The sequence below is a fragment of the Leptidea sinapis genome, chromosome 19 (genome assembly GCF_905404315.1).
Source record: "Leptidea sinapis chromosome 19, ilLepSina1.1, whole genome shotgun sequence".
Classification (NCBI taxonomy): domain Eukaryota; kingdom Metazoa; phylum Arthropoda; class Insecta; order Lepidoptera; family Pieridae; genus Leptidea; species Leptidea sinapis.
Genome location: NC_066283.1, coordinates 2124911 through 2269089, shown reverse-complemented (window position 1 = coordinate 2269089; position 144179 = coordinate 2124911). Strand labels below are relative to the sequence as shown.

Genomic DNA, 144179 nt, shown 5'->3' with positions numbered 1-144179 from the left:
TTCCGTGACCTACATAATTAATTGATTTTGATTTGATTTGATTACATAGCTTGATTGTATGTGGAAGAAAGTTCCATGAAAGCCCCACTGTGAAAAAAACCAACGCTTCTGTGATTCCTCTGGTGTTGCAAGAGAATGAGAGCGGCGATGATCACTTAACCGTGACCCGCTCGTTTGTAATCCGTTTCTATAAACAAATCTTATTACAAAATCTGTAACTATAGAACATCCATTTATTTAATTTCAATCATCAAGTATAATGCGAAAACTTTTATTCAGTATCGATCATTTAATGAAACTCAAACAAATCATTCATAACCATGTTATTCTGATACGATTTATCTAAGTATTAATCTTAACTTACATTTGAAGTAAGTTTATAAAACTATCATCGAACTGTACAAGCAGGTGACATATCGAGATATACTCGTAACCTAAACAAACAACTAACTTAAATTGAACTGAAACTTACCGCACACCTTCATCAGTCCACTACACTTGCGGTATGTGAAAACGTAATATTCGCAAGTTTGATCAAATATCTCATGTTATTCAATTTATGTAGGTAATACCTACCGGTGATGATGAACAAAATATTATTATATACTAGCTTTTACCCGCGAATTCGTGCGCGTGCATGTTACTTTGGGCAGTATTTTTAATTTTAAATATATTCACTTTGCATATAATACACAACAAACTGCTGTGGCTAATACATTTTTATAAGCTTCCATCTATAGAACTTTCATCCCCCTTTTTCGTCCCCAGGTCTAAATTTTAAAATTGCTAGAAAAATTTATATTTATTTAGCTCTTATCAAGTGCCTAAATACAGTAGAAGCATACTAAGAATACTGGCAGCATTATTGCTTTGGATAGCTGGGCTGATCCGTTGATTGAAACAGCTAGCAGCGCTTGGGTTTCCAGTAGTCCAGTCACTAGTTCCGCCTCAATAAGTATTTAGTATTATATTGTATTAAGCCTTTATACAGTGTCCGCGCCTGTGGGATCCACAGGCGAAGTGTTTCGACGCCAAACGGCATAAAAATGTAAGATTCACTGAGACGGAGATACCTGTGACGTTTGCTGTCATCGGCAGTCGAAGCAGCAGCCCCAGCACCAACTGACGTAACTTGGACATGAGAAGGAGCCAGAGTGGTGACGCAAGTCGCATTAAATAAATTATTGTTATAAACTGTTTCTCTACCCCAATGATGATATGTTTAATTAGAGGGATATTATTTGTTGAAATAAATAAAATATGTGTTAACAGAAATGGGTTAGTTTATCGAGGGGCGCAGCCTCTAACACGTACATATACAAATAATACATAAGCATGTTTTAACACACTTACATAAGAAAGTACTCAGTTGGTTAGAGCACCAGCACGGAACGCCGGAGGTCGTGGCTTTGAATCCCGCATCGTTCATAAAATTTTGTTTTTCAAATTTTATTTGTATATTTATCCTAGAAGTGAGGGTTATCACTAAAGCATAACATATTGTTTACACTTACATAAATTTTAATAATACATTGTATGCCTATAAGTCCTATTAAATATATCTATTAGATGTAAATAAGTGATACAAATAATAAAATTATTTAGGCCTAAGGCTGGTCTTATAAACAAATATAATAAAAAAAAGTTTTAGAAAAAATTACGACCACGGTAGATAATATTTGTATTAGATTATTAACCACCAATAAATTCTTACTTCTATTTTTGTAATTTCACACTTATCACATTATAATTATTTACATTGTATAGTTTCTACAATTAAGATTAAAATTACTTAATTTTTTCTTATTTAAAATGTTGAATGTACCAAATTAGAATTAGTATGTAAGTGCAAATCAATTGTTAATATTTAGTTGACTAAATGTTGGTACACCTAAAAAAATGTACATCGTATTAGGTAAGAATTTATTTTTGAGGCATATGCTTCTATAATTGTATGAAAATCGAGCATTTCGTGTATTACTAAGAGAGTAAGCCGTTAGAGATCACCCCCTCTATAACCACACAATGACTAAATAAAGTATAATAATAATAAGGTAATATTTATAAGAACATCTCTGATCTTGAAGAACCTTAACGACATCTTAAAGGATTAGATGTCCGGGATTACTGAGACTTACAACTATTAAATTGACATAAGCAAGGTCTGTAGATGAGGGATTTAATAATTACTTGCTTCCAGACATGAATTTGTTATTATAGCTCATATTTTAGAAATATTACAAATAATTTCAATTGCCTGGGAGTTTATGTGTAAAAGTTTACTATAACATAAATGATTTTCTTAATTATACCACAGGTTGGGATTGGAGCCACCACCGTCAGGTTATTTTAATTATAAATTTGATTGTATCGAAGTTTTATTAAAAAAAAAGAAGCTTGCTAGTTTCTTGCCATCGTTCTTCTTTTCGTAGTTGAGTAAGTGATTTCATATCCCATTTTGAATAAAAATATTAGGATTATAATAATAATTATAAAAATATTAACTATCATAATATGACTTAATATTTGATAACGCTATTTATATAAAAAATAATAAAATAAAACTTAAATAATCTAATAAAATTAATTAATTACAAATAGAAAATATCATTAAATCCCTATCGGCAGGTAAGGTGCCCATGAAGCTGGCAACGTTACCTCTTTGTATAGCCAAACTTATCCTTTGACAGAGGTACGTACCAGATCTTGGATCACCTGTTAGATCGGTTAGACGCCTGGATAACTCTTTTATGAGTTTTTGTGCCGATGAACCCCAAGGACCCATCGTCTCCACCCCAAAGGGAACAAATATGTATCCATCACCGAGTGATGCATATTTCCTCAGCTTTAGGTTTTCGGCAGTTTCCGCCGCTGCACCTCCCGCCCTAGATGAATGTTCAATATGAAAGGGGCTAGCGTGTCCATACAAGTCGCATCCCACACCAATGGCTTTCTTTACTATCATAAAGATAAAAACTTTCTTTACTAAATAATTAAAGCTGGTTAACTCACATATTATTAAGTCGGTGTATGTGCTGAGTAATTATTTAGTTAAAAAATATGTATCTATGTTCTAACATTATTCAATTAAAGTGTTACCAGTTTTCATAGCTATTAAAACATCCAATGGTAAAAGTAAGAGATAAGTTACACTTTATATGGTAAATATACGAGTAAATAGACTTTCCTCTGAAAGTCCATTCATATAACTACGTAGCCGAGCTGAGATACCGTATGTCGTTTATTTGTGATAGACGCGAGGCGGGTGGCGTGAGGACATAAAACCCGACGAACATCCTACTTGGTAGTAATTCTATTTGAACTTCAAATTTGCTGCAAATTTATTAAATTAAAGTCGATGTCAATGCTCCTGTGATCTCTCTGGTGTGTGGCACACCACCTGGCTTAAAGTATTGCCGTGCTCTATTTATGAATTTTGAATGAACTTTCAGTTATTACTACCCCAGAGGAGATAAGAGGAATAGAGGAAGACAGTTCATACGATGGGAGAATGATCTGAAACAAATAGAAGGACCACTATGGACTAGAATAACAAGAAACCGGAAAGAATGGAAGACCTTGGAGAAGGGCTTTGTCGAAGGACAAACAGGTTTAAAAGTTACTGCATATAGTTTATAATTAAGTTAATAATATACTTATGCAAGTTAAGTTTATTAATTAAAATGTATTATATTCTGTGTATTAGTTAATAAGTAAATATTATGTTTTGTTAACTGCAATAAAGGCATCATTATTATTATTATTTATGAACTCCTGTTTCTTCCGGCACTGGTTGACGATTTTCTGCGACAGACCTGAGTGCCAAGTGTGAGATTCTTAACCTATTCGATCACGTAAAAGTAAACTACGATTTGTAAGACATCGAAAGAGCGCCATCTAGTGAAAGTAGAGGAAAACATCATCTCCAACATATCATTGATATGCAGAAGAAACAGTATATGAGATAGCACACTGTGAAAGAACTGCGTCCGTAGAGGATATCGCCCCATAAAGTTTCAAATAAAAATATCTAATGTGTAGTAAATGTAGAAGGGGTTGGTAATTTAAACGCACTTGAAATTGAAATATCTGTATTTTACACTTTCCACTTTATAACTATTATATTTAATAATTATTATAAATTGGGCAGCGTTACCCCTTACAATTAACAATGTGTAATGTTCTCTCGAACTGAGCGCTCTGGCTTATATAGGGCACGACCGTTACAGTGATAATGCTACCGACTGTTAGTTGGCACTACTGTAGTGCCAACTAACTTACACGAATCAAATTAACCAAAGATCAATATGCTATTTTAGTTATTTCTAAAATTATAGTTATAATAATATAAAACAGTACTAACAAAGTAAGTCGTTAAATAAATGTTATAATTTATTGGGATGTCTAATCTAATCAGTCATATATCGTGAACTTAAAATGTCAAATAATGCCAAAAATGTCAAATTTATTATGACAGTTCATGACGTTGGTAGCGCTTGTACACACATCAAGCTGACATAAATTTGTTTTACTCTATAGACAGCTATATCATCAACAGACGAGTAAAACTGTGAAGAGGCAGGTACTTTGAGATAAGATACGCATGAATCGTTTCATCTCCGGAGGAAAAGATCTTCACAAAAGATAATTTTGACATTTCCATTTCGGTTAAATGTAGATCAAGTTTCCAATTACGTTTATTAGGGTTTTCTTTTAAAACGCGATCTCAGAAAGATAATGCAAAATATATAATGCAAACTATTTCTTAGTTTCTACAAGAATAATGTTGCAATTTATTTATCTCCAGTTGCAGAAAGCAACTTTAATGTTAATGTTTCATTATATCACGTGCTATATTCGACTGTAAATGAAAAAGAAAGTGAAGGTACTATATTTAATGAAATATTAAGTTTAAGGATGCTTTCTGCAACTAGCTAACCGCAAGTGCAACTCAGAATAATTTATAACATAATTTTAATCTTATAAACAACTCAAGTGAATATTTTCACAAAATTAACTATGATTATATATTAAAAATATCATGAAAACGAGGGCGAGAAGACTCAGTGACAATTATAGTCCAACAATTTCATGCGCGACCACCGGATAGCTGGTTGCGCTTCCGCGCAACGTCTCCACCACCGTCTGTCACCCCGCGCACGAAGTTCTCGGACTATAAAAATTTTCACAATAAACTATGATGTTCTATAAAAACAAACCCGAGATATGGAACATGCCACAAGTTGCACCATAATACGCTTCGACTGCAAAATTTATACATCGCCGCATATACTTCAGTTGTTTAAAATGTTCTTGGTCAATAAGCAGCAATGTAATTCAATGCAATGTAATTGTATTCATCCCTAGTATGTGGCTTAGGTTACGTATGTTGAATCTAGTACCGGATTTGGACAGTGACAGCTGTCACTCGACTAAGGAGAAAAGTGTGCTTACATTGTGTTTATGCACCGGCAAAACCGTTCCGCTTTCAGACTGCGAATGACATGTCCATAAAACGTCATTGACTATTATGCTTACTCCTTCGCATATGCACCCTTGAAGTTTTTGTAAACACAGTATTAAATCCAAACTCTTTGGTTATTTTAAATACAATAAATTGTACACTGACAGCTGTCTTAACTTTTGTTATCTCTATAACTTTTGCTCAATCCAAATAGTTTCTCTAATATATTCATATAACCCTTCTATGGAGGGTAGAGGCACAGTAGACATATGTACCAGTACGGAATATACCTACAAACGTTCGAAATGACACACTCACACAAACATCGACGAGGCCCCTAAGCGGTTTTCGCGGTCAAAATGAGTCGAGTGTCACGTTGTTATTTGTTTCCGCGATCTTTTTAAAAATGCCAGCGTATACAGTGCTATACAGTTTTTTGAACTCGGCTCCATCAAAACTCCAGTTCTCGTTTTTTAAACTATAAAGTAGCATAGTATATAAGAATGATTTATTGTTATGCTATTATTATAATTAGTAGGTATTCGAATTATAAGTCCGTGAGATCGATTATAATAAATTCGTGAATAATTCACAATTTACACTAAGATGTCGGCTGCAATATTTATTATCATTTTTTATGAGTGTGTTTTATTGGTTTTCTAGGATGTTTTTTTATGTTTATTAATTTTGGACAACAATACTTACCTACATGTAAGTATTGTCATGGTTTTCGTGAGTGTTGAAACCAATACCAGCTAGTGCTGTCAAAATGAAAATTCAAGTTGGCGGCTGCAAAACATTATCAAGTTTTTCGTCATGCGTGTCGTTTTCATGGTTTTGGAGGGTGCTGAAATAGAGAGTGGTGTCAGAATGTAAATCCAAGATGATGCCTGCATGAAATTGACAATTTTTACATCATGGGTGTCGTTTTCATGGTTATTGAGGGTGCTCAAACTAATAGTGCTGAAATAGAAAGTGCAGTCAAAATGTAAATCCAAGATGGTGGCCGCATGAAATTGACTATTTTTTCGTCATGGGTGTCGTTTTCATAGTTTTTGAGGATGTTGAAACTGAAAGTGCTGTCAAAGTAGCTACATGAAATTATCAACTCTTTTATCACGGGTGTTTAAAACACATATTTCAAAGTTTCCCGTCAATATTTAAAATAAAATATTTCAACAAAAATTACAAAAAAAATAAAAAATAAAATATTATCAAGAAAAACATTCAATAAAATTTTGTTTAAAATTACATAACAGTCATCACGTAGACTATAATATCCTTTCCGCATCGGCGCGCTCCGGATCTCGCTGTACACTGTAGATCGGCAAGCTTCCGGCATTTTCGCGGCATTTTCCCCGTGTGTATTATTTTACGTGTAGTTATAAAATGCTTATAACTAGGGTGATTTGAGTGACTGTCACTGAAAGCTATTGAAACAAGCTATAAGACCATGTATAAATTATTCATATTGTCTTTCTTTTTTATTTCACAAAGACTTTTCATTCGAAAAAAAGTGTAAAAATAGGTATATTTTAAAATAAATATTGTAATTATTGTTAATTACTTGTTTTATTTATTTCCTTTTATGTTTTTGTAATGAATAGTATATGTTAATTATAAAATTAAGCTTAAATCTCCACAAAGAACGATCTTCGTGTAAAGTCTTGATAACGACCGCTCGCTGCGCCGGCCGGGAACAAGTGGACACATAAGTGCTTTGTCCGTAAAGCTATGACGTCGAATATTGGTGGCCTTGAATCGTAACGGATCGAAATGTGTTTGGGAATTCACTCGTTCATAACTGCGTAGGCAAATAAACCATCTTGTACACCTAATAAGGGTGAAAACTGGATGAGGTAAAAGAGTGCCCCGCGGCACAGCCGCTCTCATTGTTTTTTGAATTACCAGTGCCCGCGGGCACGGCTGATGCGGAAAGGATATTGCATTATACACTATATAGATATCATACATACTCTAAGTACATAAAAATCTTACACTTTTTACTTTTTTACGCTGCGCAACGCCCCATAAGGAACTTCGTTCCAATACTCCTTTTTTAAAGTCGGTTAGAAAAATAACCTGACAACCCTATTGTTTCAATGGAGTGTACGCACATGTAGGTAAGTATTTTATCAACAAGGCTTAGTTTCCATACTGATACATATTATATCTTCTGTGGTAGAGGCGTCAAAATGCATTAAATTGGGGTGGCTACACAGTAGCATCAGGTTAAATCTTAAAAGAAGCGCCAAATATAAAATAATACTTATCACTTCAGCTACACACTACACACGTTTTCTCATAATAACTCTTGAAGGTTATATTAACTACATTATTTTGTACAAGGTAAGTTGTTGAACTTTTCACTATGCAACTACAGGGTGGACCAAAAGTCCGTTTACATTTGAATCGGTTGCCGCGTCTAGCAGCGGTGGCGGAGGGGGGTGGAAGGGTTACGCATTGCAAGAGCGGCCAATGGGAATTTAGTACCATGGCGTCGTTTAGCGGTAGTCAACGTGCATTTTGTGTACGAGAGTACTATCGAAACAACGATTCTGCGACCTTAGCTCAACGAAAGTTTTGCAATCATTACAAGATACGACACAAAAATCAAGCTCCATCAGGTGTGTTAATTAAAAAATGGGTGCTGAAGTTTGAGAAGACGGGTTCAACAATGGATTTACGTCGATCTGGCCGGCCTAGAACGTCGAGGGACCCCGAAAACGTGGAGCGAGTATAATCGTCTGTTCGTGACCAACCTGGACTATCAACTCGAAAGCGGTCTGCTGTCCTTAACGTGCCAAGATAATGATGTATTAAACCGCATTTTCAAGAAAGATTTAAGTCTACATTCCTATAAAATCCAAATGGTGCAGGAATTAAGGCCTCAGGACCATGCCACTAGGTTGCAGTTTGCGAACGAAATGCGATTCACCAGTTTTACAAACATTTTTTTCTCAACAAGGCACACTTCCACCTAAATGGGCATGTTAATAGACAAAATTAGTTATTGGAGTGACACTATGTCATGGTGACCAAAGACCCCTGCATTCCAGCCAACCAACCCAATAACTCTTGACGAATTAAAGGATCGTATTCGAACAGAAATCCAAAACATCTCAACAGAAACATGTAAAGCTGTCATCGAAAATTTCCGCTCTAGATTGCAGCAATGCCAGAATAATGAAGGATTGCATATGGATGATGTGATTTTTAAGAAATAATTCCCCTTTTGTTTACTATCGAAAACAATAAACAATTTTGATCTACTGTAATTAGTTTTTTTTTAATCATCATTCCAATTATAAACGGACTTTTGGTCCACCCTGTACTTTAGTCGACAATAATATTAAATTTTTAACTCCGTATACTTCAATTCGTTTACAAATGCTACATTTACTACACCTACACCAGCGCCATTGTGGCAGTTTTTGAAATGTTATTAACTACATAAGCTGGACACTTTTTCAACTTTTCTCCCTTAAGAGATGATACTCTTTCCCCATACCCTCCATAAACCCTTCACACGCCCAATAAATTCCGCCAACAACACCTTGGGATAGATGAGATGAATAATTAAGATCTCCTCTTTTTTTAAATTACCTTTTTGACAGTAATTATCATCCTAGCAGGATTTAAATGACCGGTGAGTTTACTGAAAGAAGAATTGAATCTTAACTGAAAAAATCTATGAATTTATTTAATTATCTATGACCGTAGTTTAAGTAATAATAATAATATTGACACACCTTTACACAAATTATTATCTTGCCCGAAATTAGGCATAGGTATAGCCTGTGTTATGGGCTGCAAGACAACGATATATTTAATAGAATATACTTACTTAAACATACATAAATACATATAAACATCCATGACTCTGAAACAAACATCATATAAATGCTTGAACCTTCCGGGATTTGAACCAGGGACCTCTAGCTTAGTAGGTAGGATCGCTAACCACTCGGCTATACAGGTCGTCAAAATTTCAAATTGTCTCTCAAATTAAAATAAAGTCTTCTTTCAGTCCAATGTTACATCTACAACATTTAAGGTACTTCCTCTCCATATCCTCATCCACGTGGCATAACCATGGGACTCTCTGTATATAAGATTCATCATTCTTTCTTCACACATTCAAATATTGCAAAAAACAAAGAACCAGCGATTTCTTTCTCAATATAGCTTCTTCAGTGAGTGGCAAAAACTAAACAGCTCGATAAATCAATATAAAACTTTCTTATTTTATTATCCCGGTCGAGGCTACGAGACGAGATACTTCAAACTTTACTTTGTCACAAACAACAATCCACTTACAACACATTATACTGATAAAGTTTATATTTACTTTATGAATAGAGTATTATAATTGGAAGTCCTATATATACGTACATCAAATTCCATATTTCTTAATACAATTTATATACATTCTTATATTAGGGAGGGCACAATAATAGTTTTGATAAGTATTGCCTTTCTGCCAGATCGCCTGTGCACGCAAAGGAGATTAGAGTAGAGGAGAGACCCCAAAAATGTATGGACCGCCGCCTAGAATTGCATAGTTCAAATTTCATTTAGATGATACGAAAATATCCACCGATTGCCTTCCAGTTATCATTTTTGAAATCGAAACCCGGGTTTTGATGTTATTTGATAAAATGTAACATAACCTCAAAATCAAAGCAATTCGTGTGACGTCCAGGTAATTAATTACCAGTTTGTGTACAATGATATGTTGACATAACTGAACCAATAAACTACGAAATGCTTTTTATTAAATTAATTTCATTACATTTCGAAAAGAATTTACTGAACTTACCAAATCAAAGTTTTAGACTTTATTTCCGTCACCCGCCGTCACAGGAAAATCTGTATAATGTTGTATTTTATTTTCAATTGAATCCCCTGTTTAAACCATTGAATCCGATGGCCAGATGATGACAATAATTAAGCAAATTATTACCATATTAATTTCATTTTGATGCAGGAGAAAACCTAGGCGGCAAATGAGAAAAATGGCAAAATTCTCCTTCGGAAACGGCAAAACCGCTTTGAATGTAGATTTTACCGTTTTAATATGGCATACTTTAACATAATAAGAATATTGTATTATTTATGTTACTTTCGTACTTTCATCTGGCTTGTACTAAATAATTTGCAGTAGTTTTTACAGTGAATTATAAATTAATTCAATAATGAAAGTATTACAAAAAAAAATTACATGATTATGTGTTTAACCTTTAACGCGCCATTTATTTTTAAATTGATAGAATACTCAAATTACGACGCTGCTTTTAATACCCTTAAGCAACTGCAACATTTTTCCAGATATCAGTCTTAATCTACATAATATGCGTTATTTTCCTTCGCAGAACGATTATTAAAATTCCCATATTGAGGGCATAATGTTATTGCATTACCAAGTTGAAAAGTTTTTAACCTTAACGCTTTGAGATAGAGATTAATATCCTAAGATGAACTAATAATAAATGAAATTTGAACCTAAAATGATATATGATATTAAAAGTATGTATGATACGAAGGCAAGTCAATTTCTCTTAGCATCACACTGCACTATCTGTCTACTGTAACCTACTCACTAAGTATTAAACGTACACACACACACACATTCACACACACACGCATACACACAGACAGACCCACAGGCACATTTTATTTCTATTTATTATTAATTATTTCATTGGTCATTGTCATTTGTCGAGGAATCACAGACCCCGAAGATACAGTTTTAACTAGTTTCGGGGTCAGAGGTCCACCCATTTTAATATCACTGCAAAACCGTTTTCCAATGTTATTATTATTACAATTATTACTATATCAAAGAGGATGTAAATACTACGTAAGAAGAGGCGTGACTGCCTAAGTAAAAATATAGTTTGGTATAAAATGTGCAGTCATTTGACATAAGTTTAAAATAGTTGGGTTATTGAAGAATCCTCAGTGGCACTGCATTGTAATAGGCAGGGCGTAACAATTACCATTTCCTGAACGTCCTGCTCGTCTCGTCCCTTATTTTAATAAAAATTAAAAAATAGTAATAATTACAGTATGGCGGTTGGCGACTAAGTATAATCCGGCTAAGTTTGGGAGTGAACAGTTTCTTAGGCCGGTTTCAGTGGTACACCGACCGTCGGTGCGTACGTTCCGTCCTGACGATACGTATTAACTGATCGTCAGTTTGTATCATTCAGTGCTCTACTGACCAAAAAACTGACCTGACTGGTACAGTCGTACACGAAATGGACGCAAATTTCGAATAGTTTAATTACTGTTTATTATCATCGTACACGTTTTAGGAACAAAAGACGTAGACATCATGTTCATCCAATCGTCGCTAAAAGAGCATAACAACAATTACATTTACTATTTTATATTCATAATTTCGGGAAGAAGAAGAAATTTTTTCAATTACTTCAGAATGTCGATCAAAAGTTTTGATGAATTATAGGCGAAATTACAAGGCAAATTAAAACATCAAAACTTATTTCGAGCTCCGTGAAGTCGAATTTCGGTGATTAAACAGTGTCGATATATTTGTTCATGTTCAGTAAGAAATCACTTTTAACGGCGATGATACAGACATCCGTACTGTCGGTCCATCATGAAATTCATATATTTCCTAACGCGTCGGTCGACTGACTGCACGCATGCGCACACGCTTGACCGACGGTCCTCGTACGCAGTGCGTAGCAATATACGCATGCGTACGGTCGGTCCAGCACTGTACGATTAATGAATTTTCATATAAATGACAAGCGTGACTGACGTACGCACAGACGGTCGGTGGAGCACTGAAACCGGCCTTAAAACGTAGTCGAACCTACGCCAGTCAGTTTCCATCCAAGCGTAATAACAATATAATATTTGTTTTCTAAATTGTTTAGATTTAAAAGAGCGAGATCTCGAGGCAATTTCTTAATACGAATTTACTTAATACAAATTATTGGGGATGAGCAGATTATCAACTGTAAAGTAGATTCTGTAGATGGAGCCACCCGAAAGTTGACCAATACATACCAAGATTTACGATCCATGCGTCACTGTAAGAAGTTGGCTCAGTTGGTAAGAGCGCTCGGACGAAACCTGAGAGGCGCGGGTTCGACTCCGGCATCGTTTAAATTTAAATTCTGGTTACAAATTTAATTAGTTTAATTACTCCCAGAAGTGAGGGATATTACTTTAAAATAACAAGTTGTTTAAAACTATGTATATTTTGAAACGACTTCAAAAAGGACACTTCAAAAAGACCGATTGCTTTGAGATTTATGATCCCATTAACGTAATTCTTCTTTACTTCGATGCAGAATAGATGCCATTTGGTCCCTAATTTTTTTTTAAATAAAAAAACTACGTTAAAAAAACCGACTTCAAAACCTGAAAAGTATCAAATAACTAAAAGTTTCATTTAATAGACCTCTTACGTAAACCTTTACCTTTAATATTAATAAAATATTATTATTTGTATGGGCTACATATTGATAGCTTTGAAGTCGGTGCCAAGCCAAATGTAATAGTAGGTACCTACAGTCGCCACGCGTGCCTTTGTTCTAGAATCTAGAACAAAACAACCCAAGCGGACAGACAGGCGTGGCCAGACAACCTTAGTAAGTAAGCTGTTTTCAAAATTTTTAGTTTTATTTTGTTTAGGGCTTGGCACCGACTTAAAACCTATCAATAGGTAGCACATATAAATAATAGTAATTTATTAATATTACAGGTAAAAGTTTGCATAAGAGGTGTATTAAATTAAATTTTTACTTATTTGATACTTTTCAGTTTTTGAAGTCGGTTTTTTTAAACGTAGTTATTTTATCAAGTAAAAAAATTAAATCGAAGTTCTAGAGAAAGAATCAAGATACGCAAAATTTTGGATATACATTATGATTAAAACTGTAAATAAGACTTACGACACAAAGCATTGGGGGGCGATCACACCTACAGATAGGAGAAAATCCTGTAACCTGTTAGTACCCAATTATTATGTCCGGTTACAGGCAAACTTAAGGTTCAATCTAAATCTTATATGTATTATTACGTGTCACGTTGTTTGTCCGTGATGGACTCCTAAACTAATGAACGGATTTTAATGGGGATTACTTCATGGGGTGCAGTTTAGTCCAACTTGAGAGATAGGATAGTTTTTATTTCGATTTGGAACCCATAATTATTTTTATTTTCAATATTTGTTTTGTATGGACATATTTTCTATGAGAGAGTTTAGTGCGGTTATACAGTTCCACTGTGAAATAATTCCATTATAACAACAGGAGCATTTTTTACGAAATAGGTAATTCTTGATGTTTTGAACTATTATTGGGAAATTCGTATAAAACAATATTTTTTTTATTATCTACAGAACAACGTCTGTCGGGTCAGGCAGTAAATTATATAAAATTACGGAATTAACATAGATTACTGCTACCCCTAATTCATGTTTCAAAATTACCTACTTTAGCGAAACCTAATTAAGGTATCTTTGTGAATCTAGAATTCGTTGGACCCAGGCGGGCTAATTAACTACTGAAAGATTTGTAATATCTCGTAGTTACCTCCGTCGGGTGTTGTGGACTCAATTATTTAGAACTTATAACATATTCCCAGTATTAAGGACCCTACACATTCACCTCATTTTTGGTGATGATAATTAATACGCCCTGCCCATTACAATGCAGCGGCGAAGCAAAGCAAGCCAGCAAATTACTGGGCAAATGAGATTTAACATCCTATGTCTCAAGGTGATGAGCAATTGTAGTGCCGCTCAGAATTTTTGGGTTTTTCAAGAATCCTGAACGGCACTTCATTGTAATGGGTAGGGCGTATCAATTACCACCAGCTACTCGTCTAGTCCCTTATTGTCATAAAGAAAATTGTAAAATAGGACGAAGAATAAAATAAAAAGTGTGTGCGTGTAATCTTTACGCGCGATTGAAGTAAAACTTAATAAAAATTAACTTTAGGGATAATAATTAACAGATATATAAATTATTAATTTATATATAGATACATTAATTAAAGCCGTATTACCAACCAAGAACTCATGTATTGCTGAAGAGCAAGATTTTTTTGCTATTTTTTTTTTCTCGGAATCGCTGACGATATAACCTTATCTTTTGAGCAAAGTTGGCATTTTCTCTACCCAAGATAAAAAAATATAATTATATTATTTTAACAAGTGAGATTTGATATATTTTACAAAGAATGATATAATGTTAAATTTATATTATTCATTAGAAAATAAGACAGTTTTTACAGGTCAGGTCATTATCAGGTTCTTGATTTTCTCTTTTAATCCTATTTATTGATAATTATTATTATCATTATATATTTTATTTATAATCATTCATACCACTTGAACATTATGAAATTTTCAATCATTAAATAAAATAATTGAAAATAAGAAATTGAAGGTTAGATTTAACGTATTGTAAAATTGTAACGTTTAAAAAATTGTTTCAACTGACTTTGACATTGATTGACAGAATATATTACTGAGTTACCTACAAGTCGCGCCTAAAGAAGTTTTACTTCAAAAAAAATTAAGAATTTTTATTTTATTTCAAAGATTACCAAAGATGAATAGCTTCTTGTGAGCGTATAGAAGTACACACACAGTTTTATAACAACCCATGTATATATTTCGTAACCGTATGGTTATTTTTAAACTCTTTTTGGGAATAATTCAGAGGACTTACGGCCGTTCCCAATATACTATCAACAGATAGAGATAAATTACTACCTTCTACTGTCAGTAATTAGCTGTCAATAATCTTAAGCTGTCCCAATATAACCGATAAGTCATTCTTATCGCCTTATATTGGGACGCGTGAATTGCAATTTCCATAAAAACTTCTAGCTCTGGTAAGCTAGACGTCGTCCCATTGACAGACAGCGTGTACGGATAAGGTGAGTTACCGTCGATAAGTTTATTGGGACAGAAAAGTCAACGAAGGTTACGATTTTTATCACAAGTAAGAGATAGACTAAATTTTGGGAGCGGCCGTTAGAGAGATATTATGATACATGATAGCATTCCAATATATCGGTTTCATGAACTCAAGCACAAATAATCGTCATATCTCAAATAACTTAATAACTTATCCGCTTTCCAATAAAATAGATAGTCAAACTTGGTTTTCAAGTTCTAAAGAGCTTGTAATCTTAATTGAGCTGTTAATCGTAACAATACAGTGACCGTATTGTTACGATTTGGTCAAATTATGTCAACAACATAAATTAGACCCTTTTAGGCCGATATTGTTTGCATGGAATCCTCCGCGTGAAGTTATAATAATCTAAGGAGTAGATTGGGACGTATTTAATTTAAACATTTAGTTATTATAACACGCTCTTATTCTTCTCTGCCTCTAAGTTTGTACTAAAAACTTTGTTTTAAAGGTTTATAATTTATTAGAATTTAAGGACAGGCGCTTACAACTTGATGTAATGATGCTTTATGATATTATATTTCATCACAAATACGATTGTAATGCACTTACAAAAAAAAGCGTGTGTCTTCTTATGTATGCACGCAAGAAGTTATATTTCATTGGCCTAACAAAGCAAAAATCCTTAAAATTATTTATTTCTCGTGCTATTCACGTACGTTTGTAGAAATAACAATATTGTAAAAATCTTTGTCAATTAATTATTAAATAACGAATACGGCTGTACGGGCTTGAACCCTTTGCCTATCCTAATAATGGACGAGGAAACCAAAAAAAAAATTACGAATGTCGCAAACGTCAGAAAATTTTAAGAATAACTTCACCCTGTTACTTTTGTGTTAAAGTGATGCGCGCGCATCTTAAAATTACACTCTCATAATTTTTTCATAACGCGCCTAAAGAACTTATATATTACTAGCTGACCCAGCAAACGTTGTATTGCCGATATTGAAATCGCGATACGTAAGTAACTGTTAATGTAATGTAAAGTAACAGTAGATGGGTGAAAATTTGAAGTTGTATGTATTGTTAATGCTGACTCATAATCAAACAAATTTAAAAAAAATGTCAAAAAAATTAAAAAAAAAATTCGTGTGGACCACCCTTAACATTTAGGGGGATGAAAAATAGATGTTGACCGATTCTCAGACCTACCCAATATGCACTCCAAATTTCATGAGAATCGATCAAGCCGTTCCGGAGGAGTTCGGTCCCGCACACCGTGACACGAGAATTTTATATATAAGTTTACTTCAAAATGAAAATAAGAAGATTATTGAACACATTTTTAATCATTAAATTGCAATTTTTCCGACTTAAGCGGCACTTAAAGGCCTTCTCGCTGTTCTTAAAATTGATCCTGCTTTTGTTCAAGCGATATATTTCAAAGTAATAAATTCTAAATACGGTGCGCCTTAAACAGCTGGTTTACAAGTAAAGTGTCGCTTAAAAGTTAAATTAAGTTTAAGCTTCAAACGAGAGATAAATAGCACTTTGTTGTACTTTATTATACATGTTAAAAGACAATTTTGGAATGTTTACACTTTATAACGTACTTTTTCTTGTATTTAAATTACTTTGTATAAGAATACTGCATTATAGTTATTGATGCAACTGTTGTGTAATAAGGGGTTCACCTTCGCACGACACGCCACAAATTAGGATATCATCCCCACCATCTGGATGTGTGGCGGTCCTCCACAGTGCAGTTTTCAAGGAGCTTTCTTCCACGAACTACAAAGCTGTGGAATGAGCTTCCTTGTGCGGTGTTTCCGGGACGAAACGACATGGGTACCTTCAAAAAAAGCGCGTTCACCTTCCTTAAAGGCCGGCAACGCTCTTGTGATTCCTCTGGTGTTGCGAGAGAATGTGGGCGGTGGTGATCACTTAACACCAGGTGACCCGTACGCTCGTTTGTCCTCCTATTACATAAAAAAAGGGGGTATTAAAACACGAATGCAGGTTTATTATGATTATGGGTGATAATAGTATCACACGAGTGTTTTAATACCTGATTATCAACAGACATGCATACAAGACTATATCTACACCCAGAATATGAATCCTCTATAAAAGATTCTCAAACAGTTAGCTTAATGCTACTCTTAAAAAAGCCAGTCCTAGTGACCAAAATATCGTCCAAAGGAGTGTTATTATGAAAACGGATGATATAATGTTGTACTGAATTTCATTACAACACTCGTTTGGATGATGTAATGGTTATTAGGACATTGGGTGTTTCAATCTTGGCAATAAGCTGTTATAGAATCTTTAAACAAGAATTTAAAGCTTAGGTTATTTTATAAAGCTGTACTGTATCTTGCGGTAAAGAAGATTCAGCTCAAATATGTTCACTGCCGAGTCGGATGTTGAGCAAACGGATTTTATCTCCGCACGCTATGTGCCTCGTGTTTATCACAGAAAAATGGCACAAAGTCCTTTGAAACGTTAAGTTACCTTGAATATTAATTTTTCTAGAACTTTACAGCATATTATGTTTTTTTTCTTAGCAAAACCGGAGTTTCCTAACCCTTGCTGATAATTCTTAGACTTTCGTTCAACTTTTTTACCCCTTTTAAGAATGGGAGCTCAAAATCCTTTATAACTCAATATAAAAAATACACAAATTATTTACCTGTATTCTTATAATTTTTTATTTAACAATCTTTAATTATAATCTTGAAGACTTTGAGCTTTTCAACTGTACAACAAATTTTTAATGCTCTCATAAAACGTTGTTTTTAACCTTTGCTTGATATGCAGTTGTAGCTCGGAATTGCATTAACTTGTATTTATATTATTCCTAGCTATTACCCGCGACTTCGACCGCGGTGAATAGTTACTTTGAGCATTTTTTTTATTTTTTAGTATACTTCTCAAATAATACATAAACACAGGGCATTTCCTTTGTCATTGTGGACATTCTCTTTAATATTCTTTCCCTCCAACCTTAATCTCCTATTTCATCCCCATGTAGTTCAAAGTTTCAAAAATTCTCGAACAAATGTTTATGTTATTTCTTATCAAATGCCTAAATACAATGTTTCATAGTTTTATCTTCAACCCTTCCATTTACTTGTTGCAATAAACGGTAACTTATGTCTTTTTTAAGCCCTGATCTATTTCTGTACTAAATTTTATCAAAATCAGTTCGGTTTAGGCGTGAAAGCATAACAAACAAACTTACATTCACATTTATAATATAAGTAGAGGTTATTAACGAAAGTCTGGATGTAAATAGTGTAATTTGTTATTATAAAGTTACATGAATGAATGACAGTAGGCTCTATTACTAAATTAAAAAATAAAAATTTTTCGCCTTCATACGTATTAGTTTTAGCACTGAGTAGGGATGTACACTTACGGTAATTGTAGTAAAAATGGATTATGAACGTAAAATGGATGTACGAATCGACGCTAGGGGTAAGTGTGATGAGAAATCCGCTATCATTAATATTATCTAAATAACATGATATGGCTTCCCCTTTTTCTCGGAAGCGGGCGTCTGACAACATTAAGATATTGTTATTATTATTATGTATCCCGACGTTACGTTTATTACAAGTGAAAATTATTGTGTAAATTATGTTAATAAAGTGTTTTTAAAATAAGGCATTTTGTATAGTAGCGTAATTATAGTAGTGTCTAGTGCTTACCAATTTTATGATGAAATTTTTGGGAATGGAGCGAATTTTATTCCTCTAAGGACAATAATATAATTATTTTAATGTTACCCCACTTTTATTACAATCTAGCCTTAACTTAGACTCATAAATAATTCTACTTAAAAAAAACTTAAATTGATTCAAAAAAAATGTGTAGAAGATACTAAGTAGTACCTTAATATGATTTAGGTATTATTCTGTAAGTTTTGTTATTAGTCCTATTAAAAACTTATAAACTACACTAAACTTTTAAACGCTTAAACTAAAATTAAAACTTAGTATAATGTAAATATAGTAGGAATCATTATGTGAGCTTAGTTTAATAAATCATTCAATTGTTTTCACATTGAAACGACATATTTATTTATTTATTTATTTATTATATACAGACACTTTATCACATAATATTACATTATATTTGGTCCCTACACTAGGCGTAGCCTGTCCTGTAGGCAACCAATTTACATCCTAAGGTTAACAATATGAACCGAAAGGTCAAAAAGTCCACTCTGTATATGTGTGTGTGTACACGTGTGTGTCTCTGGGTGTGTGTGTATGTGTGTGGTGTGTGTGAGGGTGGGTGTGAGTGAGTGTGAGTATCTGATAAATCATGTTACAAAGTATTAACATTATATGAATGCTAAGCTATCACTTTAAGAATAGCTTCCATGTCTGCATAAGTGAGTGTGTGTAACCATCTCTGTATTTTAAATTTGACCTGATGGACCGAGCAATTTTTAATAGAACATTTTAAATTTACCTTGTTGTATATATGTAATATGTATGTAAGAATGGGCTAAATCTACTTGCAAATGTTGTATTTATTATCGGTGTTGGAATCTTGTACGAACGGCTATCTAGTAGGTTTTTATAATTAGGCAAATTCAAGACATCCTTATACATGCTTGTATAAGCATAACACGCAAGATAAATATACCTCGGACAGAAAGAAGTTCTAAGTCTTTATATAGTTTATGTGTTGGGTATCTAATAGGTTTTTTAAAAATCACTTTAAGGACAGCTCTCTGTGCTCTTTCTAAGAGTATCATATGTGAAGTAGCCGCCCCTCCCCATACGGTGATACAATAAGATAATACAGATTGACCGATTGCAAAATAAATGATTTTTAGCAGATTTAAAGATGCCGAAGCGCGTAAGTTCTTAAAATTATAGATCAGCTTGCGGACTCTTTTCGCTGTTGTATTAAGATGTTGCTTAAAGTTTAAGTTTTCGTCCATGACGACTCCTAAGTATTTTATATGAGTAGTTCTACTTATACTATTGCAAGAGCAAGGGCCAGATAGAGCAACAGGACATGTGTGGACTTTAATATCAAAAATGTGGGAAGGGGATGAAATTTTCGTTTTATGGAAACAGATGTACTGTGTTTTAGTGAGATTTAAAGTGAGAAGATTATTTTGTAGCCAAGTTGCAATATTCCTCATTCCTTGTTCCGCTGTGTGTAGTGCAGTATCCCAGCTTTTCCCGTAAAATAAAAGAGCTGTATCATCGGCATAACAGATGACGTCAGAGCTGGATACTTTAGTTTTGATGTCATTTATATACAAAAGGAATAACGTGGGGCCTACTATACTTCCTTGGGGGACGCCAAAATCTATTGTACTTGGATTGCTTTTCTTATGATCCACTATAACACACTGAGTACGGTACATTAAATAGCTTTTGAACCAGTTCAGGCAATTACCTCGAATACCTAGGAGCTCAAGTTTTCGTAAAAGTATAGGAATACAGACTGTATCAAAAGCCTTTGCGAGGTCTAAAAATACACCGATACATGCTTGCTGCTTATCTAGTTTGGAAGAAATAATTTTTGTTACTAAGTCTACAGCGTTTTCCGTTGATTTTTTAGTGCGAAACCCGAATTGTCTGTCAGATATTATTTTATGTGCGTCAAGAAAACTTGTCAATCGCTTGTGTACTAGTTTTTCCAAAATTTTTGAGAATGATCCTAATAAAGAAATCGGTCTATAGTTCGTAGGATTCAATTTGTTACCCGACTTATGAATAGGAACATTTGCAGCCATTTTCCAGGCAGTAGGAAAAATGCCTTGAGATAAACTTAGATTACATATGCTCGTCAGGGGGGGAGTAATATATTTTTTGCTAATATTCAAAAGGCGGTTCGATATTCCATCCAGTCCAGGAGCACTGTCAAGATTAGAGTTACTTATCAAGGATTCAATTTCTCGTTCATCAGTGGGTCCTAAGAAAAATGATTGCGTTGGAGTATTTTCGAGTATTATCTTACTAGCGAGTGAAACTTCTGTTTCATTGCATGCTGTGAGTATCTTGTTTGCAAGAGTTTTACCTATGCCTGCAAAATATTCATTGGAATAATCCAGAGATTCCGTTACAGTATCTTTAATATTGGTGAGTTCTAGTGGTACTTGATTTATTTTCTTGGTGTGGGAAATTGTTCTTATACTCTTCCAGAGCTTTTTAGGGTCGTGTTTGTTTTTTCCCAATTCAAATGACTCATGTTTGTGTTTTAGTTTTCGCAAAAGATCATAGTAAAAATTTCGGTAACGTGTGTAAATGAGTTTGACCGTGTTATTGTTGGGATTCTTACGTAAGTGTAAATGTAAGCGATCTTTGTGCCTAGCACACCTAATTAGACCAGGCGTCATCCAAGGCTTGAAGGTAATTCTGGATCGACTTATTCGTTTCTCTTCCAAATGTTTGCTTATGATGTTTGTTAGAATAGTATCAAAAACAGATACTGCTTTGTTTATATCAATGCTATTATAGACTTCTGTCCAGTCAGCCTGTCTTAATTCTTCTACAATGCGCTCTAGATTATAATTCTTTGTGAGTCTGCAAGTTTTATGTTGTTTGGTATCTTTAGTTACTATTCCGGCAATTACAATATCATGATCTGTAATATCTGATTCGTAAATAACTGACTCCGAGTGGTACTTAGAAGTTACGTGAGTGTGATCTAGGCACGAATTAATTCGTGTAGGTTTATTTACGATAGGCTGAAGGTTTAGCTCTGCTAACAAACACAGATATTTCGCGCAAGTAGCCATTTGACTTTCATCATTAGAGCAAATATTAATATTAATATCCCCAGCAACAATTACACAACGAGCATCTTTAATATCTTGGATTACTGTAGCTAGAGAATCTAGAAAAGGCGATGTATTTATAAATGACGGCGATCGATATAGGGCTAGTACGACAAGATGATTTGTTATAGTAATTTTTAAGCAATTTGCATCTTCAAAAACGGGCTCATCAACTTGCGGTGACCAACGTTCATTTACATAAGCAACTACGCCTCCTGCTCTATTTATGTATTTATTAGTTCTAAAATAATTGTATCCCTCTATTTGGGGTATGGTAGAGTCCTCATGTATCCAGCATTCGGTCAATACTATAACGTCAAAGAGCATACTAAATCTAGATAGGGTCACCAAAAAGCTATCGAAATTACGTTGGATACTTCTGATATTAAAGGTCAGAATTTTAATATCAAATTTAGTGTTAACAAGAGTTCTACAACAGTCAGGACTTTGTGCAATATGGCAAAAGTCATCGGGCGTATCGAGTTCTCTAAGAATTTCCGAATTAGCCCAATGACAATTCATGGTTATCAATCATAAGATTTTGAAAAATATCCATACCGAACGTTTGCCAAGATAGTCCAGATGTAGTATAATATATAATATGTAATTTACTTAAATTTACTAGTTCGGTTAAGTATTTATGAGAGATATAACAGGTGAAGTGAATATTTAAATGTGATAAAACAGTTGGTGTTTGGAAGGTAGCGTGAGTGTTTTGTGTTGTGTTATATTTTGTGGGTGTGTTTCGTGTATAGTTTGTATTGAAAAAGTAATTAACAAAATAAAAAGCCAAAAATAAACTATGCAAATCAAAAGTACATAAAGAGATCACGAAGAACTTATTCAATGATGTCAGGGAAATACACTGCTTACTGTGTAGTTTGTTGCTGTTGGTCTGGAAGCAAATTCTGAGAACCGAGAACGCGATCAATATCTTCGAATTTTTTAATATTAATGACTTCGGAGCCTTTGCCATTACCTTCAATCTTCTTAACCAAAATAGAGCCTCCTTTTGTCCAACAATATTTAAATCCAGCATGCTTAAAGCGTTTTCTGCATTCACGAAATAAGATTCGGTTGGCTTTTGTCAATCGCTCATTCAGGTATCCCACAAATTTCTAGTTCGTTGCCATCATTGTTTGGTATAAGGAATTTATTTGCCCTTGGAGTACTTCATTTTGCATACACAAGTCCTCAACCTTAGTTGCTTTTTCTTCTGCTACCTTAAGACGTTTCTCTTTTTTAACAATAGTGCTAGCCAATTCTTCGACTTTATTTTCACAGCGTCTCAGTGCCAATATAGCCACATCAAACTCATTTTTCATTGCACCAATATCAGCCCTAAGCAGACGGATTTCATCTGTCAACATCGTTAAGGGTGACGGTGGTTCTTGCAATTGGTTCACTGAAGTGGGGTTAGTCACTTTAGGTTTCCTAATCGTAACGTTTTCATCTCTTTGAGCTGGTGTCGCACTATTATCTGCGCCCTTTTTATACACAGACGAGCAATCTGGGCATACCCAGGTATTTTTCAAATCGGTGTGTATACTTGTGATATTTACACAAGTAAGATGAAATCGTTTTACACATTTTGATTCAGAGCAACTTATGTATCTCTTATCACTAATAGTATTTGTACAAGCAGCACAACGAATATTTTGTTTCGAATTCATATTATAAAAGAACCTTTACCAATAGATCCGCTACAATTGCGACAGTCGCTATCGTTCGTAAATCACAGTTTCGTGGTACACAGGTCAGCGACAAGGCGACGGCGAGCTCGCGACGCGACGAATAAACTTGTAGGTATATAACAAATGTTTATAATGGTTTCGACACTTGGTTTTCAAATTATATTGATTATTGTTGCACTATTTGAACACTTTCTGTAATTCTGTTTATGCCACTGGTTTACTAACTTTCTTTAGATTAAGGTAATAAAAGTTTTTGACTAGAACGGTAACCCTTTACACTATTTATGAATTAAATAACTTGGAGTGAGCAAGTAATGGTGTGCACTTGTTGACGTTTCCGAATGATCATTATATATATATATATATATATATATATATCCACTAGGACCAACATAAATGAAGCCTTTTGTTGTTTAATTAAACGTCTACTCGTAAAATGATGGCTTATGGAAAGAATAACGAATTCTTGCGGTGTTCGAATATTGTAAAACTCAAGTCGAAAATTCTTGTGTAATGATAAATGTGTGGTGTTAGTGTGAGCTTTAAGCGGAATCGTATTAGCTGTACAAATTGCTACAACAAAATAAGCATAAATTTTTTATTCGCAACCATATATTTTTTATAATTTACATTACTATATTAAAATATAAATATTTAATGCCACTTCCCTTACTCATTTGTCCAGTGATTATTGGGGCTTGAAATTGACTGTATTGATTTTTCTAACCCCTTTTTTTAACCCCTTAAAAACAAGGCAAAGGAACTGTCTAATATTTATAATGTACCTTCCCATAAGTTAAATTCGGCTGAAAACTGATATTCCGGCTTGCGTAAGCCACGTCCTCTTTAAACACAATTAAAAATTATTTAAACACATACATAAACCCTACACATAAATGTTGGTAGGCTATCGTGTAAATAGACAATCTACCGCGGGGAACGTAACTCGAAAAAGAAAGCGGATAATTATGGCGACAACTAATGTAAGAACCAATCCACTAACCTGTATTGAATCTAGAGTTTCCTAAGGAGGAATACTCGCAGATCAGTCTTGATTCGTGGCTTGTCGTTGTCGCAGCAGAGCGGATAAAAACAGCAATCAGGAAGCATTCACGGTATATTCGGGAACTAGATTGATGTCACAAACAAGTCTTCAAAATATATGTAGCGGACACGTGGCACACAAGACACTTAAAAGGTTATAGAATCAATCACGGCAGGCAGACAACTCGAAGACAACTTTGATACTGTTTTATGGCGCGCGAGTCGATTATTCGCACGTATTCAGCGCGCATGCGAGACAACTAGCGCAATCTAGACCTTTCATGCGTAACTAAATACAATTTCAAGTTAGCAGAAGGCCCAATGCATCAGACGCCGCCATAATTTATCCACATAAATGAAGCATTAATATTTTAGTGCACTATGCAATGAGCTGCTTCACCATATTTACTTGTTTTGAAAGTATTCAGGCACTTACTGTATATGTGAATAAGCAATTATCTACTCACAAAAAAAATTTTCGTTAACAATTTACATAATATGTTTGCTGCTTGAACAATTGCAAGTGTGTTAATTGTTAAACTGTAAATATGAAATGTTTCCTTCCTTGGAGCTACCAAAGCCGTTGTATAAGTCCCCGCTGAAAAAAATTCAGTTTCCTATTAACAATTTACGTTATTGTTAGGCATTAGAACTTTAACATATTGTATGAAATTATTAATTTTGTTTAAATAAAAATATTGACGCTATCAGCTTATGACTTAGACTACCAGAAATATCTAAACCACAGTCTATTGTCCGAGTTACATTTTATAGGTATCGGGTGTTTGCTTTGTTCTGTAAAACAAAATGATGAAAGCTTCAGACATTTTTCAGAACTTTGTTTTTCTAATTATTATTCTCTTGACGTGGTTCATGGTTGAGAATTAGTTTGCAGTATCCATCTGATAAAGTTTTTACGTATTTTTGTGATATGACTTTATACAAAACCATTTAATTATTTGCATAAATTAATAATATAATTGCTTTATTTTTATTTTCTTTAAAACCCTTTAGTGAGAAAAGGAAGTAAGCAAGTATTAAATAAGAATTTAGAATACATATATTAAAGAAATTCCATAAAATTAAATAGGAAAATGTCAAACAATTTTGTTATTATATCATTTAAAAGATGGGCTGGGAGTTTCTTATCAGTTCTTCTCCCCATGCCCCTTTACGAACTGATGTAGCTTCATGCTGATTACCAAGTGTTATTGTAATATGTTATGTTATTGGGACTCCCCATGGTATATAAATATATTCTCTTAAATCTATTTCCATATATATTTTTTGGGTGTTAAAGTGTGCGGTAGGCATTGGTAGGAAAAAAAAGATATCCTTAGTACTTAATTTTTTAATCTAATCTATTCCAGTTTTATCTCTATCTGTATTTTTTATTAAATAAGTAATTTCTTTTTTATGGTTGCACCTCACACACAGAGTGCAGTACACAAGAAATTTACTTGGTGTGCAAAGAACAAATATGAGCAAAGGGTACATGTATTTTTAAATATATCCCTCTTTGAATATTTTTAATTCTTTCATTTTTATCTAACTCTAATACTTCTACCAGTAGTAGGTTCCCTTGTACTGGATGCTTGCTAGATCATGGGTACAACATTGGCACCTATTTCTGCCATGAAGTAGTCATGTGTAAATATTAATGTGTGTCGGTCTGAAGGGCGCCATATCTAGTGAAATTACTAGGCAAATGAGACTTAACATCTTATGTCTCAAGGTGACGAGCGCATTGTAGTGCCGCTCAGAATTTTAGAGGCTTTTAAGAGATCTTGAGCGGCACTGCATTGTAATGGGCAGCAATCAGCTGAACGTCCTGTTCATCTCGTCCCTTATTTTCATTAAAAAATACTTTTTTATCATAACACAATAACATAATATCGACCAATCAATGCGGCCAACAGATTCAATTCCAGGAAATCATTTTGTTTCATCTCAGATCGAGTTTCGCGGTATAATGAGTTCTCTGTGTTGGTTTTTATAATAGAAACTAAAGAAGATTGTGAGGTTTAATTATTTTCAACGTGGTCTTTGTGCATCTAATCTGTTTTTTTTCAGTGTTGCTTTGTTATACTCTTGTTTATAAGAACTCCATGCTAAAAGAATAGTAATGATTAAGACCTGTAATTTATCAAAATCTTAATCTTAATATATATAAATTACGTGACACGTTGTTTGTCCGCGTTGGATTCCCAAAATAATGAACGGATTTTAATGGGGATTACTTCATCGAGTGCAGTTTAGTCCAACTTGAGAGATAGGATAGTTTTCATTTCCATTTGGGACCCAAAATAATTTTTATTTTCAATATTTGTTTTGTATGGACATACTCGTATGGACATATATTTTCTGATGATGAGAGAATTTAGTGACGCACGGTTTGATAGTTCCGCTGTGAAACAATTTCATTATAACAACAGGGAGCATTTTTTACGAAATAATTCTTGATGTTTTGAAATATTATTGGCGATTTCCTATAAAACAGTATTTTTTTATTATCTACAGAACAACGTCTGTCGAGCCAGCTAGTATATTATATAAATTACGTGACACGTTGTTTGTCCGCGATAGACTAGAAAACTAATGAACCGATTTAAATGGGGATTACTTCATGGAGTGCAGGAGTGCAGTTTAGTCAAACTTGAGAGATAGGATAGTTTTTATTTCGATTTGTGACCCATCATTATTTTTATTTCCAATATTTGTTTTGTATGAACATATTTTCTATGAGAGAATTTATTGTCTCACGGTTGACAGTTCTGCTGTGAAAAAATTTCATTATAACAACAAGGAGCTTGTTACGAAATAATTCTTGATGTTATGAAAAATTATTGACAAATACCAATGACGTTCTATACATATGGACATATCATTGCAGTCTGACAGTGGAACGGCAAAAGTGTGCTTAAAGACAATGTAAGCACACTTTTCTCCTTAGTCGTTAGTCAACTGTGTGTCAAGCAATAAGCCTAAGTGTGCTATAAAAAGTGCTTAAATAATTCATTAACGACTAAAAAGATGGTGTGACTTATCATCGGTAATGTTATTTTATTTACATAAGATTGATATGCAAAAAGCGTATGTAATTTAATAAAATGAACATTTTTTCATTAAATATGGTACAATTATTGACAGTTCCCAGACAAGATCCGCTTGTCAGAATGGGACAGATGACATGACACAGTCAGAAATGAAAACAATAGAGTCGCTCTTTTTAACCGGTTATTGTTCGCATTCAATAGCATATAGCACCACCTGGGGAGCTGATGTACAATTCGAGTATTGGCATCACCCTGGTCTTCGCATGGTGCTGAACGACTCTCTGGCCGCTTACAACGCGACACTTGCCGATTGACCTTGTTCGAGTGGACACCGCTGACCACGCACGCGCCGCGTTACGCATTCGAGCATCATTGTCGCACGTGGTTTTTATACTACTTCTTTCGCATCATCGTAGTGCCAAGTGAACTGCTTGTCTGAGGAAAGGGCTGACCAGTATCAGGTGACTTCAGCCACTGGGCGTTTTATGTTTATTGATTGTGAACAGGCCAAACCAGATTACCCGCAACCTCACTTAACCTGGACATCTAGCATTACACCGCACCCCATTTTGACTCCCTCGCATCATCATTAAATTTGATCCATTCGACCCGGATAGAACCAGCAGCTAATGCTATTTTTTTTGCTTTTATTTTTGCTTACCTAACTTAGAATGGATTCGCAATTCATACCTATTATATCATATAAGTGTGACTTGATTAACCTCGACTGAACAGATCTTAATCGGAAAATAGGGACAGACTGACGAAAGTAAAAGTTATAGCAACCCGCTTTTTCGTCTGGGTGTTCAAAAAAATACCTAACTCCTACTCCACTGATGTCACTGTCCAAATCGGGTTCTTAATTCATATGCATATTCAATACGCAGCTGAAACTAAAATTGTGTTTACGTTGCTGCTTATTGACCAATAATATCTCAAAAAGTAAAATGAAGAAATATATAGACATAGCAGTCGAAGGTTAATACGGTGTCATTTGTGGCATGTGCCATATTTCGACTTTGATTTTGTATGAGGTGTATTGTCTATATGTATAGAACGTCATTGACAAATACATAAAAAACAGTATGTTATTTATTATGTACAGAACAACGTCTGTCTGTTCAGCTAGTTATAAATATGTAGACTTTTGAAATCGTCAAACACAGAATTATAAAAGTGTTTGTTACCATTCCCCTTTTCACATCAAAAAAGTGACTATGAAAAGTTAGCTTAAATTTTGATTTTAAGCGATCTAATTAACATTATGCAAATATTCAATACCTGCCCTGTAAAAAAGCAAGAAAAGAAAGATAAAGTAAAGAAAAGAAAAATACTGGGAGAGTTTCTTGCGCCGTTTCTTTACTCTGTGAGCTGCCTTTGTCTTCGGAACAATAGTAGTTCTAAGATACTCATTGACAACGAAAAGAATTGGAAAGGCAACAATTTTGAAAAGATTAGTGTATTTTATGACCTTTAATTAAAAAGACGATTTGTAATTAAAATGCTGACAGCAAACACAAAAGGATTAATTGAAATGATTTCCCGAAACTTGTCTTATTCTACATATACATTAGACTAATAAGAGACCTTTGAGCAATTGATTGAAATACGAGAGAGTGCTGTTTAATAAACATGTCGCGAAATGGTTCGTAAATTAGTCTATTCAGAGTACTTGTATATGGCTCACTTGACTCTCAATTTAAATAAGATACACATTGACTCAGCCGCTGTCAGCGAGTGTGGTCACTATAAGAGTAATCATAATCATCAGCCGGAAGACGTCCACTGCTGGACAATGGCCTTCCCAAAGACTTCCAGTTTCTGAAAGAGTAATATTAATTTTGAAATTTCTGCAACTGCTCTGTACTTCCCCGGGGTATAAAAAGAATAGGGAAATCCCAGTCCCAAGGGCGGCAAGAGACGACTAAGGACATTTGCCAGTGGGAGGCTCTTTTGAACAAGATGCCGGCTAGATTATGGGTACCACAGCTGTGGCTATTTCTGCAGTGCAGCAGTAATGTGTAAGCATTATTTTGATTCTGTCTGAAGGGCGCCGTAGCTAGTGAAATTACTGGGCAAAAACACACACATTACTATTTTGCGGCAGAAATAGGTGCCCCTGTGGTACCCATGATCTAGCCGACATCCTATGCAAAGGAGCCTCTCACTGGTAATTATGGAAATACTTCTAAACTTTTAAATATCGCAAGTAAGGTCAACTTAATAATAAACAAATAATTTAAACACAATTCCATATAGAATGAGTGAACTCCATAATTAATTTACACATAATTAGTGCACCACTCGTATGTAATGTAACGGAGAACCGTATCAGCGTTTGTTAAAATGTTCTCTCATATTCAGTATTCGAATTACTCTACGTAATGCAGTTTTTTTAATTATCATGATTCTAAGAATTACACTTGTTGGTGTATTGAAATAAATATAATTCATAGCTGGTAAACGTAAGCTTCTAGTTTTATAGGATTTTTTAATAAAATATTGCTTCTTCCAAAGAGCACAGAGATAAGATGGATACTTACGTATTAAAAAAGTATGTGTGTACTTATGTATGTACGCAAGAAGTTATACTTCTTTGGCGTAACAAAGCAAAAATCCTTAAAATTATTTATTGCTCCTGCTATTCTACGTTTGTAGAAAGAACAATATTGTAAAAATCTTGCGAATATGGCTTTGACAATTAATTATTAAATAACGAATACGGCTGTATGGGCTTGAACCATTTGCCTGTCCTAAAACCAAAAAAAAATAACGAATGTCGCAAACGTCAGAAAAATTTTGAAACCAACTTCACCCCATTACTTTAGTGTGCGCGCGTCCTAAAATTTCAGTGTCATAATTTTTTCATAACGCGCCTAAAGAAGTATAACTTCAACAAATATGAACTCTGTTAGTTATGATACATATATAGAGAAGTATAAGTTATATAATATAAGTTATAAAAAAATAGAAAAATGAGGATTAATAATATAATTTTAAAATTAAATTGTAATCATATAATATTAACATGTATATCAACTATATAATGCATAAGAAATTAAAAATATAATTTTATAGTATTGTCATCGATAAATATTAAGAGTTTATCTCTATAACTCTTGTATTGCTGTTTGTATCTGTCGTAACTCTTGATAGAGTGATTGTAGTCGCCCCGTAATCAGGGCGGTTTCAGACTAGCGTTTATACTACACGCTTTCACGAGCGGGACTTCTCGAACAGGTAGTCGTGAGGCAGTATCAACATGGATTCTGACGAATCAACATTTCTATTTGCTTTACTTATAGGCTGTTGACTGAGAAGACTAATACGAGTATGCTGGGTGACGCCAATATTAATCTTGGTTGCACTTTACTGAAAACCGGTCAGCTTACTACAGTTTATCATGTGCCATTTACCAAGTCATTCTTAAAGATTAAAAAAATAGTAATGTCTTTGAGCGTTTATTTGAATTGCGGCGCAATTGTACAAGTTGCGCGTACCATAAAAATCGCGTGTATATTCACGTATATGCTTTTTTTAAATATGCTTTTACGCGCGTATAAATCGCTGGTCGGTAACCACCCTAAATGTAGTTGTATTGCGTAGCTCGCCACACAATGACTCACCATCTCTCTCCGATTGTCGGGCATTCACGCCTGGAGTGTCCTACCAATACTATATTGAATGTGACCGCTATATTAATCGACTTCAAAGAAGGAGGAGGTTATCTATTTGTGTGTATTTTTGTAGTATTATTATGTACACTTGATAACAAATTATTTATTGTCGTATTAGGTAGTTTTAAAGTGTATTTAAAAAAATACCAATTTCAAACGGTCGTTTCATTTATTCTGGTTCTTCTTTGGGCACTTGGGCATTTGTCACAGCGCATTATAGGGGTTCGATCGCCGCTGAGTGTTCTAGTAATAGCATTTTTAGCCTTCTCCATAACAGAATGATTTTCTCAATTCAACTGTGTTTTTTTATTTTTCTTACATCTGTCCACTGCTATTTTGCTGATTTGAATTTTTTAAAGGGTTAAACCGGAATTGGTCTCGTTATAAGAAACAGAACGGATGTTGGAATCTAGGAGTAATTGAGGAAAGTCTTTAAAATTTTCTACACATACATAATATACATACTTACCTGTATTGTTTTTTCAAAAACAAACCTATTATTTATGCAACCTGCAAATTTGATGAAGTGGAACTTTTGATAAAGATCACAAATGGTCTCTGAAATTTCTTTTAGATAAATAATGCACGTGCGGACCTGATGAAACTGATCTGGTGATGAAGCCGGAAAGTGGGCATTGGAAATCTAAAAATATAACTCCTCCTGGTGTGTAAGTTTGCTTTGAGAAGATTTCTGTAACTATTAGCGTGAATATTTTAAATCTAAAGTCAGATTCAAATTCGCGGCGCAAAATCCATTAGACATCACGGCTTCACGTTCTCCTATTGGTAACCTTGCCAAATGAATATAACGGTATTAACACACATATAACTGATTTAACTCACACGTTAATCAACAGCTATAAACAAACGTGCCCTCTTACCTCGACAAAGCCCTGTCCAAGCAACAGATCAGCGCGGTGGGGTCCAGAGCTGGAAAAGCTACGATGCAAAGTAAGGAAGCTGTTCAACAGAGCCAAACCGAGCACCAGACGACTGGGACACATACAAACAAGCCCAGTACCGGTTCGAGAAGCGTATCCGCGAAAGGAAGAGGGAAAGCTGGAGACGTTTTTGCACCAAGATAGAATCCACAAACCAAGCGGCTAAAGCTAAAAACATACTAAGCGACCCAGAGCGAAATATAAGAATATATTGCCTGAAAAAATCCGAAGGCACATACACCAAACCTGACACCGAGACCTTAGAATTGCTTCCTGAAAACTCTCTTCCCTGGCTGCCGCATCACCAATAACCAAGACAAGTCGTAGACCAACACAAGACCCGACGAATTGGACTACAGCTCTGTTTACAGGGTGGTAGACACAGTCAAGGTAATGTGGGCAATTAATAGCATTCTTCCATTTAAAACAGGCGGCCTGGACGGAATTTTTCCGGAGTTGCTACAGTAGAATGGCACCGGGCTACTGGCCTTGTATCTCACTGCTATAGACAGGGCTTGTCTGCAATACCGATACGTGCCACTCCAATGGAGGGAGGTGAAAGTAGTATTTATTCCTAAGCCCGACAAAAGTGACTACACGAATCCCAAATAGGACATTGCACGCAAAATAGACTCAGCTGAGTGGTTTAATTGCGGAAACAGGAGCTGCTTTACCAATATCAATCCCCTATTGGTATATATATTCTGTCCCTCGACAAGTGTTGGTGCTTAGTTCTTGTCACGTGAACAAAAGCTTATCATATTTTTCATAGTTATGTTCGAAACACTGTGACGAGGAGATGCAAAATGAGCGTTACGTGAACTTACGCTCGCAAGTTAGGGCTGCGTTAATATTGCCAAGTAGAATCTATACTATGCTTGCTTGATTTTTATTTAAAAGCTACCTGGCCCTGCAAACGTTGTATTGCCAAATAAAGTAATTAAAAAAAAATCAATACTTAAAATTTGTGGGGTATAAAAAATAGATACCACCGATTCTCAGACCTACCAAATATATCGTACTACAATTGTTGTATTGAATAGCCATCTTGCAACCCTATAGCGGATTTGTGGATGGAACAGAAAAAAAAGAAAAAAAATTTTTGGGGTGGGTCACACTTATCATTTAGGGGTATGAAAAATAGATGTTGGCCGATTGTCAGACCTACCCGATGTGCACACAAAATTTCATACAAATCAGTTCAGCTGTTTCGGAGAAGTTTGTAAACACACACCGGGACACGAGAATTTTATATATCAGATATACATGTACTTATATACTAGCTAATAACCGTCGACAACGATCTATATGTTGCGCCCAGTGAAGAAGCTGGAGGTCCACTTACATAAGCTCTCGGGAAACCCAAATGATGGAATTTTTAAGAGGAGCGCCTTGTGCCATACACGATCAAAGGCCTTCGCTATATCCAGGCTAACTGCCAGGCCTTCCCCCTTGCTTTCGATAGTTGCCGCCCATCTTCATCAACTTCTATTTTCCTTAAGTAAATATATTTTTAATGTTGGTATAAAATGTTGTAGTTATTTCCATTACAGAGAAAGTTGTTTAGTTTCAAACATTAACAATATCTTTCGTATTAGCGTTTATTGTGTTAACTAGTGCAGACTATGTGTGTGTATTTCGTGTTACCTACGTTATATAGTCGACTTTACTGCTTTGAGCTTGTTCAAAGTTCGATCCAGCCTAAACTGGATCAAACTGATTTCAGCACAACATGTGTTTTTGTGACTTGTAATCGTTTCAGACCAGGTAATTTGAATGCACTCCTTTAACTACTGCGAATTGCTTTGAAATAGCGGCTAATAATAAGATTTAGTTAATCAGGTACTTAATAGACGTTTTAAAAATGAATTTCATTATAAAGAATCGAATAAACGTACAAATTAATTGGAAAACCGAAAGCACCAATGTGCGCTTATTTACGGATATGTGGCAGGTGAAGTACAAATCAGGGGCACCGTGATTAGAGTCAATGTATGTTGTTAGTATGTGTATGTTAGGAAATAACAATAAATCAAATCAAATCATCTGTTTTTTCACATAACATGGTATTCAAACTTATAGTTTGTATATTTAATAATATATTTGGATTTGCACAGTGATAGAAGTTCGAATACCCAGGATGCATAGTACGTCTGCGAAATCTGTAAATGAAAAGTACACTTATGTATTATGTGAGGGTAAGCACTTAGCCTCATGCGGATCCGTTGATAAGTGACAAAATTTTTTTTATTTGCAATATAAGATATATTTAATATAAACTCGAGGGTTTTCTCATTGTCGAGGCAAAGTTTAACTTGAAGTTTTCACAATGAATACGTGTATACGGTATAGATACACGTACGTAAATACGGGAGTGTATATCGTGTTTGTTGTAGGACACGGGAACGATAACGGGTCGGATGTTAGGGGATCACTTCCAACCTATCTGTTGCCCCGGATGTCATTCCCTAGCTTATCGTTCTCTGCCCTCGCGTTATGAAACTTATTGCACTCTAGTAAAGTATATATTTATATGAATATTTTTATGGATTCATTTTATTTAAATTTTAAATCATTTATGTTTATAATACCTCGCATTGGGATAAATTATTTAATAACTGAATATTTATTCCCAAGTTGCTATATTAGTGGGTTTATTCATAAATATCTATTAGGATGCTATATATAATAAGCTCTTACGCTGTTTCTTACAGCTATTAGGATGTTTAAATGTATTTATGTATGTTTATATGAATATATTTATTTGACGACCTGTATAGCTGAGTGGTTAGCGATCCTAACTACTAAGCTAGAGGTCCCGGGTTCGAATCCCGGTAGGTGCAAGCATTTATATGATGAATATGGATGTTTGTTTCCGAGTCATGGATGTTTAAATGTACTTATGTATGTTTATATGAATTTATTTATGTTTAAGTAAGTATATTGTATTAAATATATCGTTGTCTTGAAACCCATAACACGGCTATATATGCTTAACTTGGGGCAAGATAATTTGTGTAAAAGTGTGTCAATATTATTATTATTAGATACAAAATCTCATAAATATAGATTTTTACTTTTGAAAAGATAATTAAATTATTTATTTTTTGGATTATTGCGCTAGATACGTTGCATTTTAATAACAAAGCTGTGGAATGAGCTTCCTTGTGCGGTGTTTCCGGGACGATACGACATGGGTAACTACAAAAGAAGCGCGTACACCTTCCTTAAAGGCCGGCAACGCTCTTGTGATTCCTCTGGTGTTGCAAGAGAGTGTGGGCGGCGGTGATCACTTAACACCAGGTGACCCGTGCGCTCGTTTGTCCTCCTATTCCATAGAAAAAAAAAACAAAAAGTTAAAACAAAAACGCTAACGGCCGCTTTCAATGACCTATCTATCCTTACAATTAAATACTCGGTATTGAAATACTATTTCGTTAGTGCACGTAACGCATGGTGTGTGACTCAAGAACTCCCGCTATCTTCGTCTACAGTCTACACCATTCCCAAACAACAGGATACTTCCATGTTTCAGGTATTTTCTTATATGTATACAGGTTGTTAAAATATCCTATACGATATCTTGTGTATTGGTATCAAGTAGTGAGAAGAAATAAAAATAGATATTCAGGACATTTAAAAAAAATTACTAACGTAAAACTAATCATAAAAGTTTGGACATCTCTGCCTGCGGCTATTTTAATTTTTCCCCGCCCACACACCCATTTCATTCATGTACCCTGCGAAAGGCGCGCGGGCAGCGGGCGGGCGTGGGCAAAATCGAAAGTTTTGTATTAATAATAAACATTGTCCGCCTTATTCGTTTGAGTTCGATTGGACCAAGGCAAGAGGCGATGACCTTAGTTTACTGATAGAATAAATAAGTCAGGGGTTCTCAAGATTTTTAAAACAACTAAATATGAAATTATTTTTATTGTAGCGTTTAATCTAAGGGGTTTTGATGTTTTATTTTATTTTTAGTGGTGTCTCCGCATTCTTCTTCACATCCGTGTCAATTAAACGTACAGGGTTTTTTTTACATAGTGTATAAGTATGCTGAGTATGCTGAGATGATTTAGTCATGTCGAGAGAATGAATGAAGAACGATTGATGAAAAAGGTGTATAAGGCCGGTGTGAATGAAAGTTTTGGAAGGGGTAGACCTAGGCGAACGTTTCGAGACCAAATCAGGGACGTCTTGAAAAAAGGCCAGGTCAAGAGTACCCTAAACCGAAGAACATGTATGAAAGGAATAATGAAAGTGTTCGAAGCGAAACAAGTATGTAAAGATCGTACCAAGTGGAAAGAAGTGGTCTCTGCCTACCCCTACGGGAAAGAGACGTGATAATATGTATGTATGTATGTAGTGTATTAGTCTATATACTACAATACGAATACAAAAAAATAAATAAACACAGTTGTGTGACATTTCGGCAACCTTATAAATGTTAGTTATAAATTTATAGTACGATATATTATCATTATTATTAGAACATTTATTATGTTACTGTTTTACCAAGTGCTGGTACCCGGCAAACGTTGTTTTGCCATATTAATAAGTACTCCGCGCCCGCTCATTGTATGAACTGTCATTTTATGTAATGAAATGTATTATTTGTATTGCGAATATAAATGTTTTTCTAAGTCAAAAAATACGGGTTCCTGATAAGTAATCAGCATAAGTAATATATTGAAATTTTCTCAGAAACACGCTGCATTCTATGGTATAAGTATTATTTCGATTGGTTCAGTAGTTTTCGCAATATAACCGAAAAAACAGATCTCCCTTTATTAGTATAGATTTCCCCAGACTAAATTAGCATTGTGAATGCTAAGCAAGCTTTGTAAATCGCGTTTCAAGTCAACTTTTGACAGAACAAAGAAGCCGCAACTGCTTTAGACTAGTTTGAACTGGCGCGGTGGAAACTGGATTTAGTAGACGTTTGGTGTTGTGGTGTACAGAATTAGTTTAAAACTCACAATATGTTAGAAATGCTTCCACAGACAATAAATTTGATATTGGGTATTTTATAAATATGAAAAAAACATTTTAACGACCCACATAGCCGAATGATTAGTGAGGTCCCGGGTTCGAATCCCGGTAGATGCAATAATTTATATGATGAATATATGGATGTTTGTTTCCGAGTCATGTTTATGTGTATGTTTAAGTAAGTATATTGTATTAAATATATTGTTGTCTATGCCTAGTTTGGGGCAAGATAATTTGTGCAAAATTGTCTCAATATTATTGTTATTATTATTATTTTCAGAAACTACCTACAATTTAACCGACAATTGTTAGTAAAACCTTGCTACGGAAACTCTTGCCCTTGACAATATAACGGCAAAATATTTTAAAAGGTCGAATACCAATAGTTTTTTCACAATTATAATGTTAGGGTTACAGTCATAACTTTTTGTTATATTTTTTAAAACATTGTAGTTTTGAATATATCACTAGCAATGCATGTTTTCACGTGGAAGCCTGCGCTTTGCAGAATAATATTTTTCATTATTTATAACAATATAAATTCCTAAAAATATTGATTTTAGAATTTTAAAGAAAACCATCATTCTAATTTGGAATTTAAAATTAAAATAATGCAATTTATTGTCACAAATTATCTTCACAATATTTCAACCATTACACACAAAACCTAAAAATAATTTTATTTAACTATGCCATACTAATTGTACCACTAAGTCTTTTAGTAAAAACATCATTAAAAACAGTTGAATGTTTTATAATGGACACTTACCAGTTACCACCTGGTGAACGTTATGTTGCCTTGTCATCTCTTCTGATAAAAAAAGTGTGTGTGTACACGTGTATGCACGCCAGAAGTTATATTTCTTTGGCCTAACAAAGTAAAACTAATTATTAATTATTAATTATTCCTCGTGCTGTTCTACGTTTGTAGAAAGAACAATATTGTAAAAACATTGCAACGATGGCTTTGACAATGAGTTATTAAATATCGAATACGGTGTGTATATATATATATGTATGTATATATATATGTATGTATATGTACAAATTTATTTATTTATAATCGCTTAAAAAATGCTCACAGAATACTTTTATTTACTTATGGTGTATGTGGATGATGCAGCTACTGTACTCAATAACTTTTGTATTAATTTACATTTACTTTTTTGACTTACCTACTCGTGTAAGACATTGACTATTTGACGTTTGAGTGTGTGTGTTGCATCATTTTACATATTATATTGTAATTTGAAATGATTTGTAAATCGATGTACTTAAATGTAAATCTTGATATAAAAGAGTGGCAATGAGTTTCTTGCCACTTCTTCTCATTATCTCAACCCTTTACGAAGTAATAGTAAGATTTTTTTTACATTCATAAGTGTCATTTCCGTGACCTACGTGAATAGACTGATTTATTTTTTGATTTGATTTGATTTGATTACGGATGTACGGGCTTGAACCCTTTGCCTTTCCTAATAAAGGACAAAAAAACCCAAAAAAAAATAACGAATGTCGCAAACGTCAGAAAATTTTAGGAACCAACTTCACCCTTTTGTGTTACAGTGATAGGCGCGCATCTTAAAATTTCACTCAAATCATTTTTTCATAACGCGCCTAAAGAAGAATAACTTCAAAAAGATTGTAATGAATATTTCACAAAAAACTATAAACATTTACCAAAGGTTCATAATTGTCTGTGTAATTTGAATGTGCATTTCAGTGTGCTAAACAGTTTTTCACTTTGAGAGAGAATAAAACTATTATTCACGATCTGGCTACAACTCATATTGCACTCGGTTCAAAAGCCACTCAAAGCTTTTGCTCTGTTTGTAAAAGTTTTACCTTGTATTCATTAATAAGTTGAAATTGTTTTGATGTAAAAGTTTCAACGATGTTGTTTCCATAACATTTATCGTACCGTACCTTCAAAACTTTTAACGTTAGTAAACGTCCTGGAAAATACCATTATTTTGGTAAGAGTATTCTTTTTTTTATGAAAATAGGACGTTCAGCTGATGGTAATGGATACGCCATGCCCATTACGCCATGCAGTGCCGCTCAGGATTATTGAAAAACCCAATACTTCTGAGCGGCACTACAATTGCGCTCGTCACCTTGAGACATAAGATGTTAAGTTTAAATCTCATTTGCCAAGTAATTTCACTAGCTACGGCGCCCTTCAGACAGAAACACAGTAATGTTTACACATCACTGCTTCACGGCAGAAATAGTCGCATCCTGTGCAAAAGAGCCTACCACTGGTGATTCTTGATTGATTCTGCAACTGTTTTACTTCAAATCTTCTTCTACATTCTTGAGCCTTGGATCCCGATCCCGTCTGTCATCAGAGCTGGAATAGCTGGCATCATAGTAGCTAAACTATGGAGTTACAATTACGACATTGGATAATCGCACTGGCAGAGCTACATGACCTTAATCATTTGACAGATCTCTGTTCAATCATCATTTCAAAATAAAGATTTACAGTGGCTTTTTCGTTTTACAATTTTTTATAAAAGTATTTAAATGTACCTGAAACTGTGGCTAGGGAAAATTAAATAAATGAATATCACATTTAATACTTCCAAAAAATACAAAATATAATCATATGTTTTGCAATGGTAAAACAAAGTATTGCAGCTTTAAAACTGATCCATCGCCTAAAAGTTTCAATGAATTTGTCGATAAGAATAATTAACGGGCGCCTAATCGAATTATGGATGGATCATTGAGTTATAAAGTAAAAGACGTAGTGCGTTAAGGTCGTTTTAAAGTTTATAAGAAGAATTTAACGTTTTAAGCTATTGGTCTATATGAATTCAATCTTATTTCAGTGGGGTTTTTGATAATAGCATTGAACATCACTATACTTAAACATCTAAATCTGACGATGGGAGATACTACCGTTACTAGTTTGTTTATAAAAGAATTGACCATAAATAGGCGACAAATTTACTTTACTGAATAATGTGTAAAGGCTAACGTTTAATACAAGCCTTATTCAATCAAGAAGCTTTCTGTACCTGATTAGACGATACTGATGGACACATATGAAATTTATATTAGATCCTGGAAGATATAGGTCTTCTTCATAGAGAGTATATTCTTCATTTGAAAGAAAAACATTTAGTACCTAAACCAAAAAACACATAAAAATGCGAAGAGGTAATATTACTTTGTATGATATGGCTTTAAATTTTACTTGTGTGCCACAGAAGGTGAGGGGGTGCCAACTAACTCTCTACAAACAACTAAAGGACCTTGTCCTGTTGAGACCAGCAATAAGTTCGTTCCAAGCTGGAACACCTGCTCCACGCTGCAGTATCAGATTTTTACCAAATTTGGCTAGGCAGTGAGCAACACAAGCAGTGAATTGAAGTGCTGATAATCTTTTTAAGAGCTTCCCATAAACCAAGTCACATGCTTTTGACATTTTTCTTTGGAGAATTTTAGAAATAATAATTTTAACTTTCTTACATACCATAAGATGTTACTTTTTTCTTCAATATGTCAAAGTTTATTATTCCAATTTATTGGAATGTGGCTCTGATTAAATCACCTTGGAACAACACGTTATGTTCGGCTTAAGTTGTTTGAAAGCTACCTTTGTGATACAACACAATTTCTTCAAATAGGTATTGGCGTTCCTCAGGGAAGTTTTCTTGGCCCTACATTATTTTTAGCATATATAAACGACTTGTGTCAATTACAGCTTACAAATGCTAAAATAGTCACCTTGCTGATGATACAGCTCTACTATTTCGAGGAAATACTAGAGAAGAAGTATTTTTTGAGCAAAGAAGGGCCTTAATAAATTGTAAATGGCTAAAATTTATGATAATTTCACGACATTAAATATAGATAAAACCAGTAACATTACCTTTTCACTAAAGAATACAGAAACAACAACTAATTCTAATCAAATGTTCCACAGATGTGATAGTTCTGAAGACTTATATTGTCGATGTCCTCAACTACAGAACATATTACGAAACTAGGGGTGAGTTCCTGGTCATCAGTAAAACCGGGTCAACATAATTCAGGAGACACCAGCTCCTCACAAATAACCACCGTAAAACAATTTTATATCTACTGTATTAGAGAAAGTTATTTTGTGAGAAGAACAGATGTCATTTAGCGATCTATAAAATTATTAAAGCAAGAAAGTAAGTATTGCTCGTGAATGTCACGGCGTTAATTTCCCAGGAGATATACCGTTTGTCACTACGCGCAGAGCACAGCAAAGCTTTTGACACTGAAGTATATTATCAATTCTTATTGAGAAATTTTATATTGAATCTAAACTTAGTTTTACCATGAAAAGTAAGCCTCTCATTCCATTGGTCTTAAGTTTAAGACATGTTTTTAATTGGTTGGTGGTTATTTCTGCTGTTTATTTAAATTATTCATAGCACACAAATGACAGGCGAATATAATACTTAAGAATCTGAAGTGAGGTATCGAAGACGGATTTTATTTCGAAATACAAAAGTTATACGAATCTAATATTTTTTCATAATATTCCAACAAAAAAAAAAGTATGTATGCACGCTAGAAGTTATACTTCTTTGGACCAACGAAGCAAAAATCATTAAAACGATTTATTTCTCGTGCTATTCCACAAAACAATTTTGTAAAAATCTTGCAAAGATGGCTTTGACAGTTAATTATTAAATAATGAATACGGCTGTATGGGCTTGAACCCTTTGCCTGTCTTAATAATGGACGAAGAAACCAAAAAAATAATAACCAATGACGCAAACGTCAGAAAATTTTAGGAACCAACTTCAACCTGCTACATTTGTGTTACAGTGATGCGTGCGCATCTTATAATTTCACTCTGATATTTTTTTCATAACGCGCCTACAGAAGTATAACTTAAAAAACATTATTAGGGAGAATGTGTCATTATTAAAAACACAAATGATGTGAAAGAAGTATTTCAGTATAAGTAGCGGTTTGTGGAGCCGGCCCCCTAGATTCTTGTCGACCGCTATTTAAAAAATTGAAAATTCTATCGCTGCCATGCCTATACATTTATGAAATAAGCCTATTTGTTCAAAAACATATGTGTGATTTCTATACAAAAAAAAGCCAGAAGGTTTTAAATACAAGGTATCCAAATAAACTCATAATGCCCTTCTGTAGAACTGCATCTTTTAGTAGAAATTGTTTCAGCATGTCTGTGAAAATATATAATAAATTGCCCAATGAATTGAAAGATTTACCGTTCAAAGTTTTTAAAAGAAGACTGCATCAGTGGTTAACATATAAGTGCTTCTATAGTTTAAATGAATTTTTCAATACAAAATGAATTAGTCTATTTGATAATAATATATGTAAATTAATATACTTTTATGACATTGAATTTGTTAATATTATACATAGGTACTAAATGAATTATTTAGTTATTTACGTCTCATATTATAATATTAATAAGTATTAAAATTTCATTTTATAAATATTATTGATATCATTGTGAAATCCGACATGTTTCAATATAACAGTACGATTAGTGTTTAGACAATTTTGTAACATATTTTGCATGTCAATTGACGAAACATATTGGATTATCCATTATATTGTTAACACCTTAAGTACAATGTTTCCTGTAAATAAATTTCATTTCATTTCATTTCATTTCATTTCATTTCATTTCATTTCATTTCATTTCATTTCATTTCATTTCATTTCATTTCATTTCATTTCATTTCATTTCATTTCAAAGCCATATTGACGAGGCTGTAGCTAATATTCAAGTCACAGACACAACCCAGTTTCATAACAATAGAGTTAAGATTTCAGTCAATAATATCAAAAAATTACGTCATAAGACATCTCATAAAATCACAACATGCCACATGAGTCACAAGCGAACTCATGAGGTTAGTAGCTGTGTTAGCAAGAGAGCAATGGAAAAGAAAAAAAGACTAGCTTTCAGTCTGGAACATACCAGAATTATAAATTGATTAAAAGCACCGCGACTTTAGAGTTAGACGAAACTACAAATACACTTCATGATTTTATAATAAAATTAAACATACAATTTTTTATTTTATTTCTTTAACTTATATTCGAAGTATGAAATTGATATCTTATCGTAGAATTCCCTCACGTATCCCAATAAATTTTAGTACAATCATATTTAATACTAAGTATGATTAAAAGTTAGATTGTATGTATGTATATATGTAATTTATTTATTCATGAAAGTTACAATTTATTTTTTTCACCATGCCCCGCAAAACTGTTACATAAACATAGCTTATAAATTATTAAGTAAGTTATTGACACAATTAATTTACATAAATGGTTATAACGTATTTAACAAGTATTTTTTTAATAAACTTTTAAATTTAACAAGTGTAGGCTCACGTCTTATGTCCTCGGGTAAACTGTTGAGTAAGTATGGAACTCGTTTTTTTAATGTTCTATCTCCATAGTAATTTTGTACCATGGGTATTTCAAATTTACCTTTGGACAATGACCTTATGCCAGTCTTATGTTGCACCAAATTAGTGAAACGATCCTGTTTACTATAATTGTTTACAAGTAGAAGATATTTATGTTTCAGGCTAGCCGGTAAAATTTTACATATTTTATATAGTTTAGAGTAATCTCCTTTACATTAATTCTTTGTCTTTTTATTTACGAGTAGTTTTAAAAATCTTGTTTGCAATGATTCTATTTTATCTATATATTCTTCAAGGTCACAAGACCATTTAGCAAATTGGAGGTTAATAGATCAAGATTAAATATTATCTTCATTTTAGCTAAATTTATTTAACTTAAATCAATATTTTCTAAATCTGATTTAATTATACGTTGAATGTAACGCATAACTAGTACAATATAATTGAAAATTTTAATAAAACGAATTTGGAACATTCTAAGCCAAGATAAAACGCGATGCTATTTTCCCATGTTTCTTGTACAACGTAGCACTTCTTTAAAGTTTAGTCAGTCTGAATGGGCATTTCAAACACGAACTCTGGTCATTTGCTAAATCAAATTCGAATATTTCTATTCAAATTACGAATAGGATTTAAGGTCACTTATTGGACGTCAAAAAAATTATGATTATCACAGTATTGGCAGAGGTATTGTTTAGTATATTGAGCGGCAACAGTTAAATTTTTTTTTCTCTTAATGTTTCTCTTTTAATCGGTATAGCGAGTGGGCAACTGTTTAGTGAGTGTTTATGTCGATTGAACTAATGATCCATAGTTTTGACTCAAAAGTAAACAAACATGTAATCGCCATCAAGTAATCCATATTTCTATTTTTTTTTTTAGTTACTTGCGGCATCGAAGCTGTTGTCTTTGAAGTGTTTTTAAAATGAGAGATCACTAATATGTCTTCGCAATTTGCAGTAAACACCGGGGACCACACACGACTCCAGGGAATTAACGTAATAACCATACGTAATAACATAAAAACTCTATTTGATTGAAAAGAGTGGCCGTTGAGTTTCTTGTATGTTCTTTCACGTGCTCAACTTTTGACGAACATATGGGTATATTCAGTAATTTAAAAGAAATATTTATAGTGACAATTTAAAAAAGCTTAGTTTACGGCTAAATGAATAAAGTTGTTTGACTTTGACTTTGAAACCATCAGGCCTAACGGCTTCATTGCGTGAAATATACAATATACTAAATTCAAATATTTTCATTCAATAAAGAATGCGACATCACGTATTGAAAGTCAAAAACCAAAAAGAATGCCTCAGACCTGAGAAGAACGGGCGTAACAAACTCTGTTTATGTATATTCCTGGTGTTAACATTATGGTTATGACAGTTTCTAGCAAATTCACTTAGACTCTACTCTAGAGAATATCCAGTACATTAATGTTAGGAAAAGTCTGATTATATAATAACAGATTTCGTATAGTTCTCAAAGATGAGATTGTTATGAGAAAAAGATTTTATATCGAATGGAACAACAGCAAAAAATATAAAAGTATGCTAAAAGAAAAAATTTTTACTTCAACACCATAACTTCTAGGGACTAGTTGGCAAATTGCCAGCAGCCGCCTAGAACCTTCATAAGGAAAAAAGGAAAAGACGCCGCGTGTTCTTGACAGAAAATAAATGTGTCTATAACTTTTATAATTTTAATTATGTATAATATCTATTATGATACATTACAAAGTAGTAAAACGGGAAAATTTATGTCCATTTTGAATATGTTTCATAACGGAACGCTTTTTAATGCAAAATATGATCTTATTTTTTTTTATATTGACGTTCAACATCTCTGATCTGACTGAGAAATAAATTTGTGCAGTCACTGTCTTCACAAACCAAACCACCATATTAAGAAGTACCACCCAGTGAGAGGCTTCTCTGCACAGGATGCCAGCTAGATTATGGGTACCACAATGGCGCCTATTTCTGCCATGAACCAGTAATGTGTAAGCATTACTGTGTATCGGTCTGAAGGGCGCCGTAGCTAATGAAATTACTGGGCAAATGAGAGTTAACATCTTACGTCTCAAGGTGACAAGCTAGTTGTAGTGCCACTCAGAATGTTTGGGTCTTTCAAGAATCTTGATTTTTTACATCCGACACTGCATTTTAATCGGCAGGGCGTATCAATTACCATCGGCTGAACGTCTTGCTCGTCTCGAACCTTATTTAGATAAAAATAAATGAAAAAGTAACACTAAAAGCTTGGATATTAGATGGAATGAACATAAATTACTTTAACTTTCTAGTCTTGTCTCAAATTACTTAGCTTAGCGTTACCTAATTAGGGTGACTTTGTGAATCCAGAATTCGCTGAAGTCAGCTAGACTAATTAGTTAGTGCAAGATTTGTACTCCGTCGGGTGTCGTGGACAATTGTTTAGAATTTGTGCCATATTCGCAAGCATTAAATTAACATACGATCACAAAAATCGTCACCTTTTTGCTCTTAATAGTGATTTTCATTATTATTACACCAAAAATAAGGGATTGCTTGTAACTAATTCTACGAGTAGTAGCCTTCATAAGATACATAAAATCGTTAAGGGTAAATGTATACACTTTTATAATAATGTCCCAGCCACTATTCAGGCATTATCTATAAATAAAATTAAATGTTTTATAAAAAAAAATGGCTCTGTCGTAAATCCTATTACTCCACAGCTGAATATCTAAGTGATCGGACAGCCTGGGACTAGATTATGATTATTTTATAGCGACAGAAATGACTGTACAATATTGTATATTTTTATTGAAAAGAGCGCAAAAAAAGAAATCTGGGAGAGTTTCTTGCGCCGCTTCTTCTCTCTCAGAGCGCCATTTGTTTCCGAAGCGGTAGTAGTATCTAATGTATTAGAAATTACATGAAAAAGAATTCTAACGGAATCAATTTTGAGAAAATAAATGCCTTTTAATTAAAAAACTTATACATTGACCTGGTAGGTATTGTAAATGTTGTATAAGAAAATGGCTCTGTCGTAAATCCTATTACTCCACAGCTGAATATCTAAGTGATCGGACAGCCTGGGACTAGATTATGATTATTTTATAGCGACAGAAATGACTATACAATATTGTATATTTTTATTGAAAACTGCGCAAAAAAAGAATGCTGGGAGAGTTTCTTGCGCCGCTTCTTCTCTCTCATAGCGCCATTTGTTTCCGAAGCGGTAGTAGTATCTAGTGTATTAGAAATTACATGAAAAAGAATTCTAAAGGAATCAATTTTGAGAAAATAAATGCCTTTTAATGCCTTTTAATTAAAGAACTTATACATTCACCTGGTAAGAGTAAATCGCCTAATTTTAGTTATTTGGGTTAGTTTGGGAATTAACATACTTAAACTATAACATGCACACAACAACAATAGTTAGTTGCTACCAGATCCAATTAAAGTTTATTCCTGTTAACCGGAACTTATTCAAATCTACACTCACGTGGATATTTTTAGTGTAATTGGTAAGCGTCTAGGGGAATAAGAGTTGTTATAGTTAGTCATAATCGATTTTATCAAGAATACTAATTTTGATTTGACTTCTCAATCACTGGTTACGTGGTACCTACAATAACAGTAACACCTAAATAAATAAAGTAATTTTGATTTGATTTGATGTGCTAGTACATATTATGTCCATTACTTTAGGCAGGATTTTTTGTAAAGTGTAACATGTGATAAATTTGTAATTTTCTAGTGCAAAAATCTTACTGTATATTTACGATCTTTTTTTGGTAACTCATAACTTCTGTCTTAGGAATTATAGAAAATTAGATCATTTAAACGCCTAGATAGACTATGACAGCTGTGAAAACGTCAAAAAACATTGAGTTTAGAACTAACCTCTATTTTAAGCAATTCTCACACACTAACACAAACTGTCATACAAATCGCGAGTGTAAGACGTAGAACGTAGAACAATCCCGTATGTTTCTTATCATATCTCGTAATATTTCATATATTGCTATGTCACGTTAAATAAATAGACGAAAAGAAATTTCACTCATAGATATTATGGGACAGAAACATCCGTGGGCATCCTCAGGACGTTATCAAAGATTCATCACAATCTATCAATGGTTTTTGTACAGATCAATAAAAAAAGAAGATACATATCCCGTATGTTTCAAATATAGGAGGGAGTATGTACCAGTGGGAGGGTCCTTTCCACAGGAAGCTGGCTAGATTATGGACACCACAACGGCACGGACTTCTGCCGTGAAGCAGTAATGTGTAAACATTGCTGTGTTTCGGTCTGAAGGGCGCCGAATAATTGAAACTAAAATGCCAGGTAGCTAGTGAAATTACTGAGCAAATCAGACTTAACATTTATGTCTCAAGGTGACGAACGCAATTGTAGTGCCACTCAGATTTTTTGGGTTTATCAAGAATCCAGAGCGGCACTGCATTGTAATGGGCAGGGCGTATCAAATACCATCAACTGAACGACCTGCTCGTCTTGTCCCTTAATATCATAAAAATATATAAAATAAAGATATTAAAAAAATGATTGGAACAGAAATTCGTTGATTCTGTTTCAAGAAGTTTATTGAAAATCCTGAATCCTGAGCGGCACTGCATTGGGGTGTATCAATTACCATCAGTTGAACGTCCTGCTCGTCTCGTCCCATATTTTTATAAAAAAAAAATAGGGAGTGGTTTAATAAGTGCCAGTTACAGTATACGTAACGTAACCGAGAAAACTCAATTTCTAAACCTCTCTATCAAAATATTACAAATAGAAAATGTCGATCAACGCGGCAAACAGATTCAATTTCAGTAAACCATTTTGTTCCATCACAGATCGAGTTCTACGATGGCATCGGGCCTTTGTGTTGATTTTATATTAGAAAACTGTAGGAGATTGAGAAGTTGTTTACATTGTGGCCTTTATCGAACGAGTTGAAGAAGAGAAAGGGTTCATCAATTTTATGTTTGTTACCTCAGAACTAATTTCGATTTAAGATGATTACTTTTGTAATTGTAAATAAATTATTCGTGAATGTAATATTCACATTCTATATCTTTATTGCACTCATAGTATTGTAAATACAGCTGTTATTTTATAATTTAGATGAGCATATAACACAATATTACTTTTTAAATTATTATATTATTAAATTTACCAGTGGGTGGCTCCTTTGCACTGGATGCGGGCGAGATTATAGGTACCACAACGGCGGCTATTTCTGCCGTGAAGCAGTAATGTGAATGAAAATTAACATCTTATGTCTCAAGGTGACGAGCGCAATTGTCGTGCCACTCAGAATTTTTGGGATTTTGAAGAATCCTGAGCGGCACTACACTGTAATGGGCAAGGCGTATCAGTTACCATCAGCTGAACGTCTCGATCGTCAAATCAAATCAAATCAAAATCAGTTTATTCAAGTAGGTCTCAAAAAAACACTTATGAATGTCAATAAAATATTTTTCTTATTGAATCTACCGCTACTTCGTAAAGGGTTGAGCTAATGAGAAGAAGTAGCAAGAAACTCATTGCCACTCTTTTATATTAAGATTTACAGATCATTTCAATTACAATATAATATGTAAAATGTAAAATGATGCAACAAACACACTCAAACGTCAAATAGTCAATGTCTTACACGAGTAAGTCAAAAAAGTAAAAGTAAATTAATACAAAAGTTATTGAGTACAGTAGCTGCATCATCCACATACACCATAAATAAATAAAGGTAAGTATTCTGTGAGCATTTTATAAGCGATTATAAATAAATAAATATGTATGTATTCATACATATATATATACTAGATTATGGGTACCACAACGGCGGCTATTTCTGCCGTGAAGCAGTAATGTGTAAACATTACTGTGTTTTGGGCCTGAAGGGCACCATAGCTAGTGAAATTACTGGGCAAATGAGAATTAGCATCTTATGTCTCAAGGTGACGAGCGCAATTGTAGTGCCACTCAGAATTTTTGGGATTTTCAAAAATCCTGAGCGGCACTACACTGTAATGGGCAAGGCGTATCAGTTACCATCAGCGGAACGTCTCGATCGTCTCGCCTCTTAGTTTCATAAAGAAATTGCAATATATTATGTGGCATGTGTTTTACAAACGTTTTACTTAAATGTATAGAATGAATAACAAAATTAACTTGTTATTTAAAAAAAACTATGATTGCACCCTTTTTAACCCACTTCAAAATAGGAGGAGGATCTCAATACGTCAGTATTTTTTTGAAACGAAAACTTTTTTAGCGACGTTGAGCACCGTTCTTGTGATGGGTATAAAATGTTAAACTCGCGTCAGGACACGTGACCTGATCGAAAATTCATAGGACATTTTTTATTGTAAAATAATTGCAGTAGTCCCGAAGTGTTAATTATTGTAAATATTGTGTTAAATATTGTATTTAACCACATAAATTCTAGTACTTTTATTCGAATATATAAAGCAATTTGTGCGAAATTATTCCCTAACCCTTCCAAAATATTCAAAAACAAAACGTTAATTCAAGTTTTCACTTCTGCTGGCACTCCCGGGGTGCAACCCGTTATATTTTATGTTTGTTACCTTAGAACTTTTTTTTGTATAAAAGCTGGTACTTCCACACTCATAACAGACAAACGTAAGAAAGGACCAAGCACGGATGAGTAAAAAAATAAGGACTCCGTGTCACCTTACATAACAGTGAAGCACCAAAACTAGCCGGCAAACGAATAAATTCATACACTAATACAAGCCGATCGGTCGCCATTATGAGATTTGCCATCGTTTGACAGATCAGTTTGTGTCGCAATAAAATATTTTAAAAATTCCGTCGTGCGATTTGAAACGGTGTAAAAACGATACTATAAAAGTATTTGTGGCCATATATGATTATTTAAGGGAGAAAAAATTGTGTAAATGGTATCCCCCGTAACCGCACACACACTAGCATAAATGGTGCTTCACTTGCTAATATCACGGCGCGGGTTCCTTCTTTTTTACTCGTCTGTGGGAACAAGATGGAATTTTAACAGATATTATAAATAATGGATGGTACAGGAATTCGTTGATTCTGTTTCAGGATTTATTGAAATTTGAATTGAAGTAGAACATGATATGACAAATCTTAGGATACATATACGTAATTTATATATCTAAAGTATGTTAATTTTTCCAAACAAAATATAAATAGGTGAAACAAAGAACACTTCAAAATATTAATTTCTAACCATGTTAATATGAATAAAGTTTCTAATCCTAGTCAATATGAATAAAGTTCCAATAAAATACAACTTAAAGGGGACAATATAAAAAAATAGCTCAATCTGCACATCATCCTTAACATATTATGTAGTTTTAATATAAGTCCAAAAATATTTGTAGGTACGTATTAAGTTGCGAAGGAAGGTTCAAACAAATTAGACGAAACATGTGGTAAGGTAAAAGCTGTTTGATCCAGTTTCAACTAGTTCCCACAAGCTCGTAGCGATAACGTTAACTCAGTGTACAGAGTTACTGCGTTAAATGCAGGGTTCAACTTTGCTGTTCGAACACACGATCGATATATTCGCTGTAATTTCACAAATTTCATGCAAAAGAAGTATTTGTAGTATCAGTATAACATAGGGTATATAGTATGAGTTATCAGGTCTGAGGCAGTCTCTTTTGATGGTTTTTGACGTTCAATAAGTGATTTGGAATCCTATTATGAATAAAAATATTTGAATTTGAATAGGCTATATAAAAATTAATGACTCACGAAATGTCAAAGTAAAGCAAGGCATAAAAAACCGCACAGAATACCGACGTGAAGTAGCGGCCTAGTCCCGCTATGTTTCGCATAGGTTAGTGTCGAGGACCGGTGGCCATTCCCCCCCCCCCTTCCCCAACAAAGATTATGAAAGCGGTCCCTAAAGAGATAGTACCCCAGGAGAGTACCGGCTCTACCAGAGTCGGAGAATCCCTCACCGAGCACTCTAGCTCGGGCTGCCCTTCGTATTCTGGGGAGGGCACAGAACCGCGCATGACCAAACAAACGAGGCAGTAACACCACGGCACCCCGTTCCACACTCAACGTGGACTTTTTCAATATCAGGGAAATTCACTCCAACTTAAACGCCGTCCACCACCACCTTGAGACGGCGCAGCCGGCCTTGTTTTTCCTTACGGAGACGCAGATATCTCGACCTAGCGATACCTCATATTTAACGTACCCCGGGTACAAAATTGAGCACAATTTTTGCCTCATGCCGGGGTATGTGTGTACGTTAGGGAGAATATCTGCTGTCGCCGTCTCGGCAATTTTGAGGGTAGGGACCTGTCTACTCTCTGACTCCGCGTAGATTTAGAGGACCGTGTCCGCATCTATGCGTGTGTCTACAGGTCCCATAGTGGTAACGCAGAAACCGATCATCTCATGGGCTGCGTTCAAGCGGCAATTGACGACGTGCTTGCACAAATCCCCTCCACTGAAATTGTAGTCTTGGGTGATTTCAACTGGCACAATGCCGAATGGCTTGGATCACGTACCACAGATTACGCAGGGCGATCTGTGCATAATTATGCATTGGCGTATGGTCTGTCCCAATTGGTTGAGCCGCCAACGTGGCTCCCGGATGTGGATAGCCACATGCCGTCCTTATTGGATCTTGTGCTGACTACACATCCCGATGGTTACCAGGTCTTTGTCGACGCCCCTCTCGGAACGTCCGACCATTGCCTGGTCAGGAGTGTAGTGCCTATCCGACGCCCACGTCGCAGACCAACTGCGACCCGCCGCGTTTGGCACTACAAGTCAGCAGATTGGGATAGGATGCGTTCCTTTTTTGCATCCTACCCTTGGGGCAGGGTTTGTTTCCCTTCGGATGATCCTAGTGCCTGCGCCGTTGCAGTAGCCGATGTGATACTACAGGGCATGGATATTTTTACACCAAGCTCTGTAGTACCGATCGGTGGCAGATCACAGCCTTGGTTCGATGCGTCAGTTAAAGCAGCATCTGACTGCAAACAACAGGCGTATCGAACTTGGGTCGCGACGCTGGGCACAAAGGATCCGAACTGCACAGTTCTTAAGAGGAAATACAACCGTGCCTCCAGATTATTTAAGCGGCAAATCGCCCGTGCAAAGTCAAAACACGTCGTCAAAATCGGCGAGCAGCTTTCCAGTTACCCGACCGGAACACGCAAGTTCTGGTCGTTGTCGAAAGCTGTTCTGGGTAACTTCAGCCAGCCGTCCATGCCACCGTTGCACATGGGGAATGACACCCTGGCCCATACGGCAAAAGAGAAAGCCGATCTTCTGTGCGCTCTTTTCGCCTCCAACTCGACCCTTGACGACAACGGAAAAATACCGCCGACCAGCCCGCGCTGTCAGAGCTCTATGCCTGAAGTACAGTTCAGACAGAAAACTGTTAGGCGAGCTCTGTTTTCGTTGGACGTCAGGAAGTCGAGCGGGCCGGATGGCATTTCTCCAATCGTGCTCAGAACGTGTGCCCCTGAGTTGACGCCGGTGCTAACTTGCGTTAAGCGTTTAAAGCTACCTGTGCTGTGGAGTGCATAGTCAACCACAGCGAAAATATTAAATTTATTAATTTATGTCATGATTTTCCAACAGATTTACATCATAAATACAAAAATTAAGCATAGAAATAATTTAAATTATCAGTATTGTAATGTAGATCCTATTATTATAGGCAAATACAACTTGGTCTTATTCACAGGAATACAAAGGTGTAATATGCAAAAAATAAAATTAAAGTGGGTATGATGCCGTTTAAAGTGGGTTTAAATCGCGCCCTAATAAGTCAAACAAACATACATACAGGTGTAGCTAATAAAAAGCGTGTGAAAATGATTAAAGGCCGGGAACAAATCTCTTGACCCAGGGTGAGGTGAGGCAACATAGACACCCTGGTGTCTATGGGCGGTTGCCTCACCTTTTCCCATCTCGTAAATGCACTTGTGCGTTTGCCCCGTCTTATAGAAATATAAAAAAAATCTTAAAACGTTGTCAGCTTCATCAAATAAACACGACGTCAAGCAGTGAACGATATTCTTCACAACACATTTCTGCTGAATGAAACATGTAAAGGGCGGTACAGTTTCGCTCCGCGTACAAATTTTGTACCAGAGTTTACGTGGCGCAGTGTCGTCTGATTAAACTTGTACTAGCGTTTCTAATAAATTTTATATTTGCCGCATCTACTATGTAGGTAAACTCTGCGTCCAATGAAGTTATGCTGTACAGAAAATATTACAGTTTCTTGGAAACGCTGGAAAAATGTATCATATGAATAAATTTGACTTACATATCGCACAGGAGCGATATTTTCCATGCAGTCTTAATAACACCAATTTAATAGTGGGAGACTGCTTTGCTCAGGAAGCCGGCAATATTATGGTTATATATCCTTGGGCCTATTTCTGCATTAATGGTTACACATTACTGTGTTTCGGTCTGAAGGGCGCCGTAGCTAGTAAAATTTCTGGGCAAATGAGACTTAACATCTTATGTCTCAAGGTGACCAGCGCAATTGCAGTGCCGCCCAGAATTTTTGGGTTTTGCAAGAATCCTGAGCGGCACTGCATTGTAATGGGCACGGCGTATCAATTACCATCAGCTGAACGTCTTGCTCGTCTCGTCCCTTATTTTCATAAAAAAAATCATCTTCATTAATAATTACATAGACTCTGACAGCCGTCTCGAAAAAATCTCTTTTAATGTTCCTCGACGTTCTCAACGTACCTTTTATACACAACTTTGTAGTACTATGATAAAAATACATTTATAAGAAGATCGTGTGATTATAACAATAATTCATTAAGCAGCTTGGATATATTTTCGTTATCCATTTCAAAATATAAATACAATATTGCTAAGCATTTGCTCCAAACAGACTATTGTCATCTTTCATTACATATTAGTATTACTCTTTTGACTGTCTTAAAAGAATATTTAGGAAATATACATGGAAATAATTAAATAAATAATTACATAATATTATATTCCTTAGCTTATAGTTTATTTTTAATTATTGTCACATTTTTGCTACTTTGTCACAAAAATATATTTTTTAAGTTTACTATTTTGTCTACTATGCTTGAATATGAGTGTTCCTGTAATAAATAAATAAATAAAAATAATTTATACTTTTATTCCAGTTATCGTTTCCCTTCAATGACGTCCTATACATAGAATTCTATTGATGGCCTAAATGTTTAAAGGACTGTAGTGCAGCCGACGGAGACCACTTCGGATAAGATTTTTATATTTTAAATTGTTGTATATTTATGTATTAAACTAACACACTGTAAAAGTATTAAATTAATTTGTAATAGAAAATATTTTTTTCTTTGTTTCAGTATTTATGGCAAGACTAGGTATTTCGCATAATTCTGTCTCGAAAGAGCAATTCGCTTTTAAGTACTATTCTATATTAGTTGAAAAGTTGTAAATACGCTAAGTTTAATAGTAATTTAAAAAACTTTTTGTGTCGTAATGTTTAATTATCTTATTCATGTGACTAAAGGGATGTCTGAGAGTGAAAATTTCGTAAACACATTAATGTAATGAAATATTTGAAATATAATATTAAAACAATCTCGTATTATCATTTCGGGAGCATGCTTGACTTTCGTTGTTTAATATTTCAATGCGAAACTTTTTGTCAAGTTTAATTTTCCCTCAAGTAACTTTGCCTTTATGTGCTTCCAACACTTCGAGCCAAAAAAAAGTAGCTTAAAAGTAAAACCTCTGTTACTTATACAAAACAGAATGTACTGGAATAAGTAATAATAACTTTGTTCTATTTTGAGTGAATAAAGTATGTTTGTTCTTTTTTTTATAAAAATAAGGGACGAGATGAGCAGGACGACCAGCTGATGGTAATAGACAGGCCCTGCCCATTACAATGCAGTGCTGCTCAGGATTCTTGAAAAACCCAAAAAATTCTGAGCGGCACTACAATTGCGCTCGTCATCATGAGACAGATAAGATGTTAAGTCTCATTTGCCCAATAATTTCACTAGCTATGGCGCACTTGAGACCGAAACACAATAATTCTTACAAATTCCTGATTCACGGCAGAAATAGCCGCCATTTTGGTACTCATAATCTAGCCGGCATCCTGTGCAAAGACGCCTCTCACTGGTACGGACCTAAAAAATACAATTCTTTGATTAATATGAAACTAATTTGCACAATTGATTATGTCATACTTACGATTTCGACAGTTTTGGAGGAAGATATCAAAAATAAGTTTTTTTTCTTCTTTTTCTTTGCTATATTTAAATCTTTTTCATGAAACATATACTTCACGTTCCATTTTATGTCGTTTATGTTGGCCTCAAGTGTATAAGCAGTTGGCACCAAGCAGCCGTGAGCTCGCCTTCGATATATATTTCTGTTGCAAATCGGCTTTTTGGGCTGAATTAGATTTCTCTTCAGCTTCTTATTGGACAAACATATTTATGAGTTTTGTTTATATTTTAAAAGGTTCTTTATAACCTCTTAACCAATAATCTGTCTTAAAAAAAACATGATAGTTTTGTCATTGTCTAAATATAAAATAGATGAAATTTGGTAAAGCGATAGACTAAAGCTTGGGAAAGGACTACATTTATCCCGGAAAAATCCATGACTCCCGCAAAATTGGTGAAAAACTGAAAATTACTTTGATAACCTATAACTATTCCAATAGTAGGTTTAGTTTGCCAGGAACCGAAACTGGAATAGGACATGAGATAATCTACAAAACAAAACATGCTTATTATTTTAAAAAACCCTTTATCTACGCGGACGAAGTCGCGGGCATCAGCTAGTACAATATATTTAGTCAATGCGTTACCATACACCATAAACTAATAATACACTCAATAGCAAGATACTTAAAGCAGTAGTCATGAGCTAATCAAAATATTACCTGGATTTTATATATCTTTGCCAATTAATGAAGTAGTTGAAATTATAAGACAAAATTTTCATGATATTTTAAGACTTGCCTTTTATCCATACTTAACTTTACCTAACCCTCAAAAGGAGATGTGAAAAGCGAAAAGCTGTAAGCAAAACAATCCCACATTAGCAGAGGAATGGTAAGTGTTGCAATGTCTCTCATTGAAGTGGGCTGGGAGAGGTGTGCGGGGAGACCGTAACACCCGTTTTATTACCCTTTAATATATGTATTCGATTTAAACACTGCATCATACCGGTCTTGTATAATATAACAATTTATGTGCTACATAATATAATCAGTGGTATATATTCCTACCAAAGGACTGTCAACAGTAAGAAATTATAAACCTCGGATAAAATTGTGACCATGTGCTTCTTGTTGAACACCATAACAAAGCTAGGCATGTAATAATAGAACATGGAACAATTTGTAAGAATCATCTGGGATAGCAAAGCGATGCAGAAGACGAAAGCAGCTGAGCAGAATTAAGTATGGCCAAAGAATAAATAATAGTAAAAGTACAGAAGTCTCACTTTTTATATAAGAGGGGCAAACGGGCAAGAGGCTCGCGGGATGGGGAGAGGTGAGGCAATCACCCATGGACACCTGCAACAACAGGTCTAAAGAAATGCATTCAACATGCAAATGCAAAATGAAAATGCAACAGCTCCTCTGAGCACTCCCCGTGATAAATGCAGTAGAAAATGCAGAGAGAACCCACATCTCTACGCAATGCCAATGAATCAATCACTCTGCAAAATCAATTAAAGAAATGAGGACTCTTCTGGCCATAAGAAAATCCACACGATGTTCCGTGTATGCTTTATCTCGCTAGTTTCGAAATAATCCATTACAAAGATATAAAACAAAGCAAAGAGATGAAACAACATTTTATTTCTTCAGTAAAATGAAAAAGTGCGCAAAAGACAATGTAAAAACGAAACACTCTGTGGAAATTGTACACTTGTATTGCAGTAAATACTTCACAGAAATGCTCACACAATTTCATTTTGTTATTACATTTTAGTTACAGACATTTCTGACGCGAACAAATTGCTTCCAAAGACGTGAACTTATCAAGCTACATGTATCATATAATTTATACCCACCGTTTACACAGCATCAACTAAGTTTGACGTGATTAATATAATATTATGTATTATCTTGTTATCTTTTTAGAATGAAATTAAGATTAACGCAAGAATGTTTAGTTTAAGTATTCAATGTGTTAATGTGTGAATTATAATTGTAGTAGTTAAGTATTATTAAATCAGAGATACAATTTTAATTGAAGTTGTATATGCGCGTGCGTAGGAAAACCATGTGTGTGTGCGTATAATAGAAATTTGAAAATGGTAAAAAGTGAAAAAGAAATAGTAGGATGAACTTATTGGAAAGGGAAGAGAATATAAGAAAAATGAAAGAAAAAATAAATTACGGGCGATCTGAGGTCGGGAAGTGGAAAAGAAGGGGTATTTTAGGGTAAAACACGGTTTACCTCAATTTCCGGCAAAACTACAAGTCCTATGGCCAAAAGTTAAATGGCAAAGTTGGTAATAAAAAGATCTATAACTTTTGTTTTCACACTTTTTTCACATAATATGGCGATACAATAGACTGATATATATATGATAATAGATGTGGCCGGACCTGTGCTTTGTAGAGCGTTAGAATGTGGGCCGGCTTGAAGTATTGCCGTGCTCTATTAATGATGCCCAGCTTCTTCGAAGCCAGTATGACTTAGCCTTCCAAATGATTGCTTGAGATTTCGAGACCCAGAATTCCGATACTGGGCGAGGCAATGAGGGAAGTGTTCGAAGGGATAAGGGAAGAGCGATGATACGTCAAATGAGATTTTTAGTGGTAAACGCGCATATTTGAATCTTCTGGGGAGAGAAGACTCGATAGAAGACATTATTATTTTCTTATTTTTTTAAGTTTTAAAAACAACATAAGTTTTTCTTAAATTATAACCTAAAAAATTTGTTTTATTGTATATTTTATAATATCGTGTCATTATATTTGTAACATCCCGCTGGTCCTGGCATACAAAGCCGAAGGGATAATGAAATTGTCTTTCAGTCAATATTAGGTTCAGCGATTCCATTAAATACATCCATAGGTAGATAGAGGTAGGTAGGTAGAGGTGAAACAAATGTAAAGCCTATAAAATAACCATAAAAGTAATATTTATAACAAGGCCTTGCAAGAAAATGCGTGCCACCAACTCCCGGGAGACTGTTTGATTTACGCCGTCTTAAAGGAATTTACGATCTAGGATTACTGAGACTTCAGGTATTGGGGATTATCCCTATCGGGTTTTATTGAAAATAATTGACGCGTCTTACATCGCTTTTTAATGCTACACTAATAAATCAATCTATTTATAACTCAATCTCAATCTAATCATATTATGTATAAAGAATTTCGGTATCTATGATTGCTTAATCAAAATCAAATTCACATTATTGATGTACGTTAAGGAAATGACACTTATGCTTGTAAAAAGTTTTCAAAGTCAAATAAACTTTATTCAATTAGGCTTAAAGCTAAGCGCTTTGTAATCTTAAATCGGGCTTGTTTAGTGTGCAGTAATGTTCAAATTTAGTTAAGTCTTGTTCTAATAGGTGGAAGGGCTGTTAATTTGTTTTTTTTTTATATTTACATCATCGGCATACATCAAAAAATTAGAGTTCTTAAAACAAATATGTTAAAAAGGAGTGGACCAAGGGGACATCCCTGTGGAACGCCAGAAAGAATTCTGAACCACTTCGAAAGGTAGCCATTTACCACTACAGCCTGTGATCTTCTATCAATATAAGAATGTTCAATTGCACTACATGTATTTGGATGCAAATCGAGGATAAAAGTGCAAGTGCAAGTGCAAGTGCAAGAGCAAGTGCAAGTGCATGTGCAAGTGCAAGTGCAAGTGCAAGAGCAAGTGCAAGTGCAAGTGCAAGTACAACGGTGACAACAGTGACAACGGTGACAACGGTGACAACGGTGACAACAGTAAAATATCTGTTGACGGTGACAATGGTTACTCCTTTGAAAATATTATACTTAAGTATCGAGTTAAGTATATTATTTTCGTACACCTTATATCACTATCATCAGCTGATAATCCTTTTAAACCATCAATAGTGATCTTCTTTGGGTAAATAACTAAAGAAGATGCAATGAAATCTGCAACGACACCGGTCCTGAACTCCAATTGTATTCGAACATAACTCGGATTCCTACTAACAAACAAATCAGAAGTATGCAAGCTTACTCGAATAGGACATTTTTATTTTTTGGGGATCAAGGCCGTAATCTATATTACGCTTAAAAATGTAGTTAAGTTTACAGCACATTGAGTAGTAATCGCGATAGTTTGTGGGGAACAATAATTTCGAACAAGGTAAAGTGTTGTTATAATGTTTACTTAAACTACAACTAATAAAATTCTGTGACAAAAAAAAGCTTTCAACAGTTTACTTATATTAATAAAAACATTTCTTTAGATATAAAAAGGTGTCAACCTATATACGTGCACTTTAGCAATTTTTTGCTGTGTAATCCATAAAACTACATTTTAGTCAATATAATTTTATCAAACGTACATACACAAATAACAAATTATCACACTTCTCGCTTATTGCTTGTAAAAACACTCTGAAAAAAATTGAGCTAATGTTATTTTAGTTGCTCTTTACTATGACGTAAGAATCAACAAATCGAAATAAGACCACTATTGCTTTTGTTCTTCTCAAGGTACGATATAAAATGTACATGAAATTAGTTAAAACTTACGAAAGTAACATAGAAGATTATTGGTACCCTAAATTCGTGTTTCAATTTACGTAGCTTAGTGTAGGTAACCTAATTAAGGTTGATCCAGAATTCATTGGAGCCAGCCAGGTTAATTAGCTGATGAAAGATTTGCGACGTCTCGTAACTTCCTCCGTCGGGTGTTGTGGACTCAATTATTTAGAACTTATTACATATTCGCGAGCATAAAGGAACCTACACATTCACTTCATTCTCATTTTTATGTCAGCTCTCAAATGATGTCTTACTGGTGAGTAGCCTGTGCGTACATAATTATTTAGTAAATTTTCCAGCAATATAGCTCATTGCCACGTTGGAACTTATTTTATTAGACTATGATTTGAACGGTGAACAGCTTTATTCCAGTACAAATTTAGGCACATTAAGTAGGTAGTTCTATTTTCTGAGATTAGGCGAGTTGTAAGATAACTTTAGCCTTGTCACATTGGTTCCAGACCTTACATCGACAAAATTAATACATTTAATAGCTAAATGCGTGGTATAGCGCCTGATGCCTTTTTCGCGAGCATCAAACCCTTAGTAGGTAGGTGGTTACCCTATTTGTATGTACGACTAGATGGTAGTGTGCTTAATCTGATTTATTAGTATAAGTCCACCACAGCTGCGAAATGATTAAAAATTAATCTTAATAGCAGAAAATTCAAGTAGCTATTTGCTTAAAAAGAATCCTCTGAACTATTTCTCTTTATTGTATACTATTTATTTTTTCATTATGTTTTGTCATTCATTCTGCTTTAAGTCAGCGCGTTTATGGCAAAAGCCAGTACAACTAAATTATAATATCTTTGCTGCCTTATAATATAAAGAATTATCTATTTATGTGCCAAGCTACTCAATATAATTTAATGTTTTAAGCCCGCTCATAAATAATAATAGAGCATTACTTCGTATTTTATTAAATCTCAGAACTAATTCGCAAGTAATTATTATTATCATACTGAAAAATGTTCAACATGAAAAGCCTACGTTAGTTGTAAAAATACGACAAGAAGATACACGACGAAATAATGTAACGAAAGTACCCAATAAAACCACAAAATACAACTTTTCTCTCATTGTAAATGGTATGTGAGAAAGGTACTTTATAGCACTATTTCACAGAATGAATCATGTAAAGGGTGGTTCAATGTCGCGCGGTCCAGAAATTTTAAGCCTGAGTTTATGTAGCGCAATGTTTACTGGTTAATATTGTACAACGCTTTGTGCCTCATTTTAGATTGGCTGAATTTACGATGTCAACTGCTATGCTTACATAGAAAATTAAACCTGAATATAAAATATTTAATGTTTGCGCCCGAATTGCAGCAGCAGTTTGTTGCAGATTCAATTTACGTTATAATTCTTAAAGACGCTGAAACAATTTAATTTAATCTGATGATTATTATAATGAAACTACTATTGATATGACAGCTACCGATCTATTCTATGTTCTAAGTAGGTTTGAGTATGTCGTGCTCTTCCAACGCATACATGACTATCTGCAACTAATGTAGGTTTGACAACAAAAGAATATTGATTTAAAATTACAACCTATTTATATTATAGAAAAAAAATTGAGATATTTATAAGGTGACTTTATACTAGGTAGGTACAGTTTTAGGTAAAAAAGTCAACCCTAATGTCGTCAGAAGAGGTATGAGTCACGCGATAGAAAGAGAGGCAACTTCTAGGTAAATAAAAATCTACGTTCGTAGCGCAGTGCGATCTGAATTACACCTCATTGTATGGCCGTATGAGTTCTTATTTATTTAATTGATTTTGCGAAGTGATACTTCTGTAATTGTACTATTATATATTCTTTGGTAATACATTAAATGATAAAGCATGATCCCTTCTTAGTGAATGATTAATATAAACGTAACATCCGGGAAAATTGAATCTGCAACAGTTCAAAATGTTCAAGGGGAAGGCACTAAGCCTTAATGATACCATAGTGAATCTGCCGTGAATGATAGGCATCATTAGTAGCATTAGAGGCACTCTATACATAATATATTCTATATATATATATATATATATATAATATATTCTACCACATCATAGTATATAAAGGATGGTAGCCTTCCAAATATGCAGCAAGTACGAAAACCATTAAACTTTGGATTCAGAATTTTTTGACTGATACTGTCTGACTTATTTTTAATGTAACTCACTAGAGACTACGCTGGGCGCTGGCGGCGAAGGTCCCGCGACCGAGGCCACCGGCGCCCGCGTCCGCGTCAATAGGCAACCTAGGCGGCAGCGCCTTTGCCTGTTGATGCCATGTTTGAGCTGTCAGAGCTGTTCGACATTGACGAAATCACAGCCCTGGCCAGCAGGCTCGAGGCTGTCCGGGACGACCCGCCGTCGCTCCTGCAAGTTATGGCAGACAACGCCAAAATATTCCGTGCCCTCTCCGATATAGGGCGAAAGTATAAAAACATTCGCGATGCCTAATTACGTAAGCGGATGGGTTAAACCACATACGCTCCGTATAGCGTATTTTAACGCCCAAGGCCTTAAGCCACAACTAGACTTGGTGAAGGAGTTCGCTCACGAACATCAGTTAGACCTATTCTTTGTGCAAGAGACATTTCTAAAACCACGTATACGCGATCCGCGTATCGCTAATTATAACTTAGTCAGGAATGATCGCACCACCCGTATGGGCGGTAACCTCATTTATTTTAAAAGGTCTCTACACTGCATACCTATAGATCCTCCGGTCCTCACTAATATCGAGGCCTCTGCCATCCGAGTCAGTATGGCGAATCACCAGCCGATCACTGTTATTTCAGCTTATCTTCCGCCTAACAAACAAGTATTAGACACAGATATAAAAGCATTACTCGGCCACGGGGCCGCAGTCATAGTGGGCGGCGATCTTAACGCCAAACACTCCAGCTGGAACAGTAGAGCCACAAATAGAAACGGAATCTTATTAGATTCGCTGACAGACACGCTGAACTTTTCAGTAATAGCACCCGACGAACCAACACGTTATCCGGATAACGTCGCGCACCGACCCGACATTCTAGACGTTGCGTTACTTAAAAACGTAACGCTCAATGTAAATTCAATCGAGGTTTTTCACGAATTAGAGTCAGACCACCGGCCCGTCGTCCTAAATCTAGGCCCACCGGTTAACCTTCAACCACCGACGAAAACAGTTATCAACTGGCAACGGCTGGAAAAGGATCTCGAGTCTATCAAGTCCGACGACATTGACCTTATACCGGACGTCATCGACTCGGTCGACACGGCTCACAGTGCTATCTCTCATGTGACGTCACATATACAGAATAGGATCAAGGCCTGCTCCAGGCAGGTTCCGACGATGCAACCGCATCGCCTAAACCTGCCTCCAGAGGCCAGGAACTTACTCACACAGAAGCACAGAGCCACTAGACTTTACGATAGGTATCCGTCGGTCGAGAATAGGCGCCACCTCCGCTTCCTACAGCGGGTGGTACGGGAACGTATCGCGGAACTCCGCGGCGAACGTTGGGACCGCTTGCTCGGCAATCTTAAGCCATCACATGTGGCTTTCTGGAAGCTGCCTCGCGCGTTCAAACAGGAGCCGCCCACTGTCATGCCTCCTTTGGACAGACCGGGACTGCAGCCGGCGCTCGATGACGATGAGAAGGCTGAATGCCTCGCCGATAGTCTCGAGAGTCAGTGCTCTCCAAATGCAGCAGCCGACCCGATACACGTTGACGAAGTTGATCGTGAAGTTGAACGTCGCTCCGCTCTGAGCCCTTCAGGCGATGTAATAAAACCCACCTCTTACGAAGAGGTGAAGCTAATCATTAAGGAGCTTCACTCCAAGAAGGCCCCGGGGCCCGACACTATAAACAATAGGGTTCTTAAAATCCTACCCTCGACTCTTATTACTTTATCTACCATTTTTAATATTCTATTGTCTAATAGCGCGTTCCCCGAACAATGGAAGGATTCCATTGTTATCGGTATCCCAAAACCCAATAAACCTAAAGCTAATCCAAGTAGCTTAATTAACTCGATCGGGAAACTTTACGAAAGATTAATCCTCGCGCGTCTTAATCATTACATCGCGGAGCTCAACCTGATACACCCGACATGGCTCGTGCGCATCATTCGAGCCTACCTTATTGATCGCTCCTTCCGATATCGAGTAGAGGGCACCCTATCCTCACCCAGACCCATCAGATCTGGCGTGCCACAGGGTTCCGTCCTCTCTCCCACTCTTTTCTCGCTCTTCACGAGCGACATTCCCAAGTTTCCGAGTGTCCAGCTCGCTCAGTACGCTGACGATACGGCACTCTACTTTGGCTCCGCTCTATTGAACCGCTCAACCTTGAGCAGGAACATTAAAGTGCTTCAAGCCGCCGTCGATGAACTAGGCAACTGGTTCAGAAAATGGCGGATTGAAGTGAACCCCACCAAGAGTGCAGCGGTACTCTTCGGCAACGCGAATAGCATCCGCGCTAAAAAACGACCGACCGACGTCATTAAATTGTATGAAACACCCATACCGTGGGTGAAGGATTACAAATACTTAGCAGTTACGTTCAACAGCAATATGAACTACGGTATGCAATAGAGCCCGATTTGTCCTCAGTCGCCTTTATCCACTTGTGTGTGGGCGAAGCAAACTTCCGCTCAAACACAAAGTGACGCTGTACAAAACCATCGTACGGCCCATACTGTCATACGCAAGCGTCGTTTTCGCGCACACCCGACCGAGCTACTTACGTCGTTTGCAAGTAGTTCAAAATAAATTCACGCGCATGGCAACCGGAGCCCCGTGGTTCATCCGAAACGTTGACCTTCACCGCGACCTAGAGCTTCCGACGATAGCTCAACACTTTAAAGAGATCTCGCGACGCTTCTTTGAGAAGACGCCTAACCATCCCAACATCTTGGTTAGGAAGGCATGCGGGTACACCCCCCTTCATCATAGTCCCAACCCAATAAGACGTCCCAGACACGTAACGGTAGACCCGGATGACGACATCACCATCGCGAACGCGACACCCACACAAACACCGACACAGACACGCACACACCGCCTTCGCAGGCGTAGGCGCGGTCAACCACCGCAAACCACTGGCACTCGTCGCTCTGACGATGGTCAGCGGCCCGCACCCTAGATACACCACACATTGTTTTGATACCCGACGAGACGCTAGTCTGTGTCCTGTAATCGTTTTACTACACTCACTCACACACGGACTGACTGACGGACTGACATACACCACTTACACAATCACAAACACACTCCACAAACAGACACAAACATACATGCACACAAACATTTACACTACTTACATACATACAAACATACATACATACAATCATAAACACATACATACACACTTACATACATTACACAAAACATCACCACACTCGCCGGCGAGTGTGTTCTTATCACCTTTTCATCTTTCATCTTCATTTTTATTCTCTCTCCTTCCCACAAGCACACAGCCGGTCTGAGGTTCGAGTCTACTTAGGAGACGCCCCGCGACTGTTGTTGCGTAGTCTTTGCGGCCTCCACGGCCCACGTCCTACTTCGCTGTGAAAGCCAGAGCTGCTAACAGCACAGAGGAGGTTTTAGTCGGTATGGGGTGTCACTCGAGTCCGACATATTACGCCCCGTTCCGGGGCGTAAATACGTAACAGTATTTCCTCCTCTCAAAAAAAAAAAAAGCTGGGCGCTATGTGCATAATTTTGAATTGCCGTATGGTCTGTCCCAATTATTTGAGTCGCCAACGGCTACCAGACTTGGATAGCCATATGCCATCTTTATTGACTTTATTCTTCTGCTGACTACTCATCTCAATAGTGACGAGGGTCGTCCGACCATAGCCTGATAAGGAGTGTAGTGCCTAAACAACTGCCGCATCGCAGAACACCAGCAACCCGCTGCGTTTGGTACTACAAGTCATCAGATTGGGATAGGATGCGTTTCTTTTTTGCATCCTACCCTTGGGGCAAGGTTTGTTTCCCTTCGGATGTTCCCAGCGCCTGTGCCATTGCAGTGGCCGATGTGATACTACAATGCATGGATATTTTCATACTAAGCTCTGTTGTACCGATCGGTGGCAGATCACAGCCCTGGGTCAATGCGTCAATTAAAGCAGCTGCTGACTGCAAAAAAATAGGCATATTGAATCTGGGTTGCGGCGCTGGGTACAAATAATCCAAAGAGAAGAAAGTTCTAAAGAGGAAATACAACCGAGGCTCCAGATTCTTTAAGCGGCAATTCCGGAAGAAAATTGAGTCTTATATCGAGTCCTCTTTTAAGAAGGTCTTGGAAAAAAATTAATCTCATCCAATATAACCCTCAGAAGATTCAAGATTGCGCGTTTACCACTAAAAAAACCCCACTGATCCTATCACCGCTCATCGAGAACACTTCCCTTAATGCCTTTTTTATAAAAATAATCCCTCGCCTAGTATCGATATACTTGATCTCGAAATCTAGAGTGATTGCCAATTCCGCGGTCATCTGTAAGGCAAAACCAAATTGGCGTGAAAGAAGCATGGGCGTCATAAATGCGAGCACGGCTATACTTCATGCCGGCCTATATTTTAGCGCTCTACAAAGCGCAGGTCCGGCCCCATATGGAGTATTTCGTACGTATCTGGTCTGGCGCACCCCAGTATCAGCTTGAACCATTTGACCGCGTGCAGCGCAAAGCTGCTCGAATTCTCGAGGATCCAGTCTCTGTAAAAACCTAGATCACTTGGCGTTGGATAGAGACCTCGATTCTTGTGTGTGTTCTATCGCAAAGATCACGGGGAGTGTTCTGAAACAAAGTGCCTCTCAGAATTCTTGAAAACCCCAAAAATTCTGAGCGGCACTAAGCAAAAGCAGCCACCCACTCCGCCTCCCAACTTAATAATTCTTATTTATACATTCAAAGTACGATATCGGGGATATAAGTTCAGTCTTGATCAGTGTTCACACGAAAACGTTTTTGATCGAATTATTTATGATTACATTCAAACAAATCATAATGTGTTATTAATTTGGTTTTATAATGTGTGATGATATATTCAGGGCATTTATATAGAAATGGCATGTCTTGAAAAGTTTTCTTTTAAAATATCCAGATATCATTGTTTGAGGATAAGTCTGTATGTAGGTGTTGCCGTGATATTTGTTTCTATTAATGTATAGAATACTGACATATATACACACAAACACACACACACACACACTTTTATCAGTGGGAGGCTCCTTTGCACCTATTTCTGCCGTGAAACAGTACTGTGTAAGCATGACTGTGTTTCGGTCTGAAGGGCGCCGACAAATTGAAACTAAAATGCCAGGTTGTGTAGTAATACTTTGTAAAATAATACTACAAGAAATAAGCAAGGTACTTGGATCACATATCGTCAGTAAGTATTTTGTATTTTATTAATTTCAATGTAATATATATATATATAATAACACGAAGCCTATGTTACAAAATTAGACAGATGCAATTGAGTGTCAAGATGCCACGCACGCCTCAATATAAAGTAGCCGTAATAAAAAAGGTATTGTTGTTAGGTAGAATGGTATCTATTTGTAGTGCAGCGGAGACCAATCCTTAATCTATGACTGAAATACTGTAAAAGTTGCTCTTTGATTTCTTAAAGTTGTGAGGGATGGAAACCGCGAAGCACCGCCATTAAATAAATGGATATAATTAAATACCGAGTAGAGATCACTCGAAGAGTGTCGTTAATTAACGACACTCTTCGATGCGTTGTTAACACAGAAAGACCAACAAGTAACGAATTAGTTTTGCGTTTAAGTTATGCGGCCAAAACAACAGAATACAATTAATATAGAAATGTAGGTATCTCAAAATTATCTGTACTGTTGAGTTTGAAGAGCAAAATCACTTTAAAAATGAAATTTAAGTAAAAAATTTACATTTTGTATTCACGGAGACTACCGGTAGAGTTCGTAGAGTGCTACTTCACAAATCAACAATTTAAAAGCGAGTTCGTTTGATGATAAAAATATTCAAATTTGATATTCTCAACTCTCAACGGAACTTCCCTCTCGTGTTGGATTTATTCAGTGTGTCAAGTTTTAGCGTGCTTTACGTTAATTACCGACATTTCATTAAATCTTCTCTGAAACTCTAGTAAGAGTTGAAATGTTTTGTTTTTACAATGACTTCGTGAATATAATTTAACGACATGTTAAGAATTTTGTATTCGGTCTACTTCATTGAGGTAATAGAATAGAATATTAGAACCGAATGGAAAATATCATAACATATTGCAACAACACATGGTAAACGTCACATCAAAGCTAAATCAGTAATTACTAATTACTGATGTAACTTTGACTTTAGCTTTTTACTAATTACTAATTAGAAAAGGGGCTTTGAATTAAGGAGAATCACTGATAAGAAACTACCATATATATGTGCTACGTACTAGAGATGTCTTGCCATGTTTGAAAAACTTATATTTTGCTAATTTAGATGGACGTGTCATCGTTGTGGCAACCGGCGAATGACAGAAAAAAAGTGTTGTCTTTATAAATTTGTCAAAACTTATGAACGTAAGATCTAGATAATCCAATTAAATCATGGAGAAAATAAAACAAACGTATATTTAATTATATCCATTTATTTAATGGCGGTGCTTCGCGGTTTCCATCCCTCACAACTTTAAGAAATCAAAGAGCAACTTTTATAGTATTTTAGTATTACATTAAGGATTGGTCTCCGCTACACTCCAAATAGATTAGTTAGAACTAAAAACAATAGCTTTTTTATTACGGCTACTTTATATTGTAATGTGTGTTGGCTATTTGTAAAGACCCTTGTGTGCGTGGCATCTTGACACTCAATGGCATTTTTTTTAATTTTGTAACATACGCTTCGTGTTATTTTACAATAAAGTTGAAATTAATAAAATACAAAATACTTACTGGTGTTACGTGACTCCAGTGTCTTTCTTATTTCTTGTAGTATTATTTTTACAAAGTTTTACTACTCAACCCGACATTTTAGTTTCAATTATTAGCAAAGTTTAACAGAACATGTCGCAGGTCAACGTCACACACTGGCTCGAGTAATCCCACTTGGGCGTAGTATTAGTTGCCAAACTTGTCTTGCGTCCACGCCTGCGGTATCTTGTTGGAGCGCAGCGGAGTTTTCTGTAGATGTCAATAAGTATTTTTTTTACCGCATCCGGCTCTCTAGATAAGGCAACATACAATTGGCAATGAGAACAATTGCATTACCTTCAATCTATTCCAACATACATGAATGTATGTCCCTGTATTTGTGTATGATCTACGAACAATACATACAACATGCAATACTCGAACGTCAAACACTCAATGTCTTACACAAGTAAGTTAAAAAGAATTTTTGGGTTTTTCAAGAATCCTGAGCGGCACTGCATTGTAATGGGCAGGACAAATCAATTACCATCAATCATAAAAAAAGGTGTTTTCCAAACCCTGAAACCATTAAAAATGCAGAACATGCCAGTAATCTATTGAGAAGAATAGATACAAATATCAGGGCAACTCCTACAGACTTTCAAATATTATTAAATACCTGGACATTTTAAAAGAAAACTTTTCAAGACATGCCATTTCTATATAAATGCCCTGAATATATCATCACACATTATACAACCAAATTAATAACACATTATGATTTGTTTGAATGTAATCATAAATAATTCGATCAAAATCGTTTTCGTGTGAACACTGATCAAGACTGAACTTATATCCTCTTTCGTGTATTTTAGATAAGGCTTATCTTAAGATAATTTGAAGGTTGCGTGCACTTTTATAAATAGACACGGCAACTGTTTTTAACTTATATAAAATATTATATACATTTTTGAAGTGAAACTTCTAATGCGACTTCCAACAAGGTTGCGTTAAACGTTTAACGCTACTATGGAGGGGGTATGAAAGCACTCAAATGTTATAAGTACTTATTCCATGCAGGACAACCGTCGCCATACATACAATATATTTCAATACATTGCTACGTACGCTTACAACGCTTCCGATATTGAGAGACTTATGCAGCAATGATGTGCAAAATGACAGAAATCCGCATAAATTAAGAATCCAATAGTGAAAAATTATTGCGTCATTTAACAGAAAATACACAAGAAAATACACACTGATGAAATGTAGTATTTTGATTATAACAACAGGCTGTGGAAGAGTTTCATCTATTCAATTCATCTATACAATTCCAATTACATAATACTAAATCACTACTATCGTGCTGGTCGAGTGAGTCACCTATCAGCCTATGTGTTAAACGCCATGCCACTTCTAGTAAGTTTTTAGATTTCTATGATTAAGACCGACGTTACCATCCAGAAAAATCAAGAAGTACATTACAAACATTCCGAGGATGAAGATTACTCGTAGTTAGTCTAACTGAATTACTCAAGCAGCTTTACGGCCGTTCCCAAAATTCAGTCTTTCTCTGGTTGTGGCCTACTTGAGATAAAAATCGTAACTATCCTTGACTTTTCTGTCCCAATAAACTTATCGACGGCAACTCACCTTATCCGTACACGCTGTCTGACAATGGGACGACGTATCGCTTACCAGCGATAGAAGTTTGTATGGAAATTGCAATTCACGCGTCCCAATATAAGGCAATAAGAATGACTTATCGGGTATATTGGGACAGCTTCAGATTATTGACAGTAGAAGGTAGTAATTTATCTCTATCTGTAGATAGTATATTGTGATAGACCTTTTGTATGTCTAAATATTATTAGATCTACGTAAGGATCACTTCAGTATATCGACGCGCGATACGCCGAACTCAATACACACATTATATTGCCTGCATTAGTTTAGTGTAGTGATGTGTTTGTGATGGCATAATGGAGCGAGGTATTCATAGCACATTATTTGATAGTTATTATTTCCGCTGATAACATTTACAGTAAAATGCAAGTTTTTGGTTGAATTTTGTTTACAATTGTGTGAAATATGATGGAATACGTAGCTTTTCTTCAGTTGTTTTATGAGTAATCAATTTTGCCACACTAGAGGCCTTTTTGGTCACCTATCTTTATTAAAAGTTAGCCATGTTGTATCGACCTGAAAACGCGTAAGAAATTAGATTGTACAGTTTCGTTTTACGTGTTTTTTTTTATATTTATAATCAGAGGATGGAGGAACGCTACGTTTACGCCTGCGATGGTTTTTTTGTGGATTTTTTTATAGTCTTATGGGAAGAGACGACCACGACGATAAGCAGATACGCTATGCCCATTGCAATGTTATACCCCTCAGGATTCTTGAAAAACCCAAAAGTTCTGAGTGGCACTACAACTCATTTGCCGAGTAATTTCACTAGCTACAGCGCCCTTCAGAGCGAAATACAATAATGCTTACACATTACTGCTTCACGGCAGAAAAATGTGCCGTAGTGGTACCCATAAATCTAGCCGGTATCCTGTGCAAAGGATCCCACTGGTAAATGCGCTTAGAAGTCTCTTACGACACTCTTGGGCCTGGGACTTCACTATCCTTTTTATGCCCCGGGGAAGCACAAAGCAAATTATTCACAGAATGCGTGCTGCTTGAGGTTTTATCAATGGTTGATCCGGTTATCAATCTTCAGATCTACTTAAAAGTACTTTTCTAAAAGTCTGGCAACGCTCCTATGATTCCTCATGTGCTGCAGAAGACTATTGCCTGCGGTGATCGCTTAATATCTGGTAACCTATAGGATCGTTTGCCCTCCTCTTCTATAAAAAATCAGGTAGTATAGATTAATTCTCACACATGACAATTTAAAACAATAACTGTTAATTACAGAGTGTGTTCTTTATTATTTTATAATAATTTATAGTATTAAAATAAACTATAACAATATAACACACCTCACATGTACTTGTCTAGCCCACAAGTTCGGCATAAAAAATAAATAATATTATATTCAAATTCAAATATTTTTATTCAAAACAGGATATAAAATCACTTATTGAAATTCAAATACTACCACCCATTCCAAAAGGTATGCCTCAGACCTGAGAAGAACGGGCGCAACGAACTCAGCGGACTTCTTTCTTTCCTTTACAATAAAACTAAAATTAAATAGCCTGAGGGCGGTCGCTTCATTCCCAACCTGTGGTATCATTAAGAAAGTTATTTATGTTATAGTAACCTTTACCACACAAACGTTTTTAACATTTTTTTTAATTTCGTTATACTAACATTTGTTTGGATCATTATCTGGGACCTTGTTGTAAAAGCACATACAACGTCCCACAAAAGACTTACTAACTCGACTTAGCCGAGTAGTAGGCATAAGTTTATGTTTGTTCCTGGTGTTAACTGGTGTTGCCTAACTAACTAAGTACATAACATTATCAAGAATATATTGAAGTAACAGACAACGATATTGAAATAAAAAGAACGGGCTATGTACAATAGTTAATGAGATCTTAAATAGGCAGTGATATTTTTATTTTAATGGGAAATTACAGAATATTGTTTCTTTTTTTCAAAATCTAACCAAAAGTGATGAACATAATACTTATTAATTAAAGTGTATTCCAGCGAACGCATACACTGTGTGTATCAATTAATTATTTATGAATACGAACTTTAGTATTAAACGAATATAGAAATAAAGCAACAATTACATGCGTCTCATTTTACGTCCATAAAGCAGTAATTTTCAAGAATTATTGTGTTTCAGTTAGAAATGTGCCGTAGCTAGTGAAATGACTGGGCTTTGAACATGAAACTCAACATGTTATGTTTATAACTTTGATTAACGAGCCGAATTGCAATGCCACTCAGAATTTTGGATTCACTCAGAAACCTGAGCGGCACTGCATTATAATGAGCACGGCGTATCTTAACAGGTGAACGTTCTGCTTGTCTCGTCACTTTTTCTAATAAAAAGGGACTCCTCATACTTTAAAATATTTACTTTAAACAAACCGAAGTATTTGTCAGTTCGTATTGATTTCACAAATAAGTTAAATAAAATTATCTCTCTTCCAATAACTTCGAATGAATTTTCCACCTCAATAGGAGTATGCGCAAGAGTCAACCTTGACGGAGGCTGTTAGCACCTTGAAGTTTGTTTAACGACGTTTTTTCATTGTTTAGAGTTAGTCATAGTTCAGTAATTACGTAAACCGTACACGATTCTTATATTTTTTAAATTTGTGATTATTTTTTAAAAACAATACTGTTCCAATTCAAATTAAGTGTTGTTCATAAAAAAATTAAATTATTGGCAGAACAATTAGGTGAAACGGAATTACTTGACTATCTATAGAAATGTATTATGTATCGAGTGAATGTGCTAGCTATTTAGATGTGGGTTTAAATGGTAACAAAAACGTGTAACAAGTAAATTAATATTATTCATTCATGACTGCTCGTGGTAAAATGAAGAATAAAACGTTTGCTTCAGTATTGCGAGGTAAGAAGTATATATATGAAACTAGAAGGAATACTAACTGATATTGAATTCGGTTGAGATGGGCTGGTCGTGTAGGGGATTTATGAAAGAAGATTGACAGCGGAAATTTAAAGAGCAAATATGGATGGAAAGTTCGAGAAAGATGTCGTGCCTGTAACGGAATTCAATCTATCCTGAGTAATTAATGAGATTTACGCGGCTGTGATTTCATAACCCCTTGGAGTTCCAGATTAGATTTATCAGAAGCGATTAACGATGCTCCTTACCTTATACTTGGATCGGTATGACTGAATATAGCTGTATCTGGCAGCAGACGTAGTTTAAACAATTGTGTTTGAATGTTTTCGTAACTAGCCCAGCGTACTGCACTATAATAGGGCTCATTTCAGGAACTCTTGGAATTGACGGTGATTAGATGCTTATGATTTGACAAAGTTGGCAACTGTTAATACGGCCTTCAAAATTTATGATGTGGGGTGAATGTTACAATGCAGTGCCACTTAAGATTGTTAAATGAACCTAATTAATAATAAAGCTGAATAAATCAGCTTCATAATTTTGCTTATTACTGTGAGACATAAGAAAGTTAAATCTCATTAGGCCAGTAATTTCATTCGCTCTGGTGTCTTCAAAGTAAAAGTCAAAGTTTTTTTTGCTAGAAACATTTACAGCTAAAGTTGTTATATGGCTCGTCTTGACAGACATGCATATATTCCAGTGGTTTCGTTTTATAATTATTATTGTAAACTAATCTAATTGTAATTAATCAATAATTATATGCCGATACAACACCAATACGTGTTTTAAGCCGATAAACAATAATACTTGCACATTATTGCTTCACGATAGAAAAAGGTGCCGTTTTGGCAGTCAGCATCACCTACAAAGACGACACAGAGTTGATGACTGATGCAATGTACAATTATCTAATGGTTTTGAACTACAGTTATTTCGCCTTTTGCGGTGGGACCTACGTTTTGTAGAGCTCTAGAATGTGCTAGAAGCGCTAGAAGAAGCCAATTCAGCTTTGCCTTCAAGATGACCGCGATATTGTCCATCGTTTAATCAAAAAAAAAACCCGCTGAATTTCTTACGCCCGTTATTTTTAGGTCCTAGTTATACCTACTTTTTCGAGTGGGTAATTTTTGACGTTCAGTAAGTGATTTTAAATACCTGTTTTGAATAAATATATTTGAGTGTAATTTCGAAATTTTCATCAAGGTTCATTATACTTCTCTAAACACAAGCAAATGTATATATGTAGGTATTAGAAGTCAATCTCGCTTAGGAGTTTAACGCGTATTATCAATGACGTTCTATACATATAGACAATGCACCTCATACAAAATCAAAGCCGAAATATGGCACATGCCACAAATGACACCATAATAATATTCGACTGCTATGTCTATACATTTCTGCGTTTAATCCAGTTGTTTAAAATATAATTGGTTAATAGGCAGCAATGTAAACACTATTTCAGTTTCATCTGCGTATTTTGAATTTAGAACCCGATTTGGACAGTGACATCAGTGGAGTAGCAGTTAGATATTTTTTTTTTAATCCTGACAAAAACGTGGGTTGCTGTAAGTTTTACGTTCGTCAGTCTGTCCCATTTTCCGATCAAGATCTGTTCAGTCGGAGGTTTATTACGTTTTTAATCAAAAATAACACTCATATTATAAAAGAGAGTTTGTATGTTTATTTATTGGCTTGAGTTTATATTTGTTACTTCTTTACGTTCTAAAGGGATTTGGATTTAATAAGTTAAGGCAAGGTTTAATGAGAGAAAGTAATACTCAAATATTATATTATTAATTACCTAAAATAATAAGTTAAACTGGTTATTTATATATTGAATTCCTTGAATTAAATTAAATTTGTCTTTTAGACTTAGATATCTTTTCCAGAGTATCTTTTTGGTATATGTAGCGTAAGCGGACATCAACATTTGTTAGTATGACAGCTTTTATCAAATTTTAAATGAAGTTAAATCCAAAAAACTTAAATCCTTTAGTGGTGATATATAAATATGCTTATTTAGTTTATAAATTTCTTCACATCTCTCTCTTGCTACCAACTGGCACCAATTTTCTTTCATTATCTCGTGTACGGGAAAGCTAAAAAATATTAGCTTTTACATATTTGCGATGTAAATAAGTATCAATTATCACTAGGTAAAGATACTTCCGTGATAACGTGTAAATAGCACTAGTATGTAAGCGTTCACGTTCTTGTAAGCCGTTCACATTACACAATATTTCTAATCATTGTTCACTAGGCTTTAAAAAAATTAACAAGTAAACAACCGACTTCAAAAACACTATTCCAAGCCAATAGGTATAAATATACACTAAAAAGTATAAAAATAACTGCGTATTTTTATACAATCTAATTAATAGATCTATTTCTAGTAACATAGAACATGGAAGCACCAGCTTTCAAATAAAAAATAATTATCAAAATCGGTTCACCCAGTCGAAAGTAACAAACATAAAAAAATACCGACGAATTGAGAACGTCCACCTTTTTTGAGGTCGGTTAAAAAGAGCGACTATATTGTTTTCATTTCATACTGTGTCCTTTCATCTGTCTCATTCTGACAAGCGGGTCTTGTCTGGGGACTTGTCAATAATTAATACCATATTAAATGAAAAAATATTCATTTTATTAAATTACTTAAATTTTTTGAATATCAATCCTAGGTAAATAAAATAACATTACCTATGATAAGTCAGACCATCTTTTTTTGAGTCGTTAACAAAGATAATTTAAACACTACGTTCAAGAGGCGGGAGTGCCATACAAAATAATGAAAAATGTCGCTTGTATTGTATTGCACTAAATATTGATACCAACATAATCAACTAATGACGTAATATCAGAGCTGCCAATATAATAAATTAATATAAATAATGTCTAATTTTGTGGTTCTCTTTTGTTAATTTTAATATTGACCTGAGCAAAGTCTAACTAGTTTAAACTAAGGGATACGTTTTAGTTATCTCAAAGAAAAGAACTAATATAACTATTAATAAAATATTAAATACGTTAATTAATATTTTATTAATAGTTTTGTTTTGCGTTGTAGTTTCGGTTTAGACAGTCTCTGGTATTCGTTTTTAGATGTTGCAATAAAGTCGTAGGCGAGGGTCCTGAATCTGAAATTTACCTAGTTAATATAAACCCTAATTTTTAGACTTTAAATTTTTTTTGCACATCATAACCACAATATAATATAATAAAAAGGATTTCAAAGGTAATAAACTTATTAATCAAAAATATAGATACCATAAAAATGAAAAAAATAAATATAAATTTAATAATTTTAAATAAAATATCGACAATGGATAAAAAAGTGTCAAATACTACAGATAGATTATAATATTATAATTTTTACACGAGATGAATTAAATCAACACTCTATCACTTTTAATCACTAAGCATTCTTTATTAGCATATTATTTGTTCATAAGTGCTTACCTTTCTTTATCTAAAAAGAATGTAGCCATGAAAATTATCTTACTCCCATCTGACCAGCCAGATTTAAAACCACATATTTTACACATTTTTTATTACATGGTATAGCTTAGAAAGTCTTACGCATTTATTATATAAATAATTAAGCACATTACCCTGAATAATACACGAATAAAGTAAAAGAAAACGAAAATTCGTTACAAAAATTGTTAACAGTCACTTTTATTTTGAATGATTTACATGTCACATGACACTCAAACCAAAACAAACAAAAGAGTCGAATATATGTTAAGAGCGAAACAGCGTTTGGCGCCATTATTTTTAGCGCAATGCCATACATATTCGAGTTTATTAGAGAGTTGCGCCAGGCTGGTCGTTAATGTATTATTTAGGCACTTTTTATAGCACAATTAGGCTTGTTGATTGACACACAGTTGACACACGACTAAATAAGAAAGTGTGCTTACATTGTATTAACACAATGAATGTCCATATGTATAGAATGTCATTGCGAATTATACATACATGCTTTGTGAACGGCTGGATCACTTGGCGTTGCGTAGAGACGTCGCTTCATTGTATATCAACTACCGCATTTATCACGGGGAGTGTTCCGAAGAGCTGTTTCACCTGACTCCTGCCGTCGAATTCCACCTTCGCGCGACACACCACAAGCTAGAATATCAAACCCACCATCTGGATGTATGGTGGTCCTTCACAGTGCGGTTTTCAAGGATCTTTCTTCCACCTACTGCAAAGCTGTGGAATGACCTTCCTTCTGCGGCGTTTCCGGGACTATACGACATGGGTACCTTCAAAAAAAGCGCATACACCTTCCTTATAGGCCAGTAACGCTCTTGTGATTCCTCTGGTGTTGCAAGAGAATGTGGGCGGCTGTTGTTCTCCTTGTTGTTGTTTGTTCCCCTTTTCCATAAAAAAAAAATAATATTTATAATACAAAGGGTATTTCGAAGCTATCACGTATTAAATACACCAGTAAATACAATTTCTAATAACCAAATTATAACAAAAAATTACACCCGATTTCTATTTAATTCCATAGCGTTATTATGAAATTCGCGATCGTGTATAACAAAGCGACACAACCCTTAAATAATGAAGCAATTTAGTATATTAATACGTAAAGGGTCGTTTGGAGATGATGGAAGCCTTTGTACGCGTTATAAACAAATTTCACTCATTCATAATACTTAATATTCAACTTATGCTTAGCACTGAAGCCCTCGTTATGGCACAAAATCCAAAAAGTACCTAATTGCCACATTAAACAGTAAAGGTCTTTGACACTGACCTCTACTATTTACCACTGGACTGGCGGCTGTCAAAGTGCTTATATTATGCCTGTTTGTCATTCGCCATTATGGCGCTGTTGGCCACGTAGCGAGACTCTGCGGTACCAAAACTAGTGCTGACAACCTCAGCAAACATCGATAGAAGGTGGGAAACTATTTACAAAAAAAATTACGTCGAATCTTGGAGTATAAATAACACCGAAAACGAACGAAATTAATTCAAAATGCAAAAATACACTCATTGTAAAATTACATTTGTATTATACGTCAAAATTAGTTCTCTGGACGCTCGCGAGTGGCGCTTCAAATAGGCACAAAAAATTGCTGTGAAACATATGGAACAACCTGTCCAGTCGTAATTATACAGGTCAGTGGCCTTTGAAAATGAATGGTGCCTAGAAAATGTCGTAACCATAATTAGACTAACAATATTAATAATAAACTAATAATATTCTTGCGAATAGACACACACAGCGTGCAACATCGCTATCGGATATACAGCAAGATAGAAAGGCAAAACGAATCTATTTTTACTCGATTTTGATTGACAAGTCATAAATAGTCAGCCACACTTGGCATTAGCTTATAAGTATTTTGAATACTAGCTAACACGCTTGTTGAAAATTATCAGACTGTCAGGTGCTTGGCTGCAATGACCATCACGATGTTTTTAGTCGCGGCAATATTACAAGTAAACAATAATAATTTTTACTCTTCATATAACTTTTTTCATACTAAAACATCACCATTTGTTATCACGTCTCAGCAAAATACTTCTAACTATATAGATACCAATGACTCATTACACTAATACTGACAATCAGTTTTATCGCTAACCATACTGAATGTTCACTCCGAACGCTTAGTTACCAATAATAATTACGTAAGTATCTATCCTCGACAAAGGTCCTCTTTAAGATCTCCACGACCGACGATCGGTCCTGCGCCCTTATCCAACCTATTCCAACAAACTTGAGGTCGTCGGTCCCCCTTGTGGGGGGCCAACCAACATTGCGTCTTTCGGGATGTGTTCGCCGTCGAGCTATGTACCCTGCCCACTGCAACTTCAGTTTCAATCATTTATAGTATCTACTCTGTGCTTATAATAATTAATAATACAAAAAAAAATTAAAAACCACGCTTTTACAGGAAATCGTAGTAAATAATATTAGCAAGTAAAAGCAAAGTAGAAAATAATATCCAAAAAATTCAAATTAGTAATAGTATCATTGTATAAAACGTATTATATTGTAAGAAAGTGGTCCTTGATGTCAATTGCTATAAACATTTTATTGAAAAATTCATTATATAAAAAGTAAAATTATTTTAAATACATCTAAAAATATACACCTTTTTTTTTAAACTATAAGAACTATACAGTTGAAACTTGATAAATAGATGTATTCTGTGAACCGCATTAAGATTTTCCCACAAAAATATAATAAAAACAATAAATTTGGGGGTTTCCCATATACTTAGAACTGAAACTCAAAATGTTTTTTCATCAAACCCATACGGCCCACCCGTATCTATGGATAGGTCTTCAAAAATAATGTTTTTAATATTATTTTTTTCTAAACTGAATAATTTGCGCGAGAGACACTTCAAAGTGATAAAATGAGTCCCCCCACCCTCTGTAACATCTACAATAATAGAATGATAAAACTAAAAAAATATATATATATATATAATGTAAATTACCATGCAAACTTCCAGCGAAAATTGGTGTGAACGAGATCTAGAAAGTTGTTTTGTTTATCACGTATAAATAATGAGACCTCATTTGCTAAAGCGTAAAAAATACTTAAAATTTGATAAAAAATAATAAGTATTCATCTATAAAGACTAGTAATAAATGAAATTGAAGCAATACTGATGTTATTTTAAGTGTATACAACTGTATTTTCTTTCAGACGTAGAACAAGGTATTTCCGAGGAACAAGAAAAGTTGCCGTTACTGAACAAACCGCAAACAAGACCACAAGCACATAAACCAAACAGCTCTAATGGATTGGAAGGAGTGAGGTTAATACTTGCCATCTAACTTGTTATGTCTGTAAAGTTAATTCAGTTTAATTTCTTAGGGTAGATTCGGGTAGAATAAGGGTTTTCTATCTGGTACAATAGTTAAAATTTTAGGTTGGTAAGACGTCGGAAATAGGAATAATATATATGTAATCTTTGGGGGAGGTCTTTGTCCAGCAGTTCACGTCTTCCGGCTGATGATGATGATGACGTCGGAAGTTTAAGACGCTGTGTGCATTGCTGCATCTACTGTACTCGATAAGTCTTTGTTTATAGTTCTATTTTTTTACATACATACATTTATTTTTATGACTTACACATGTAAGGCATTGAGTATTTTTGTTGCATACATACATACTTTACATATGTTGATAAAATGATTTGTAAAACGATGAATCACTAAGTCTTTGATCATTGATACGTCTAGATAGACGATAGACAGCTGTGAAAACGTCGAAAAAAAATTAAGTTTATACTTTACCTCTATTATTACAGGGTTCATAATTATGACAGCATCAAACGAGTGTTTAAATACCTAATTATTTACAGTTACATTTACTACTTTATCCACCCACACACAAATATATATATATATATATATATCATAAGTCTCCATGATGCATACTTACGACCACCATAAATTTTAACCCGTAATGTAATGAAAAGTTTTCTGGCAGCTGTCATACTTTTTTTAATTCAAAGACAAACGAGAGTCGGCCCCAACTATCATATCGTTCGATATCTCACTAACGTGCAACATTTGTCAAATTTGTTTGCAAATTGACATTTTATTTCGAAATAAATGTCGTCTCGACTGATATAAGAATAGAGGTCAAATCAAATTTGTTTGTTTCTCAGAGATGTTCGAAATTTGAATGAAATAATATTATCGTTTTCGATATTTATACAATTTTGGTCTAGAACAAAACAGTCTATATTTGTAGTGGTCATAATGTGCGGTTCTTGAACACATCATGGAGGGTTTATGATATTAGAGAATATAAATAATTTAATGCTATTTAATAAATAAACTTAAAATTAACTAAATTATGCGATTATAATATTATTTCATTGGTTGTATTTAATACCTTCTTTATTGTATTCTAGATTGTTCTTTCTACAAACGTAAAAATAGCCCGAGCAATAAAAGGTTATAAGGATTTTTGTTTTTCTTTCTGAACTTCTTTCATAAATACTATTTCTGCATGCACATTTCTTTAAGAAATTAACCCTTTCAGCTTAATTTACATTTTTATTAATATTACTTTCCACTTACAGAAGAAGGCCATCCCCAAAACTACCACCACTCATCCTGGAACCACCATCAACATTAACAACACCAGACACCACGCCAGGTCCCGACACTTCAGACACCTGGCCGAAGAAGTGGAGAAGAAGCGACCGGAAGCATCGAAGGTTGAACACAGAGCTTCTAGAGGCAATAGAAAGTCATAATATTGAGGAAATTGAAAGGTACGTATGTTGCGTCTAAAAGCCATTAACTTCGATAATACGATGGTTATAACCACTTATCAGCTGATAACCAGACACCATGCTATCTTATCCATTTTGAAAAAGAACAAGTCTTCTACTGTGTCTGCAAATGAGACTCTTACAGGTCATCGTAGACGTATCCTTTATATTAACTAATAGGATATTTTTCTCATGGAGAAAAAAAAACACCATAATCTTCTAGAATCAAAATTATGAAGTGAAAGAAACCATCATCTTCAATCCCTAAGAAATTGAAGGCGAGTCGTTTACCTGAAAAGATCATGAGCTCTCTTTTCAATGATAGTAAAGGTATGGCCATGATTGGATGTCCTGACCATGGTGCTACTGTTACTGGCTCTTTATATATAGAATAAAAAAACTTTGTATCGTAAGAAATGGCGAGACAAACTAGCTAAAGTTGCTATGTTCCATCAAGCCTTATCCTAAGCAGGCTGTAATTCGAGAAGCTGGCTTCGAATAACTTCAGTATTCTCCATGTTCACCCAACCTAGCACACAGTGATTTCTATTGTTTTCTATTTACTTCCAAGGTAGAAGATTCGAAGATGATGAAGTCATAGTCGCTAAGGTGTAGGAATTTTAGGAGTGCGGCATTGAGTTTTTTAATGAAGGGATTTTACGTTAGGAAAAACATACCAAGTGCTTATACTAAATTAAATTTAATAAAACTTACGAGCAACATACGATTTCTCACGTATAATTGAACGCCACGCAAAGAAATAGGTAAGGTAGTGTCAAATACTTTTATACAAACCTGAGTCAGACATTTAACATAGCAAGTTAAGTCTGTACCAGAATTGCTCGTTTATTTATATAAGACAGTAAACTCATGTATTATATATTCAGGTTACTGAAAGCAGGAGCCAATCCGAACGCAACATGCCGTCTAGACCTGGTCTCAGCATGCCATATGGCAGCTCTTGGGGGAGGAGACGCTTTAAGTCTTCTGGTGAAGTACGGTGCAGAAAAACACCGACTAGATACGCTTGGCAGAACGCCCCTACACCTGGCAGCGTACGCTGGCAACGCGAGGCAGATGGCTATACTTCTAGATTTGTCTGAAGGTACGTTTATCTCTTGTCGTGGATATGATGTGGTCATGGATTATAACACGTAAAAAAGTGGTAAAATAACACCGAATGTATAACGAAATTGCTATTGACCTAGCTGCAACTATAAACAAAAGTGATACATAATTAATCTTGTTATCAATTCAATTAATAAAACTACACACATAGGACTTATGGGGTCATTCAGATTATACTGTAACTGAAAAGGTATTTAAGCTATGTGTGTTGCCAGTGATGTCATACGGAACGCAAACGTGGTCGGTAACTATGGGCTTTTTGAATAAGCTCATGGTTGCTCAGAGGGGAGAGGGCTATGCTCGGAGTTTCCCTGCGGGATCGTATCAGAAATGAGCGTATCCACAGGAGAACTAATATCACCGACATTGCTCAAATGGTTGTGAAACTGAAGTGGCAGTGGGCAGGGCACATAGTTCGACGGACAGATGGCCGTTGGGGCAGTAGTCCTCAAATGGCGACCACGTACTGGAAGACGTATTGTTGGTAGGCCCCGAACAAGGTGTACCGACGATCTGGTCAAAATTGGCATGGATATCTTTGGGGAAGGCCTTTGTCTGACATCATCCGGCTGAAATTTGGATGAACTGACATTATAGCTCCTAAGCTAACTAAACTGCAAGATTATTTAATCAATGTATGTAGACTCGAATGTTTTTACATATGTATTCAAGCCTACCTCTAAGAGGGGTATGTAGGATGGACTTCCATTTGCCAAAGTCCTTATTTACTTGCCTGTCTTCTTCCATTAGCATCAAACCTTTTAAATACATCCCTGATCTCTTTAACCTTTCCCAACATTTCAATCCATATCAGCTCTGTAAATTTGTGTAGTCAAAGTACTTTCATCCGTCCTCTGTACATGACTAACGGCCGTTCCCAATAATCACTCTATCTCTTACTTGAGATAAAAATCGTAACTATTGTTGACTTTTGTGTGCCTATAAACTTATCGACGGTAACTCACCTTATCCGTCCACGCTGTCTGTCAATGGGACGACGTATAGCTTACCAGCGATAGAAGTTTGAATGGATATTGCAATTCACGCGTCCCAAAATAAGGCGATAAGATTGACTTATCGGGTATATTGGGACAGCTTCAGATTATGAACAGCTAATTACTGACAGTAGAAGATAGTAATTTATGTCTATCTGTAGATAATATATTGACAACGGCCGTTAACCACCCCTTATTTTCTTATCTTTATCGTTATCTTCCCTTTTTTTTCTCCGCATCGATCTCTTATCTCATTTTTTCTTGATCTATATCTGTATATTCTGACTGTACATACAAGCGTGCAAGGCCCTATTTACTTGGTCACCTAATTTGACTCTTGAATGTTATGTCGAAATTAATGATTTTCTCAACTTTTAATAACCTTTTAAAAATATCTTTGCTTAAATCTGACCGTCTGATTACGAAAATTATTGACCAACTTAAGGGTCTGTTTTAATTAAATTATTGCAAAAAAAACCCCTACAGCAAAACATTTGGTCGAATTTCTTGAGTAGCATCAATCGGTACAAATGTTAGGCTCGCTGTACAGTTTTTATCACTTGAATAACAATAAAAAATATTTTTTATAATAATATGTTCTCGAACTGAGTCGCAATCAGAAGCAATTTTTTTAATACAAATTTACAATTAAGAATCCTGTCAAGTACTCGCAGGACTAACATTTTCCACTTTATTATTCACGATATACTACAACTAATATGCATTACACTGCAAACACCACCTTATTATGTTGATATAGAATAAGCCTTACTTTAGTTTTTAATGTATGTTAGTTTTAATTAGATTAGGCACATTATAGTAATTTTTTAGTTAAGTTTTTTCATATTATTTGTTAGTATATTTTGTAAATGTTCACGTGTATTTGTAGTGTTTGTTCCAAATAAAGTTATACTTACTTACTTACTATACTTATATATTTTTCCACCTCAATGAAAAGCCTTTTAGTCCCTGGTACGAGGGAGAAATGTGGCCGATTCTCTCCCGACAAGACAACTTTTTGCCCTCGTACCAGGGACTAAAAGCGACCTTTTCATCCAGGTGGGGAAAAAAATCGTATTCGCACCACGTGAGACAACTAGGACATTGCCACACGCTTGTCAATATTCCGCGGGTGAGAATGACCTACTTTTCTCTCTAGATGCCTATTATATAGATATATTTTTCAAGTTTTTCTTAAATCTGTTATTTTGTTTTATATTGTTTATATTTTATCGCGGCAACTATTCAACTGTAGCGGCTTAGATATACCGCTGATAGACAGACGGTCGGATGAACAACGGAATCTTCATGATATTGTTCCCTTTGTTTTCTTTCGAATACGGAACCTATTTACATTTTTACTACCTATTTATTTCAATTATCATACAGAATTTCGAAACATTTGAATTACCGTGAACAGTTGATGTCGTAAATAATATCGTGGGTAGTAAACTGTACAAAACCTCTTACGGAGTTTTTGTTGAAACGGGATAATGATGTTGGGTCCGAATTAAGCCAATGCGTTGCCCACTGTTCTATAGGAGAATTAATATAAATGGAATAAGAACAATCTGCACTTTTTGTATTCTGTACATTATTCCCTTTTAGGCTCTTGCAGTAGGATGTGAGAGGCTCCTTTGCACAGTATGCCCGCTAGATTATTGATACCATAACGGCGCCTATTTCTGCCGTGAAGCATTAATGTGTAAGCATTACTGTGTTTCGGTCCGAAGGGCGCCGTAGCAAGTGAAATTACTGGGCTCATGGGACTTGACATCTTATATCTCAAAGTGACGCGCGCAGTTGTAGTACCACTCAGAATTTTTGGGTTAATTAAAATCCTGAGCAGCACTGCATTGTAATGGGCAGGGCGTATCAATTAACATCAAATGAACGTCCTATTAGTCTCAAACCTTATTTTCATAAAAAAAAGAACCACTGATCACCAACTTCATATGTTTAGGCCTATTATTGCCTATTATCTACTTGGATCATATGCATACAGGCCAAGCATATTTCAATCAATTTGCCAGTTCCTGTGTAGCTCAAATGGCTTAGCAATGAATAGAATATTGTTGACATTTTTTTAATACAAGGCATACAAGGTTCTTTGTGCTAATGAAATTAAAAAACCGCTATGTAACCACTCGTTACGTTTGGTTCTATTAAGCGTATTTCAGATATTATTGGCAAGCGTTTTAGTGATACATAATATCTCAACCAATGTTGTGATTCAGGTATATATGATGATTTTTTTTTTATGGAAAAAGGAGGACAAACGAGCGTACGGGTCACCTGGTGTTAAGTGATCACCGCCGCCCACATTCTCTTGCAATACCAGTAGATAGGTGGCAGTTTGATTGATCGATAATGCAGTGTTCCTCGTATCAAATGTGTGGCGAAAAAAATATATTTTCTTAAGCTTGGCCTTTTGTCTTAACCTTGAAATGCATATGGTACAATTGATGGTATCATCATCATCAGCCGGAAGACGTCCAATGCTCGACAAAGGCCTCCCCTAAAGATTTCCACGACGATGGGTCGCTGATCGCTGCCCTCATCCAACGTATTCCGGAGATCTTGACCATGCATCTTGTGGGGGGCCTACCAACACTGTCTTCCGGTACGTGGTCGCCATTCGAGGCTATGTGTCCGTCGGATTATGTGCCCTGCCCACTGCCACTTCAGTTTTGCAATCATCAGGACTATGTCGGTGACTTTGGTTCTCCTACCTTTGATGGCATAGCTATACGATAACTAATACATATCATATTAATCTTCCGATAATAACAAATTTATTCTTCCAATCCAAAGTGTTATAAAATCAGTAGCCTTGCCATTAATATTCAATGTTTCATGACTACTGGAGTATAAACAGTATGTATGAGAGAACTACTGCGATAGGTAAAATGTACTTTTTCATGAGAAAAAAAAATTAAAATAACATTTTTATCCGATTCGACTAGCGATTTGTTAGCCACTTTGTTCTAGTGTCACGCACACGTTTGGTTAAATTAGAGGTTAACAGTTAGCCTCTATTTTTGACGTGTTCACAGCAGTCACAGTCTATCTAGACATATAAATTATCTAAGGTCAAAGCCATTACCTCACCAAACAAACCCAAATCTTATCAAGTTCGAGTTAAAAGAGTTCCATTCTATTGAACAGACAGACAGAAAAAATATATTTATTTGGCGCCATTTTGGCTTTTACTATCTTGGTCATTATTTGTTATAACAAAAATAATCAAGTTATTTATTACATCCATACTATATATGTATTTAATTACATATTATGACAAATTTAAGTTTTCCTCATAACAACGATTAAGTGGAACTCGTGGTCTGGTGCCACGACTGCCTCTGTCTTTTTCGCCACGAGTCGTAGTACTACCAGCTCATCCGTGACATCCTGAAAACAACAAACAAATCTTAGAACTGTTACATATTTGCCCCGACGGAAAGGGGGCGTGTGTGAGTCTCTCTCAGAACTCTCTCTCTCTTTAACTCGAGTGTCTGAGTTAAAAACTCAGGCTCGCCCATTAACGGTTCAGTAGCAGCAAGTAACATAATATAAAAGTTACATAGAAAGGAAAATGATATTAAATTATTTGGATGGAAAATGCAAGAAATCGTTGCTCAAAATCATACAGCGCAAATGATCTCGGTCAAACCAATTTTCGGTAGAAGTTTTTTAGTTTTATCATTCTTTTATTTTAGAAGTTACAGGAGGGGAGAGGGGCACACATTTTACCACTATGGGAGTGTCTCTCGCGTAAACTATTCAGTTTCGAAAAAAAATATATAAGAAACCTCAATATAATTTTTGAAGACCTATCCATAGATCTACCACATTTGGGTTAGATGAGAAAAAAATTTTGAGTTTCAGTTCTAAGAATGGGGAACCCCAATTTATTGTTTTTTTTTTTCTATTTTTGTTGTGAAAATGTTAATGCGGTTCACAGAATACATCTACTTAGCAAGTTTCAACAGTATAGTTCTTATAGTTTCGGAAAAAAGTGGCTGTGACATACGGACGGACAGACAGACAAACGTGACGAATCCATAAGGGTTCCGTTTTTTGCCATTTGGCTACGGAACCCTAAAAAGCATACTTTGTGCCCGGAACATCTAATGTGCGTAATATACGTACAAACAAACAAAGCAAGATGGAGAACGAAAGCAAATCAATTGTTTTTGTAACAAATTTTCATTGACAAGACGTAAACAACCAGCCACCCTTCAAAAGGCATTTATTTTCTCAAAATTGATTTCTTTCGAATTCTTTTTGATGTTATTTCTAATATACTAGATACTACTACCACTTCGCAGTAACTAATTGGTATTTTGAATATTAAACCACTACATTGTAGAAAATCAGAACCGTTTACGCATTATCGGGCTAATTATAAACTTTTACGCCATTTATAATGCGCCATATATATGAAACAAACAAGAAGAAAAACTATAAAAGCTCATGGTCGCTCAGAGGGCAATGGAGAGGGCTCGGAGTTTCCATGCGAGATCGAATCCGAAATGAGGAGATCCGTAGCAGGAGAACTCAAGTCACCGATATAGCCCAAATGATTGTAAAACTGAAGTGGCAGTGGGCAGGGCACATAGTTCGATGGCGACCACGTACCGGCTGACGCAGTGTTGGTAGGCCCCCGCATAAGATGGACCTACGATTTGGTCAAGATCGCCGAAATACGTTGGATGAAGGCAGCGCAGGACCGATCGTCGTGGAGATCTTTGGGAGGAGGCCTTTGTCCAGCAGTGGACGTCTTCCGGCTGATGATGAAACAGCCGCCCAAATCCATCCGCAATAATCTTCTTATATCGTTTTCCTCATTGTGGAGGATCGTTTCCATTTGCTTATTATATTGTGTTCCCAATAACCAGAGGTAGAGATACGTTGGCGGCCTTGGAACAGAGTGAATGCTCTGAGTTTGAAGGTCTCTCTTTTCAGCAATTTGAAAATCGTAACTTTTCGGGAGTTCCACAGATGGGTGGTTATTACAAAGTGGCTGTGCAAGGCAAGATTCTTACGAATAGCGCGATTATGGTATACCAGATATCAAACGTGGTGAAAATGAAAATTCGCATTTTAATTGATTTTGAATGGGAAAACTCAGCTGCTATATTAACCTAAACAATTCCTCCCCTTATATTATATGCAATAAAATTTACGATACTTTTCGTAATATCAACTAACAATTTCTTTGAGAGCATTAGTAGCATGATGGGATAAGTTGCGCATATGCGTGGAGTAGGTGGCAGCGGTCAAGCTGTCCAGAGTGGTCGTCTCCGGAAACCCCTCGCAGTTCACGATGATCGTCCCCACTACATTGCCGTTCTCGTTGATCCTGGTCATTGTGTCGGTCGCGAGAGGACCCTGAAACAGAAAAGTAGCAGCGAATTATAGTATTTTGCAGTTAAATCAACCAGAATCTTTCTTTTTTTATTGAAATTTCGTTACAATATCGTACAGTTACATTTACCTCTTTAGTATAATAATAATAAGTCCTAAATGGGCTATCCGAAACTATGTACATACAATAATTTTCAAATAAAATTTACAAAATATCTCTAATTTCGGCGTGTCTCTTTGTTATAGGCCTCCTCTAAAGTTTTCCATTGTTTCCTATCTCGCGTGACTCACCTCCAGTTAGGACTCGCTGTTAACTTTATTTCATCCTCCCATCTGGTAAACTGCCTACCTCAGCTTCACTTGGCATCCCTCGGGTACCATTCCGTCACTGCCTGGCTCCAATTTCTTTTTGTGGCTCGCGTCAAGTGCCCTTTCCACCTCCATTTCTGTAGGTCTATTTTTTCCAGTATGTCGGTGAGTTTCGTTTTTGATCGGAGAACAATGTTTCTATCTATCCCTTCTTTTCGAAACACAAGTAACAAATATAACATAAATAACAATTAAATATAGTGACTTACCATCAAGTGCTGGTTGTCGGCTATTAAACAGAAAATATATAAATTAGGGCCCAATAAATCGTCCTGCTATTTTTCTATTATTCTACCAAAGGAAATATCAAAATACTGCTCTTACTGGACTTAAAATTGAGCACATTTAGGCTTACCATATAATTTTGTGCTATCTCCATTATTTAATGCAAAAACGAGCTCAGGGCTACGTAAAATAACAAAATTTATTAAATTTGCTTCCAAAACGTCCACGTCTTGTCGTTTGACTTCTTAATTAATTTATTCTTTCATGTCAAACTCAAGAGAGAAATTGTTGACGGCCGATTACTAATGAGATTTTGTGCCCGTACTAATTTTTATTTGAAAATAAACTAAGATTCCAGATTGTAAATAAATTTCACTGATTCTGTTATTAGTGTGAGTGTTCATTTTAATATTTGTAAATAAATAAACAAATTAAAAGATTTTGGTCAAGGAATAAGATCACAGTTAAGAAGTAAAAACATTTAAGAGAAGCATAAGTTAACGATTAAAAGAATTGGCCTGTCACCGAAACTAGAAAATACTCCAAGAATTTTTACGCCACCTTCCCATAAGCGGAGTTTATCAAATGCTGGTAACCTTACAATCCTATTTGTTATGTTTTGGGTTCATTTAAACTTTTTATGTCCTTTTGGCTATGAGTTACATCCTGTATAAATACAGTTTTTACTTTTCTTCTGACAGTTTTTACGTTATTGCAAATTTCAGAGATGCAATGCCGCGTCGAAAGTGATGACATGTCTTCAGAAGCTGAAGAAGATGTAAAGAAGTTATGTCAGGTGACAAAAGCAATGGCGAATGTTCGTTGCGGGGTTGGCGAAATAAATATGTCACTCCCTACGACTTGGAAGGACAATATTGACCACAACTGTGTTAATATTAAAGGCAGCGTGAGTAAAACTATTACATCGTTTGGCTGTTGGCATCGATCGAGCAAAGTATAAAGTCCTCCTTCGTGTAAAGTCGATTCGAGTCTAACTTCAGTAGACTGAGGGAGCGCAATCTATGATCAAAGAAAAAGTATGAAAAAATGTTTCGCATTATTAAACACGGCTTGATAAAGTTTTATAAGCATGTATGCTCATAATAGAAGTGAAATAGTTTTTTAATTCGCAGTACCTGGACGACAGAGCCTTGCTCACATTTTTAAGAAGGTATAAAAATTGAACAAAAAAATACTTATAGGATTATTAATTTTTTACTACTGGATTCAAAGCGGGGTCTACTGCTTTCCAGATCATCCAATGTCCCATCTGAGCTGTATATTATAGTGTTGAAATTTACCTTTCCATTGTAATGTTATTGTAGCAGTTTCTCATTAAAACACGTATAAAACTACATTTTTTTAAATTTAAACCTTTATGAGATCGATTTCTCGCCCCCGAAACTACCTGTATACTAAATTTCATTAAAATCGTTGGAGGCGTTTCCGAGATTCAGATTATATATAATAGTTGCTCGTTTAAAGATATAAGATACCTCTAAATAAAAAATAATTTTTTTAATGATTACTTTAATGTCACCAAAATGCGCCGCCGTGGTATTCCGCCTTCTATACGAAGTAACTGATAAAAGTAGTCTAGTCTAGTTCAATCCAAAAGAAATCCACGAAAATTATGCGAAAAAAGAAGAGGTACGTTAAAATCTATAATTGTTATTATTTTGTGCAGTTTCCACTTCTTCAGCCAGGATGGACTCCTTTGCACGTAGCTGCGTCGTGTGCACGTCGCCATTGCACTAGACTACTGCTAGCAGCTGGTGCCGACCCCAACGTGTGCGATGTCCTCGGTCGAACGGCCTTGGACGTTGTTGGTTCAGCTCATTATTACGGAGATGGAGTTAATTTGGAAAAGTTAGTTCAAAACAAACTATTTACAAAGACTACATACTTTATTTTTTTAAAAGAGGGGTCAGCTGGCAAGAGACTCTCGTGATGGGAAGTTGAACGGAACCGCGCATGGACATCCGCACCATCCCATGTGTTGCGGATGTTTTTTTATGAAAATAAGGGACAAGACGAGCAGGACGTTCAGCTAATGGCAATTGATACGCCCTGCCCATTAAAATACAATGCCGCTCAGGATTATTGAAAAACCCAAAAACTCTGAACGGCACTACAACCGTCACATCTCGAGACATAAGTCGTCAAGTCTCATTTGCCCAGTAATTTCACTAGCTAGCTACGGCGCCCTTCAGACTGAAACACAGTTAGGCTTACACATTACTGGTTCACGGCAGAAATAGGCGCCGTTGTAGTACCCATAATCTAGCCGGTATCCGGTGCAACGGAGCCTCCCACTGGTTATCCATGGGCGGTTGCCCAAGAGATGCGCTGCGCACCTTTACATAAGGAATACGCTCTAACCCTGAAGGTCCCAAAGGGAAAACTGCAGCCGATAATAGATTCCAGTAAGTGTCTAAGTTCTACAACTACACTGGCCCATATTTTCACTGGTACGGATCGGATTCGGCTCGGACATAGGGCGAAAGCGCTCTAAGGGAATATGCAAAATGTGTTGATATTCTTCATTATTTTATAAAATAGTCCCTCTGCTTTAAAGGGGCAGTATAGAAATGATCACTATCTTGTAACACTAGAGGAATCACGAGGGCACATCTTGCACCGTGTCGGAGAAGTTCGAGGAAAATGCCCTTGAAAAACCGAACCTGTGAAGGAACTCCGCACATCCATATGATGAGGCTGATACTTAAGCATGAGGCATGTAGTCTGATTAATTATAACTATTACTAACATATTTATTGACAAAATAAAACAAATCTTACTAAGACTACATAAAATCAAAACTATCATTACGTTGAAGCGTGCCGTTGAAAGAATACTGGCAGCATTTCCGAGTTGCGTTGCTGACTGATCCAATGACCGAAATATGTGCCAGCGCTTGCTTTCCAGTAGCCCTATTTAGGCGCGAAGATAGTACTTTGTACGTTCTCGCCTCTAGGCCCCACGGGCCAAGTGTCTCGACACCGAACGGCACGAAAATATATGTCTCATTACTGTATTACTAACACGTATATTTACAGCTTAACAGAAGTAATCAAGACCCTCATAAAATCTGGTGGGACTTTCAATTCTATGCGACGGCAAGGTCTCAACAACATCGACACACCTCTTCATACTGCAGTAGAGTTGGAAAATATTGATAGCATTAAGGAGCTTTTGGATATTGGGGCCTCAATAACATGCTTAAATCCAGGCGGTCAAACACCATTACATCTTTGTGTTAAGAAACAATTAGAAGAACCTCTTCAGGTATAGTTTGTTTTTGTTCATGGATATTCAACCAACTTAACCTATTTAAAAACAAAATTTTATGACCGATGCGGGACTTTAATCCAAGACCTCTCGCGTTCCGTGCGAGTGCTCTTCCAAATGAGCTATCCGTTCGAGTGACGTATCGTCATAAAATCTTGTATGCTTTTTTCAACTTTCAGGCTTCATGAGAGCATGACTATATTAATTTATTTGTGTATTAATCCCAGAAGTGAGGGCTATCATTTTAAAAACATAACAAAGTGCTTAGATTTGCAAGGACGACATCTCAAGTCAATTTCTTAATATGCAAATATTGGGGTTGAGCAGGTTATCAACTGTAAAGTAGATCCTGTAGATGAAGACACAACCTGAGAGTTGAACAAAGCATACAAGATTTTATGACAATACGTCACTCGAACGGATAGCTCAGTTGGAAGAGCACTCGCACGGAACGCGAGTGGTTGTGGGTTCGAGTCCCGAATCGTTCATAAAATTTTGTTTGTGACGTGTTACCTTGAATGTTATTCACACAAATTGTAGCCAACTGTAGTCAACACAGTTACTCTATGCTAATCGTTTATAGCAATAGCACGCATCTAACTACTGGGCTTTCTTTATTATATAACTTCTTGTGGATTGAGATAATAATTCTCTAAGCCCAACAAAAAGATAAGGACTTTTGCCTTAGCTCAACATATTATTCTTAAAACATATTTTATTTCGATTTATCTGGTGACGATTTCATTTTTTTTAATGAAAATAAGGGATGAGTCGAGCACGACGTAGAGCTGATGGTAATGGATTCGACCTGCCCATTAAGTTCAGTGCCGCTCAGGCTTCTTGAAAAACCCAAAAATTCTGAGCGGCACTACAATTGCGCTCGTCACCTAGAGACATAAGATGTTAAGTCTCATTCGCCCAGTAATTTCACTAGCTACGACGCCCTTCAGGCCGAAACATAGTTATGTGTCAAAGTGCTTGGCTCACTATTATCAAATTGCCCTAGAATTTGTTTGGAACTGCTTCTGTAGAACGTGATACGTATTACCTCGATGTACAGAATTAACAAGACAAAGAATTGAATAATACCATTGATAAGTCTGTATCTCATAATCTTTCATGATAAAATGATCCTGAATCGCAGAAAAACGTAGAAAAAAGTATCACTGACCATCTATTATGAGACGTTTTAAGCATTCCCTTTGGTTGACTGCTAGAGATTGCTTAAGCTTTGCATTAAGTTCTTCGTACAAAGAGAAAACGATGAATATAATAGAAAAGACTGTGTTATGTAAATTAATAACTCTCAATCGATATAAACAGCCATATTAATAGCATTAATATATAATTTTTTGAGTTAAAACATAAACTCTAGATTTTAGCTAATTACACATATGCGGATGCTGATCCTCTAGCGGCGATGGTGGATGTCAAGGATAGAGATGGTCATACAGTATTACAAGCAGCAGTTGAGGAAGCATGGGTTCCTGGTGTTTGTGTGGCATTAGAAGCTGGAGCGGATGTAACTTTAAAAGTAAGCATACGTACAAAACTTTTATTCAAATATAAATACGTGAGTAACACTGAAAATGTTTAGAACTGGCCAGTTAGAAACATTGCTAATGAAAACTTTTTTTAATTTCAATTTTAGAACTCTTTGGTCACCTAATGTAGTATATTGCATTAATTTGTCATAGAATTGGCGGCAAATGTAAAACTCTTGTTATACGTGAAAATGAACCTAACGCGAGAAAATTTTTCGGTCAATGATTTTTATGACATTTGTTGTGGGTTTACTCAAGAACAAAGCTATGATAGGCTGCAATTAGCATTTCTTAATGAATCCCCATCTCGTGCCACTATTTACAATTGCTTTAACGAGTTTAATCGTGGACGTAGCAATCTCAATGATGATCCGCGTAAGGGACGTCCTTTAACATCGACTACTGAAGATAACATCAGTGCTGTGCGACGCATGATAGAGGAAGATAAGAGAGTGACCTATCAGCAGATACGGGCAAGCCTAGGCGTTGGTAGTAGTCAAGTTCAAAAAATAGTACACGAACATTTAGGCGTCTGGAAGCTTTGTACCAGATGGATTCCGCATACTTTAACCGACGACCAGAAACACCTTCGCATGGACTGGTGTCGCCAAATGTTAGATAAGTTCAATGGCGGTGACTCAAGTGCTGTATTGACATCGTCACAGGTGATGAAAGCTGGATATATTGCTATGAAACCCGAAACCAAAAGACAATCAGCTCAGTGGGTTTTGAGGATCGGCCAACTAAGGTAAAGACATCAAGAAGTCAACGAAAAAATATGATTGCCTCATTCTTTGGTTGGAAAGGTCATTTCACGACAGTTGTGCTAGAAGATGGAAGGACAATTACTGCAGACTGGTATGTCAATCGCTGTTTACCTGTTGTCTTGGAAAAAAATCGACAGCAGCACCCTCGAAGCAGGATCCTCCATCACCACGTCAATGCTTCAGCACACTTCGCAAAACGGACTGTTGAATATTTGACTATGGCAGGTGTCGAGATGATGAGTCTTCCGCCATACAGTCCTAACCTGGCGCCCTGCGACTTTTATTTATTCCCAAGAACTATAGATAAAATTCGAGGTATTCGCTTTACGAGCCAGATGCAGTGATAGCGTACGAAAATGCTATAGAAGAGACCTCTAAGGATGAATGGGCGCACTGCTTTTCTCTGTGATTCCATCGAATGCGACGAGGTGTAGAGAGGAACGGAGATTACTTCGACACACAATAAAAGTATTGGCAACTTTTTACATTTAGCCGTTTTTTCATTTTCTAAACATTTTCACTGTTACCTAGGTAGCAGTAGAATTTATCCGAGCTGATGCTGCAGTGGTGGAGGAGGCGACACATATTTAGGACACATAAGACATTTCATCGAATGCCGGGTAACGTATCGGATTACATTACGGTACATTTCACCATAGGTACTTTTACCATGGGTTCATTCTATTATTATTATTAAATAGGCAAATAGTATTGAGCACCATAGGATACACAGATAACACCGGTTACCGCTGAACATCAGGTAAACATCTTAAATCCTATAATGTACTCGTATATGTTAGTTGGAATTCAAATTCATATATTTTTATTCAAAATAGGATGGAATTCGAAATAGGATCACTTATTGAAACTCAAAACCTACCACCCATTCCAAAAAGCACCCGAGAAGAACGGGCGCAACAAAGTCAGCGGGCTTAATTTTTAATAAAAAAAGAAGATTTTTTGGGATCATGTTTAAAAGCATATACATCGCCCACAAAAGACTTACTAACTCGTCTGAGCTGGCATTACAATAATTTATGTCTGTTCCTGGTGTCATCATTATGACAGTGTCTAGCAAATAGCAAATATATTGAGAAGCAACAGTCAAGATGGTAATTTCTTTAAATTTTGCTCTCAATGATTCTTTAGGACCTAGGTTATACATAGCGCGAATAGCCCTCTTCTGCAGGACAAATATTGTATTAATATCAGCAGGATTGCCCCATAGTAATATACCATAGGACATAATAATATGGAAATAATTAAAGTAAACTAGTCGCGCCGTATCTATGTCAATTAATTGTCTAATATTTTTAACCACGTATGCTGCAGAAGTCTGTTTGGCAATCCTTCAATATGGGGGCCCCATTGTTATTTGGAATCCAGAGTGAAGGCAAGAACTATAGCAAATTCCATCGGTTCTATCACCTCATTGCTTAAAAACATTTCGTTTTCTTGCTATTTAACATTAGGTTATTAGCGCTAAACACGATCTCAAGTAGAATATCGTTTACTTCATCATACATAACTTGGTTTCTTTTCACTTTGAATTACATTCACTGTAATGAATCATCTGCAAACATTTTCAATAAGATTAGGAAGATCATTTATATAGATAAGGAAGAGGACCGGTCCAAGAATAGAACCTTGTGGTATCCCCATACTGAGAGGAGTCCCAGGAGATCTCCTGCCATTCACGTAGACCTTCTGGATTCTATTGTTTAGATATGAAATCAGAAGATCGAGCGCAATTCTTTTTATGTAATAGAATGATTTTCCAACCAGTTACAAAAATATGTTGATGTTTAAATTTACGTAATACATTAATTTATATTTCTAGGCAAATGATGGAGAGACTACTATTCACTCGGCAGCATCGTTGGGCAATATTGACGTACTCTTAGAAATACTAAGTGTAGCCAAGCAACATGGTATACTTGACGGTCAAAATGAAGAAGGAGAGACGCCTTTATTTAAAGCCATTAAAAATGGCCATAAGGAGTGTGTCAAAGCTTTACTTGACCAAGGCGCATCGGTTAAAATCCTTTTACCTGGAGACGTTAATGTTTTGCATGTAGCAACAGAATATGATCAGAAGGAGATATTGAAAATTTTATTAGAATACAATAATGGAAAAATCTTAAATATGATTGATTCATTAACAGCCAACGATAGACGAGGCTTTGGTCCAATTCACTTTGCTGTTTACAATAATAGCGTTGATTGCCTGGAACTACTACTTTCCAAGAATGCTGATATAAGATTAAGAACATCAAGCTCTCCACATTTTTCATCAACACCTTTACATCTAGCTGCTGTTAAAAATTATAAAGAAGTCGCCATGTTTATTATCAAATACGATAAGACAGTAATTCATGAAGTCAATAGCATGGGATGGTTTCCTCTACATTCTGCGAGCCATCATGGCAGCAGAGATGTTATAAGTTTGCTCTTGCAAGAAGGAGCTGATTTATCTGGTTACACTGACGGTCCTAGAAAATATAGAAAGACAGCAATTGATATGCTTATAAATAACTTGTCAAAGCCAACTGAATTTCTAGAGGACACGTTTAACTCATATATTACCTCCAACACATATTATTTAGAAGACTCAAATTGTGAAATCATAGTAGATTATAGAATATTAATGCCAACTATTTGTGAAATGGAGCAAATGAAAGTAATCGAAGCTCTTTTAAAGACTGGAAATAGATACGGTCAGAAGAGATTACTAGTTCATCCCTTAGTAGAAAGTTTTTTATATTTGAAGTGGAAAGCTTTACTACCATTCTTTTATACAATTATAGCTGTATATGCTTTTTTTGTCTCCTCGCTAACAATATTCATAATTTCTCTATTTTTCTTCAAGGACACTAATGTTAGGCCTCCCATCTTATTAACTCCTTGGGTATGGGGTAACATCGTATACGCATCTATAATACTGATAATTTTACAGGTAAATATTAGAATGATATCATTGTATCCAAATATATTATATAATACATATCTCTTAAATATATACAATCTATATATATAAAAATGAATAGCTGTTCGTTAGTCTCGCTAAAACTCGAGAACGACTGGACCGATTTGGCAAATTTTGGTCTTGAATTATTTGTGAAAGTCCAGAGAACGTTTAAAAGATGAATAAATAGGAAAATGCTCGGAATTAACAACAAATTAATTTTTTCCATTGATGTGTCCATACATAATTTCTATGAGAGAATTTATTGACGCACGGTTTGACAGTTCTTCTGTGAAACATTTCATTACGACAGCAGGGTGCATATTTTACGAAGTAATTCTTGATGTTATGATATATTATTGACAAATTCATAAAAAAACATTATTTTTTTTATTATATACAGAACAGCGTCTGTCGGGTCAGCTAGTTAAGAATAAAAGGTAATTTTCTATGAGAATATAACATTATACTTAGGTTGTCTCAGGTACTTGTAACGGTAAATGTTATTATTAAGATAATTATTAATAATGCTTACTGATTTTTAATAATTACATCAAGAATTGGCAGATTTGATACAAATAGTAATATATATAACGTTTACTGCTATATTATTATTCATAATTTTAATCTGTGTAACTCCTTTCATTTCCTGTACCCAGCTGCTATGCATACGTTATATTTGATAATTTATTGCAATTATGAATACAAGGGTCGGTCAATAAAGAATCGTAAAAGTTATCAGTAAAAGAATATAATTTCTTATTTTTACCTTGAATTAAAGTAATTATTAAACATATACAACTACTGGCAATGTTCTACATAAGTTTGAGCTAATCTAGATGTCAATACAAAATGTAGCTACTGTTACAATAATTACAAGTTTAATCTTTAAAGGTATCTTTATAGTTGTGATGTATTTCTTATTTTAGGAAATTCTTTACATGAATATCAAAAGTGCCAGATATTTTTGTCAAATGGAAACATGGATAAAATTTGGATCTGTTTGCCTTGCCACTGCACTTCCACCCGCCGTCTATTTTCTAGCTTCGGTTGAAGATGAATGGCCCAGGCATATTGCAACATTAGCATTACTTTTATCATGGCTGGAGCTAATGTTCCTGCTGTCAAGGTTTCCTAATTGGGGCTATTACGTGCTAATGTTTGGGAAAGTAGCATCTAATGTTGTTAAAGTAAGTAATTCTGTAAGTAGACGCGTTATTCGTGAATAATAATTAATTATTTTTCTTTAATCGCTCCAAATCCTAATCTGTTCCAGATCCTTCTAACTTTTGCCTTCCTAGTGATTGGATTTTCATTAAGTTTTATGATACAATTCCATTCTGAGATGCCATTTGAAACCCCTTGGGCTGCTTTCGTAAAAACTGTGGTCATGATGACATCAGAATTTGATTATGTCGCACTTTTTGATGAGGAACACACTGAGAAGCTAGCTACATCATTAGTAATAGTACGGTTGATATTTTTAATATTTCTTATTCTAGCCGCTATTGTACTAATGAACTTGATGGTTGGTGTTGCCGTGAGTGACATTAATGATTTAGAAATATTGGGCAATATAAATAGGCTTGCTAAGCAAGTTGAATTTCTCTCTACGCTGGACAACTTGGTTTATAATAGATTCTTTACCACAATTTTGCCCCAAAGAGTTAACGAGCACATTAAGTATAAACGAAAAGTTCTCAATACAATTACTATGTCTCCTGGGAAGCCTAGATGGCGTTCTTTCAAAATTCTTCCTTCATACCTCCGAGACGCTCTTTTAACGATAGCTCAGGAACAAAAGAAAATAAAAGATCAAGAGATTGGATCAGAAGAGTTTACCAAAAAAATTGACGAAATGCATGAAGCTATAACCAAATTATACGAGGAACAAACGGAGAAAAATGAATTGAAGCAACTTGAAAATAAACCTTTATATAAGTTTAAGTATGAAGATGTATTAAAACGTTTGAGCGGCATAGATGATGGCATAGATCTGGTCAAAAGTCAATTGAATGATTGTATAGAAGGGGCTCATTCTCCTATTGAAAAGTTAACTGTAAAAATAGACCAAATATCATTAGAAATGGAAAATATTAAACAATTTTTAAGCCGATTGGAAAGCAAACTTGGCAGATGACATGTCCAAATAACAAGAACCAAATTAGCTTTTAAATTAGATAAGAAATAAATACCTAAGGAATTTGATCATGATGTGTATTTATTTCTTTCCAGTTACTTACTTAAATCATTACTTAGAATGTTAACATTTTAACTATCGGCAATGTCGTGATGCTTCTTCCGAGCTATGAGCAAACATTTTGTCATTTTCTTGACTGTAGGCGCTTAAGTATTACATTGCTTTCTACGATTTCTCATCAGCTAAATAAAAAATGTATTAATTATTGTACAATACCAAGACCTATGAAGGAGTTCTTAACGTATATCGTCGTATAAAATATATTGTCTTACTCTGTCTAAAAATACCTTATAATGGTGTTGTCCCGCATAGCAATATATTACATAAACAATCGAAGTGTATATATTTTTGAAGTTATTTTTTCTTAATCAATTGGTGTATTAGATTTTTTATCCTCCTGAGTCCGAGGGTATGATTTTTACGTATTTTATCTGAATTTTTAAATGGTGCACTTTTGCAACATCTGTTATAATAATCGCATCCAACCATCAAATACAATACGCAATTTCTTAACTATAACAAGTAGATCTGGCACCACAAGTGACAAGCAGCACCCGTTCACGCGTTGACGCAGGGACTAGCCATCGTTACCTTCGCATATATTTGACCCGGAATGCCATTTTAGTGAGCACGACGAACCGTGTTACAGCATACACATGATTACTACAAAATCATAAAAATAATCTCTTATTTTCTAATTTATAATACAAATTTTAATTGTAACCAAAGAAACGTTGATTATTTTGGTTAAAATAACAAATTATTCATCCAAAATATGTAATTCATTTGTTTCCTTTCATCATAAAAAAATAACTTTCAAATAAAAAAAGAATGAGTAAAATCAGTTCACCCAGTCGAAAGTTCTGATGTAACAAACATAAAAAAAATACTGACGAATTGAGAACCTCCTCCTTTTTTGTAGTCGGTTAAAAATATATTGGTTTTTACGTAATATCTGTTAATATGTCCGTATCTTTTTTATAACACTTAATGGAATAGAAATTTATTATTGTTCACTTATGTTCTCTCAACAAGCAATTAAATTAAAAAAAGGGTATAAGTATTGGATATACATTTCAACAACCAATTTACTGAAAGAAAAAATGCAGTAAACCTTCCTATACTAGCAAATTATTCAGTATTATTTAAGTTCGTTATCGCTTTAATTGATGATACTTTATAAAGAATAAATAGTTTTGTGGGAAAGTTAGACATAAAAATTTGATACTCAGAATCCTATGTTAGTTCAGTTTAATACATTATGAAAAATAGCGTAATTATTCATTTTTATAATTCTTAATAAACTACAAATATGGTCACTAATTTAAAAACGGCACGCAGTGTAATATTTACTTCTTCTTCTTTTGATATAAAAAGCATTCTTCTACGATTTGAAATAAATTAATTATTTCCATAAAATCAGTTTTTTGGCGGTACCAAGGAATATGTAATACTGGCCATACAGAAAAATCAGCATTTCCGGCTCATGCAAGAAGCATCCACTAGGGTACGATATATATACATACCAATAATATTTCAAGAGTAAATGCTTGATAAATTAATTACTAGAAAAAATGTACTCGCTTTTCTAGTAAATTCCAAAGATATCTCAATTATTGTGAAAGCTTTGTTTTGCCTTGTTGATTGACGCGAAGTCAATATTTGACAACACTGAGAGGTAATTGTGACATTTGAAGTTACATAGATGATATGCTTATGCCAATTCACCTAGACCACCCTACTTAAGTTTAAAAAACACTGAGACCGTCATATATTTTTAAAATTACAGTTTTGTTCGACGTCACTTTGTCGTGGCTCACAGGCAACGGCCGCAGACAAAGGACGTTGCCTCTCTGCTATTTTAGTAGGAGGCAGCCTGCCTTAAATATAAATAGATCCACCTCACGATGGCATCATAAAAAAATTGAGCTGTCTGTTCTACGCAGCAAATATATTTAATTGATTAAAGGGCAAGTGGTAAGGATACCAATTCAAAACAAATGACCAGATCTCTTCTGTTATACTTTAGAGTAGAAATTCAGAGCTAGCGGTGGCGGGATTCAGACAAGATGTTAAATCATATTATTAAGCCCAGTAATTTTACTAAGTATGGGGTCCTTTAAACAGCCGTGGAAGAAAAAGCCGTGGTATAATGCTAACTTAACAGTTTAAGAATAAAAAATACCGATTTCAATCGTTAATTCGTACTCACAAGGAAACAGTAACTTAAAAGTACCTATAATATAAATTTCCCATACAACACTTCGAAGTTGAGGTAGTAAAAAGTAAAACATAACATTACGACATTCAATACTTATATCATAGAGTAGCAAATGATACTTGCTTATTAGAAATAATTATATATATGTAATGTTAATACAAAATACATACACTGGCATCGGGTACTTTATCTATAAGAGGAGACAAACGGGCAACCGCCCATGGATATCCACAACACTAAGAATAAAGGGATGTGATGCCGGCCTTTAAGTTGTGATTGTGCTCTATGCTTGACGCCTAAGTCGTATCGGTCGGGAAAACTGCGGCTGCTAATTGACTCCAAAGACTGGATGTGCGATACAAGAAATGTATCACAAAACTGGCGGTCCGGTGGTCGAACTCAGCTGCTGGTATCAACCTGAAAAATCCTCTGAGCACTCTCCGTGATAAATGCGGTAGAAGATATATCTATATCTCTTTTTTTATGATAATAAGCGACGAGACGAGTAGGACGTTCAGGTGATGGTAATTGATACGCCCTACCCATAACAATGCCGTACAGCTCGGGGATTTTGAAAAACTCAAAAATTCTGAGCAGGGCACTACAATTGCGCTCGTCACCTAGAGACATAAAATAATAAGTCTCACTTGCCCAGTAATTTCAATAGATACCGCGCTGTTCAGACCGAAACACAGTAATGTTTACACATTACTGCTTCACGGCAGAAATAGGCACCGTTGTGGTACCCATAATCTAGCTGACTTCCTGTGCAAAGGAGCCTCCCACTGGTAAATATCTCTACGTAACGCCAAAGAATACTAAAGTATTAAGTGACACTGAAAAAATAACAACTTTTGAACTAATTGAACAAATAAATAATTCGTACCCGATTATAAAATTATGAATTTTCATTAATTGAAAGTTTGTAAAGGCAGTGCAAAGGGAAATGGTTTAATTACTTCGCAGTTATAATTGAAAACAGATTAAAATTGGCTCTCGAAGCGCGCACCGTCGACGTCAATCGATCGGTCATTGACGAAGTGGAAACTCACCTGAACATTTTCATGTGAAGTGTAGCTGTGATATACACGGGAGCGATTTCATAGCGAACCTCGATTTATTTTAGAATTAAAAATTCTATTTTCAAAATCAAACTCTCAGTCGAACTAACTGTTCGCGCGGGGCCAAGGGAAAATTGAAATTCGTTTTTTTTTTAACATAATATTTATTTAGTCAAAATAATTAACATTATTATCTATACATTGCTGGCATCTAATAGAAAGGTCATTTATGCCTTTGCAATAGAACTGTGGTAGTCTAGAGTCTACTAACTGTGTGAAAGCATTTGTTCTGCCTCCTGAGAAGAAAATTTTTTATCACGTAGAAAATTGTACAAATCATGAAGAATATGGTAGTAAGTTGAACAAAGGTCTGGCAAATACGGAGGGTGACGAATTTATAAAGTGATCACTTAAAATCACGAGACCTGTGCGCTCTTTTGCCCTCCTCTGAAATATTTCACAACTAAATAACAAATAATTCAGTCAATAAATTTCATTACATATGACAATTGATACAATGAGCGGGCGCGGAGTACTTTATTATTATTGTATATATATGTATATATATATTTTATATTTATTATTATGATTATATTAAAACAACGTTTGCCGGGTCAGCGCTTGTATTATAATATATTGAACTTGGCTCTCATTTCACATTTATGTTTTTGATGGGATTATATTTTATTACAGAATTATAGAGGCTACATATTTATAATAGTATACAGAACAGATGTAGTTACACAGATTTTTATGAATTAATTTTTTTAATTAAACAAACATATAGACATACATACATGATCATCATCAACATCAGCCGGAATACATCCACTGCTGGATAAAGGCTTCCCTAAAAGATTTCCACGACAATCGGTCCTTCACTGCCCTCACCCAACGTATTCCGGCTATCTTGACCAGATTGTCTACCAACACTGCGTACGTGATCGCCATTCGAGGACTTTATGCCCCGACGGCCATCTGTCCGTCGAACTATGTGCCCTGCCCACTGCCACTTCACATTCGCAATAATTTGGGCTATGTTAGTAACTTTGGTTCTCCTAGGGATCTCCCCATTTCTGATTCGATCTCGCCGGGAATCTCTGAGCATAGCCCTCTCCATTGTCCTCTGAGCGAACATGAGCTTTCTCATACATACAGACAAACAGACAAATATCTTAATCCTTTTTTGTATTCGGAATTGTTTGAGGAACACACAGCGTGTATTCTTTTAACGTACTCCTACCAAATACTTTTATTGAAAATAAGTTTATAAAAACCTTAAATCTTTAACTGCAAAAATTAAACTTATTCGGAAATCAGGACTACGAGTATAAAATCCAATGAAACGTAGAAGTCGCTAGACTGTTACCTTTTTTTGTTTTTATTTGTTTGGTTTAGGTTTTGTAATCAAAGCCGACTCGATTTTGTAAATGTCACTGTTTTTATAGCTCTCGTATTAATATAATTTTATAAAGTTTATATTTTTTATAAAATTATTAAACCATGGAAGAGAATTACAAAAAGAATGTTGCCTTATACAAAATGCCAAGCGTAAGTTGGAAACTTATCTTATTTAACATCATATCTGCATGAGACAGAACACTTGTGAACCTTTTTTGTGTCACCATTGATGCTATATTTTGATCTGTACAGTACAATGTCTGTACAGTTAAATACGCCGGAGAGTTTTTGAAATGATAACTTACGTACGTGATGGAGCAGAACTATGACGTACGACTATATAAGGCTCGTTCGGTTAATGTCGGCTTGCCTCGATTTGAATAATTATATCGAATTCAAATTCAAATATTTTTATTCAAAATAGGATAAAGGATGAAATCACGTAAAATAGCCGTTAAAGGTAGAACACAACGCACTATAAAGTTCTTTATGTACTTAAAAACAAATACCGGTTCAAATTTTATTTGGTTTGCAAGACTTAGAGCTTTTCTATAGAGAGTACTTGAGACTTTACTTTCGTAAACTTTGGCTGAGTGTAAGCACTGCATAATCTATGATTTCATTTTTAATCAGTCATTTGACAGCTGAAATTATGCTAGGCTTAAGCTCAGAATATGTTTATATGTACAATATATTACATGTCTATTCTTTCGAATTCCAGATTTATCCAAAACAAACGATTGATACGATCCATCGAATGGAAGCGCATCAAAATGTACTCGGCGTATTATTTTTCCATAACGGTCAGTGAATATAAAATCTTCTAAATATGCTTTAATTTATACGAATGTGTGGTTAAGGTATTACACACTATAGACTAGCTATATCAACAACATTTTAATGTAAAAATGTTAACAAAAAAAACATCGGCTTCAAAACACTCGACACAACGACTCCAAAAATTAAAATAATCGTAACTAGAATAAGATTTAATTAATTAGATTGTATAAAAATACGCAATTATTTTTATACTTTTTAGTGCACATTATATCTATTGTTTCTGAATAGTGTTTTTGAAGGCGGTTGTTTTTTTTTATTTTTTTTTTATTTTATGATTTTTAGTGAATTTGAAGTACACTAACTAACAATTTGTCTAAATATGTAGATATACAAAATTTTCAATGCAGCAATGAACGTAAGTACTTTGTAATTTGATTACAGACAGTGATCCGTTACTTTGTCATGGATTCCGTAATCAGAACCTAACCAAACTATATTTGAATTATATGATTTCCAATAAAAAAAGAATCATCGAAATCGGTTGGCGCGTTATTGAGTTATTCGTAAATTTATCATCCACTTTGCTATACGTATGTATAGCAAAATTTAAAACTTTTATGGTTTTCTTATGGATTCCACTGTCAGATCTGGACCAAATTACAATGGGACCATTCGGGAAGCACCAGCTTTCAAATAAATAAAGAATTATCAAAATCGATTCACTCAGTCAAAAGTTATGAGGTAACAAACATAAATAAAAACCGACGAATTGAGAACCTCTGCCTTGTTTTGAAGTCGGTTAAAAACAGACTAGTTTTATTAGTTTTCAGATGATTTGTTTAAAGGAACTAACTATGTTACTGTCACTCTAAGGGATCGACATCTTTTTTCGAATTCTCTTCGGCGTATAGACTAAGCTGCTACAACTTTCTTTCTAATCTTGGCCCTAATAACGTTGCATAGAATTTCATTGCTTGGCTCTTAATTCAAGCATTGTCGTTGGTTTATGTATGTTAGCACGATTTTACACGAGATTTCTATCTGACTTCCCCATAAAAATAAATCTGCCGCGGTTATGTCAAGACTCCTGGGTAGCCATGTAAATCGCCTCTTCGTAAAATCAGTTTTTCTTTATATAATACTAGCTGTTCGACAGACGTTGTTCTGTACTAAATTAAATACTGATTTTTTATGAATTTGTCTATAATATTTCATAACATCAAGAATTATTGCATTATGCAGAACTGTCAAACCGTGCGTCAATAAATTCTCTCATAGAAATTAATATGTCCATACAAAACAAATATTGGAAATATAAATAATTAGGTGTGGAATTTCGTAAAATCCGGCCTTAGCTGACCTAATATTCCTACCAAATTTCAAGTCTTTAGCTCTAATGGTTCCAGAGATATCGTGATGAGTGATATACGTGGAAATCTCTGATATATATAGATATTATAATTTACCTGTATGTTAAAAATTTGTGATTGACTTCTTGTTCGTAAAACATATTAGGTAATCGTATATTGTTGTACCGCTAGGACTTAATTTACACTGGCTTTTATACATTTTATATATTTTGTTATGACAATAAAGATATTTTAAAATTGTAAGAAATTGTCTTTAAGGACTAGCAGAGGCTTGTTAGAGGTGTAGCAAATGGCTCCATCTTGCTGATTTTGATTAAAGATTACAATATCATCCACAGTCATCACATACACAACAGAGTTGACAGTAACGGTATGGCCGCGAAAATACCTAAAATATAGGTGTCCAATGATTCTTTTTGCTGAAATAACCGCCCATATAATTATTACCTTTCACGTGTGAGGGGATCGATAATGTTTAGTTTTGGGATTTACGCTGCTCCCGTATCTACAATTCTGTTTGTTTACGTGCCTGTTGAGATTGAAATGGGCTTCGTTGAACAGGATGTTGTCAAAGGTCTGGAAGCGATTTAATATAGTTTCAGTATACAATTTCCGTAAGATTAATTCTTGCACTAACTAAAATATATTGTATGAGTGTAATTTCAAAATACACTCGATATACAGATGTGCGTCTAGGTATTCCTAATTCAGTCGAATGCTTGCGTGTCGATAAGGCAGTAAAGTCCTCGAATGGCGACCACATACCGGAAGACGCAGTCTTGGTAGACCCCCACAAGATGGACCTACGATCTGGTCAACATCGCCGGAATACGTTGGATGAGGGCAGCGCAGGACCGATCGTCGTGGAAATCTATGGGCGATACTTGCGGTGTTCCCGGTACAGTATCCTTTATGAAGTTATACTTCTCTAGGCGCGTTATGATAAAATTATGAGAGTGAAATTTTAAGATGCATGCGCATCACTGTAACATAAATGTAACTGGGTGATGTTTTTCCTAAAATTTTCTTACGTTGCGACGTTCGTTATTTTGTTTTTGGTTTCTTCGTCCATTATTAGGACAGGCAAAGAGTTCAAGCCCATACATCCGTATTCGTTATTTAATAATTAATTGTCAAAGCCATCTGAGCAAGTTTTTAACAATATTGTTCTTTCTATAAACGTAGAATAGCAGGAGCAATAAATAATTTTAAGGATTTTTGCTTTGTTACGCCAAAGAAGTATAACTTCTTGCCTACATACATAAGTACAAACACACTTTTTTTATCATTAATCCAGTTATTAAGTAAGACCCACACAAAAATAATATAGGTCGAGCCTATTTCACTATTAAGACTGGCTATTAGACTATAAACCATAATCGAGATCGGAAAAGGCTGTATCGCAGAAATTATCCCTACCTATAAAATTATAAATGTGAATGTAAGTTTGTCTGTTACACTTTCACGACTAAACCACCGAATCAATTTTGATCAAATTTAGAACAGAGATAAACTAGAGCTTGAAAAAAGACGTAGGGTCCATTTATTGCAAAAAAATAAATGGAGAACTTTGTATTTAGACACTTGATAAGAAATAATTTATAAACATTTGTTCGAGCATTTTTGAAACCTACATCGGGATAAAATAAGAGATTAAAGTTCACAGGGACATACTATTAAAGAGACTGTCCACAATGACAAGGCATATGGGCTGTATCATAGAAGAGCGGTGCCAGCAGCGGAAAGAGGAGTTTCTATGTGTATTATTTAATAAGTATCCAAAAAGATAAAAATTAACTATTCAAAGCGGATGAAGTCGCGGGTAAAATCTAGTAATTAAATAATTTATAATATAAACAATGTCGGTCGCGGCACCAGTCAGAGTTGTGATTGCATAATTACTTTTAATGGTGCGATAAGCCGTAGATCGCTCGCAGAAAATATTGATGATAGAACAAAAAAATGTTCTACAGTATTATACTAAGCCTGGCTATAGATACTGTTACATTTAAAAATAAACAAATTTAGAATTTAGAATCTGTCATTTTTATATGATTGTTCATTGAGGTTTCTCATTTTGGCGCCAATACATTGTACAATATTTTGCAATGTTAAAATGGAGTGAGGTGATAAAGAGCACCGAATCGCTGTGATTGCATTACACAAAGTAGTAAAATGTTTATGTACCGGGCTAATAATAGGTACAATGAGACCTTCTCTGTTTGTGACAGAAAAAGATCTGGCCGTCCACGTAGCGTTCGTACGAAATAGTTAAAGCAGTAAGGGAAAGAATTCGAAGAAATCCTGTCCGAAAGCAAAAGATATTATCTCGGGAGATGAAGAACCATGTCACGTATTTTAAAAGATGACTTATTAGTTATTACTCACAGCCTATAAGAGACATACTGGTCATTTCTTAACTGATAATTTAAACAAGAATAGGGTAAAAAAAACGAAACAATTACTGAAGCGGTACGCAAAGGGAGGTCACAGAAATTTTTTATTTACAGATGAGATTTTTTTACAATTGAGCAACATTTTAACAAACAAAATGACCGTATTTATGCTCAAAGCTCTAAGGAAGCTCCCCAATTAGTCGACAAAGTGCAACAGACTGAGCCATACTTTTGTGAAAAAGGTATCAACACATCGACACAAGTGTATCAAGATACCATTCTTGAGAAGATAGTGAAGCCCCTTTACAACACCATGTTCAATAACCAAGAATGGTCCTTCTAGCAAGACTCGGCGCGGGGTCATAAAGCTCGGTCTACGCAGTCTTGCTTAGAAACGAACGTTTCGGACTTCATCAGAGCTGAATACTGGTCGTCACCCAGTCTCGATCTTAATCCGCTGGATTATGTTTTATGGTCGGATACGACTTGCTCTAAACGCCATGATAATTTGGAGTCCCTAAAACAGTCCGTACCGTATTGGCAGTGAAGAATTTTCCTATGGAAAGAGTGCGTGCTTCTATTAATAACTGGCCTTATCGTTTAAAGGACTTTATTGTAACCAATGGAGACCACTTCGAATTAGCTTTTTATATTTTAAATTGTTTTATATTTATCTATTAAACTAACACACTTAAAAGAAATTAATGTTATTTGCAATAGATTTTTTTTTTCTATGTTTCAGTATTTATGGCAAGTCTAGGTAGAACGTATCAATATCTACAAATACTGTAGTTAGTACATCATCCAACTACTGTAGTTATGCCACTATGACTACTCTTTTACATTTTTAAAGTTCATATAAGTGCCGACAATAATCAAACCATATTATTTATACCTCTGTATTTATCCTTATCACATTAAATGATATTTTATTAAAGACCGTTTCAATACCAGTAAAACGCTTTTAAAATTATTCAAAGAAGACATTTCATTTAAAAGATATTACGAATTCAACTAAGAGAAATAAAACTCTTATGTTAACAAAAATAAAACTATAATCCGACTTAGTAGACTTTCCCCTACAACGAGATCGGTATCTAAGCGAGTGAAACCGCGGGGCATTGCTAGTACTAAATGAAGTATGAAAAATACCACATTATTAAAAAAATATGTGTGCGACGCGTGATTCCTTGCTTAAAGAAGCGGACTTTACACTTACTTTTACACATAGGTACTTTACTTTTGTTACAGATTTGCTGGAACTGTCTACATTGCCTGAAGCGATGACTCAAGCCCTTTCATTCAAACTCCCTACAATCGTTCAATGTTTCCGAAGAGCTGTCCATGAAATCGTAAATATTTTTCAACCAATACCATACATTAGTAAAGGTATACATACAAAACAGGTAATCTATAGGCGCCTTTGACGAAGGACGTACCCATAGGTATATCGGGTAGGACTGATCGGCCAACATCTATTTTTCACCCACCCCTAAATATTTGATTTTTGACAATTTTGTTTAATTTTTTTTTTGTTATGATTCAGCATAAAAATTAAACACACACTTCAAATTTTCACCCGTCTACAATTTTACACCTATTGTTGTTTCGCGATTTTAATATTATTCTATTCCATCCATAGATACGGAATAGAGTTGCAAGATGGCAATTGAATATGATGATTATTGTATTACAATGAATTTTATTTGGATAGGTCTGAGAATCGGACGGTATCTATTTTTTATACCCCAACAATTTTAATTATTGGATTTTTTTTTTTTTTTATAACTTTATATGGCAATACAACATTTGCTGGGTCAGCTAGTATATAATATGAATCATGCAGCGTCGCTTCATTCTCTGTCACCACCACCAATACGTGTTAGTTGTACGGCTTTTGACCCGTACAAGTACGTACATTTGGCTTTTACACTATTTGATATTAGTAAAATCTAATATATTTTGTTTGGCATGGCCATCAGGATATTTTGGATGACTTTATGGCGTTCCGAATCGCGACAGCTTCGTTGGAAATTCTATTAATTGGTGACAAGAGTTTCTCAGCGTGCGTGGTTCAAACATTTCCGAAAAAAAGGAAGCATTCATCCCATCGCTTTTAACGATAAGCGTAACGCTACGTGTCTAAAGATGTAAGTAATTTATTAATGAATTTCTATAAAAAGAAAGGTGTGCGTACTTTTGATGAGAAAACATCGTGATCATCTATGCTGATAATTTTTTTATATATATTCGTAACAATCACCGCGACACGAGAATTTTATATATTAGATAATCAATATTAGTTAGTAGTAAGTAATAATTGTTACGACCTAGCCGTCTACAATAATATTTATTAACTTTTATTTTGAGTTTCCATTTCCTTATTATATTCAGTAGTCGAAGCACTTGTGGCTGTAATCGCGACCGCCGCCTTCTTGAAGGTAGCTACTAAAACTCAGTGTTGGGTTATACCCTACTAACATGCTGAGTAGCAAACCTCTTTGGGAAACTGCAAACACCACCTTATTATGTTAATCTAGAATAAGCCTTACTTTAGTTTTTTCCTTGGGCCTTGATGTATATATTAGTTTTAATTAGATTAGGCTTGTATATTTTATTCGTAATTATTTACCTGTTTATGTTTTTTTGTTTATTATATTATGTTTTCCTGTATTTGTAGTGTTTGCTCCAAATAAAGATATGTTTACTTACTTAACTATAATTGAGTGTAAATTACTCTGGTAAATTTTTATTCTTACTGATCGCGTATATATCGCTTGTAATCGACTCGAGCAAACTTTACTCGAAAGAGCGTTACATAGGCACGCGTGATGGCTCAGTATTATTAAATATCCAGAATATAAATGCAATAAATTTACGTATCACGAGGCGGGTTAGGGCGTAGCAGCGTCAATCTGATGTGCCTATAATAATTATATGATAACAACTTGGATATCGTCACCATCATCTGGATATCTGGCGTTCCACCACAGTGCGGTTTTCAAGGAACTTTCTTCCACAACCAAGCTGTGGAATAATCTTCTGTGTGCGGTGTTTGCAGGACGATACATATCTATCTACATCTAGGGTACTTTCAAAAAAAGCGCGTACACCTTTCTAAAAACACCGGCAAAGCTTCTGTGATTATTCTGGTGTTGCTAGAGAATGTGGGTGGGGATGGCCACTTAACACCAGATTACCAAAAAGGTAGCTCTAATTGTGTTGTTTCTACGATGACTTGCAATAATTCTTTTTTTATAACAATAAGGCACGAGACATTACCATGCAGTGCTTCTCAGGATTCTTGAAAAATCCAAAAATTCTGAGCGGCACTACAACTGCGTCACCTTGAGACATAAAATGTGAAGTCTCATTTGCCCAGTAATTTAATTTCTCTAGCTACAGCGCCCTTCACCCCGAAACACAATAATGTTAATACATTACTGCTTCACGGCAGAAATAGGCGCCGTTGTGGTACCCATAATATAGCTCGCATCCTGTGCAAAGTAGCCTCCCTGGTGAATTATGAAGAGTAATTATTCTATTTCGCTGCAGTGTCTATGTAAAACAAAAAAAATTGTCAAAAATTTGGAATTTTCGGCGCGACATCTTGCAGCAGACGAAACACGATATAATGGCGCGAATGCCGCCAATCTCGTTGCTTTCAGAAGAGGAATTGTCAAACTATTAACCTTGAGTAGTTCCATAAAAAGCCGTAAATTTTCGTTGCGCTAGTGCTGTGTCAGTGAAGTTAGTGGATACGAAATTGACACTCGCCCTCGTAAGAGTAAAAGTGTTCTGTGCACTCACCGCTGCCTCAGCGTCGAGCTGGAGATCGTGTTGCTTAGAGAATTGCACTGCTGATTGTTTTTGTTTGGATAGAACAATTATCATAATTAAATATTAATATTTGTTGATCTTTATCATCGTTGTTTACAAGGATCAAAACTAATTGTCTGGGTTTTTTATACTCACGAATATGAACACCTTTCATAACCGGACCAACTGTGAAACAGCGGCGTAGCTACCGCCGTATCTGCAATAACAATTATACAGGGTCTCCGACGTGCGAAAGTAATAATTAATTTAAACCTTTGCTGCTTGCCGAAAAAAGGCAAGGAGAGTGTATATTTAATTTGAATTGTTTGGTAAAAGTGACAGGAAGATAATTAGGATGAATATATATTTCTTTTAATATTATGCAAACTTTTTTTTTGTGAGTAAACTTTACCTTCAAAATGGCCACCAAGCAAATTTTATACGGGACCGCGCTATGTCACGTTACGCCACTGCTGTCACATAACAAATCAGCTATATTATCACACAATAGTTCTATACGACTAGAGGATGATGCAAAGAGGATGTAAATACTACGTAATAAGATGCTGAACTGCCTAAGTAGGTACCTACAAATTGAAATTTAGTTAAACGTGCAGTCATATTACATAAGTTTGAAATACATAGTAGTAATTACAGTAAGGCGATTGGGTACCAAGTATTACAATCCGGCTAAATTTAAAAGCGAACAGTTGCTTAAAACGTAGTGGATTTCGGGTATCTCCGCTTTTTACAAGATTATAGCCATCATCTGTTAAACTATCAATGACTGCACGTTTCATACAATCGAGTGAATAGCTTTTATCTTAGAGAGTTTCGCTGCTAAAATTATATGAAACAGCTGTGACACCCTTCGAAAATTTGGATAGCGATAAAATAGTAAGCCAATTAATATGTGATTTTCAAATTTTCAGTGTACGAGACTTTAATGTATACATAAACAATACTATATTATGTAAATTAAGTACCTACTTAATAATTGATTATAAATTATAATGAAAATTTTAACAAACTTGCTGAAAAACTACAACGACGAAAGGCTCGTTCGAACTGTAAGTATTAAATATATATACGTATAATGACGTCATTATATAATAATTGTGTATATTATAAGTCGCGAAATTACGGCCATTTTGAACCGACTTTAAAAAAGGAGGAAGTTCTGAATTCGAAGGTATATTTTTTTTATTTTTGTAACCTCATAACTTTCGACTGGGTGAACCGATTTCGATGATTTTTTTTATTAGAAAGCTGGTGCTTCCCATGTGGTCCCATTGCAAGTCAATTAATCTAGATCTGACACTGGCATCCATGAGAAAACCATACAAGTATGTTTAAGTATGTGAACGACATCACACATCACACGATTTCGATTATTCTTTTGTTATTAGAAAAGATGTCCTTCAAATATAGTTTGATGAGAGTTTGGTGAATTCTGACTAAAGGAGCCATGACAAAGTAACGAAACTCTTCAATTCTTACTTCGATACTCAGGCGAATATTTTCGGATATTCTATCCGGATGTTTGAGTCACCTACGGTAACGTCGTAATGGTCAAGTAACTGTCGTAGTCGAATATGATGATGATATAGATGATCAATGGAACTCCTTACCGACTTACAGTAAATGCGATCAGTACAGGTGCGATCTGTGAAATAATTTCAAACTGTCTGATATCAAATTGCAATATGCTTACGTTCATTGCTGCATTGTAAAATTTAGTAGGTCTATACAATATATTCAGATAAATTAGTAGTCATCATTAATCAAAAAATAAAAAATTAATTATAAAATACAACCGACTTCGTTGCTCGACAAAAGCTCCCCCCAAAGATATCCACGACGATCAGTCCTGCGTTGCCCTCAGTGTAGAAAAAAGATTACTTTTACCTTCTACCGTGGAAGACGCAGTGTATGTAGGCTTCCCACAAGATGGTCCGATGATCTGTTCAGGATCGCAGTTATTATTTGCATAAATATATTAAAATAAGCTACTAAAAATTAATAAGCTATGAAATTACAGACGGCATCTCTGAACGAGATAAATCCAATAGTGGACAGAATTATGGAGGATGACTCCGTCGAAGGTGTTATAATGGCGAACAATGAAGGTATTAATCTATCCATATTTATCTTTCTTAATGAGGCCGAAAGAGCTAGTTACTCAAATTACTTGGCAAATGAGATAACATATCATATTTCTTAAAGTAACGAGCGCAAAATGTGACGCCGCGCCGCTTAGAATTTGTTTTTTTTTATAAAAGAGGGGGCAAACGGGCAAGAGACTCACGGGATGGGGAGTGGTGAGGCATTCTCCCATGGACATCCGCAACAACATGTGTCAAGAGATGTTTTGCCGGCCTTTATGGTGGGACTATGCTTTTTTCTTGAAGGTCCCTAAGTCGTATCAGTTCGGGAAAACAGCAGCCGGTAATTGATTCCACAAAGTGGCTGTGCGAGGCAAGAAAATTCTTGCAATACGTCCGGTTGTGGAATACCAGACGTCAACGTGATACGGGTGGTATTTAGCATTTTGTCGTAATGTCCGGTGTTGGAATTCGGCCGATGGAATCAACCCGAACAGCTCCTCTAAGCACTCCCCAGTAATGTGGTAGAAGATGCAGAGGGAACCCACATCTTTACGCAACGCCAAAGAATCAAGCCGTATTTTTAGCCGGGTATTTTAAGAATCTTGAGCAGCACTGCATTGTAATGGTCATGGCAAATCATTTATCATACAATGAAACACCTCTTTTTTTCTAAAAAAAAAAGTCCATAACATAGTGTTTTAATTCTTCACAACTACCACTGTCCAGTCCCGTTGAGACTAAAATATCTAGTGTTTTTGTAATTATACCGGCAACCACAACCTTCAAACACAGTAGTTGTAAGACTAGTATCGGAAAATCTGTATCCGGAAGACTTTTATATAGCATGAAAACGCTCCTGTGACTTCTTGCAGGATACAGCATATAGCAGGAAAATGTGGGTGACGGTGATCACTTAACTTTAGGTAACCCGTATGCATATTTTATTGGGTAATATGTTCGCTCTGGTAACATAATCTCTGAAAATGTACAAAACTAAATATGTACCATGGACAACATTGATTCATGATACACTTGGCTGATAATTCTTTGAAAAACATAAAAACAGGTTTATATTTGATCGCAATAGATTGTTTGACAAATGGTGGACAATCAGTGTCTAATAAAATTATAACTGTTACGTAGAAATTTTATGTTCAAGCGAATTTTTGCACCTACCTACTTATTTATAATGATTGCAGGAAAATAACCTTAAGGTGGGCACCACTGAATTTTGTCGATACTAATCCAAAAGGATTGTAAAAACAGAGCGTTGCCGGCCTTTAAGGAAGGTGTACGCGCTTTTTTTAAGGTACCCATGTCGTATCGTCCCGGAAACACCGCACATGAAAGCTCCTCACACAGGTTTGTAGAACGTGGAAGAAAGCTTTTTGAAAATCGCACTGTGGAGGACCGCCACACATCCAGATGATGGGGATGATATCCTAATTTGTGGCGTGTCGTGCGAATGTGGAATTTGGTGCCAAGAATCAGGTGAAACAGCTCTTTGGAGCACTCCCCGTTATAAATGCAGTAGTTGACACACAATGAAGCAAAGTCTCTACGCAACGCCAAGTGATCCAGCCGTTCACAGAACACTGGGTATCCGACGATTCGAGCTGCTCTGCGTTGCACAAATGGATCAAGCCAACCAGTATCAATTGAGGTGCGCCAGACTTGATGCCGTGCTCTATTTATAATTCCCAGTTTCTTGGCAGCTTTGTCTTTGCCCTCTTTGATGGCCACGGAATTGGCAATGGCTCGAGATTTCGAGACCCAGTATTCCGATACTAGGCGAGGCTTTAAGGGAAGTGTTGTCGAAGAGAAACGACAAATGGGGTTTTTAATGGTAAACGCGCAAACTTGAGTCGTTTGGGTTTAATTTAGCCCATTTCGTGAGATTCTCGAGAGAGACTCGATAGAAGGCATAAGTTTCTCCCGGCACTGGTCGACGATTTCCCGAGAGAGACCTGCATGGCCGGTGAATACGGCATCACCAGTGCTGTCGCCTACATAGAAATGTATGTTGGAGGTGTCTAACATATCATTGATATGCAGAAGAAACAGTGTGGGAGATGGCACACAGCCTTGGGGCACTCCAGCGTTCACGGGCTTCGGGCTCGAGCAATAACCATCCACAATTACTTTTATGCTGCGCCCAGTGAGGAAGCTGTAGGTCCACTTGCATAAGATCTCGGGAAGCCCCAATGATGGAAGTTTGGAGAGAAGTGGCTTGTCCCATACTCGATCAAAGGCCTTCGCTATATCCAGGCAAACTGCCAGGCCTTCCCCCTTAATTTCGGTAGCCTATCTATGTGTTAGGTATACCAGAAGATCGCCTGCCGACCAACCATGGCGAAAGCCATACTTCGATCGTTGATCAACTTCCAAACAACCTTTTATGTATACCAAGAGCTGGCTGTTAATTATGCTCTCCACTTAAAAAAAAAACAACCAAAAGTTGCACGCTGTCGACTGCCTGCGACGCATAGCAAATATGCTAAGGTTAAGTTACGTGCCTTTTTACTTTATGTGAATCAATTTCAGGTGAGCCCATACTGACGAACATGCATCTTATGAACGCAACAGCCTATAGTCTTGCAATGCATCGTTTAGGCGTAATGGTACAGAACTGTGTCAAGGAAGTGGTATATTCCTACATTATTCTTATTATTATATTTTAGGCTTAATGTTTTTTTGACTTGTTAGTTGAACTACTTATTTTGAACGGTTCTGTACATAATATGTATACAGTATGTATATATCATTTTATTTATGGAAGAGGAGAACTAACGAGCGTAATGGTTGGTGCTAAGTGATTACCGCTGTCCACATCCTTCTGCTACACCATAACAATTACAGGAGCGTTGCCAGCCTTTTAGAAAAATATGCGCGCTTTTTTTGAAGGAACCCATGTCGTATCACATCATTGAAAGAACCGCACAAAGAAACTCATTCTACTGTATGGAAAAAAACGTACGTGGAAAAAAGAAAAAAGTCCATATATTCAGACATTTTTCGTAGCTTTTTATGTATTGCTTCTTCATTTTTCTTTTTTTTTTTTATTAATTTTTACTTATACTTTTTTTTTACTTTATGCTGAGTTTAGTTAGTAATCGATATAGATGTCTAACCTCAAAAAACAAGGTCAAACTCCTGTTTGTACTTTCTAAAAGTTTGTAGATATTTAATCTAATAGACGCAGTTTTCTTAAAAATAAAGTAATAATGAAGTGAAATTTATACACTTTTCAGAATCCATTCGACGAAGTCATGGTACTGCGAGTTAATACAAAGAAAGTAGAAATAATGACGGCACCTCATAAAGACTTCTGTATTATAATTGTACAACATTCTCGTAGCAAAGTCAAAGAAAAGCCGAAATAAATAACTTTATTTCAATTCGTTTATTTATATAATCAAAGTAACGGATGTAGGTACCTAGGTTAAGATCATTAATTTTTATGGGATCAAGTTATTGTTAACCTTCGCAGAGGGTATCTTCCGCAATACCACCCCGTTAACATCGCAATGCACCAGTCACTAACAATTTACATTTGCACAAGCATAATATTAGCAAAAAAAATTGTGCTTTACACGATAGACGTGAAAACTTTATAAGCGCGGGGTAAATACATCCTAATTACGAAACGCATTTTACTTTTTGGGTATAATTATTGTCGTCTATCTTCTTATCGTCAATTTTGATAAAATGTATTAAACGTAGTGTTTTAAATTGTTTATGAAATGTATTATTATTTATTGATCTAATAAAAATTACTTATAACCAGTTTTAGTTTTGAGTTTCTTAATCATTATTTAAAAATTAATTTGTCATTTTAATGAAAGACAAACCGACCTATAAACTATTTAAGTGAACTGTGGTGAACATCATAGAAAATAGTTGAACAAATAGGATTTTATTTTAACTATTTTTCCAACATGAAATTATTGTTTTATATTTCGTTATAATTTATTAATAGGTTAGCATATAAATCAAACAAAATATGTATATTATAGCACATAAAGTGGATAGCACATCCTGGGGAACTATCTACTACCTACCCAGGTAGTGAGAGTCAAGTGAAATACGTCTTAATCCAGTTAAAGAATATTTCAATAAAAATAATTTCATTGTACTATATGTAACCATTTCTTATCGAGCTATTATAAGTAAATTATCTTTTATTGTATGAAATTCTCTGGTAACACATACGTATCTACATATTTAAAACACAAGTATATTAAATTTGTACATTATTAAAGAGCAACTTAGCGCTATGATCTATTTAATAAAATAATTCATTTAATATGTATTCCAAACAAGGAACTATGGTACTATACGAATTACCTCTAAGGCCTACCAATAAATCGCCAACCGAGGGGCAAATTTGTGAACGAACTGTCAAGCGTCAAAAGTAAGGTGTATGGTTTAGTCATAGACTGTCACACCCAATAAAGACTGTCAATTGTCACTTGTCAAACCATTTCAATTTAGATTTCCATTTTCCGCTCTTGGATTTTGGAAGTTGGCTGTTGGTTGGCTTGGCTTGGCTTGGTCTCTTTGAAATCTCAATTACCTCCTGAATGTCGGAGAAAATAAAATAAAATTACTTAAAATTTATTGAAACTATAATAATAAGTTACGTTACCATTTAAAATGGCTGATAACAGCGGTGATTTTAAACGCAATTCTAATCGTGACTCAAATCAAGATGGCGAGGACGCGTCTAATAATATGAACGAAAAAGCTGGCGAATACATGCGGGAATTACTTGCAGAAAAAATAAAACTAACTAACTCTAAGTTTCCTATATCATGCAGACTTATTGATACAGGTTTGTGAATAATTTGTGATCTTTTATGAAGGCATAACCTCAACAATCATCTCCTGCCGGTATTTTTGGGTCACAATTTGTGAATTTGATGACAATAAGTATCTAATGTGATAATTGTTAATATTTTACCAAGACTTTTTACTGTACAATTGTCATGAGAGTATATAACATTCGCCTGTTTTCATAAATTTTGCTTGCCTAGTGCCCAACAGTGTCCGTAACTCAAACGATGTACTTGTAGTATTGGTCCAAACATAACAATGAAATATGAACCTATTGCTTATGTATCTACTAATTCCACAAGTCACTATTCCACACATTTTATGTTAACAAAAGATACACTAAACACTTTTTTTGGCTCTTTCTTATACTTCCTACTAATATTATAAATGTGAAAGTTTGTATGTTTGTACTCCTTTAACGCAAACACTACTGTATGGATTTTGATGAAACTTTGCAATAATATAGCTTACACACCAGAATAACATATAGGCTATAATTTATAAAAATATTGTGTGAATTATCTATACATTTAAATAAAATTGGAGTGTCTGTTTGTAATAGTGTAATAACTGTTTTTTACTAAATGTATATTATGAATACGGTACATACACCAAAATAACATTTTTTTAAATTTTTGTCTGTCTGTCTGTTTGTTCCGGCTAATCCGCCAACTTTTATTGGCAGGTAGCTGATGTAATAACGAGTAACTTAAGCTATGTTTATTTTAGAAAAATAAAGCAATGTCCAAGAAACAGTCTAACTCTAAAAATAATTTATATGGCAAAACAATGTTTGCCGGGTCAGCTAGTTAAGTAATAATTGTATGTAAAAAGCAAAAGGGTCAATGTACCCTACGGACTGTGTCATTTTGTCCTGCAAATACTGCATAACAAAGCTCATTACACAGCTGGAATGTGCTAGAAAGTTGATAAAAACTGAACTGTGGACGAACTAGGTTCGACTAATTAAATCATGATATAATAACACTAGTCGGTCTCATCACATATAAATTGTAATTACGAAGCTGTTTGATTTTAATACCATGGCCCTGATTGTGAATTGTGATCCTTATTAGAGATGGGCCGAATGTTCATTTTATATTCGGCAGCTTTACCGAATATTCATATTCGGCCGGATATTTGGCTGAATCACCTAATATTTGGCAAAGTGTTACTTAAAGTTTTTACTGTTATTGACCCGTGTATTATCATGATTTGAGTGTACAGTGTAATGAGGTAAGTATTTTAGAGTATAGCTTTCTGTTTTTTGTCGTCACTGAAGCTTTATTTTCAATTAAAGTAGGTTGATAAAAAGATAATAACTTAATGCAAAATATAGGTATCTACTATCTAGCTGTTTTGGGGTTAGGCTGCTGTGTAAACTCTTTAGAATAATATATTATAATCAGGTCTTAATTGAAGGAAAATATATGTACCGAATATTCGGTTCGGTAAAAGTTTTACCGAATATTCGGTGAAACCCATGTTCGGCCCATCACTTATCCTTATATGTAGTGGTCAGCTAATGCTGTATGACACCCAAACTTTTCATTTGTGTGTTTGGAATCTCTAATCAGTAGCCAGACTAATCGGATGAATTCAGATATTTTGTTTATTATTAAGTAAAAAATGATAATTTGTGTTTAATGAAATGCTTCCTAAAGAGCATATGTTAACACTTTGGAACAAAAATTTGTCTATCTTTTCTTTTGTGACTTTATACACAAATAAAGTCAGGGTTATTATTTGGTAGAAGGTTCAGTAGGCTTCGGATACAAGTATCGACTACTGACAAATGTCAACACCAAAATCTACTGAACCTTCTACCAATCCTATTACTCCACTGCTGAATATCTAAATGATCTGACAGCCTGGGACTATTGTGATTATTTTATAGCGATCGAAATGATTGTACAATATTGTATATTTTTATTTAAAAGAGTGCAGAAAAAAGAATGCTGGGAGAGTTTCTTGCGCCACTTCTACTCTCTCAGAGTGCCATTTGTTTCAGAAGTGGTAGTAGTATCTAGTAGTTATTAGAAATCAAAAATCAAATCAAAACTAATTCTAAAGGAATCAATTTAGAGAAAATAAATGCCTTTTAATGGTCAGATGTTTACTTATACAAATACTTGTCAAGGTCCCTAATTATTGATTCTTTTCAGAGGTTGCAAAAGTCCAATCATTGGGTCGTGTCCCACCAAAAGAATCCAAGTATGTTGATGTCATGCATGAAAAACCTATTAAGGTGGCAATCAAAGTTATTGTGCCAGTGAAGGAATTTCCAAAGGTAAAGCAATTTAATATGTAATATATAAAATTCTCGTATCACGGTGTGCGGGGCCGAACGAAATTTTTTTTTTTAATTTTTTTGACATTTTTTTTAAAATTTGTTTGATTATGAGTCAGCATTAAAAAATATGTGCATTAAAAGAAGTCAGCATTAAAAAACATACAACTTCAAATTTTCACCCATCTACAATCAACAGTTACTTTTGCATTGCAATTTTAATATCGGCAATACAACGTTTGCTGGGTCAGCTAGTCATTTTATATTAAATTTAGTTAATATCAAATAAACTTAAAATTAATCACAAAAGCTTTCTTAAATCTGAAGCCTTAAAATTAACTAACAAAATTTGGTCTCAATCACCCATAACTGATTACTTACAAATATAAAAAAAATAAGCGATTTATTAAATTTGTTTCAGTTCAACTTTGTAGGTCAGTTGTTAGGACCGAAGGGTAATACATTGAAACAACTCCAAGAAGACACAATGTGTAAGATGGCTGTTCTAGGCAGGGGGTCTATGAGAAGCAAGTAAGAACCATTTATAACACAAGTTTCTTGTCCATCTCTGTTACTATTAGAATATGGATACCGAAAATTTAAAGAGTTTGTTTAAACATAATTATTATGTAACCATAAAATATAATTTCATTTATATTTATACCACAGACAACTAATATGATTACTAATACAACAGATTAAACTGAAAAAATACATCATTTATTTTTAATAGTGCTCATGTAAAATAGGTCTATTGTTATTTTGACCAATTGTTATTTTTTTTTTTGAAGCGACAGCTCTCACTTCTCGCATTGTTACACAGTAAAATTTGAAAACAAAATTTATGAATGATATGGGGTCACACCTGCGACATCTCGCGTTCTGTGCGAGTGCTCATTCCAACTGGGTCAACTGTTCAAGTGACATTTCGTCGATAAATTTTGTATGCTTTGTTCAATACTAAAGAAAGAGCCCTAACACGGTCACGGGTTTGAATCCCTCATCATTCATAAATTTTATTGTGTATATCAATTCATTTAAGAGGATTGAATAAATATTCTCCCCTAAAAATTGTTCCATTTGTTTTATTAAGCATATAAATAACAATTCTTGTTCAAATAAATTAAAACAGAAATAAGTATTCTATGCTCTCTCATCGGCCAACTCTGCTGAATATTTAAATAAATTCTAATTTGTCTAAATTTTATGAGTTTGATATTCACTCCCAATTTTGCATTATAAACAACACAGGGAAAAGGAAGAAGAACTCCGCAACTCTTTGGACCCAAAGTATTCACATCTAACAGATGAGCTCCATGTGGAAATCTCAGCCCGGGCACCACCAGCTGAAGCACATGCCAGAATTGCCTATGCTCTTGCTGAAATCAAGAAGTTTTTAGTACCACCACCACAGGGTGACATGATGGGACCAAATCCATTGATGGAGAGGGGTATGTGCACTAAAATAATTTCAACTTCAATTTTGTAATAAATAAATTTTGTAAAATATACTCTCATAGGTACATAAAGGTGCTTTATGTACCTAAAGTTTTTGATACTCATTTCCAAATTCTTCAAAAAATTTAGTTTTTGACAAATTATCTTGCAACACAGGTAATGAAATTGTTTTCCCTTGAGTTTTTTATGGTTGGCTGTTTATAAACAGTGCTACAGAATATTACAAAATATAGGGCTTTGTTGTTGTTTGAAGGGTGTGGGGGCCAGTGCTGTAAATTCGAAATTCTAAGAATCTGATACCAATTAACATCTATAAACTGATCTGATGATTCTCTTGAAATATTTTCTATTTCTAGAGGTGAATTTTTGGCAGTTTTAATTTTGCTCTACCTTAATATTTTGCTATATTTGCTTAATTTAGTGCATGAATAGATAAAAACCTCTATTGCATATGTTTTTTACCAATGATCACACTATACAGTGTTATATCACCCACTTACATCACAAGAAACAAGCCTTTGTGTGGTTACTTGTTTGAAGAGTTGTAATTTTTCATTTGTTTATTAGTAATTTTCATGTCACATATATATATATATATATATATATATATATATATATATATATATATTAATGATTATTTGGTATAACTATACCACAGCACGCCAAATTGACCCAACTTAGTGGTTTCTTTGCGGAAACAGGCTCCTGTTTAAGTAAACATCCTGTACCTTTGCCAAGTACAGCACAGAACTCTTAATTTTGAATACTACTGCTAGGTAGGTTAAAGTGTCAAAAGCTTGATAAAAATCCAATATTAAATTACAATTTTTGGTTTTCTAGTGTTTCGTTAAAACTGGGAGCTCAAGAGCTTATTAATTAATTTTTATTACAATGCTTAAATACAATAAAATTACTTTGTTTGATATTATAGTGTATTTGTAATAAAATTTTCCAAGAATTCTCAAACAATTTCACATAAACATTTTAATTTGGAATAATTATGTTTAGTATGAATAATTCAGAACTATAAACACCTCACAACCAATTAGCTATAAATCATGCTTTGATATACTAATACTTTGACCGTATCAAAGTGATTTTTTTTTATTTGTCTCTAGGCCCGCAGTTGACATTTATAAAAGTACAATTTACTACCCCAGTTACTCGTGACCTATTTATGAAACAATTTTATATTACGAAACTAAAATATTAACTACAACTCTCACTTAATAGAATAATAAATCATATGGAAATTGTGTCTTAATTATTTTTAGTTTGGTTATGTTATATATTGTGTTATTTGAGACTAAAAATAATTGGATTAAAGTCGTAACTTAATCATAATTGTACTTTTTAAGGGTGGAAATGCTATGTTTTCAATTTGTGGTTTGTACATGATGGTTTTAAAAAAAAATTGTGTGAGTGATGGTGGTCTTATCAAAAAATAATGTTTTGATAGTAAACATGTAGTCAATAATATAATATATACATGTTAAATACTCACAAAATAGCCATATAAGTATAATGGAGCACACTTACCCTTACTTATGGTGTGATCACCAAATTAAGAAAAAGGAAGGCAGCTAATGTTTGTCAATGTCAAAATGCACCCCAAATAGGACACTACTGAAGCACTGTGAGTGCTAATAACATATTTACTCTTTTTTAATGTTGCATGTTCCTAAAACAATTCTCAAATAATATAATAACACAAGCAAAATATAATAAATAACAGTCAAGTCGGGTTCTTTGCCAGATGGTGACCTTGGGCGGAGACCCCCGCTCCTACAAAACCCTCTGCAGCAAAAACCAGTTCTTTATGCCGGTTGTACAGTCACCAAACGGTCACTCTCATATCAAGACCCAATACCTAGCTTGATACAAGGTGCGCATTTTTGTTTATTTCACAACATCACTCGAAATTGCTTTTTAAATCCACCCTCAAATTTGCGGAGATAGAAGTACACACCAAAGTAGGAATACAACAAACATACAATAATTATCTATCAATTCATACATATGTTGACATACAAAATAATATTATCACAATTTTTATTAAAGTTAGATTTCTATATTACTCTTAAAATTTAATGACATAATTACAAATATATCACAAATAAAACACATATACAAATAACAATACCGTTTTAAATTTACAAATAGATGTAAAGTTGAGGTATTAAGTAATGCTTGCATGATATTCACATTATTTTTTTTTTGTTTGTTTGAGTTCTTGTGGCAGGCTTTTCTTCATGCTTACTTAAATGTCATTGCTTGTGGTTCGGGACTGTCCCTTCCCTATGTAAACTATTGTTAAATGTAAAGTTACCTTAAAAATTCATAGTAAACTGTATAACTTCCATATTGTCTATATAATGCTCGCATAATACCTTTACTTATGAACAGTGTTTGTGTGTGTGTGTACAACTAAAGAACAAATCGTCCACATTTATCTCACCTAGTCACACAGATAATGGTCTTTTATTCTAGGTTTGGCTAAAAATTCTGGAGTGCATGAGTTATTTTAGCGTAATCGACAAACTGTTGATATTATCGTTATATTGGGGATCCTAAATTTCGATAAACAGTTTTCGGGTTGAAGTTTTCCACATGCTTTGCCTTTTATTGTTTTGACATTTATAAGTATCATATTTGAGCTTAATGTGTCAAAATTTTTTTGTTTTTGATTAACTTTTTTTTTTTTAGATTTTATGGCCTGGTAACGAGTGATTTTGATTCAAAAATATGCCTTACACAAATAATAATACGGCAATAGGCGTGAGAGAAATACATAAGTCTACTTCTGTCTAGGTGTTCATCAAATCCCCGACATCTTTACTTAATTCTTTGAATGATATCACAAATGAGAAAATCGCGGGGCTCTACACAATATACGTAATGCGCATTGCTTACTATATCGCTTGTCAGGATACTTGAAAACAAAAATTCTGAGCACAGTGCACTTGCTTTCGTCACCTTAAGATATGAGGTGTTAATTCTCAATACCGCAGTAGTTGTTCCGAAGAGCTGTTTAACCTGATTCCTGCCGCCGAATTCCACCTTCGCACGACACCCTACAAGTTAGGATATCATCCTCACCATCTGGATGTGAAGCGGTCCTCCACAGTGCGGTTTTCAAGGAGCTTTCTTCCACGTACTACAAAGCTTCCTTGTGCGGTGTTTCCGGGACGATACGACATGGGTACCTTCAAAAAAAGCGCGTACACCTTCCTTAAAGGCCGGCAACGCTCGTGTGATTCCTTTGGTGTTGCAAGAGATTGTGGGCGGCGGTGATCACTTAACAACAGGTGACCCGTACGTTCGTTTGGCCTCCTATTCCATAAAAAATTTTGCCTTTATAAACCGGAACACAAATAGTGCTTGCACATTCTACAAAAAAAAACCTTCGCAGTGGTTCTAATCTAACTGGCGCTTGTACATACATCCTTCCATTCGTCTCGTCTCGATATCGCTTACATTGGTGCAACGCCTTATGTCTTCCTGTTAATAATAATTTTCCGCCCCTTTTTGTCTGTGATTTTACGTCTGAAGTAGTACTTTTCTAGCTCTATCTTCCTACCAATCTTACGATCTACATATAGTCTCGACATTATACATTTTATAAAATTCTCGTGTTGCGGTGTTTGTAACCAAACTCCTCCGACATGGCTACATCGATTTATATGAAATTTGGTGTGCATATCGGGTAGGTCTGAGAATCGGCCTACATCTATTTTTCATACCCCTCAATATATTTTGATTGTATTATGATTCAGCATTAAAAAATACACACAACTTCAAATTTTCACCCGTCTACGACATCAACACTATTTTTGTATCGCTATTTTTATATGAATCTTGTCCATCCACAAATCCGCAAAAGGGTTGCAAAAGATGGCTATCGAATATATTAATTATTGTAGAACGATAATTTTTTTTGTACGATATACTTGTTTGGTCTGAGAATCGGTCGTCATCTATTTTTTATTTCCTAAAAATTTTAATAATTGAATTTTTTTTATTACTTTATACACCAATAATCTTAAACTAACATAAGTATTACCCTACATAGTTTTCTTATTGACTAATAAAATAGTAACAGAATGAAAAACTATAATATTATGTTGAATATTTTTAATAAAGAATACATACTTGTTGTGATCTCTACAAATAATACCGGAGCCAAAAAAATACTTTGTAGAATTTTGTGTGTATGGATGTCCGGACAATACGCAAAAACTACGAAGTTCTAATAGTAGTTAGTTTTTATATATTGAAGTCTTTCGATAGCTACACCAGCTTCCTTAATGGGCGCAGCATACAGGTCGTAGTCAACGGTTATTGAATGTCGGTGGCGGTGATCACTTAATATCATAACTTACGGTCGTTTGTCCTCCTCTTCCATAGCAAAAAATCTACTGAATTTAATTAATAATTCAAATTTTGCATGAATATTAAGAAGAGAGATGCAGATATAGTATTTTTGCTACTTTATAAGAGTTTCACGCGGATGGGGTCGCGGGCAGCAGCTAGTGACGATTATTTATTTACATTCGTTTGTTTTAGGCCCGCCACCACCCATGCCACATGCAAGAGGTCGCATGCCGCCTCCACGACCCATGCCTCCTCCAAGGCAGATGCCTCCAGCTCGTCCCATGCAGCCATCCCGTCCAATGCAGCCCAAGAACAAGGTGTTCAGCATTCTCGACCGCGCACGGTCAGCCATGGAGACTTCATCTTATAATAATTATGATGAACCCTATGCTCCAGAACCACCGGTACCACTATGCAATATTTATTGTTTAAATTAAGTTCCCTAATATTTTGTGATAGTTCATAGGTGTGTGTTATTTTTTTTTAATGAAAATAAGGGACGAGACGAGCAGGACGTTCAGCTCAGAGATTATTTAAAAACCCTGAAAAATTCTGAGCGGCACTACAATTGCGCTCGTCACCTTGAGACATAAATGAGATGTCAAGTCTCATTTGCCCAGTAATTTCACTAGCTACGGCGTCCTTCAAACCGAAACACAGTAATGCTTACACATTATTTGTGACTCATATAATTATGTGGCACTGGTACTTTATAAATGAATTTATTTCAACAGATTTTAAGGGTGGAGAATATAACTTAAAAAAATAATAATTTCATATTTAAAAAGTACATTATGATGGTATTTATTTATATATAATCTGATTATTATTAAGAGTTATTTCAAATTTGCAATAAACATTCAATTTGTGATAATTTTAGCAAATTCGTCCCACTCGGGCTGCACCTGAACAAGATTATTACTACGAAAACAGTGGGAACAATGACCGCTTCTACGAAGACGATTACTATAAGGTATGAGATCTTAACTATAATTTACTTTTATCAAGATTCACTAACAGGTGATCCACCCTTTACGTAACCTCCTCTTGATGTCCCAATATCAATTCTTTGTCTCGAATTTTTTGATTTCGTTTTAAAGAACTTTATTTCTCATGAAGACAATTGTCACATTATAACATAAAATTAGTGAGTGAGAAGCGATTTGCACATTGCTGTATTCCGTATTTAAGGCGGTGGTCCAAATTACAAGTTATGGTTGTTACATAATACACATTTTATACAACATTTTAATTAATTACTTAACTATATTATTAACTTAATTATTTGCAGTAACTTTTAAACAGTCTGTGTCCTCTTTCTGTTAACTGTTTGTCCTTCGACAAAGGCCTCCTCCAAGGTCTTCCATTCTTTCCGGTTCCTTGTTATTCTAGTCCATCGTGGTCCTCCTATCTGTTTCAGTTCATTCTCCCATCGTATGAACTGTCTTTCTCTGTTCCTCTTATCTCCTCTGGGGCACCATTCGTTATTGCTCTAGTCCATTTTGGTGTTTCATCCCTCATAAAGTGGCCTACCAATCTCCATTTCTAAGTGCGTATTGTTTCGGGGTAAAGCGATTGTATGTATATAAGATGGTTGCGATTGTATGTATATAAGATGGTTTTATTCATTATTCGGTATATGCTGTAGTAGCCTTCCTAAGTTGTTAGCATAGTTGATTCTAATACAAGGTTGGCGCGACGTAATCTTAATATATATAAATTAAGTGACACGTTGTTTGTCCGCAATGGACTCCCTAAACTAATGAACGGATTTAAATTGGGATTACTTCATGGAGTGCAGCTTAGTCCAACTTGAGAGATAAGATTTTTATTTCGATTTGGGACCCATAATTAGTTTTATTTCCAATATTTGTTTTGTATGGACATATTTTCTGTGAGAGAATTTATTGACGCACGGTTTGACAGTTCCGCTGTGAAACAATTTCATTATGACAGCAGGGAGCATTTTTTACGAAATAATTCTTGATGTTTTGAAATATTATTGGCAAATTCCTATGAAAAAGTTTTTTTTTATCTACAGAACAACGTCTGTAGAGTTAGCTAGTATATCTATATTCCTATAGTGTTGTATGTTGTTGTGTTATATTTATATAGGTGTAAAGTTCAATAGTTTCGTTTCATATTAAGTACAAACTTACTTAAACAGTTTCTGAAACAGTTAAATAGTCATACTTACGTAAAAAAATTATCCTTCCGGATCCGGTTTGGATTTTGCTTAGCCGCATTACCCTATATTTCAAAGAGGTGGAGTATGTGGCTTTACTAGGGCTGTTCATATCAATTGTCGAGCTTTTTTTGGAATAACACCAAACTATTTTTTGTGGTGAACCCTACTAGGAAAGTTTGCTTTCTATATATTTTATTAGGTGTGAATTCCATGTTAATTTGTTATTGAGTATCAATCCAAGGTATTTTACTTCATAAGTCCTTTATAATACTTATTACTGTTATGTTTTGGAGGTATTGATAGTTGGGGGAGGGACAAATAATTGAATATAAAAAGCTTTAACTTACAATGAATTATTTTTGATCGTGTATGAATCCAAAGTGCTTTGAGTTTCCCTGCGAGATGGAATCAGAAATGAGGATATCCGTAAGAGAACCACAGCTAACGACATATTCCAAATGGTTGCGTAACTGAAGTGGTAGTGGGCAGGGCACATAGTTCGACGGACAGATGTCCGTTGGGGCAGTAAAGTCCTCAAATGGCGTACCGGAAGACGCAGTGTTGCAGTTCGCAGTGACCCCCAACAAGATGGACCGGCGATCTGGTCAGGATCGCCGGAATACGTTGGATGAGGGCAGCGCAGGACCGATCGTCGTGGAAATCTTAGGGGGAGGCCTTTGTCCAACAGTGGATGCCTTCCGGCTGATGATAATGATGTATCCGAAGGCTATTTATTTAAAAATATTATACGCACATTATATATGTTTTAGGAGGAGCCTCAGCGTGAATACAAGGCATCAGCGCGCGATGTAGGAACACGGCGTCAGAACTCAGGCCCGCAGCGGCACTTCAACCAGCGACCCACGCCCTACTCCAGACAGGCTAAGTAACAATCTATTTGTTGCAAGGCTTTACCTCAGCGCACATTGACTAGGTACAGTACTACAGAATACATAGATCTTTGAACCTTAAGGAGACAATTGAACGTCATCGAATACTAATGATAAAAAAATTTTTTAGAGAGAGCAGCAATATAAATTGTAGTGTAGTGAAATAATTCAATGTTTTTTACAGATTTAAACAAATTGCAGCAAACATTATGATAGCAAATTACACATAATCATTGAGGTGCTGGCGGCCATTTAATATTAAAGGGTGTTCTAACTGCATTGTAACGTAATTCGGACTAAAATTATTAACGTAGTTTTAATTCCGTTTTGATTGGATACGAGTTGAGATTCAATGTATTCAGCATTACAAAAACTTATTACTGCCAAAAAAACCACTAGCATAATTTCATTCGCCAGCTCCTCAATTATTGTGTTGGTATCATTGATGAAGGAAAACAGTAAACATAATATATTACCCAAATTAATAATCTGATGGTGTTTTGTTACATTGACATTTTCTTATTTACTATAGCCAAATTTTATACATACATCTAAATAAAAGTCATTAAATGAGAATATCACATTACCACAATTTTAGATTATTTATTCGGACATTAAAATATGGATAATTTTCATAATTATTCGTACTGTAAAATCAACATTCAAACAGTTACAAACTATATTTCAAAACTAAAAATATTTTAAGATAATATTTAATATGTTTTTGTTTCAAACAAAGTCTGACCTCTAGTATAATAAATGAAACTTAAAACGCAAATTATATCTATTTTAATCATTGGCTAACTAAAGCTATCTTAAAACAAGATGGCGCTTGGCAGCCATTACGTGTAAAATTTTGACAGTTCAAATAATACGACGATTTAAAAATATATGAATCATCCAAAGCGTGTAATAAATAAACAATTCTAATTGATATAAAACATTTCCAGGAATATGAAACAATAAAGTGCCCTGAGTTTACTAAACCCAAGAAAAATTAGATCGCAGACAAAAGAAGACAAAAATGAATTGATGGACAAACAACTGACGAGATTATTATAACATTAAAAACAATCAACTAAATTATAACAGAGATAATATAATGGATATCCATTTTTTATTATAAATTTTAACTTTATTCGTTCTGAAATGAACAAAAATGATGTACTTTTATTATAGTAAGATACGAATAGTCGTAATTTCAGCATGTTCTAATTCCTCTACAACCCAATCAAGTTTAAAACTCGACAAAACTCAAATATTGTTGAAACATGATGAACAAGCTTAGATGTAATTATGATTCTTGTGTGATCTAAATAAATACTTTAACTCCAAATTGTTTTGATATTCGATCAATACCTATAAAAAATCAGCTATTTTGTTGAACTATATTATATTTTTAAAGTATTTTCTGTTTATTCCCCTCAAGTAGCAGTAGAACTATGTAGTGCTGTTTTGTCTCATGGTGACAGGCGCCTTGAATGGTTTTTTAATCTGTTACAACTGAGATCATATTCTCACTGTTACGGGCTAATAATTTCCTTGACATCTGTTTGTTCCTGCCCAAATATCTCCATAAAAAATCAAACCCTGGCTTACCTAAATTTCTCAAGGGATTCCAAAATATTAAATATTTTAATGGTGTGATTCCTTAAAGTAACTTTCGATTGGAAGCCTTTTTAAAATCATATCCAATTAATTAATTACAAAAATAAAACGCATTTTTTCTCTTTGAAATATTAGTATTATATTTAATTTGTTACAATTTAAAAGTAAACTCAATAATCTGTATTAAGAATACACATTTTGTTATCCTGCAAATTTGTGTATACCCGAAAAAATTATCAACTAAGCCACAGGTAAAATGTCAAAGAAAAATTAATACTGTTGATAAGGTAAGTTTAAAATTGATTTTAATATGCAATGTGATTAAATTGTAGTCTCAACAGAGGCCTTTAAAATTGGACAACAAGAATCTTGTTCATCAATAGGAAAAAGAAAATATTAAAATAATACAGGGTCGGAAAATATATAAAGAACCATAAACAATTTGGTGTAGAAGTATATGTTACACAAAATAATAGAGGTTCTAATTGTTAAAATTAATTCAATTGAGGTCAGATTAACATGTAAACAAAGTAATAAAATGTTAAATGCAATTTCTGTTATCATCTTAGTCATACTAAAAAGCTAAAAGGATTCCAAAACCAAGCTAAATTCCACCCTCATGTAGGTTCATTTGTCTATTTCCAATGTTAAAAGATAATTTGAAGTGACAGAAATTCGAAGATTATTATTAAGCTGTAGTCGCTACAGAAAAGAAAACAATCAATAAGATTGATGATTATCATGTCGTTTAGAGTATAATATGCCATCCCCCTCAAAAACTGACCATAAATCATATTCAAAGAGGATAAGATCGAAACTCGATGGCGGTTAGTTTTCAGCTCTCAATAAGTAGGAAATGTTTGTGATATGGATGAAAAATGGTGTTGTAACTTTTATGCCTCTTATGGTGCGTGCAGATTGGTGAAACGGGAATATAATATCATGAAAGGTAACAACACACTTTGTAACAATTTCTCATAGTTTGGACGTCTTGTGCGCGCAAAATGAGGATTTCACGAGCGCGCGCGAGGAGCTACACGTGATTTGTCTGTTGTTAATGTGTAATTTTATTTTGTGGAATGAACACAAAGGGGCGCGTCCGCGGCTAAATGTGTTCGTAGTGCGGAATGAGCACGCTATGGTAGAATTATACATTTAATGTTTCGTTTCACCAGTCTGTACAAACCTTTATGGCTTAACCCCCCATTTTTATGGAATAGAAGGACAGCATACGGGTCCACCTGGTGTTAAGTGATCACCGTTACCGGCCTCTAAGGACGGTAAAGGTGTACGCGCTTCTTTTGAAGGTACCCATGTCGGTCTTCCCGGAAATACCGCACAAGGAAGCTCATTCCGCTGCTTTGTTGTACGTGGAAGAAAGTTCCTTAAAAACGACCTCGAGAATCTTAATTTGATACACCCGTGCCTACTAATGTTTTGATTGTATATCACTTTTTAATAGTTGACATCCTATCACTGAAGACCTTTAATGCCCATAGGTATTTGTTTGATGCTAGCTCTAGCGTTTTAGCTGCAGCTGACTGGAAAAAACAGACATATCGAACCTGGGCTGCGGCGCTGGGCAAAATGGATCTGAACTGCAAAGAAGAGGTCTAAAGAGGAAATTCAACCATGCCTTCAGATTATTTAAGCACCTCAAAATCGGCGAGCCGTTTTCAATTGACTTGTCTGGAACTTCAACCAGCCGCCGCTGCACATGATGACACCCCCTGGTAAATAATCCAAAAGAGAAAGCCGATCTTCTGCGCACTATTACTCCACCTCGACTCTTGACGATGGCATGGCATCGCCGATTATTCCGCGATGCCGGTGCACTATGCCAGAAGAATACTTCAGAGAGACAACTGTTCATCGACCTCTGTGTTACTTGGACCCAAAGAAGTCAAGCTGACCGGACGGCATTTCTCCCATCATGCTCAAAACATATGTACCTGACTTGACGCCGGTGCTAACGCGTTTATTCTGATAAAAAAATCTAGACAAGTGCGAGTACCGCCCACCGAAGGTTCCGTACTTATTAAGTACCTACCTGTAGGTACTTATAAAAATGGGGAAAGGTTTTTTCATTCTTCGTGCTAAATCGAAAACAACATGAGATATATTGTATACGGTATACACGGGGGCCATACAGGTCTCTTGGGAAATCATCGATCATTGCTAAACAAACATATCAACTTGTCTTCCATCCAGTCCTCTCTTGAGAATAGGATAAAATGAACCTTGTCCAATTTACCAACTAAAAAACCTCATGTGTCGTGTTACCGCTCTTCGACAACACTGCTCTGCTTCGACTAGTATCGGAATACTGGGTCAAGGGGCAAGGCAAAGCCAGGTAAGCTTCGAAGAAACTACGGAAATTATTGAAGTTATACTCCTATAAATATATAAATTTTAAGATGCGCGCGCATCACTGTAACAGGTTGAAGTTGGTTCCTAAAATTTTCTTTCATTCGTTTTATTTTGTTTCTTCGTCCACTATTAGGACAGGCAAAGGGTTCAAGCCCATACAGTCGTATTCATTACTTAATTATTCATTGTCAAAGCCATCTTTGCAAGAATTATACAAAATTGTTTTTTTCTAGAAACATCAAATAAAAAAAATCATTTTAATGATTCTTGCTTCGTCAGGCCAAAGAAGTATAACATCTTGCGTGCATACTTAAGTGCACACACACTTTGTTCCTATGAGTTGCAGGATAGATATATCGACTATAAAATTATTTTAGTCCCAATTTCAACCTGCTACAGTAAGAAATGACGGCCTTTTGGTAAGTGATTTATGTATCCATTTTTATTTTAGGTTAGGTAAAAATAAAGTTTTTTCATTTTATACACTTATTTTATTTCTTATCCCCTAAATAAAACAAATATTTGTATGTTAATGATTTTATTTCGTAATAAATAGAATTTATAATAATTATCTATGTGTAATTTTACAGTATGGTATTTAGAATAATAACATAATCTCTAGGATGGTACAGTAGTTTGACCACAAGTTAGTCTTTATGAACACTAGGTGAATTTATAAAATTTTCAAGCTGTGATCATATCTAATATCTTTAAATGAGCAATTCTTGTATATATATATTCTGAATCTCGGAAACGGCTCCAACGATTTTAATAAAATTTAGTATACAGGTAGTTTCGGTGGCGAGAATTCGACCTAGCTTTCAGGTTTCAATATTAAAAAATGTAATTTATCCGTGTTTTATATATATACACAAGACTATAATAGCTCAGATGGGACATTGGGTGATCTGGAAAGCAGAAGACCCTGGTTCGAATCCAGATGTCCTATAGTATTTTTTATTTTCAAGTTTTGTACATTCTTAAAATTCCGAGCAAGGCTCGGTCGTCCAGATATTATTTAATTATGTTAGGCAAAGCAATTGCATATTAAATAAGACAAGAAAGCACTAAGCTTAGCTATTACAATCATTAAATTTTCACAGCAAAATCAATAAAATGCTTCTTATTAAAACGAGTATTTTATTAGTTCTTTAAAACAGTCCCCTGTAGAAACACTACACTACATCTGCCCATGTGACTGTATCACCTAACTATCACGAAATGGTCTAAGCTGATACATTAATTCTACGCCCATCAGCCTAAGACTGATGAATCCGCTGGTCGAGATATTTCTTGAATGAAGGTATGATTATGTAAAAAAATATGGTACTACGAAAAACTTTAAATAAATAGATTTGTCAATAACTAGTTTTACTTATTTCTAGAATTTAAAATTAGGCTTATAGTTGTCGACTAGTCTGAAGTGTTTTGAATGACAATAAGTATAAATTCACGATCAGGTGCAATCAATATTTCATGTCTCCGACTTCGAACTCTGAGAAATGTAAACTCATTTGAAGTATCCTGAAATAAAAATAAATGTAAATATCTTGCTTTCGGTTTGAACTATATTTAAATAATAAAATCGCTTTCTGAGAATTTTAGGATGGCCGTCTTAATAAAGATCATCACTCGAATCAAAGATTAAGAATCAAAATGCAATTTTACTTAGACAACAAGACCAAACATTTGTGTTTTTAAAATATTATGCAGGTTATGTGAGATAACACATACCAGGCCAGTCTCACTCCCCATTATTAATTACGCGCGGCGGCCATACCAGCGTGGTTATGCAGTAGGGACTTACATGTGGTCACTAGCGAGCAGTGACGTCCGGGCGAGCTTTGTACGTCACCTACTTCAACGATCCGGTTGAAAATGGGTGATCTTTTTTTTTAAAAGGGAGAAAAAAGAAGGAAATCATATATTTTTTTATGGAATAGGAGGACAAACGAGCGTACGGGTCACCTGTTAAGTTATCATCGCCGCCCACAATCTCTTGCAACATCAGAGGAATCACAGGAGCGAGAGGAGGTTTTTAAGGAAACGAAAAGAAAACGGTTTTTTTGAAGGTACCCATGTCGTCCCGGAAACACTGCACAAGGAAGTTCATTCCACAGCTTAGTAGTACGTGGAAGAAAGCTCCTTGAAAACTGCACTGTGGAGGACCGCCACACATCCAGATGGTGGGGATGGTATCCCAACTTGTGGCGTGTCGTGCGAAGGTGGAATTCGGCGGCAGGAATCAGGTTAAACAGCTCTTCGGAACACTCCTGGTGATAAATGCGGTAGAAGACACACAATGAAGCGACGTCTCTACGCAACGCCAAGTGATCCAGCCGTTCACAGAGCACTGTGTCCCCGACAATTCGAGCTGCTCTGCGTTGCACGCGGTCAAATGGATGGAGCTGATACTGGGGTGCGCCAGACCAGAGATTGACATTATAGTTCACGATATATGATTGCTTTTTGCTTAAACGCTTCAAACATATCTGTTGGCTAGGAATTAGATCGGCTCCTTTGCCAGTACCGACTTACGTAGTAGCTACGGACCCTCCAAGAGATGACAGCAATACTCCATGTGTGGCCGGACCTGCGCTTTGTAGAGCGCTAGAATGTGGGCCGGCTTGAAGTATTGCCGTGCTCTATTAATTACGCCCAGTTTCTTCGAAGCCAATTTGGCTTTGCCCAGATGGCCACGAAATTGGCAATCGCTCGAGATTTCGAGACCCAGTATTCCGATACTAGGCGAGGCTTTAAGGAAAGTGTTGTCGAAAAGCGGTGATACGACAAATGGGATTTTTTTTGTGGTAAACGCGCAAACTTGAGTCTTCTGGGGGTTAAATTGGACAAGGTTCAATTTACCCCATTCCGCGACCTTCTCAAGAGAGGTGCCGGCACTGGTCGACGATTTCCCGAGAGACCTGGATGGCCCGTGTATGCGGCATCATCAGTGCTGTCGTCTGCATAGCAATGTATGTTGGAGGTGTCCAACATATCATTGAGAAACAGGCATGTGCTATCTGCACACAGCCTTGAGGGCTCCAGCAATCACGGGCTTCGGGGTCGAGCGTTCGTATCCGTCGACAACGACCTATATGCTGCGCCCAGTGAGGAAGCTGCAGGTCCACTTGCATAAGCTCTCGGGAAGCCCAAATAATGGGAGTTTTGTGAGGAGCGCCTTGTGCCATACACGATCAACGGCCTTCACTATATCCAGGCTAACTGCCAGGCCTTCCCCCTTGCTTTGCCGCTTGAACGCAGCCCATGAGATGATCGGTTTCTGTGTTACCACTATGGGACCTCTGGACACACGCATAGAAGCGGACGCGGTCCTCTAAATCTACGCGATAATCTACCATATTAAAGGTCATTGCGATCCAAATTTAAATTTTATAAGCATTCTTAAGATGCTGAAACAAGGATTAGTAAAAGACTAGCACGCGAGCTGACCTCGAAAATATTACATACATAAGAATATTGATTGAATATTACACAACTGAAAAAAAACTGAGCTTATTTTATAAGATGACCTTATACTAGGTAGGTACTAGAATTTGGGTAAAGAAGACAACCCTAACTTCGTCAGAAGGTAAGAGTCGCTCAATAGAAAGAGAGGCAACTTGTAGGTGAATAAAAATTTAGGTTAATATTACTGTGCAATCAAAATTGCACCATATTTGTATGAAAGCAAAAATGCCTATTTAATTGATTTTGCAGAGTGAGCCTTATGTACTTGTACTACAAATTCTTTGCTTATATTGTGTTTGTAATTTTCAAAGCATTAAACAGACTGAAAATAGGCAGCACAATAGATCATTTTATTAGTGTTGATAATACAAAAACAGTCTTGTTATTGAAAAATTTGAGAGATGTTGTTTGTGGATGAGAGATACCAGATTGTTATGATAAACATTCATCTAATGGGAAGTGAGACATTCTGCCAATGGCAAAAACTGGTAACTTTATGAAAAAGAAGACAATCACTGCTTAGGTAGGCCTACAATATTATTGTGTGGGACACAGACATTGTGTTTTAAGAAATAATTCTAAAATTACCATTTCACGAACTACATTTCTTGCTTTTTCAGTGAGCTGCCCAATTAATCCAGCATACAATACAGATGTAGCATTGTCTAATGAGCTTTTAATTGGAATACCTGAAAATGTTTATCTTTGTTAATTCAGACTGCAGGGCATACATAGGAATGACATAGGTCAACAGTGTTAGTATTTAGATAATAAACAGTACAGAATACTTGCATGTTTTTTTTTTATAATAAACAGTAAGAAAGACAAGTAAGATTACTCAGTGATCTTGAAAATCCCAAACTCTGAGTGGCATAATTATTATTCATGACTTTAAGACGGTATAATTTAATGTATCACTATCCCTGTAATTTTACTAGCACCCAATTGAAACAGGATAATGCTTTCACAGAAAAAGATGCTGCTGTTGTACAAAAAGTGCAAAGAAGTCAAACTTGTCTGTTTGAACCATAAGTGAAAATGAGAACATAGAGAATCTACAAAATCTTAAATAATTTATATGTCTAGATAGACTATGACAGCTGTGAAAATGTCAAAAAAAAATAAACTTTAAAAATATACCTCTATTTTGAGCAATTCACACACACTAACATAGAGTGTCATAGAAATCTCAAGTGTAAGATGTAGCCAGTCACACAAAAATAATATTCCTGGCTTGTTTTTATTGGTTGTCTAACAGCAAGAGACTATTTAGAAGTTTAAATTATCTAAGTACAGAATAATAAAACCACTCTCAAATGCTGGAGGTTCCAAACACTCAATTAATAATTATGAATCACTTGTAATCTGATAAATTATTAAACCATAATACGATTGAAACCTATAATGGAAGAAGACATTTGTTTCAAATTCTAACTTTTAAATTAATTTGTGTATGAGTTCAAATCAAATCGAAATCACTTTATTTCAGGTAGGTCAAGGAAATGACACTTATGAATGTGAAAAGTTTTCTTTTTATATTTACTGCCACTTCGGAAGGGGTAGAGCTTTACTGAGAAGTGGCAAGAAACTCATTGCCACTCTTTTAAATCAACATTTACAGCTTCATCTTTTCTTTTCAAATCATCTCAGATATAATATTGTAAGTAAAGTGACTCAACAAAAATACTCAAACACTCAATGCCTTAAACAAGTCAGTCAAAAAAAGTAAATGTAAATTAATATGGAGTTTGAGTTATTAGGTACAGTAGATGAATCTGTCCATACACACACCATAAATAAATGTATATTGCCAGCATTTTATTAGTGATTATAAAAAATATAATAACTTTAATTATAAAAACATGAAGCACAGTGGGATCACCAGTGGGAGGCTCCTTTGCATAAGATGCCAGCTAGATTAAGGGTACCACAACGGCGCCTATTTCTGCCGTGAAGCAGTAACATGTAAGCATTACTGTGGTTTGGTTTGAAGGGTTCCATAGCTAGTAAAATTACTGGGCAAATAAGACTTAACATCTTATGTCTCAAGGTGACAAGCGCAGTTGTAGTACCACTCAATTTTTGGACTTTTTCAAGAATCCTTGCGGCACTGCATTGTAATAGGCAGGGTGTATCAATTACCATACGCTGAACATCCTGCTCATCTCATCCCTTATTTTCATAAAAAAAGTTTCCGGTTACAGGATTATCCTGCCATTAATTGTGGTGGTTGTGGGACTATTTAATAGTACCCTTTTACAAGTATGACACATGGGCCAGCCATCACATCCAATTTGACCATTTTACTGTGTAATATTATGAGTAATTGAAACTCAAATTTTTTAGAGCAATTCATACAAAATGCGAATGACATGTCTGTTCAACAAGAACAAGCAAGAAACAATAAGTGAAGCTACAATCCCTCAGGACGATCTTAAGAGACAACAATAAATAAATCAAATCAGATTTATTGAATAAGAGCAACAAATGAAAATTATGAATGTGAAAAATTACGTTTTTTGGTCACAGTTGAAGAAGCTTTAGTACAAAGATGTGCAGAGGCAGAAGATGAGTAACCCTTACTTTATATTTTTATTGTTATGTTTCTGTATAAATGTCTCTGAATGAATAGCTTCATTATATCATTTTAGTAATCCACACCCTACAGTTTTCATTAGAGATATATTACTCATAAAATGTAACAGAGACAATATTGATTTATCAAAATAAGGAACATTTCATGGGCTAACTTGTATTATTAATGAGTAGTGCAGTGTTTAAGCAGATATAACTGCAATGATCCAAACCTATTGAATAAAAAAGATAGATTTGTCTAATACTTTCATTTAAAGAGTTGCTAAGGATGTAAACATAACTATATTGATCAAACCTTCATGATTCACTATGATCACACCTATGACACCTTTATGTGCTTGAATTCTCTTAATGGTTTCCTCCACTTCTGTTGCCTAAAATTGAATACATAAAATATAGTAATGTTTCAATATTTAAAACAGAAAATACAATCCAAAAAAACACATACCATATCGAAAGAAGTTCTTGGTGTATCTTTATTGTTTACGATATATTTCTTTCGATGATAAGCAGCTGCAACAAATTATATTTTATCGGTTTAGCTTTATTCCAATAAGGATTTTGAAGATTTTTTCAAGGAAACTTTCTCATTATTAAACTGCACAACAGAACTACTGTGCTCTAGAGTCTAGACACATGCATTGGCATCTATCTAATATAATTCTTTCTAATTTCTACCTAGAGTAAAAGTGTTCACTGTTCTGTGATCTAAGAGCTCCCCCCCTGCCAAGCGCCAACGACGCGACGTGCTACTTTAGTTCAGTTTGACAGTACGTACTGTGATGTTGTGCTGTCTCTAAATAGCATTATTTTGTGTTTTCGTTGCAATTTTATGTAAATATACCAATTTAGATAATATTTTTGTGTTTTCGTTGTAATAAGGTATAAATATAGATAGTGCCTTTTTAGTGTTAATATACTAAATTTGTTTTTCTTATTAGTGATTATTTAATTAAAACGAATAATGAAATCACCCGTTTGGAATCATTTTGACAAAATCCCAGGAAAGAGTGTGGCGAAGTGTTTGTTATGTAAAAAAGAATATTCGTATAAAACTTCCACTGGCAACTTAAAGAAACATTTAATGCGCAAACATGTAAGTACTTATCAAACCTTTTTGAATTCTCACCCAACCGGAACGACCCTTACTACTGAAAATCTTGAAACATCGACTGTTGAACAGGAAGCAGAGCCAAGTTTCATTTTAGTCGTTGGAGCAGAAAGCTCGAACGCTTCTCAACCAGAGACAGTTTACCCAGAGGATATAAAGTCAATATTTCCAACAGGTGCACAAATCCGATTGCAGCACCGCGGGCAACAACAAATAAACACATTCGTGCCACGAAAGATGAACAAACATCGAAAAAAGTTAATTGATAGAAAATTACAAGTAATTACTCAGGACTATCAACCATTTACTGTGGTCGAAGATCATGGTTTCAAAAGTTTTGTAGAAGCTTTGAATCCGAGTTACGAATTGCTTAATAGAAAATTAATATCAAAAACCTTAATACCAGGCCGGTATTTAGATTGTAAAAGACAAATAATGGAATTAATCCAAAAGGCAAAAAAAGTCTGACTTAC

The 144179-nt window shown here is 35.2% G+C and overlaps 4 protein-coding genes and 1 long non-coding RNA gene across 8 annotated transcripts; 3 read left to right on the top strand and 2 right to left on the bottom strand.

The window, feature by feature from the left end:
- Positions 1 to 71615: 71615 nt before the first annotated feature.
- On the top strand, positions 71616 to 101368 carry LOC126969877 (transient receptor potential channel pyrexia-like). Of its 2 annotated transcripts, none has more exons than XM_050815462.1 (11): positions 71616 to 71657; positions 80921 to 81032; positions 82311 to 82505; positions 83393 to 83610; positions 91318 to 91499; positions 92280 to 92461; positions 93652 to 93880; positions 95259 to 95417; positions 98035 to 99150; positions 100089 to 100349; positions 100436 to 101368. In XM_050815462.1, the coding sequence occupies exons 1-11, from the start codon at positions 71648 to 71650 to the stop codon at positions 101297 to 101299; spliced, it is 3528 nt and encodes a 1175-aa protein (XP_050671419.1). In that variant the 5' UTR covers positions 71616 to 71647; the 3' UTR covers positions 101300 to 101368. The 2 variants fall into 2 exon arrangements, with proteins under 2 accessions (XP_050671419.1, XP_050671418.1); XM_050815461.1 differs by lacking the exon at positions 71616 to 71657 and adding an exon at positions 73921 to 74214.
- LOC126969957 (uncharacterized) lies at positions 87784 to 90832 on the bottom strand. The gene is made up of 3 exons (XR_007730500.1): positions 90723 to 90832; positions 89843 to 90022; positions 87784 to 88039 (listed from the first exon to the last, which is right to left on the bottom strand). It is a non-coding gene; the product is annotated as an uncharacterized LOC126969957 (long non-coding RNA).
- Positions 101369 to 106047: 4679 nt separating the features above from the next.
- LOC126969685 (uncharacterized) lies at positions 106048 to 120307 on the top strand. The gene is made up of 8 exons (XM_050815231.1): positions 106048 to 106192; positions 106764 to 106845; positions 111840 to 111940; positions 112571 to 112700; positions 115422 to 115477; positions 116449 to 116536; positions 119060 to 119160; positions 119767 to 120307. The coding sequence occupies exons 1-8, from the start codon at positions 106145 to 106147 to the stop codon at positions 119896 to 119898; spliced, it is 738 nt and encodes a 245-aa protein (XP_050671188.1). The 5' UTR covers positions 106048 to 106144; the 3' UTR covers positions 119899 to 120307.
- Positions 120308 to 121018: 711 nt separating this feature from the next.
- LOC126969929 (KH domain-containing, RNA-binding, signal transduction-associated protein 3-like) lies at positions 121019 to 133887 on the top strand. Of its 2 annotated transcripts, XM_050815564.1 has the most exons (9): positions 121019 to 121349; positions 123517 to 123641; positions 124063 to 124172; positions 124893 to 125092; positions 126856 to 126984; positions 129666 to 129877; positions 130354 to 130446; positions 132432 to 132595; positions 133502 to 133887. In XM_050815564.1, the coding sequence occupies exons 1-8, from the start codon at positions 121172 to 121174 to the stop codon at positions 132549 to 132551; spliced, it is 1167 nt and encodes a 388-aa protein (XP_050671521.1). In that variant the 5' UTR covers positions 121019 to 121171; the 3' UTR covers positions 132552 to 132595; positions 133502 to 133887. The 2 variants fall into 2 exon arrangements, with proteins under 2 accessions (XP_050671521.1, XP_050671522.1); XM_050815565.1 differs by lacking the exon at positions 126856 to 126984 and having other exon boundaries at positions 121022 to 121349.
- A 3163-nt stretch (positions 133888 to 137050) lies between these two features.
- Positions 137051 to 143790, bottom strand: LOC126969953 (dynein light chain roadblock-type 2-like). 2 transcript variants are annotated; one of them, XM_050815600.1, is made up of 5 exons: positions 143709 to 143790; positions 143044 to 143108; positions 142891 to 142969; positions 140589 to 140689; positions 137051 to 138053 (listed from the first exon to the last, which is right to left on the bottom strand). In XM_050815600.1, the coding sequence occupies exons 2-5, from the start codon at positions 143044 to 143046 to the stop codon at positions 137943 to 137945; spliced, it is 294 nt and encodes a 97-aa protein (XP_050671557.1). In that variant the 5' UTR covers positions 143047 to 143108; positions 143709 to 143790; the 3' UTR covers positions 137051 to 137942. The 2 variants fall into 2 exon arrangements, with proteins under 2 accessions (XP_050671557.1, XP_050671556.1); XM_050815599.1 differs by lacking the exon at positions 143709 to 143790 and adding an exon at positions 143274 to 143357.
- Between the last annotated feature and the right edge of the window lie 389 nt (positions 143791 to 144179).

Coding starts and splice junctions, on each gene's coding strand:
- LOC126969877 (XM_050815461.1), top strand. CDS start 74,163: ATGACTGCTCGTGGTAAAATGAAGAATAAAACGTTTGCTTCAGTATTG. Junction 82,506..83,392: donor AATATTGAGGAAATTGAAAG/GTACGTATGTTG, acceptor TTATATATTCAG/GTTACTGAAAGCAGGAGCCA. Junction 92,462..93,651: donor GATGGAGTTAATTTGGAAAA/GTTAGTTCAAAA, acceptor GTATATTTACAG/CTTAACAGAAGTAATCAAGA.
- LOC126969685 (XM_050815231.1), top strand. CDS start 106,145: ATGGAAGAGAATTACAAAAAGAATGTTGCCTTATACAAAATGCCAAGC. Junction 106,193..106,763: donor CCTTATACAAAATGCCAAGC/GTAAGTTGGAAA, acceptor TTCGAATTCCAG/ATTTATCCAAAACAAACGAT. Junction 112,701..115,421: donor AAGGAAGCATTCATCCCATC/GCTTTTAACGAT, acceptor TATAAATTATAA/TGAAAATTTTAACAAACTTG.
- LOC126969929 (XM_050815564.1), top strand. CDS start 121,172: ATGGCTGATAACAGCGGTGATTTTAAACGCAATTCTAATCGTGACTCA. Junction 121,350..123,516: donor ATGCAGACTTATTGATACAG/GTTTGTGAATAA, acceptor GATTCTTTTCAG/AGGTTGCAAAAGTCCAATCA. Junction 123,642..124,062: donor CAGTGAAGGAATTTCCAAAG/GTAAAGCAATTT, acceptor AATTTGTTTCAG/TTCAACTTTGTAGGTCAGTT.
- LOC126969953 (XM_050815600.1), bottom strand. Junction 140,690..142,890: donor GATCATAGTGAATCATGAAG/GTTTGATCAATA, acceptor AAACATTTTCAG/GTATTCCAATTAAAAGCTCA. Junction 138,054..140,588: donor GAAATGTAGTTCGTGAAATG/GTAATTTTAGAA, acceptor TTTTTATTTCAG/GATACTTCAAATGAGTTTAC.